Raw genomic sequence first — 127,440 nt, 5'->3', positions numbered from 1 at the left:
TGTGAAACAATGCTGACTTTTTTTCTTGGAATTCTGGATGAAAAAAGGATGTCCCCACTTTTTGTTTTGTTTTTTCCAATGTCTCCAGTTCTCTTTTGTACATAAGCTGGTTTTAAAAGTTAAAAAAAATTCTAAGAAGTTCTAAATCATTAGTTTCAGCCTATCTGAATAAAAGACTGAGTATAACATGTTCTAATATGCTAGTGGTTTCTCAATAGAGAACGCAGGACATAATGTTCAGAGTGAAAATATAGCGGATTGTTATTGTTACATATTTATTACAATATTATTAGAAGAAAATTAGCCTTTTCTCTTACAATTGTAAAAGAAAACAACAAACAAAACAAAAAATACGTATACGTAACAATTACACATCAATAATATAAAAAGGTTGTGTTCAAAACGAATCATAGGTGTTTTCATACTGGCTTTGGCCAAACTTTCCTTGAGCAGTGTCTTTGCATGTTTTATGTACTTGTATACATGTATCCCATAGTCCTTAATTATGAGTCTGTTTCCAGTAGTATGTTTAATATACTCATCTTAAGGATATAATAAAAGGATATGATAATATTCACTTGATAAGAAATATACATACTGTTGATGTTCTTTTAAATACATAATGAATATGTTTAAAGTATACTGTACTGGAAGTTTAGCCTTTTAATAAACAATTAAACATAAATACGTGGCAATATGAAGTAATGTACTTGCGTGTGCTGTATATCCTTCATTTACATGTGCATCCTACTAGAACATTGCAGTAAACGTTAGAAACATCTTGCTGCTCCTTTCATTGTATATTTTTGTGTGTGTGTGGCACAACCAACAGATTTAGAGTAATTAGAGTGTAAATTTCCATGAAATGAGGTGCTGCAGGTAAAGGCAAGTTTTTAAACACACAAATTGCATAATTCCTCCAAACTTAACTACCTTTCGTAGCAGTACATCCTGGTTTGAATCGAGGTGATGAAGAAAACGTTCATGTTCTCCCGGCTGCTCTCCTTGGAAAGTGACAGTATGATGGGGTGAGTGAGTATCTGCTGAGTCTATGGTAGCCTGATTGTTCTATCATATACTAATAGAATGATGGACTCACTCATAGGACACTGGGAAAAGGTTAACACAAGTTTATTTACAGAATGTGATGTGGAAAAAAACTAAACTAGAAATACACAGTCTCTAATTCTGTGGGTTGGAGGGCAGAGGAGATGCAGGAGATGCATCTCAGACAGAAAAAAATACAGGACAGTTTTCCAAATCTTTAATGAATGTATGGTTTTGTGATAAAAGGCAAACATTTTCAAATGTGACAGCTTTTACATACTGGAGAGATAAGACATTTTTAAAAAGGAATAATGGAATGCAGATAATTAATATAAAATAAGCTGCTATGGACAGATCCAGATGTGATGAGCTGAGAAATGATTGGCGCCAAAAATTAATGACCTATTTACCTTTAAAAGGTACTTGAAAGGATGTTTGTTTCCTAAAATTAGTTTTGTTTTTTGCAACAAAGAATACAATACAGTCAGTCTCTAATCCTGCATGCCACATCCTTCTTGTTTCATGATTTGGTTTGGTCCAGGTGCCAGCGCTCTTACATTATGCTGAGCATTAGAGCGGTAAGACAGTAGGACGGCCCTGTTAAAAGTAAGATCTGTTTTTCAAAAGAGAGAGAGACAGATGAACATTAGAAAATTTCTTAAAAAGAGCAAAATCTCATGAGGTTCATGGATGTACTGCAGTAGGACATGAAGAGGGTTGGTGTGACAAAAGAGGATGCTAAGGATAGAGGTCCACATTCAGAGGTGCAACCTGCCCACCAAGTCTATTGTGACGAAATAAAAACTGTGTGACGTATAGCAGAACTATAGATATGTATTTTGCCTGGCAAGGCTTTCAGAACTGGGGAACGTCTTCGCAGAGACGAAGACGTACCCCTGTCGCCAAAAGAATTCAAAAGAACGGAATTTAATACTATCCAGCAGTGGTGAGCCCATAATATGTTCTGTTTGCATGTGTTTTTCATGGTTTCTTAATCACACCATCATATATCATGACATATATTCCATCTGTAAGATAAACAGTTAGAATTAAAATTCATTCAGATTTACCTGCTTAGAGCCTCGTCACATGATGCTGACGTAGACGCAGTACAAGTGGTTATGCATCACCATGCCAAAGAAATTATACCTGAACCCCCAATTCTGCCATTAGCCACATTTGTTCACACCCTACCAAGTTGTGATCACACATATTTCCAATTTAACCTTCATAATGAAAACAAGTTGCTAACAAAAGTTGCTATAATTTAAGCTGATTTGTTTATCCATTTTCTTCTTATTCAATTCAGGATTGTAGGCAGGCTAGTATTTAAATCCTTAAATACATCAAGGTGATGAATTCATGGAATGTAGGTGTGACGGCCAGTTGAAGGATGGGAAAGAGCCAGTCCATCTCTCCACCTAAGAAAGAGGCAAGAGATCAAACAAAAGGAAATAAAACCAGCCTGTCTAGAAAAGTCTATTCACTTTACAGACAAGCTGCACTCATAAAATTTTCATACTAGCTCTCACAATGGAATTATCTTGTTATTATTAAACCACCAGCTTCTACCTGAATAAAAAAAACTTATAGGCAATTAATTTAGGTAAAAATCAGATAACTGCAAAGGTAAACAGCTAAAGGTAATATGTCTATCTGCCAGGTAGTTTTTATTATAACTGCTTCATATTTTAATGTTGTTGAAACAACAACTTTACTGACCTTGTGAAAGTGTTTAGTGTTTTCAACATCAACTAGTTGCACTGCTTGTCACAGGAGTCACTTTTGCTTCCAGCAGGATGCAAGGGGCTGAGTACTGTATGACAGCTGCTTATTCATTTCTACTCCAGGCTTTTTTGTTTTTGTTTTTACTTCAGCATAATGTGTCATTAATTCATTGTAAAATGACATTCTGTAAAAATACAGTACAGTGTACTGTATAAATGTGAAGGAATTTTCTGTTAGTTATCTACAGGTATTGTATTTCTTAAATATTGCATTGCGGTAGCAAACGCCGAAAGGAGGCAAAAGTAAGAGGGAGGCCAGCCATTGCACTGACAGGCTTCATTTTAGTGCTAAATATTAAAGCTTTTATTAAAATAACGTTTTTCAAAAGACTCAGTGTTTTTATTTAGAAATAATTGTTAATATCTTTGTTAACTGGATCTGCCAGATAAGTCTGGAATATTTTGCTGTCTCTTTTTGAAAATAATCATGATTTAAGTTTAATATGACTTAATCTTTCCATTCTAGCCAATACTACAATTTTTTTTAATTTTATTGTTTATGATACCACTAGTTTTAGCCGTGAGAGGCTGGTGTTCAGTCATTTTAGCATACAACTCAGAGTAGCATACATTGCATTAATTCGCATATGCATTGTACAATAATTTCACCATGTCAATAGGAGCTATCAGTTCGGCATACAGATGACAGACAGTAAGTAAATTATGTTTATTTTAATATAGGCACATTCTTCTTTGACTTGACAGAACACTGGATAAAGCGCAGTATTCATAAATACTATAATTAGCTGCCTGCTTCTCTCTGGGCTTTAAACAGCTTTGACTGCTAGTTGGCTAATGAGCTAAAGTCAGTGTTGTTGATCAGTGTTTCCCAACCACTTGTTGTGCCGTGAGAAATGATCAGGTGTGCCGTGGAACATTACCTGGTTCCACCTCATTAGTACTCTAAGCCAGTGGTTCTCAAACTTTTCACAGTGAGTACCACCTTATAAAATATATGGCTCTTCAAGTACCACCCTTATGACCGACAGTAGTACTGGCCTATTTAACACCACAAACAGTTTACACAGACAATTTTATTCCACATATAAATGTTATTTGTTTTAACTGTCATAAACAGGATGTGACACAGGATGTGACAAGTGATAATAATAACAACTGTACTGCATATAAATATTCACAGCAGGTGGGATTATCCTGGTGAACCCTGCTTCTGGGTCAAAATTACTCTGCATTTATTAAGGCTGTTGTTGTTTTTTTTTGTTGTTGTTTTAAACATGTTTTAATGTTTTGTATTTTGTTCTATTTAATCTGAACAAGCTCCTAAAAAAGTTAGTGATCACTGTCGGTGTTGGGTCTGCACTTCCACAGGCCCTGCTGGTTTAGAAACTTATTCCCATTAACGACAAGGAAGCAAGACAATCATCTTTAACCGGTTTTTACTTGCTAGCAAGGGAGGCTGGTTGGAACCAGGCTCTTGGAGCTGAACGCTCCTCACCTGTCTCCTAGCCAACTTCAAATAAACAGCCATCCTTGCCGCCTTTTATTGAAAACAGTTACAGTACACACAAGCACCACCCATTGTGTAAAAAAACAAACAAAACAAAAAAAACCCCTACGGTTCTAAAAGATAAGGTACTATGTGTGTATGTGTGTGCACGTGTAAGCAGGTGACCTTCTCCAGTAGGCAGAGGGATCTGGCTGCTTCAGTCACCACCACCATCCACGGGATGCCAGTGGAGGTAGTTGAGGAGTACAAATACCTGGGAACCATCTTCGACAACCTCCTGAAATTCTCTGCCAACACAGAGGAGATTCTCAGGAGGTGGCACCAACACCTTTGTCCCCAAAAGCCACTCTGCTTTTTAACTCCAGCCGATAAGATTTCCCACACCAGAAACATAAACTACACTCTTCTTACACTACTGACACTTTATTCACTTTTAGTCACTTGCAGTTATTTATTCACCTTCAGTCACTTTAATTTTAAAACTGTGTAATTTTAAAACTGTATATACTGTATATTCTGTGTATTTATTATCTCTCATTGTCTGTTCTTATTGTCCTTATCTTAAACGTATGCTGCTCGGTTGTTTGTTTATTGCCCCTTGGGGATAAATAAAGTCTTCTGATTCTGATTCTGTGTGTGTGTGTGTGTGTGTGTTCCTGTCTAGCTATCTATGTGAGGACCAAAATCTGCATTCTACTATACTAGTGAGAACCAACAGTACTTTTTGGCTTCACACCGCTCCATCGTGGTTTCTGCACGTCAAAGCTCAGTTTGCTCTTAGTGGCGTTTCAGCCAATGACATGAAAAAACCATCATGTGGTGGCCTCGCTGGAGCCTCTGTCCACCCGCCATGTGATGACCCTTCTCCGGGATCCCCCCCCATCCAAGGGAAATGCACCGCTCTCAAGGCGCTGCAGCTGCGGCACTACTCCCTCTCCAATGCAGAGCAGGGCAAGAAATTCCTCTCTCTTTTGGGCCTTGGTGATGGTACCACTCTCAAGCTCATGGAGAGCACACTGCCCTTACAAGGAACGGATGATGGCAGATTCCTCTTCACTCACGTCTTACTCGGACAGATGCCGATGCGAGCTGGCCTCGCCAACTCCCCGCTGCTGGCCGCGAAGGATTACCGCTGACTCACAGAAGAAGCGGATCGCAGTCTCCTGGCTACTAAGAGATTTGGCATCCAGGCGATAGTTCCCAACTCACCGATGGCATCTCCCGCACCCCCACCGATTCTCCCGGGGGCCTCCAATTCATCAATGGTGGCTGGGATCGTGGCACGGTGGTACCACAGAAAACGGCTGTGTTTTTACCATCAGTGTGACATCGCCGTGCCTGTGCAGTTTTAAGGCCCAGGGAAACAAGCCCACCGGCGCTCTGTAGCGGCCACGACGGCTGGCGATAAGGAAAGGCTACTTTTCATAGAGGACTCACACTGGGTGAGACATTTTCTAGTTGACTCAAGTTCCCAAAAGAGTCTTGGGAACTCTCGTGTTGTTTTTGCATACCTCCACAATGGCATATTATTTACATTTTTTGTAGATTTCCCGCATACCACCAGAGAGAGCCCAAGATCCACTAGTGGTACGTGTACCACAATTTGACAAAGACTGCTCTAAGCGATCGGCATGAGTAACTATTAATACTTATAGCAAAACCACTCACTGAGTTTGCAAAACTAAAAGCACAAACACTGCTTTGCACTCAGTTTGCCATTTTGTAACACACACTTTGCAAAACTGTAGGTACAATCCACTGCACAGCACTCTTTTTGCAGAACTGTAAACACAACTCACTGCTTTACACTCAATTTCCAAATGATCAACACAGTCCTAGCAAAACTATACATATTTATGGCTATTATTTACACTACTTTGCCAACTGTCTGGCGCACTGTCACATGTGAAAACTGTTTTAGATAATTAGTTCACTTTGCAATCAGCCTAAGCACTATAAATAAGCTACAGGTAAGCTGTCCGTGTGGAGTACAATGGAGGGAGCAGGAAGAGTGAGAAGTAGAGGAGGCCGAGGAAGAGGATGTGGAGGTGAAGAAGTAGGACGAAGAGGACGACAAGGACAAGGAGGAGCAAGAGGAGGACGAGTAGAAGAATAAGAAATAGAATTACTGATGACATCAGAGCTACAATAGTGGACCATGTAATCAACCATGGAATGACCCTGAGGGAAGCTGGCAAACGGGTTCAGCCTAACTTGAGCTGCTACACTGTAGCAAGATCATAAGGACATTTCGAAATGAGAATCGGTTAGTACAGTCACTTTGCACTAAGACTTGTAGCACTGCCATATGCTAATGAGAAACACAACAATACCATAGATGTAAAATTCCAGAAGATATTTTACCCAGTGCCTTGGACTAGAGGACATTGCATGTGATGTAGACGAAATTTTGTAGCCGGACCCAGAGAGACGACACGATGTAGACTGATTTCTTTTTTTTCCTCAGTGAAATTACTATTTTGTTTTGACTTGGAAATAAACACTTGTGTTTGTTTTGATGTGTGTGAATAAACACCAGCACTTGAAGTTCGGATCCCACTATGTTTACAGACCTGTGACAAAAGTATGACCTCAAACTGACATGGCCTACCTTGTGCACAGAAAAGCAAAAGCCAGATGTGGTTTTTATTCATACCATCAGTGTGTAGTTGGTGCATTGTGTGCTTATTAATGTGATGGCTTGTGTTAACTGTTTGATACAAAAATACCATTTTTACAAAGGTTTGGAGAGTTAAGCAAGGTTTATTAGCTTTTACAAGAAAACTACAATGTTTTGCTGATTTGGTGAAGGGTTTTCTTATTTGTGTGTAGAGTTTTGCAAAAATAGCCAATAGTTACAAAAAATGTGCTTAAGCCATCAGAAAAAACTGTAAATGGGTTGCCAACTGCTAGTAAAACAGAAGAAGACAAAGAAGAAATTACATAACAGTCATTCTGTGAGTAAGACAACGCAGCGCGTAATAACAATAGATACGTTTTTGAAAAGAAAAAGTAGCCAATCTGACCAGGGTCCTGGAGTAAATTCCGACCCTACCATGAGTAGTGGTAAGAAGAAAGCAAAAAAGGTATACCAGGGCAAAAACCAAGCCAATTCTGCTATACCTGGTCCGTGGGGGGAAATTATCAATATTTTTTTTGTGAAAAAAAATGTTTTTGTGGTGTGCCGTGTGATTTTTCTAATGTGAAATATGTGCCCTGGCACATATTCCCAAAACACTAATGTAGATAACTGGGAAAAGTTAAAAATTCACGGTTCTACTTAGGTATAGACAGGAAGGAATAGTTTTAGGACTCTAATAACTTCTACAGTAATACTTGTGTTTTACAGTTGTCTCTACTTTAGACTTTTAAAGGGTTTCAGGCAGAGTTTCACTAAACCCAGTTTTAGCCTCAGACCTGCCTGGCAGATGCAGTTTTACCTCAGCATATTTATCATTATGTCCATGTTGTAGCACATAGAAATATTTAATTAACATTTTCAAGCAGACACATTTTCTCTGCAACTATTTCTTTGTCATGGTCGTTGACCCAGCATTTTGTGTTTAATATGATTATTGTCTTCTGTTCTAGTTTATTCTGATTTTGGTATCCTGTGTCCTCCCCTTGTGGCCGGTTCGTGTCCCTGAGTTCGTGTTGTGGATTTCCTGTTTTATTTTGAAGGTCTGTGTCTGTTGTTACTGTGTTCAGTTTGTATCCTCCAGTCGTCTTTTGTATTAGGATCAGCTGTGCTTCCCTCCTATGTGTGATTACCTGATTACCTTGTGTGTGTATATATAGTGGGTGTCGGTCTGTGCTCGTTGTTGGCTCGTCTGCGTTTCGTGGTGTTTTGGTTCTCTGTTTTCTCTCTGCCCTTCACCCTGTTTTGTCATTATTTTCAGGTTATCTCTTAGTTTGCCCAGTTTAGGTTCCTTCAGTTATTTGTCATGCCTCATTGCCTGTTTTGTCACTCCGCCACTTTGTAAATAAACATCACTCATATCAACAGTCTACTGCCTGCATTTTGAGTCCTCATTCTCACAACACCTCACGGCTCGCCCCGACCCGTGACAGTCTTCATTCTAACTTTTGTTGAAAATGTGTTGTTTGGTATAGTAATCTGTCTTTATCTATTTTTATTTTAATGTTTTATTATGTGGTTTATTATTATATGGGGAACAAGTCAGGCTTGTGTTGAGAGGGCTGTGGTCATCCATCTGTTTTGTTCTAATAACCCAAATTTCAGGAGCGCCTTCTTTAGATCTGTTCAGTTGTATAATTTTCCATTGTATAGTTGAAGTAAATGTCCATAAATAGTACAGAGAGTGTACTGTAAATCTACAGAACTTTCCATTTTACCACTAATGGAAAGGTCCGTGAACTATTCTAAAAACATAATTTTTTATCTATTTTTTTACAGTGTAACATATGCACCGTTCTTCAAGGGGCATGCAAATACCATCTCATATCATATTGCAATTGATTCAACTGTTGTTGTATCCTTCCCTCTATAAGACATGTTTTGCTAATAATAAACCAACATTATATGCTGATGCCTAATGGAAAAGTATTATTTTAATGTCCGTTTAACCCTGTCAAGGCAGGCGTTGCTGATTTGCAACAGTTATAAACTAACAACCTGATTACCCCACATACATATTTTATGAGTTTTTTTTACTCAGAAGTACCACTGCAAGACTTGGTTGTGCATTAGCAACACACAATTTAATTTGAGCCTGAGAGGGTTAAGATATTTGCCCAGTAACCTAAGTAGAGCCGATAATGTCAGTAATTGACTAAAGTGGATGCATTTATCGTGGTGAAAGTAAATGGCAGCATGAAGGGAACTTGGAAATTGCCATGAAAGATTTTCTGCTTGAGGAGGGGGAAAAAAATGTAACTGTCTTGCCTTTCTTAAACATGACCCAGCTGGCTCTTTTGATGGAGCACTTAACTGTGGTCTCTCCCACTTCCCTGTTCTTTCATGTTGCTATTGTGACTGTATGAAAGCTTTTACCCACATCCTGAAATCTGTGGCTGAACAGATTTTGAAATTCTATATGTGGCTCAGGACCATCGACATGGACACTTTTTACAACCAGTTACAAAAGTGTCGAGATGTTGTGTAAAATGTTAATAGAATCCAAATTTGGAATTATCTCATAAATCCAACTAATGTTTTTCACAACTAAAGATAGATAATATCATGTGTTTAAACTGAGAAATTGTACGATTTTAAGAAAAGAAAAGAAAACTATTAGGTCATTTTGAAAATGATGGCAGAAATTATTGCACAAAAACTTGGTAGTTTTACAGTGTAATGGTACAAAGAAACAGCAGGAGAAAGACTTTGCAAATTGTTAGGTTTACTGGCAAAAGGTCAGTAACAGGTTGAGCAGAGATTCAATCAGCAAGAGCGGTGTCTATAAATTGTGGAACAGAATAAAGTTCTGCAATGTAAAATTGTTAAGACTTTGAATATATAATCTACGCATATTATATCACGGTACCTAATATCAAAAGTCCACTACATTAAAATAGGTATGGTTAACTGGGTATCAATACATTGGCAGAGAAACATTTCCAGACACCACTGGGCTTCATTCACTATTGTTCTTACAAACAAAATAGTTTTCATAGAAAAGTCATCAACAGAAACATGACATATGTACAATGGCCAGTTTGGTTCTTACAGCTGTGCCTATGTTAATGAATGAGACTTGTTTGACTCGGTCCACAGGCCTATGCTCTCTGCCTACCATTTGTATTTTATTCCAATTCAAACAGTAGTCAGTGATTTAATACTTGTTGATCTCTAATGATGATCTACCCCAGTACCCCATCTTTGTGATGTTGAAAGTTACCTGTTTAACATGAAATCCTGCTGCATAGCACAGACCTCTCAGTGCTGAAAACTATATAAACCACTTTGGCTTGCTTTAATACAGATCTTACTTGCTGTCAAATCTTGTTTATTTCGGGGTTAAGCTAGCTTGGAAGTTGTAGTGGGGTGAGCTAACTTATCTCAACTGTTTATATTTGGTTCTAGGAGCAGGCAAGTTATTTACTTGGAGGTCTTTCTTTTTACCTTTCATTATCAGGTATGTCAAATTTTGTGTTGGTGTTTTTTCATCTTGTGTCAAATATGTTTCATGTAAGTTTGTACTTTATGTTTAATGTAAAAATAAATACGAGCCCTTTTCTACAATTACAATTACCCTGCAGGAGAGGAGCTGGAACGGGCAAGTTATTGACTTGGAGGTCTTTATTTTTATCTTTCACCATCAGACACAACCCAAGAACACATTGGTTACATAAAGACATCAGAGAAATATATGCCTACATCCAGATATCTTTTTGGGGGAAATGCCTTGCTATTTTACCGAGACAATAGTAAACAACAGTGGTGTGCAATACTGCAGATCTTGGTAATAATTTAGCACCAGATACCAAAACCGATACTTATACTTTTAACTTATAAAGGCAGTTTATGCAGGGTACCTTTCAGGTTTTCATGCATTTTGAAACTGGAATTTTTGGAGACCTGAAATGTAAATGTACCTGTCTCTAAAGCACAACTTATGTTGTTTAAATGCAATACACCTCACAGTCAACACAAAAAGATTTAGACATTTTTCATAACTGATGTTTGAGCAATTTTTTTTCATAAAAAAAGCTATTTTGCACAATTCAGCAGGCTATATATATATATATATATGTGTGTGTGTGTGTGTGTGTGTGTGTTCAATACAAATACCAACGTTAGTTACGATACTATCAATATTTTTAATTGATCTGCCCGCCTCTAGTAAACAACATGCTTTATCTATTACAACAGCATGGCCTCATAATAGAAGAGTGAAGGTATTGCAGAATCCAGCAGCTAGAATTCTTTTACATCCATTGAAATTTCACTATGCTACCCCAGTACTGAAGTCACTTTATAAGTATAATATATGAAATGCACTATATAAATAAAATATCCACTGGACAGTCCTGCCCGCAGTCCAGACCTTTCACCAAGTCAAAACATTTTGTGCATCATGCAAAGAAAAGTCCTTGAAAGAGTCAAGAGTGTTAAGAAGATAGAATCTTATACTATGTCAGACAAAAATGGGACAACATTCTGCTCCCAAAAGTCCAATAACTGGTATTTTCAGTTCTTAGATTTATGGACTTTTAAGTGGGGACACTATACAGTGGTAAACATGGCCCTGTCTCAGCATTTGAGTTGCTGTCATCAAGTTCAGTTAATGGATCAAATGCACTGAAAAGGCTGTTTTGTTGGGATCAATAGAGGACAATTACTGTTGTTTTTTACATTTGCCCTGCCCTAGAGGGCAGGGCAAATGTAAAAAACAACAGTAATAGAACAGCAAGCATCTCGAGAAACCAGAGGACGAGGATGCTCATTAATCTCTGAAAGCCATGATGATAGCAGGTTTCTTCTTTCTGATATTCTTCACAGGTAAGCTGATAATTCCATCTAGCTTCATAGAGCTGACTTATGGTGCTTTTAAAATGTAAGTAATCAACACTTTATTTTAACTTCATAAAAGTAAGTAGTAAGTATGTAGTTCAGTATAAAGACTGTTTTCCTCTGAAACCAGCCATTTACCACCAAAGGACAGAAATATCCTGTTGATAAATTACAGATTTTTCTGGCTCCTACTAAAACCAGATTTTTAAAAAAGAATATTAATGGATCAGGGCTTTTAAACACATTAATAAAAACAAAATGCATTTGTGGGAGGAAGACAAAACAAAAAGCAAGATATTTGATTAAAAATTCAAACATGTGACAAGAAAGTAACAAGAAAAAGCACAGAATAATGGCATGGAAACACGTAGGGACTTACTAGATGCTACCAACTGAGAGGAAGAACAAGACTATTTACACACAGAGTAATCAGTAAGTGAGCAGGAGGTAAACAATACACAGCTGAAATCAACAGACAATGGCAGGGGAGGAAATATAACTCCATGTAAGACACCGGGGACAAATAATTAAGGAAATTTTTCAAAAGGATGTAAACAACCAAGACTAAATAAAGTTTATCTTAACCATGCTGTTTAAAACAAGAGATAGTGTACACTTGGGAACAAAGCAGACATGGAGACAATTAAAGCAGGGCAGACATTCACGGAAGAAAGTGTGAAAAGTCTTTGTTTTGTCTTTGTTAATCTGTCTTTGTCACTGTAATGCTGGGGTTTGTCGATCACTTTAAAATGGACGGTGTGGAGGAGGGGTTGTTTAATTGAGGTGCACAAGTGGTTCACTGAACTGACAGGCTGAAGTTAACTCTGTTCCCTCTTAATGTGCTTTTTGTTCAACGATTTAGCTGTACAGACCGAAAGTGGAATCAGCTGTCAAAGTATATCTCTACAAGATGCGATCAGTACTATTATAAGCAATTTTAAGATATGACTTAACCACCATTTATATCAGGATTAAGTCTTTTCCTAGTTATACCCAACCAGTTTATAACATAATAGGTTACTACATGTAACTACACAACCACCTTAAAACTCCAGCTTTGTCTTTTTCTCCTCATATACCAGCACTGATTTAGAGCTTTTGTCTAAATGACAACACAATCATTCAGGACAACACTGCAACAAGAATATAAGCCTTCATTGGAGAGTATAACCATTAAATCAAGGTTGCCTTTTCATTCAGCTGCCTCTCAAACGCACATAAAACCTGAAAGAATAAACTTATGTTGAAACCAAGCACACCATTGTTTTTCTTGTGACATTACCAATAAGTTTGATGTGTCACATGGCCCTTTTCCTATTGAAAAAACAAAAGTTGTATCCAAGATGGCCAACTTCTAAATGGCCACCATGGTCACCACCCATCTTGAGGAGTTTGCCCCCTCACATATACTAATGTGCCACAAACAGGACTTTAATATCACCAATCATTCCCATTTTACTATGGTGTATCCATATAAATGGCCCACCCTGTATAACGCAAATGGAAATTAAATGAATCATTAAGTGAAATACAAACTATAAAGGTCCAAAAAAAATAACTGTGTAAAGCTATATCTTCCTTGGCCTGTTCAACAGCTAGGTCTGGCTAGAGTTAAGAGAATTCATGGGGTATATTGCATATTGCAGCCAATATTTCCACTGCCTTTAGCACTGGTGAAGGTCAGTTAAAAATTGCGTACATTTGAATGAATTCAAGGTATAAATTCATCACCAGTAACACAATAGTAAACCCTATTAGAAGTATGAGTTTGGTAAGTGGGGGCATCTAGAATTGTATAGAAATATATATATAATGTTATGGAGGGCCTGGCATCATCTTGTGCTTTATCTGTGTAATATTATATCATGTGATTTCGCTACAAGAAGTAGCACTGTGTATAATGAATTAAGAAATGTGATGAAGTGAAATACTCCATGAATAAGGTTTACTTTCTTTTTTTTTTTACCTCATCCTATAAGTTATATATTTTATAAACTCTAAAATTACAAATGTAACAACATTTAATGCAGTAGAAGTGTATGTTTTTAATCACTATTTAACAAAACATCCAGATTTCATTAATAAAGGGGAAAAAACTGACATGTTCTTGTACTCTTTTCTGCCAGGTGGAAATGCTTCCACTGTAGAGCTACACGATGATCAACAGATGCCCAATGACACCATTACTATAGGTACAGAAAGAGCACTTCAAAAGTTGTCAGGAATTATAAATATATGCATTTTAAATTAATTATCTAGCCAGTTAGCTTTTCTGTTTTACAAATGTATTCATTACTTCTTTTGACTATTTAGATTATATTATTAGATTATATTTATTGTTTATATTGTTAATTTAGTACTTTCTATAGTAAGAAACAGTATATATGTCATAAAGACAGTACATGTATATGAGAAACCTGTTTGTCACACACATATATTTCAGATCATCAAGCAAATACAACATTAACATTACACAACAATAACCAGAGTAACTACAAAATGCAGTTTTTAAATGATGATTTCAGGAGGGGGGGGGGGGGGGGGGGGTGTAAGTTATGGACAACCTACCTTTGTCCCACCCTCAGCAGCAAGAATTGCAATCAAGCAAACACTGTGGGGGAATTTTGGTTCACTCTTCTTTGCTGAGTTGTTTTAATTCAACCACACTGGGGTCTGATTTAAGTCTGGATTTGCAGTATGCAACTCCAAGTCTTCATTTCATTGAGCCATTCAGAGAAGTACTCGTGTGTTTTGGATCAAATACTTCACAGTCCAAGTCTGGTGGCTAGAAATTCTCATTTTGGGTAGAAAAGAGAATTTATGGTTCTACTGATAATGACAAATAAAGCAGCAAAGCAGCCCCAGACTGTCACACTACCACCACCATGTTTCACTGTTTGTAAGATATTATTGGAAGAGGACCAGGTTTGTTTGGAGAACCTTTTTTCCCCTTGATGCAGTTCTTATTTATTCAGGTTACTGATCAGAAACAAGGAAGTGTGACAAATATGCAAAAAACTAAGAAATAAGACGGGAAATAAAGACTTTTTCATGGGATTCTACATACATACAGTTGTTATATACACTCATCATATGCAATAGTATCTATTTATTTATTCCAGGTGGAAATGCCTCTGGTTTATTGCCACAAGATGTTGATCAGCAGATATCCAACGGGACCTTTAACAGAGGTACAGGTCTAAATTTAAATACATGTGCAATAATTTGCTTTCTCTGCCAATTTATTTTTGATTCATTAAGCAGACTATCTGAAAATAAACTTCAGATTCAGTCAAAGATTCACTTAAATTTTGTGAAAATAAACTCTATTTATAATTTTCCATATTTTGTTGAACATGACTATCAACAATGAAGGGTAATGTGCAGAGTGGTGATGATTAAATTGATTACTAAAGCCAAGCTATTTCTTCCCCCCTAAGGACCTTGAGAAGCTGATTCATGCATTCATTACTTCGAGACTAGACTACTGTACCTCCCTTTATTTTATTTTGGCCTCCCACACTATTTTCTTAACTGTTTGCAATTAGAATAGATAGAATGCCTTTATTGTTACTATACACTTGTACAATGAGAGACAGAGCATCTCCTACTCAGTGCAAACATGCTCGGGGGGTCTGCAGCACTACATACATATGGACAGTATTAACAGAGAAAAAATATATGAAATGTACAAATATACAAGCCAGTTTTAAAAAGCAATATGTAATAAACAGTGTTATGTATATACAGTTGGGTTACATAGAGGATATGAACAACCTGGTGCCAGAATGAATGATCATATTACTCCAGTTTTAGCTAACTTACACTGGCTTCCTGTGAAATTTCGTATTGATTTTAAAATTCTTTTACTCACTTATAAAATTTTAAACAGTATGGCACCTAGCTATTTAACAGGACTTCTCCATTTGTGTAACCCAAAAAAGCACTAAGATCCTCTAATCAGATGCTCTCAATGAAACCCAGGTCTAGCCTGAAAGCCAGAGGCGATCGTGCCTTTGCTATCGCTGCACCTAGACTATGGAATAATCTCCCTGTTGCCATTCGTACTTCTGATACTATTCAGTCTTTTAAATCTTGCTTAAAGACTCATCTATTTACTTTGGCCTTGACTCAAGTTAGTTGATTATCATTTGGCAGGCTTCTATGTTTGTCTTGTGTTGCTGTTGTCTCACTGTTGGTTCTTGCTCCTAATTTGTGAAGCACTTTGATCGACATTGTTGTTGTTTTTAAATGTGCTTTATAAATACATTTTGATTTTAATTTAACTTAAATTGTATGGATATCATCATCAGAGTGTCTTGATGATGTTTCAGAAAAAGAAGAGAACAATAATGGAAACTGTGGTTATAACGATGTTGTAAAGTTTCTAAACCTGAACAAAGGCAATGATAACTACACTCTGACAAGGCCTGTGAAAAACTACAATACTGTTACAGAGATATCACATCTAATGAAAGTTTTTGGCATCCTAGATATGGTAAGTAGTTCAAGCTGTGTGTGTGTGTGTGTGTGTGTGTGTGTGTGTGTGTGTGTGTGTTCTTTTCTATTTTTGCTCATGAAGCATCATTCCCTTCTGCCAAACATTAATTATTTACTCTAGTTATTTGCTATTATTAATGCTCTATATTTATAGTTATTATTATTAGTTAATACTGTTGTGGGTTGTCTTCAAGTTTTGGTCATCTGCTTGCACTCTGAAGTTTAATGATGAGAGATATACATTGCTATGTTTTTAGAGCCCTACAAATTTTGAATTTGTATTTTATAATAAAGAAAGGTATTGTGTTTTACATAAGGATGGGTATTGTTTAGGTTTTATCCGATACCAGTGCCAAACCAGTACGGTGCCGGTGCTTAAACGGTGCTCGAACCGGTGCTTAAAGAATGGAGAACACAAACTTTGTCCAAAAACCTCTCATGTTTCAACATTAAGCTACTCGCCCAAAGAAGAACGGCTACTGCTGCCATCATCATCCGTCATCATTTCTGCTACACTGGCAGGGCTAGGGGCCAGGACTCTCCTCTTCGGGTTTTTGGGGGATGTTGATAACTCCGGGTCCGATAACAGGCAACCCACCCGCAGTATATGTGCTTGGTGTGAGGTCTCGCAGCAGCTATCAAATACGGTGCATTTCTCTGCTTTTAAAAAAACGCTATGCGTCGCCAGGTTCGTCGTCAGATTCGAGGTGTTACCTCCTTTGCACAGTATCACCTTAAAGCGCTTGTTGCAGGCTGCTGAGTTTGCATCTTTTGCTGTGAAGTACAGCCAGACTTTTGCCGCTTCGCCTTGGGCATTTTTAATCTGTAGCTCTGCTCTAAAAGAACGTACGTACCTGGGCCCGCCTACTATCCTCGGAAATGTAAAATGATTGGCTAGAATCCAAAGTGCATGACATCTCAGGAAAAAAAGGACCGAAATAAAGCACCAAAATGTGCGCTGCTTTTCGGTCTGGTTACTACCGTTTATGTCAGAACCGATACCGGTACCCATCCCTAGTTTTACAGCACTTTTGTTAGCTACAGTTTGCTAATTGCATCGCTGGCAAGATATAAGATCCACTGTAAATAAAGAATTGTTATTTCCATCTGGAATAAAAATTGTTTGGGTCTGTTTTTGGGACCTCTTCACCATTTCTGTGACCACATATGGAATACTCAGGCACCTAGTCTAATCTAGCGTCACCCTTGATTTCTTTGCTCACAGAAAGAAACCGAACAGATCTTCATTTCTTATATTTGGGTATTTTTGGTAAGTTTTTCATTAGAAATACACAATTTCAAACTATTGTTGAAATATGGATTTCATCAATTTTTCTTGCTTGCATCCCTCCCTTCTCTTTTACAAAACCTTGTGTAGAGATGGAAAAATGAGCACATTTCTTGGAACCCAAAGGAATTCTGTGGACTTGAATCCATAACAATTCCTACTGAACTGTTATGGATGCCAGATTTAATTATCGAAGAAATGTAAGTTTAATATTATGCTTAATATTTATATTCTATCCATACACTCTTAGGTGTAGAATAGGAGAATAGAATAAAAGAATCCTTTAATTGTCCCACAAGGGGAAATTTGGTTATATCAGCAGCAAAAAAAACCCCACACATATACAAAAAGAACAGGACATAGGACAGAAAATACAATTTTTACATATTTACATCATGGACAATAGTTACCAGAGCAGAGTACAGTACAGTTGTTAAAATTAGCGTAGAGATAGGAGCTCTGCAGTTCAGCAACATTTACATGCATGGGGTGGGAGACTCTATCCATCAGAGATGTTATTTTGGCCAGAGTCCTTCTGTTTCCCACCACCTGCACTGAGTCCAGGGTGCATCCCAGAACAGAGCTGGCCTTCCTAATGAGTTTATCAACACAATTGTCCATAAAATTCTGAGCTCCATTGTGGGGGGCAGTAGTCCACAATAGATAAACAAAAACAAGAAACACAAGAACAACAAAGAAACAACTATTAAAGAGAAAAAAGGACTCGGTCACTTGGTCGGAATGTATTCACATTCACAGACCCACCAACAGTTATGGTGATGATGTAACATTGTTATTTCATGGAAAAAATATGAAAACTGTGCCTACACTTTGTGTTAAAAAAGAGGGGGGAGATTGTTAGAAAAAAAAATTATTTATAAAATGTGCTGCTTGCTTTTGCTTTAATTTCATTTCTCATGGTCTATGATAGATGCTATGGAATTGCACTATGCCTCGTGTAAAAATTTGTTTTTCATTTTCATTCAGGACAGAGAAGGATAGAGCTACTACAAACCCTTTTCTGACGATTTATTCAAATGGCAAAGTCTCATTTAGGAATGATCATGTGGTAGTAAGCACCTGTAAGATGAATGTGTACAAATTCCCCTTTGACATTCAGAGCTGCAACCTCTCCTTCAAGTCAATGACACACACTCGTGAGTTCATAACAGATTTTGTTTTTCTTGGTCTCAGGAATAGACATCATCAGATACCATGGCATATTTTTCTTCCTTACTGATCTGATTACTGCATTTTCCCACTTCAGCTCGAGAAATAAATTTGAAAACACTGGAAAATGATAAAGTCATAACAAGGTGGTCCAAAGACTTGATAGAAACACAGGATGAATGGGAGTTCCTCGACATTACAGTCAACAACCAAACCAGTGATTTGGACTGTTTTCAATCTATGCTTGTTTACACTGTAAGTATTTTGAAAACATTTATCCACTTTAGCCACACAGCATCAAGCCAAACCATATTTCTAGTTTAATTCATTTGTCATGAAAACAAAGGTAATCCATTGTGTAGCTTTTTTTCCCCGGCAGCTTTCAATTCCTAGGTTTCTTCACCACATTTATGATTACTGACACCTACTTCGGTTGCCGCGTTCTTAAGCTCTAACAAAGTAATCTTTGCCCTGTTGATAAAAAAACTGCACTGGATACTGAATGTACCAAATGTTTATTTATTGCTGATTATTACTTTAATGATTATGGGAAGAAGTATATTGTCAGAAAAATCATTGTGTTCTAATAGTATACTGCAGCAATTCTACAAAACCAACTAGATCAGTATCTAATAAAATGATTATTATATGGGGTTTTTTAATCCAAAAATATTTTAATGTTATTGAACCTCTCCCAGATGGAGAGCAAACAGCTGGCAAATAATCTCATCCTCACAGAGGGTGTGATCAAACAAGGTATTGTGCCAAAACGTGATTGTCTGCCAAAAAATTAGTACAGGAATGTTGTTTGTAGCTCAAGAATCAATATAATTCATCAGAGATACATTTGATATTTGTTTCACATATTATAGGCCAACAAGTCATTAAATACAGGCAATCACGTTTTGACAGATGATCGCTTTTGGGCGCAACGATAGCCTGGTTTAGCCTGGTTAAGCTTTCAAAATAAACTCAAGATGTTGGGTTAGTTGTTAAATATGCCCAAGGCTAATCTAACAAGTGGTCCCACAAGAAGACCAACCATATGGGAAATCATTTGATAAAGCTCAAGCAGAGAGTTCAACCAACAAGGAGCATTGTAACAAAAAGTGGGAGTAAACTTAGAGTGAATGGCCTGCAGGGTACAATCCATTTGACTAATCTGCTGTGAAGTTGGCTTTAGTTGCTGGACCAAAGCACCAAGAACTTGGTCATACTCACCTAACATGGCCCCATGACGGGTATATGGACTGTTGCCAAGTCTGCTGGGCCTGGAGATTGGCTGGGTTGTTCTATCATGGTTACTGGTGAAATAGACTAAGAGTTGGGTTTATTTACAGAGGGGCACATTGGGGCATAGGCAAGAGATACCAAGGGCCACCAAATGGGTGCTGGCAGCCAAGGAAAGTCTGTAAGAGAAGGAAATAAAGTGTTCTGGTGCCAACGTGGCTGCAGGAGTTGGTTACATCCATTCAAGATATTTGCAATTCCTCTAGATGCTCCGCAATGCATTTCAGCAGTGTCGCATAAAGCAAGTCTGGCTTAAATTACAATCCGGTCTATTTTTTATGGAAGCTGAAGAAGGGCAGGAAGCCAGTCATAGGGCATTGAGAATTTGGTGATTTTCAAAATAAAGGTGCTATACCCATGTATACTATACTATACTTTCTCTGGCTTTCTGAAACATTCTCAGTGTAATTTGAAGTTGTGATGAGGACAGAACAAAAGTCAGTGTCATAAGCATGAAGGTGATTTTTCTCACTCAGCGTTCTCTGCATTTGCATCTTTTCTCTGTGCACACTTGTTTTTCCTTATTTACTTTTTGTGCCTGCCTTAATAGTTAATGCAAAGTAGAAGGATGATTAACCACTTGACACATGATTTCACAGATTACCATGAAGAGGAGATCTGTCCTCTACATTGCCAATTTCATTCTGCCGATCCTCTTCTTCTTGATTCTGGACTTGGTCTCCTTCCTGATCTCAGACAGTGGGGGTGAGAAGCTCAGTTTCAAGGTGACTGTCCTGCTTGCTGTCACCGTGATGCAGCTTATACTCAATGACATTCTGCCGAGCTCTTCAGACAAGGTTCCACTTATAGGTAAAGAAGAAGAGTTTATTTGATGGAACACATTAGTTAATCACATTAACACAACCTATTCTCCTCAGCTCTCTACTGCGTTGGGGTTTTTACTCTGATGCTGCTCAGCCTCTTGGAAAGCATTTTAGTGATGCATCTGCTTGATAAAGACTCTGCTACACAAAACAACAAGACAGATGGTGACCAAAGCCTAAGTGAGTAGCAGAGAAAAACCTTACTTAAAACTTAAAATGCTGTTTTTACAGGTGAGCTTAATCATAACAGTTATTCTACTTTTGGATCTAAAAGCTATCATGTATGCAAGTTTACATTTCTGGTTATGGTTTCAATTATGTTGCTTTTTGTGTTTAATATATCATTCCAGTGATGAAGAAATGTTGTCACTGTGCACCTGTATATGATGCATCGCCTGATGAAACAGAATCTGTGACCAAAGAGGTGAGAATTAACACGTTTTTAAGAAGAAAAAAAAAACTTATAAAAAGTTGTCATGTTGCATGAAAGTTAAAATGTGTGTTTGTATATCAGTTAAACTATTATTCCAGTCACAATGGCAACAAACCAGTTTTTAAAATGTACCAGCAGTCATTTCACCATACATGTACTGCAGGTAAAATATTAAACACATCACCAATTTTCTAAGTAAATCTTTTTTTAAAGGTATTATTGATATGAAATTCTCCGCAGATGTTGGTAACAACCCATCCAATCTAAACTGTAGCTGCCCACAAATAAAGTTATATATTTCCTTAGAGATATGGTTATGTGTAAATTAATACTTAATTTATTTCTGTATATAATTTGCAAGCTTGTTCATTTCCTTCTTAAAAAAAAAAACTATACTTTTACAGGATAGCAGCAGCAAATTGATGGAGGCATCCCTTAATCTCAAACAAGTCTTAAATGAACTGGAAGAGAACGGGAAAACAATGAATCTGCTTGGCAGTAAAAGGAAAGACGTGAAGTCTGGCTACTGGACTAGAATCGCTAAAAAAATCAATAAGATGTTCTTCATTTTTTATATCACAACACTCATTGTGTTTTTGGGAACTATGTTTTCATTGTGGAATAGTGAAAACTACTAGGGCTGAAGTAAAAAGCAAACAAAAAGTCATTAAGATCAGCATGAACTTATTTTTAGTGTGTGTTCACCCCTGCTGTTCTTTTCCATTGGTCCAAATAAAACCCGTTCTATTAAGGTGCAGGTTGATGATGGTTCACAGTAATTTGCTTTAAAACCAGTCAGAAGTGCTTAAAGAGGATATGAAACACGACACATATAAAGACTAATTTACGGATGGAGCCCTACTCTCAAAAACTGAAAGGGATGTAACAGTGTCTATGAAGCTGGATTTAAGAAATAAGTGCTTAAAGTTTTAAAAGGATGTTTAGCACCATTTTCTGTCAGCACGGGATGTTATGTCACCAGGTTGGTCGGTTGGTTGGTTGCAGCAAATACACTTACATTAGTTTATCTTAGCTAACTAGTGACAGAATTGATAACTTGGATGAAAATAAGGACACTAAACCTAAAAATCAGTTTAAGGGGATCAGTTTCAGGCTGCCCCTGGCTGCAAGAAACCAAGGATATACTGTCCACTTTGACTGTCTTTGTCTCTAGCAGTATTTGGCTCCTTGTTATTTGACTAGTTGCACTGAAAAGGGAAAATCCAGTGGTTAGCTGTAATGTAACTAACAGCTAGCAGATACTGCATGTTAGCTGCAATGTAATATCTGGTCCTTAAGCTTCTTTGTCATTAGTTTTAGTTTGTATTCTGTTTTTGGTTGGTGTTAGAGTTGTTCTTTATATTTGATTCTTTTCTTTAGTTTAGTCTAGCCTCTCTAGTATTCCCTCCCATCTTATTATATACTCTATCTCTGTCTTAGGTATTTATGTTGTGTTATTTACCTTTAATCCTGCTGGCTTGCCTTTAAAGTCTGTTTTGTTTGTTTTTTTAGCTCCCTTTGAATACAGTTTATAACATATTTACACAATGGGTGAAGTTAAGACAGTCTAACACGTTGTTTGTGTTGTCTGGTATGCAGTGGAATGGTGAATTAACTTCTCCACTTCTTTTAAAGATTTTCTTTAAGCTCAGTTTAAACTTTGTATTCGTTCGGACAGGAACTTGAGCAATGTCTGCCTATAATGGAATATTTCATTTCATTAATTTTGACACCAATTACTGATCTATGTACATGTTTGATAAGTAATAAACAAAATGCTAATGTTCTGCCAATTCTAACTAATGAATATATTTAAAGTACAGTGTATTGGAAGTGTAGATCTTTTATGACTTGTGTCAAATATGGTAAATGGACTGGATCATAAATAGTACTTTCCTACTATACCTGAGCAATCAAAGTGCTTTATACGACTTGCCTTATTTAGGCAAAAGAGAAGGCAACTTGGGGTTAGGATATTTAGCATGGAGCAGCCCTGGATCGAACCACCAATCTTCCAACTAGTAGATGCTCTACCTCCTGCGCTACAATAGCCACACCTTGCTTATTTCTGGCAACATCAAGCATTGTAGCTCATGTTTCCTGTAAATCTATTTGCTTCCTAGATACTTTGTGTATTAGCATGAAATAATCAGTCCTGTCATCTGGTTCTAAAAATGTAAAAAATAAATAAATAAACTTCTCCTTTCTCTGTATGTTTCTTGCACAACTAACACATCTTTCCAGCAAATTTAGAATTACCGATGAGACTGTCATGGTAAAGTGGCTAGCTTCATCTATAAAATTAATATATTTACAGACTAGTCCAAACTTTTGATGTCTATAACTAACCCCACTTCAAGGCAACTATTTAAATTGTTAAAAGTTGTCTAAGGTTTAAATCTGGGGGTGGTGACGCTCGGCTCGACAGGTGTGGCAGCTCATGAAGCTCTCTGTTGTTGCCTGTATTGGTGCTGTGAGCTGCAGACTGTCCAAGAAGCTTGTGCTCAAAATTTGGTGAGTGAAATTCTACTATTCTGTTAGTTTGTTAATTAACAGTAGCAAACAGGTGTCTGTATCTTCTGTATTGTTCATGGATGCAGCTAGTCTCCAATAACTTATGTGTAGATATGGTCACTAATGAATATTTAAAAAAAATAAAAAATAAACAGATAAACGTCTATCTATCACAGAATCTATCCTCACTTCCATCATCTGGTGTATTGCTGACACAGCTAAGGACAACAGATAAATAAATATTCCACTTTTTATTTTTGTACCACTGCTTGGACCATGATGACATGACAAATCCCTTGTATGTGTGAAAAACCTTGGCAATAAGTGACATTTTGAATTTGATTCACACACAATTAGTGTGAATGAGGTTTCAACATTTGAATGTGAGCATCTGATGTTATTGGCAGCCAGAGCAGCTGACATCTTGCTGCCTCATGAAGGCGCATGCATTATTAAATGTAGTATTTACTGGTGTAACAATCTACAGTAACACAATATTGTACTAAATTCAGTAATCCAATTACAGTTAAAATTGGGTTGTTACTTCCATTACAAAGGTTCTTAAGTTATCTGCACAATGCGAGGATAGAAAAAAACATGTCTTTTTCTTGATGTACACTTGCACTACAATCAGCTGAGTTTGATTCATGTGCAGGAAAATGGTAGAGCAGTATACAGCTTTTGAGGTGTGCAGATACAGTATGGACTCGAACTTGAGTTTGCAGAGTGCATCCAAGACAAAAAGCATCTCCATTATACTGCTCATACAACTTTGGCTCTTAGCCTCTGCACAGACAGCATGCTATCACAAAGCTAACAAAGAACCCAGCAATGTAATATAATGTTGCTCCCCATGACTGTAGTGAGACACAGAATTACCACACTGTAACAGTTCAGACACATTGGGATGGAGGCTGGCTATACCCTGGACAGGTATCCAATCTGACATCAATTTGTAGTATAACCTCATTAAATATCATGCATTCCCCTCCAATACTTTCCAATCACAGCTGTGTCACTATCATCTACAAGGGCATTTTACACCTCTCACATGGCTTATGTAATGCTTCAGTTCATGAAGAGCAGTCTCTGCAACACCACTGAGTCCGTAATCCTCAGATATAGTATAACCACATCCATCCTACACTCCTACTCCTACAAAGCACTTCAGCTGAGTCAAGTGCATGCTTTAAATCACATAGAGGTGGAAGAGGAAGAGGTTTCTTTATTACCAGTCTCCAGAGGGAGAACTGTGGTGTTGTCTGTAAAAGAAATCTATACACCCACATATCTCTCACATGGTCTCTATCTCTCTCTCTCTCTCTCTCTCACACACACACACACACACACACACACACACACACACACCACCTACCATTTGTCGCTGCAGTGCTCTCCAGTCTTCCCACTGAATAAAAATCAAGGATGACAGGGTAAGGGTTCAACCTCCAGTTTTATGGTGGTCCAGAAATAGTGACAATAATCAGCTCCTACCAATGTCCACCCTCCTAGTGAGAGTGCTTTAACTTTTAACTTAAAACACACCCACTGGGAGGAGTCTTGTGACCTAGGGGTGGAGCAATACAAAAAGGAAAGGGCAAAACAACCACACACTCATGTGGGTTTTTTTTTAATTATCAGGTGACTTTTTTTTTCATTATGTCCCAATACATAGCACTTTACTGTGCAAATAGACTACACATAACTGTATGAACACAAATCAGTGTAAATACATGTGACTATATCATTTGGATCCCTGATGACAAACAGCGTTCCAGTGTTTTTAATGAGAAAAAAATGAAAGCATGGAAATTGCTTCATTGTTTTAATGTCATGAATTTAATCTCCGACACAGCATGTGGAGCAAAGATAGTCAGAAGAGACCTATTATGAACCACACTCAAGTAATCACTGAAAGGAAACCATTGATTGATTTTTTGATGGTTTTCATATTGATATTTCCTTTGCCAAATATTTTGTGTGTTTCTTTTGCTTATAAAACCAATGAGTGTTCAAGGTGTCAAGAACACATACAACCATATACCACAATATATATATATATATTCCTCCCTGATCTGCTCAGTTATTTTTACATTCCTGTTTACATGTAGGAATATGATAGTGAGAGTATCTCCTCATTAACATGTCAGTCACTAATAACAGTGTCAACCATTTTGGCTTCAGTCAGTCTATAGTTGTTTACACTGTAAGTATTCCTGGAAATGTCATTGTCCATGTTCTACCTACTTCACTGTAGATGCAAAACCTGAAATATGTTTTTCTTCTCCTCACATTTGTATTTTGCTGCTTTGATTGATAAATATCTGAACATCTGAAAGCTTTTCAACTCCCATCCTGTTTCTACCAAAGATGATAAAAAAAAATGTGTGGCTGTCTAGATATAATTCAGTTTTGTATATTCCGGTGACATAGGAACTGTTGTTTGCAAGTCTGATACAGTTTTACAACATTTACACAACCTGGACATGAATTGTGGATTCACATGCCTTTATTACCTGGATGCTCTAAAATGCTCTAAAATCATCTGTAGATTCTTATAAAGCACGCCAATTCCACAAACAAGACCAGTACAAAGAACATTAGTGAAATTTTATCTGTAGAAACATCTATTTAAAGAGAGGAAGTAGACAATAAATTTAGAAAAAATGTTTTGTTTTCTTAATTCAATCATCCACAATACCAGCACATTTTTAATTGTTCAAATGTTTTTAATTAAAAGCCAGAGTTAAAGCTCTTCTATTGTTTAGATTGGTATGTAATCAGTCTGATTCAATTACTTTTAATGATTAAATATTGATACTGTTAAAAAAAAAAAAGTTAACTTTTATTCAAAATAGAAAGAAAATACAATAATCAACCAGATTAATGACAGGAAGGTAAAAGTTTGAGCTGGAAAATAGGATATCAAGAGTTTGGTTGAATGCAGGAAAAATATTAATTCCATGGCTTTTTTTTTTTAAACAAAAGCTTAAACAAATTAGTGTTTAAGCTTTTGTTACCACTCTGTAAGGATAGATACAATTTGCCCCACCCTCTGTTGGGCAGGGCTATGACATCAATAGAGGAAAATAGAAAACTCTCTAGACACCACAGAGAGGGTGAAAAAGCTCTCTGGTATCTCAAGGCTACAATGATTGCAAGTTTCTTCTTCCTGCTGTTACTTGTGGGTAAGCTGAGATTATTCTAATTAAATGGAGATGACAATTTATACCATTTAATTTACTTTATTTTTGCTGTTTTATATTTTATTTTATTTTAATCAGTAACACTGCTTTACTTGTAATAGATTGCATTTCAGTGCAAGAACAGGTTCCTCTATAATTTCCCAGTAAATATATCTTGTTTACTAAATTAAATTCCACTTTTGTGTAATTAATAGATCAGTTTACAGAGATATAAAATAAAAAGAAAGAGAGAAAGAAAGAAAGATAACACATCTGGTATCTAGTAACTCAGATGGATTTAAACTCAAAGTATATTTAATAAAGTATATTCAATATGAAGATGTACAACATTTTTTCAGATGGACTGCTGGCAGGCATTTTGGAACCTGGACTCTTTAGCTACAAATGTGTTGCTATAGATAAGTCTTAAATTCCCAGAGGTTTAAGATTCTTAGAATCTTTTGATGATATTATGTCCTGTAGATGATGAGACATTCAAAGTCTTCACAATTTTATATTGAGGAATATTATTCTGAAGTTGTTCTACTATTTAAAATACAGTTTTTTTTGTAGATTATTGATTTTCTGCCCAGCTTTACTTCTGAGAAAATCAGCTTTGCTCAGACGGTCTTTTTACATCTAATCATGCTCACTGACTTCCTGCTATTAACCTAATGGTTTGCAAAATGTTTCTCCAGCTAGTTCTTTTTTGTTCTTTTACTTTTTCAGCTGTTTGTTTCCCCATCCAGCTTTTTTCAGATGTGTTGCAATCAAACTGAACTGATAATTGTCAGCGTCAACTGTAAAATGACTTCATTTAAACATTTGTTCTCTAGCATATCGAGACTATCTCTCCACACCGTTACATATTCCATATGTACGGGGTACGAGCCCCCTTGGTCGTGGAGTGTGAATATTTCTTTAAGACACTCCGGCACGCCCGGCTACGCTCCACAGCTTACGTATAAAACAGCTGTGCGGACGTGACACCGGTGTGTGTGTGTGTGTGTGTGTGTGTGTGTGTGTGTGTGTGTGTGTGTGTGTGTGAGTGAGTGAGTGAGTGAGTGAGTGAGTGTGTGTGTGTGTGTGTGTGTGAGAGAGAGAGTGAGTGAGAGAGAGAGAGAGCCTTGAGAGTGGGGTATGAATGTGCGTCCGTCAGGAGCGTGCTTCGGCATCCTCCGTGGGCGCTGCCTCTCCCCTGGTAGCCCCGGTATTCCCCCTGAATGCCCTGGTGTTCCCCGGTATTCCCCTGGTATCCCTTAGCTTGGTTCCCCCTAGCTAGCCCTTGCTTCCCCTTGGTTGGTCCCCCTTCCCCGTCATATCGCCTCGAAAAAAAACAGGCTTATGCACCAGTCGGACCGCGCTGTGCGGCTGCCGGTGTCCGACAGGTGTCGTGCCAAAGTAGGTATCCCTGACAGAATTGTTTCCCCTGTGCTGGGAGCACACAGGAAGTACTGATGTTTTCATTTTGTGAAAAAGTGAAAAATTTGTATCGTTACATTACCATTCAGTTTGGGGGTTACAACAGAAAATTATATATTTATTGCTCACGGGGTATCAGATGGGATTATTTTAACAAACCATTAACATTTTGGCTGATAACTATTTTTATTCTCCTGTAACTTTACTATATAAAGAGCTAAATCCTCCAAAGTTTCAGGAGTAATGCTTCATAATAAGAAGTGTTTGTGAACTAAAAATCAGCAATGTGGGATACTGTTTGTCCGTGATTTACATAGGGGGAACAAATTGTGGCAGGATCAGCCTGATATTATTTCTATCCCACTATAACTTCGTTGTATAAAGAGCTAACATCTCAAAAATGTCAGAAGTATTTAGTCATTATAAGAAGTGTTTGTAAACTAAAAATCAACAATGTGGGATACTGTCTGTCCGTGATTTGGACAGTCCAGTGTGTGCTCGCGACGCAGGGGAAACAAATTCTGTCGGTGATACCTAGTTTGGCACGACACCGGCTACCTGTTAGCACTTCCTGGTTAGCGTGTGGCCCCGCCCCCTTGCTTGGTAGAAGAAGTATGGCAGCCCACCCATCCCAAACATGTCTGTGTATGGCATTTTGCCTTTTTACAGTAGGCACGAGCAGTGTGGCTGTGCCTGGCTGTGTCTGATTTTTCAGCCGGCGAGTGAGTGTTCTCCAGCCTGCCGCACTGTGCACGAGTGTCTCATTTCGAAGTTCACTCCTGCTGCTCCCCTGTCTGCAGACAGCGCTAGCGACCGCTTAGCCCTGGGGCAGACCTTTGGGTTAAGTCCCCGCTTGGCCTTCAGCGGGCTGGACTGCCAGCCCCCCCCGTCTGCGGATGGCTGGGCGGCTCCGTGGTTGGATGGACCCTACAGGTTGCATCCCTGCCTTGGCCCTGCGTCTTGCAGCTGTACTGCTGCTGCGGGCTGTGTTCCTCTGGCGTATAGCCCGCGGTTCGCGACTCACACAGCAGTTGGACCTCGCTGTGTCTGATACGTCAGTCGCTGAGTGGGTGTTCTCCAGCACGCAGCGCTGGCTCTCCATCTAGTGGGTTGCCCCTGTATCGCGGGTCACATGGCCAGCAGGTGCCCGCTCAGTGAGTTGACACCTCCTGTCTGTCCGTTAGTGTTTCATCAGGCCCCCTCTGCTGGCCCCCTGTCTATAGACACCGCAGAGTGGCTGCTATGCACTGGTGATGAACCTTGGGTTGCTCCTCACTTGGGCCCTTAGTGGCCTGAGCCACCAGCACCTCCCCTATCGTGGATGGTGCAGGTCAGCTGCTCTACTCCTGGGACAGGCCCTGGGCCTCGTCCTCCCTGGGCTAATCCACTGAGTGGCCGAGATGCTTTGACAGGCTCTTTCTCCCTGGCACTGTGTCACTGCCTAGTGCCAGGCAGGGCTCTGTTGTGGCTTGACTTCTCCAGCTGGCGGCTCCGCCTTCCCTTCTGGGGCGTCATCCGCATATCGCGGGCTTCTGTCACAGCGATAGCCAGCTGCTGTGCTCGAGTGGCTTGGTAGGCTGTGTTGCCCTGGTGTTTGCCCGCGTTCACCGGCTTCCACGCCAGTTGCACCTCGCTGCGGCGAGTGGCATTCTCCAGCCTAGTGTGTTGCCCGCAATGCGCGGTTCACACGGCCAGCAGGGCTCCTCTCATTGCTCGAGTGGGGCGGCTTCTCGGCTCTGACTGCAGCTTCAGCCGCTGCTGCTGCTGCTACTGCTGCAGCTGCTGCTACTGCTGCTGCAGGCTGTGTTCCCCTGGCGTATTGCCCGCGCTTCACCGGTTTACGCGCCAGCTGGACCTCGCTGTGTCTGATGCTCAGCGAGTGAGTGTTCTCCAGCCCGCAGCGCCTGGCTCCCTGCAGGCGGTTCACTCGTTGCGTGTTAGCCGGGCCTCGCTGCGTCTGATAAGTCAGCCAGCGAGTGTGTTATGCCGCTTGGCCCTGGGGCGACCTGTGGGTCGCGTCCCTGGCTTGGAGCGCCTCTCCAGCGGCTGCACTACAGCTGCTTGCTGTGTTCCCCTGGTGTGTAAGCCGGCGAATGCAGCAATAGTCGGGCCTCGCTGTGTCTGATACGTCAGCCAGCAAATGTGTGTTCTCCAGCCTCCTTGGCCAGTCTCTGTCTGCCATATAGGCTGCTGCAACTGCAGGCTGTGTTCTCCTGGCATGTTGCAGCATTTGCCGGCTTGCCCGCCGGTCGATCCTCGCTGTGTCTGATGCCTCAGCAAGCGAGTGAGTGTCCCCCAGCCTGCGATGCTGGCTCCCTGTCTGTGCTTTCCCTGTGTGTCACGGACTTACACGGCCAGCACGGGGACGCCCAGTAGCTGGGACTTTGTGTATGATCTCGAGTGTCTCATTGCGAGTTCACTCTTGAGGCTCCTCTGTCTACAGACAAGCACGTGGTGACGGTGCTGGGGGTGGACCTTCGGGTCATCGCCTTGCTCAGCCCTCCACTTATGCCGGCTAGGCTGCCAGCCCCCCCTCCCTGTCTGTGAACAGCTCGGGGTGGCTTCGGCTTTGAGGATGGACGGGTCACATCCAAAGCTTCACCTGCGGTTGCTGGCTGTGTTCCCCTGGCGTGTTGCCCGCTTCGCCGGCGTACACGCCAGTCGGACCTCGCTGTGGCGAGTGAGAGTTCTCCAGCCTGTAGCGCCGACTCTCTGTCTGGCATTGCCCGCATGTCGTAGGCCTATGCGACCAGCGGGATGCTACTTGGCAGCTCGGTGTGCTGCGTTCCCTGCCGGTCTGCCTCGCGGTTCCCGGGCTGACCTTGAGCGGCCAATCACTTGCGGTCCTGTGTCCTGCATGACCGGTTCAGGCCAGTCTAGCGTCTTCAGACTGCTGCCTCCACCCCCTGGCTCGGCCTTCGCATTGCGAAGCCCTGCGAAGTCCAAGAAGTCTCTCTTGGTGCGTTGTCACTGACTCCCGGCACCTTCACTCTCGGCGGTGCACTGTCTCTTCGCTGGGTGTCTTACAGAGTTACCCCGTACATATGGAATATGTAACGGTGTGGAGAGATAGTCTCGATATGCTAGAGAACGTACGGTTACGGTGTAACCTTGGTTCTCTTAGTGAGAGACTATCTCTCCACCGTGAGGCCGCTCGGAGACGCGTTCCGATCAAACTATCACCGGTGTCACGTCCGCACAGCTGTTTTATACGTAAGCTGTGGGGCGTAGCCGGGCATGCCGGAGTGTCTTAAAGAAATATCCACACGCCACGACCAAGGGGGCTCGTACCCCGTACATATGGAATATGTAACGGTGTGGAGAGATAGTCTCTCACTAAGAGAACCAAGGTTACACTGTAACCGTACGATATATTTTCCCGTGATATCTAACATCCATGAGTGTCATAATCCCTGAGTCTTAAACCCGAGGTTTTCAGTTTTGTGGTTCAAGGTTTGCTTTGGGCTTCGTGAAAGGATTTTATCAAAGTTGTTGTTTTCTGTTTATGATTTTATTCTTGTGCTTTTATGTCTCTTTGGTATTTTTGCCTTTACTTCTTTGCTCATAATGTTTCCTTATATTTGTTAGTTCTCTTTCATGACCCCATTCTGTTCCTCCAGTCTTAACTCTGTAGTTGTTTTTGGAAACCAAGACACCAAAATCAAACAGATTTTGGTGTCTTGGTTTCTTGTGCTTTTCATTTCATTTCATTTCCTTTGTCTCGTTTTCACCGATTTGTTTCCCACCTGTTTTACCTTGTGTAAATATTCTCTCCTCTTGCCCTTTTCCGTGTCATCTCACTTTGCTGTGTGCTCCCCTGCTCTGTGTTTCTTGATTCCATTATTCCTAGTTTTTAATTTTCATATCTCGCTCTGTGTGTGTTTTTGGACTTCCTTTGTTTGTCATTGTTCAGCAATTGAATTGAGTTCATACTGTTTCCAGAGTTTCCAGAGTAAAGCAAGTCATATTAACACATTTTTTTTAAAAATTAGTGCACTCATTGTCAGCTGAAAATGCATCCAGTTCAGAGCTACAGGAAGATCAACAGATGACCAGTGAGACCACTATAAGAGGTACATAGCGTCTCTCTCTCTCTCTCTCTCTCTCTCTTAAAGTCTTTTGCCACCTCTCATTTCCAGTCTCTCAAAGTTTTTCTCTCCTTGGGAGTCGTTTTCATTCCAGCACTTCCACCTAACCATTTTCAGAGGCACATTTTCCTGTTTTCTTAAGCCTATGAAAGAGGATAACACAGTTTGACTGACATAAAATAGTATTTTTGCACCAACAAAGCAATTCTCAAAGAGCTATTAGTCAAAAACCTGGCATATCTCAGCATGCCGCATAGTCTGCTCTTAAAAATTTTAAGAAAACTGTAGAAGTACCACAGCCAGCTGTGAAACATGATGGAGGTTTTGTTATGATGTGGGGCTTCAATTAAGCCAGTAGGGTTCGGGAGCCAGTCAAAACTGTTTGAAGTATGAATGCAGAAAAGTACTGTTGTGGAGGTATGTAATAACGACAGGAGAGGTCTCAGTGTCTCACTCCAACTTTATTAACTGACTCTCAGAACTTCACATATAGTAAGCGCCAAAATCTCCACCCCAGCACTTCCCTTCAACTTGGGTGTGAGTGGAGCCACCTGGTGGTCCGCCACACATACCCCCACCTGAACACACAGTTAGGTCTCTATTCAGTCCAGGACCCTGGGCCTAAGCAAACGACCCGAACGACTGAACCTGGGAGGGAGAGAACAGGCAGAGGAAGGTCCATCCTGTGAACGAGGCTGGTGAAGGCGAGCAGGAAAGGCAGGAGGAGGCTCAAACGCCGGTGGTCCGGGGGTAGTCCTGGGGTAGTCCTGGGGGGAAAACCAGAGTCTGTCAACCCCATCGAAGGAGGGCGGCCACGGCGAGGGGCCTGGGCCGGCACTACATCACTGTCCGGAAGAACATGTGCAGGTTTAAGTCTGTCAACACACACAGTCTCCCTTCGACCCCCAAAATCCAAACAAAATGTTTCTGGCCCGGTTCGATAATCCTGAATGGGCCGTCATACAGCGGCCGCAGCGGTGTCCTGTGGGCATCGTGCCTGACAAAAACAAACTTAGCAGTCTCTAAAGTCTTTGGAACAAAAGTGTCAGGCACGCAATGGTGCACCGGACCAGGGACCCGAAGCGAGTGCAAAAGCGGGTTGAGAGATAGCACCGATGGATCGAAGCAGGGAGGAGGATTTTCGGGCAAGAATTCTCCAGGCACACGGAGGGGCTGACCAAACACTAGCTCAGCTGGGGAAGCGCCGAGATCCTCCTTAACCGCAGAGCGCAGCCCAAGCAAAACCCACGGGAGGCGGTCAACCCAATTGCCATCCTTTAAGGAGGCGCGAAAAGCAGCCTTAAGTGACCGGTGGAACCGTTCACACATCCCATTAGCTTGCGGGTTGTATGCGGTTGTGCGGTGGACTTTAGCCCCCAGTCCATCAGCCATGGCTGACCAAAGCTCGGAAATGAACTGGGGGGCCTCTGTCTGACGTAATGTCCGCGGGTGGGCCGAAACGCGAGACCCAGGTTGACAAAAATGCCTTGGCCACCACTGCTGCGGTAGTGGACGCCAGGGGGACCGCCTCCGGCCACCTGGTGGTCCGGTCAACAACAGTCAAAAGGTGCGTAAAACCTTGTGACTGCGGCAGAGGACCCACCAGATCGACATGCACATGATCGAAAAGTTTGCCGGGTATGAAGAACGGCTCCAGGGGCGCCTTGGTGTGTTTATGAACCTTCGCACGCTGGCAGGGAATGCACGCTGACGCCCATTCCCTAACAGATTTGCGAAGGCCTGGCCAAACAAATTTAGAGCTGACCAGTTTAACAGAGGCCCGGACCCCCGGATGAGAGAGAGCATGTACCGAGTCAAAAACTTGACGAGGCCAGGAAACGGGAACCACTGGGCGAGGGCGGCCGGTGGAAACGTCACAGACGAGGAGGGGACCACCATCCTGCACGGGTCTGTCCTCCAGTATGAGGCCCGTCTGGGTGGATTTAAGCGCGAGGATGTCCGGGTCACCGCTCTGATCGGCAGCCATGGCGGAGTAGTCTATGCCGAGAAAGACGGGAGAAACCAGCGCACGGGACAAACAGTCAGCCACATGATTGGATTTACCAGCCACGTGCCGAATGTCCGTGGTAAACTCAGAAATGGCTGCCAACTGGCGCTGCTGCCGTGCACTCCATGGATCAGAAACCTTGGACATGGCAAACGTCAAGGGTTTGTGGTCCACGTGTGCGGTAAAGTGACGACCCTCGAGAAAAAAACGGAAATGACGAGTCGCCAGGTGGAGCGCCAGTAGCTCCCTGTCAAAAACACTGTAATTGCGTTCACTGTCACGCAGTGTACGGCTGAAAAAGGCGAGCGGTTGCCAGACACCCGAGATTCGCTGTTCCAGCACCGCACCCACCGCTATGTCTGACGCATCGGTGGTCAATGCAATCGGCGCTGAGGGGGATGGCTGGGCCAGAAGGGCAGCATTAGCTAACGCTGACTTAGCATCAGAAAACGCTTGGATGCTTTCCGGAAACCAGTCAACGGAGTCATTAGCTTTCTTACCTTTTAACGCCCCATAAAGGGGCTTCAGCAGATGTGCCGCTCTGGGGAGAAAACGGTTGTAAAAATTCACCATCCCCAAAAATTCCTGCAGTGCCTTAACATTCGTGGGACGCGGAAATTCCGAAACAGCTCGGACTTTGTCAGGCAACGGAACCGCGCCCTCGGCGGAAATACGGTGCCCAAGGAAATCGAGAACCGGCAACCCAAACTGGCATTTAGACGGATTAATAATCAGTCCATGCTCCGCCAAACGCTGAAAAACCTGACGCAGATGGAACATGTGCTGCTCCTTCGAGCTGCTGGCCACCAGTATATCATCAAGATATACAAAAACAAAGGGCAGCCCGCGCAAGACCGAGTCCATCAACCGCTGGAAGGTTTGGGCGGCACCTTTCAGGCCAAATGGCATGCGCAGAAACTCGAAAAGGCCGAAAGGTGTAATTATGGCGATTTTGGGGACATCCTCTGTGCGCACGGGAACCTGGTGATATCCCCGTACCAAATCGATCTTCGAAAAAACCGAGGTCCCCGCAAGATGGGCGGAAAAATCTTGGATGTGGAGAATGGGATAACGATCGTTCTCTGTGACATTATTAAGACGGCGGAAATCTCCACAAGGTCGCCACCGACCATCAGATTTAGGCACCATGTGTAACGGGGAAGCCCAGGCACTATTCGAACGCTGCACGATGCCCAGACGCTCCATGGTGGCAAATTCTTCCCGAGCGACAGCCAGTTTGGCAGAGTCGAACACCGGGGGCCCTACTGTAGTTATGTAATGCTCCACCCCATGCTTCGTCACCGTGCTCGAGAAAGTGGGGACAGTGAGTGAGGGAAACTCAGAAAGCAAACACTGAAAAACGTCACCCGAATCTACTGAGTTAGCATGCACCACGGGCTGAGCACCCCGAGTCAAACAGGGTAATGAGGAAAATGACACAGCATCAATTAAACGTCTGTTAGCAACATCAACCAGCAGTCCGTGAGCACAAAGAAAATCAGCGCCTATTATAGGCACAGAGCTAGCAGCAACAACAAAGTTCCACTGAAAGTCACGGTCATGAAAGCAAACAGTCACCAACCTTTCACCGAAGGTTTTGATGGGAGAGCCATTAGCCGCTGTTAGCAATGGCCCGCAGCCCTCAGCTAGCCTGTCCGAGCCAGCCGGGGGAAGAAGGCTCTTCTGTGAGCCGGAGTCCACCAGGAAACGCCTCCCCGAGCGTGAGTCCTCTAAGAAAAGCAGCCTTTCCTTGTTGCCAGCGGTCGCGGCTGCTACAGAGCGCTGACATGCCCGTTTCCCTGGGTCTGGAAACTGCAAGGCGGGAGACAGCGTCGTGCCTTTGCTCCAAAACGCTGGTGATAAAAACAAAGCCCTTTTCCGCGGTGCCGCCGTGCAGCGATTCCGGCCACCGTGGACGAGTCGGAGGGCCCCTGGAGCGTCGGTGAGGGGGCGGGGGAAAACGCTGGTGAGTCCTGAACAATCGCCTGGACGCCGAAACTCCTGGTAGCCAGGAGGATGCGATCCGCCTCTTCCGCAAGGGAGCGGTAATCCTTCGTGGCCAATAGCGGGGAGTTGGCAAGGCCAGCGCGCACTGGAGCCGGCAGCTGTCGGAGAAAGAGGTGGGTGAAGAGAAATCCTCCATCATCTGCGCCCAGCAAGGACAGCATGCTCTCCATGAGCTCGAGAGCGGTGCCGTCGCCCAGGCCCGCGAGGGAAAGGAGTTTCTCGGCCCGCTCAGCATCAGAGAGAGAGTAACGCCGCAGCAGCAGCACCTTGAGGGCGGCGTACTTGCCTTGGGCTGGGGGGTCCCGGAGGAGAGTCATCACGCGGCGGGTTGACAGCGGGTCAAGTGAGGCTACCACATGGTGGTATTTAGTGTCGTCGGCTGAAACTCCACGAAGAGCAAACTGAGCTTCTACGTGCACGAACCATGAAGGAGGATCGTGAAGCCAAAAATCAAACGCAGCCATCTGCGGAGGTGAAAGTCTGGCGGCAGCCGATGCTTCCAGGCCGGAGCTGGCTTCGTTGTCGAGCCTTAGCATGTTCGCTACAGGGGTCACCAATGTGGAGGTATGTAATAACGACAGGAGAGGTCTCAGTGTCTCACTCCAACTTTATTAACTGACTCTCAGAACTTCACATATAGTAAGCGCCAAAATCTCCACCCAGCACTTCCCTTCAACTTGGGTGTGAGTGGAGCCACCTGGTGGTCCGCCACACAGTCAGATTTTGATCAGGTATACAGGAGCAGCTGATCAGCATCTTTATTTATTTATTTTTTTAGCTTGGCAACCACACTGCTAATGCAGTAAAAGAATAAATGGATACAAAAGCACAGAATGGAAAACTACCAGTCAAGGATAGACCTCGAAATTAATTAAATAATGTGAAATCATTATGACAGATAATAGAACAAAAGGCCACTAACATCCAAAGAAGAGCTTTGAATGTCCTTAATGAAGACTAGAAAACTACTACTGAAGACTACTTTAAGAAATTACAAGAAAGTTTGCCTAAGAGAGCTCAGACTATGTTGGATAATATTGTTTTTTATACGAAGTGTTGAATTTCAAGCTGGAATTGTATAAATGAAGTTTTTGCTTCATGTACAGTAATTACATGTATGCTTGCTAACCTTTCTATTAATCTCTTCACTTTTAATAGCAAAATATAAAGAAAATAAAGATGACTGAAGGCGTTTCCACAGTACTGTACATGCCAACAAGTGATATCGTCTGTTTTTGTTGTTTGTTTTTTTTGTTTTCTTGACACAGTTATCCAGACCTGCAATAAATTGAAAATCAGAAATGAAAGCACAGAAGCTGCTTTATTGTTTTCATATCATAACATCAATCTCAAGAATGTCTTTTTATGTGTCCTTTTAGATAATGAAGTGGAAGTGGAGAAACTCTGCAATTTTCAGGCTATTGTACAGCACCTGGATCTAAGCAAAGACAGTATTAAGTACACTGTGAGCCGGCCCATTTTAAACAACAGTCATCATACAGATGTTGTGCTTGACATGAAACTCTACGCTATCCTGGATATGGTAAGTTGTTCAAGCTACTTGTGTATGTTTGTGTGTTTTAGTTTGAATAAATGATAATGGATATTTTTGTTACCAAATAGTTTGTTTCTTTCGAGAATAAAATAATGTCAAAAGTCTGCTCAATTGATGCATATTTGTCTGCTTCATATACATAATTTCAGTTTTCCATTTCATGTATTCTCTCAGTTTGGCATTCTCTTAATTATGGAGATCCATAAGCTTCATCTATGAATACATCAATGTCTTTCTTTTTGTGGCCTTCTATGCTTCTGTTAGTTGTCTAAGACCATTTAAGACTTCCCAGATGTTGGGTTTTTCTTGTCTATTGGAGGCTGCATACTGTTGATCTTACCCAGGTCTTTCTAGGATTACTGTGGCACATGTCAGGCTCAACCACTTGAGCTTGAACACTGCTTGATTTCTTTGTTCACAGAGAGAAATTGACCAGACCTTAATTTCTTACATTTGGGTTTATTTGGTGAGTTTTCTCTTGCAAATACATCAATTTTCACAGTATTGTTGAAATTGAAATTGCTTGAAATTACGTGTTTTCATCTTTTGTCTTTTTCTCCTTGTTTGTATCTCTTTCCTCTTATTTGTAACCCTCTGACTAGTCATGGAAAAACGAGTACACTAAGTGGGAACCAGATCAATTCTGTGGAATTAAACAAATAACAATTCCTACTGAATATTTGTGGATGCCAGATATAACTATTTCAGAGATGTAAGTTTAACATATATGCACATAAACTCACACAGACCATACAGTCACTAGCAATAAGGCATTAAGCTACAGCTAAAAAAACAAAGCTGAACATTTATAATTCATTATTAGAAACTTATATGCTGCTCTTCAAAATCTTAACATCATTAATTTTTTTATCCTTGAAGATATTGTATAATTCATTAAATATGTTGCAAATTGAGCAGCAAGCCCTTCAAGTCCATGTGGTCATGTTGAGCCCTCCAAGACATTAATAAAGACTATATCTATGTTGACCATCCCATTAAAAAAGAATAGCAACTAAATGCTGTTTTTTTTCACAAAACTGTCCTGGATAATTTTGGAGATGTGCACTGGATAATTGTTTTGTCATGGCGCAATCAACTCAAACCAAGCAGGATTCATGAGGTACATCGTGGCTTTGAAACATGAAATGATAACCTTCCTTTTCCAAGATCCATTTTGTCCAGCACATATCTATATGGATGCACCTGAATATTCAGTTATTTGGATATCCCTCTGTCATTTAGATAATCTCGCAGCGATATTCCTGCACTTGTTCATCCTTGTGTTGCTAAAGTTTTAGTGTTTTAGTTTTAGTTTTAGTGCTAAATACTTTGCAACCCCCCCCAAAACCTATGGACAGTTCTGGATTGCTTGCCCACTGCTCTATTTCTCTTTAAACACCAAAAACAACACATCCAAAAGATATTGTGTTAGATCTGCCTTTTCCTACAGACCAGTGACTACTTTTTCAGTGATGAAGAGTTACACATCCTGCACAGGGAGGAATGCAAGTTTGAGTAGCTCCTTTACATGAAAAAAGAAAGACCATGTCTGAATCAAGGAAGAGGCCTATGGGTACATCTTTCACCATCTTACAGCCATTTCCCAACTTTCTCTGAATGGTACTCATGGCTTATCCAGTAACTACATATTAAATCCTTAGTTTTTCTTATACTACGAAAATGGGTCAGTTCTTAATGGGGTACATTCTCCATAGTAACAGATGCTGTATTCTCCAGAGCAGAGATGAAAAGGTATGATTTCCTCTTGAGGGCAACAAAGGGCAAAACTTCTGTGATCCATGTGTGGGTATTACCAGTTGGACTCTGTGTGGAACAGCCCTAGGGTTCTTTTTTGTCCCATGCAGGCATGTTTGTGTGGGTCATTTGTATTGATCCTGGTGGTCTGAGCTTGATGAGGTGTGGATAAAGGCGTGTCTGAGGACAGTTGGGAGGGGAGAGATCATTGGTTACCAAACTTTGTCATAATTTCTAGTCCATCATTTCTAGCTGAAATTATTAAGTAATTTAACACAAACTCTGGTGTAAGTCGCCACTTGATGTTGCAGTTTTTATCTGGATTGTAACATAAGTAATTAAGACATGGTGGCTTAATGCATTAATCCTCCTCAGCTGGAGAGTAAGATTTGAGTAGGATTCTGCCTACTTATTTGTCATAACTGATGCTGCTTTTCTGAGTTGCTATTAATTGTGCCATAACTGATTGTAATTTTCTGACTTACAGGACAGAGAGAGACAAAGCCTCTCCGAGTCCTTATCTCTCCATTGAAAGCGGTGGTTTGGTTGAATACAGAAATGACCAGGTGATCGTAAGCACCTGCAAGCTGCACGTGTACAAATTCCCTTTTGATGTCCAGAGGTGCAACCTCTCCTTCAAGTCTATCATGCACTCTGGTGAGCCCATAGCGTATATGCGTGCCGTTCATGAAGTCATAAACCCAAACCATCAGATACCACAATATATACTTCTTTCTTGCTGATCTTTTATTTTTATGTTTCACTTCAGATGAAGAAATAAAGTTACAATTCAATGAAACCAATAATACGGTCACAGAATGGTCTCAAAATGTGATGCAGACACAATACGAGTGGCTGTTTATCAACATGTCAGTTACCACCAAAACTGTCAATGAATTTGACTTCAACCAACTTATGATTGTTTACACTGTGAGTATTTCTGGAAGCAGCTGCACAGAAATGGGGAAAAAAGCATTAATCAATTTCGCTGCTTTTTCGTTACTTTCCTTTTTGTGACCATAATACATGTCCAATATAGAGTGGGAGTAGGATGATTAACCACCTCACATGCAAATTGACAGATTACCATGAAGAGGAGGTCTGTCCTCTACATTGCCAATTTCTTGCTGCCAGTCTTCTTCTTCTTGGTTCTGGACTTAGCCTCCTTCCTGATATTAGACAGTGGAGGTGAGAAGCTCGGCTTCAAGATCACTGTCCTGCTCGCTGTCACAGTGATGCAGCTTCTTCTCAATGAGATTCTGCCCAGCTCTTCAGACAGTATTCCACTTATAGGTAAAGAAGAGCATATTTGACTTCATGCAGTGAATTAATCAAGTTATCAAGTCATTAAGTGATTTGTCCACTTTCATGCTGGATGCCCTCCTCAGCTGTCTATTGCATTGGGGTTTTTGCTCTGATGCTGCTCAGCCTCCTGGAGACAATTTTGGTGATGCATCTGATTGAGAAAGACTCGCCAGCCCAGGATAATGAGACAGATGGAAACCAAAGCCTGGTGGAGTGCTGTGAGGAGAAACAGGACATATCCAACTTTCACAGCTGTTTTAGAGGTGTGCTTAATTGTAGCAGTCATTGTCTGTCACCTATCTATGTAATTCTAGCTGTGTTGCATTGATCTTCCTGTCTATTTTTTTTTATTCCAGACATGAAGAGATGTAGTCATTGTGCATCTGTTTATGATGTATCTGTGGATGAAAGACCAACTGTGTCTACATCAATCAACAGTCTGCCACCATTGACTATAAAGGTTGGAGTTAAATTGGACTTTTAAGTGTTTTTCAAGTGAAATATAAAAACTGATAAGAGATCATGTTGCATGAGAGAGAGAGATTATCCCAAACCCTAACATGGGTGTTGAAAGTAAACACTTTCACTAAATCAGTGTGAAAACAAATCAGTGTGTCAAATGTAGCAGCAACTAGACTATAAATGGCTGTATATGTAATCTTATTGATTACATTTCAACAAAACTATTTTTTCAGGGTTGTAGCTGCAACCTGATGAAGATGTTCTTTCCACTGGAAAAAGTCTCAGATGACCTGCGGGAGACTAGGAAAACCGTGACTCTGCACAGTACCAACAAGAATTCCGGCTACTGGACCAATATAGTAAAACATATCAACAGGGTGTTTGTCATTTTTTATTTGACAACAGTGACTGTGTTTTTGGCAATTATGATTTTATTGTGGAACAGTGCTGAAGATGAGTAGGCCGAAAGTTAAAAAAAAAACAACAAAAAAAAAAAACACCCCACCAAACAAAAAAAAAAACAACTTTAAATCATTAGCATGAGGATTAACTTTATTTGACTTAAGGTTTCGGTTCCTTTATTAAGTCCAAGTCTAAAGTATGCATTTAGACTAGGGGTCGGTTTTGATTATCGATTTATCGATTAAAATCCTGAATCGATTTTTTAATATAAATTTATTTTATTCTCATGTTAAACCTCACAAAATTTCAACAACCACCAAACAGCTAAAACAGTAAATGAGAGCAGGTACACGGATTCTGCACAAAGACGTAAACATGAAGCGCGGACCTGCCAACGGATCAGAATCAGTGAGATGTCGCCTTTCTCACCCGACAGCACGAACACAGTCGGGGCTGAAAGCCGACAGCTCGCTGATTCTGATGTTTTGGCCGGTCCGTGCCTTTTGTTTAGCGCTAGATTCTGAAGCTGCAAGTTTTATCTCTCTCCAAACAATATTGACTGAACCAGCAGCAAAAGAAGACCCAAACTACGCTTCACATAAACATTGTCATGAACTCCCTCTGACTTTTGCTGTTTTGCTTCCACCAGGATAAAATGACACTTCATGCACAGGTCTCTCTCTCTCTCTCTCTCTCTCTCGCTCTCTCTCTGTATACTTCAAGAACAGTTTCTGTTTTCTGCATTATTCGCTTGCTTGTTATGCACAAGTCTACCGTTGTTTACAGCACTGTCGGCCGCTGTTTTTTTTCCTTTTACTTTCTTCTGAAAAGAAAGCCTAATTTCTCCTGTTCAATAGGCTACTGAACAAATTTAATCTTTTTAAATGTATGCAAAATTGCAAAATGCTTAGCTGTGTCTCTGATGCTGCTTCACTTCAGCAGCATCAGGTAATGTTCATATGTTGATTAACATTTTTCTTTGGTTTTTGATCTACTGCAGAATATTTTTATAAAATCCGAGGCCTGGAAAATCGCCTTCATGTTTTTCTGTGTTTTTTCCTCAGCTACTTTGACACAAAGGCTTCTGCTGTGATGCTTACACCTTTCATAAAGTCTCGCAAGTGTCAGCTTTCTTATTATAGATATAAAGATATGGAAATGTACCGATGCATGATCTGAATTATAATATTTCTGACTGTCTGAGGCAAAATTTCCCGACTCAAATCGAAACGAATCAAATTGAATTGAACTGAATCAAATCGCGGATCGAATCGATTCGATTCGGGACCTTGTGAATCGGAATTGAATCGATTCTAGAAATCAGTGACGATACCCAGCCCTAATTTAGACCCCTTTTCCTACACTTTATAACTTTTGTACTGTGTGATGGACCTCATATTTCGGTCCACTTTGAACTCACATTTATTCATTGTAACTTTAGTTCACATCACATTATATGCATGGCATTATAAAGCAATGCAGTCCATGAGTGTTGTATATCTTTCATTTACATCTGTATCCTGTTGGAATAAACATTAAAAAGCTTTTTATTTTTTCTTTTGTATATCTTTGTGTGTTTGTTGCACAACCAACTGACTATTTGAATTATAAAGTTCTCTCCATGTAAAGGTAATGATCATGGAAGTTTGCTTCCCATTTCCGCTCAGCATTTCTATAACTTCTTCTATGATTATATTGGAATCACAAATATAAGTTGAAGAATTTGCAGATGGGACTAGTCTAGGGTCAAACCATAGACCAGTTCTTTTTTTTATTTATATTTTACATTTGAGCCACCTCCTTATACGTTTTATTAGTATGCTTCACCTAACAAACTAAAAAAGGTATCTTACCTCAGTGAATGTTTAATTATCATCAAAAATTGGATGTTTAACTTTATTAAACTTTGAATGTGGCAAAAATGTCAAGAGGCTAAGGAAGCCAGCAAAAAAATCACATAGTTAAGCTTTTCCCAGCTTCCCTTCAGCTGGTCCAAAATAGATTAATCTGGCTGCTAAAAAAAAAAAAAAAAAAAAAAGGAAAGCCTGGTTGTTGCATTTCGGTCCATTAACTTTCAAATCAGGACCAGGAGTTTAACCCCTATTCCTATTTCCCTTTAATGACTAAATGACTGACAATTAACAATTTTTTTTACCTCTAATTCAGGTCAACAAGTCTTCATTAAAGGGTTTCCAACAGCTTCCAACAAGTGTGCAATCAGTTTAGCAGAAAAAAAAATGTCAGTTTCAAATGTTGAAAAACATAATTTGCTCATTTGTTATGTAGATCAACTACTCAGCACAGCTAAGAGGGGAAAAATGGATGTACAAACTTCACAAAAATCTTGCTGTGGTTTTTTTATGTGTGATTGTGAGTATGTTGGGGTTGGCGTTGCTGTGGCTCAGGATGTAGAGCAGATCACCTACTAGTTGGAAAGTTGGTGGTTTGACCCCTGTCTGCTCCAGTCTGCATGCCAAACATCCTTGGACAAGATAGAAATCACTTACATATGAAAAGGATTTTTAAAAAAGTGCTTATATGAAAGGGTAAATGAGGCAAGTTGTATAAAAAAGTGCGTTAAGCTCTCAGAGAAACGTGCTAAAGAACCAGTTAGTTGTGTTTGTGTGTTTCAAGGTAACTGTATTTATACCCATAGGCAAGGTAAATTTGCTTTACAGAAAAATGATAGCATTTGGCATCCCTTCAAAAACACACATACCTAATAAAAAAAAATATAAACCTAACTGTAGAACATATACAGTGGGGCAAAAAAGTATTTAGTCAGCCACCGACTGTGCAAGTTCCCCCACCTAAAATGATGACAGAGGTCAGTAATTTGCACCAGAGGTACACTTCAACTGTGAGAGACAGAATGTGAAAGAAAAAAAAAAAAAAAAAAAAAAAAAAAAAAATCCATGAATCCACATGGTAGGATTTGTAAAGAATTTATCAGGGTGGAAAATAAGTATTTGGTCAATAACAAAAATACAACTCAATACTTTGTAACATAACCTTTGTTGGCAATAACAGAGGTCAAACGTTTACTATAGGTCTTTACCAGGTTTGCACACACAGTAGCTGGTATTTTGGCCCATTCCTCCATGCAGATCTTCTCGAGAGCAGTGATGTTTTGGGGCTGTCGCCGAGCAACACGGACTTTCAACTCCCGCCACAGATTTTCTATGGGGTTGAGGTCTGGAGACTGGCTAGGCCACTCCAGGACTTTCAAATGCTTCTTACGGAGCCACTCCTTTGTTGCCCGGGCGGTGTGTTTTGGATCATTGTCATGTTAGAAGACCCAGCCTCGTTTCATCTTCAAAGTTCTCACTGATGGAAGGAGGTTTTGGCTCAAAATATCACGATATATGGCCCCATTCATTCTGTCCTTAACACGGATCAGTCGTCCTGTCCCCTTGGCAGAAAAACAGCCCCATAGCATGATGTTTCCACCCCCATGCTTCACAGTAGGTATGGTGTTCTTGGGATGCAACTCAGTATTCTTCTTCCTCCAAACACGACGAGTTGAGTTTATACCAAAAAGTTCTACTTTGGTTTCATCTGACCACATGACAGTCTCCCAATCCTCTGCTGTATCATCCATGTGCTCTCTGGCAAACTTCAGACGGGCCTGGACATGCACTGGCTTCAGCAGCGGAACACGTCTGGCACTGCGGGATTTGATTCCCTGCCGTTGTAGTGTGTTACTGATGGTGGCCTTTGTTACTGTGGTCCCAGCTCTCTGCAGGTCATTCACCAGGTCCCCCCGTGTGGTTCTGGGATCTTTGCTCACCGTTCTCATGATCATTTTGACCCCACAGGATGAGATCTTGCGTGGAGCCCCAGATCGAGGGAGATTATCAGTGGTCTTGTATGTCTTCCATTTTCTGATGATTGCTCCCACAGTTGATTTTTTCACACCAAGCTGCTTGCCTATTGTAGATTCACTCTTCCCAGTCTGGTGCAGGTCTACAATACTTTTTCTGGTGTCCTTCGAAAGCTCTTTGGTCTTGGCCATGGCGGAGTTTGGAGTCTGACTGTTTGAGGCTGTGGACAGGTGTCTTTTATACAGATGATGAGTTCAAACAGGTGCCATTCATACAGGTAACGAGTGGGGGACAGAAAAGCTTCTTACAGAAGACGTTACAGGTCTGTGAGAGCCAGAGATTTTCCTTGTTTGAGGTGACCAAATACTTATTTTCCACCCTGATTTATGAATAAATTCTTTACAAATCCTACCATGTGGATTCATGGATTTTTTTTTCACATTCTGTCTCTCACAGTTAGAGTGTACCTCTGGTGCAAATTACTGACCTCTGTCATCATTTTAAGTGGGGGAACTTGCACAATCGGTGGCTGACTAAATACTTTTTTGCCCCACTGTATAGTAATTTAAATGTTTCGAATCAAAAACAAAAACAGTTCTTATTTAATTCAGTGACAGCAACAGGGACAAAGCTGTTTTTATAACGCTTTGTCTTGCAGCTTGGAAATAGAAACCTCCGTCCTGAGGAAAGAAGCTGAAATTCACCCCTTAGAGGATGGGAACCATTTTTAAGGATTGTTAAAGCCATCCTCTGTACCTGTTTGGAGTACAGGGAGGCTAAAAAAGACTGTGGCTCACAAGACATGGGTGGTTTGTCATGAAAGAAGCTACAACAACGGCTCTGCTGGGTCTCAGTTACACTTTTTTTTTGGTTTTTTATCTTTAAAATGTAAAAAAAAATGTTTCAGTGTTTGCTACAGGCAGTGCTGTTCACTGACTTTGTAACAGCAAAGGTTGGCAGTTGCTGCTGTTTTGATTGTTGATGGTGATTACTCTCTAAGGATGGATGTGGTAGGCACACAGTTGGTGATTACATTTGCCCTCCCCCCTTTCCAGTATGTGGCAGTGACATTAGCAGAACAGGAAGCCTCTCCAGACAGCACATTGAGCATGACAGGGCTCATTGATCTCTCACAGCTATGATGATTGTATCTCTCTTCTTTCTCCTCATCCTCAAAGGTAAGTTTCACTATTTCTGTAAAATGCATGCAGCTTATCATTTAATTCAATTAAGAAACACTGTTTTTGCTTTTGACCAATAAAATCTTTTTCAGTGTAAGACAATGGCTTATGTTACCATCTAGTAGCTACCAGCTGACAACCGTTAATTAAATGCTTCAATTTACTAAATCTGTTGTATTGTGAGCTTCATTCTTTAACACAATTTTAATTGGTTATTAGGAGGATCAGGACAACATAATAATGAGGTGGTAACATTCAGATACTCAGCTTCACCAAGAAAGTTTTATTCTTTTCTTTTTTTCTCCATAGAAACATTTATTTAGTTTGAATAGAAGCTCTCCTGCTTAATCTGCTTGATATGAAACTCTGATATAAAACCTACTGTCCAAATAATCTTCCTACTTTTCTCAAATAATTATAAAACACAAAAAACATTGTGAAAAAATTCTAACTAATTAAAAACATCCTGGCCATGGTTGAAGAACCCAGAAACTGAGAAGGAGATCACGAAACATGTTATTTCAGTCTTTATTATCGCTAAAAGAAAACAGGAGAATCTGTGACTGGAGATGAGCTGGGACGGTGCAGGCTGGACTGAACACTTGGGCTGGTACAGAGGAACATTAGGAGTTAATCTTTGCAGTAATTGGAAACCAGAAGTGAGACTCAGGGAAGCCAAGCAAGGATTTATCGATGTTGCCAGGTCTCATATTGATTGAAATCTAGCCAAAAGTATGTATTTTGTTACATTCTTGCATGTTTTCCCCATTTGTACCTTCTTGGTTTTTTTTGTGAGCCCTTTTGTGTATATCCTTTGCACATTTAGGCATTTCGGGCCTATCCAGCATTTTTTACTTACCACCAGTTAGCTGACAGCTGAACTGTTCTCTTTACTTGAGTCTCCAGTACATCCAGCTGCACATCTGATGGTGCAATGTAAAACTAAACTTCAGTCTTTGTCTGACGATTTTGGGTGCCAAGTGAGCTTTAGCAACAGCCTTATGGTCAAACAGTGATTAGTACAGAAGCTTTATACTAGAAATAGGAGATAATAGGAGAGAGGAAATGCTGAGTGTCTGAGAGTCTAGCTCTTCTACGGCTGAGTTGTTTCAGAACCATGCTATGAGCAGAGGTCAGATTAACTAACTTTTGATAAATAAAAGTCAGCTCACCACTGCTGAATACAAATAGATCCACATAACACCAAATTTCTACCATTCATCATGTAACTGGTATGCCCGCTGGAGGGCAGGCTCATGTTGCTATTCCAGTCTGGATCCAGCTCAGGCATGCAAAAACACTGCGGGAACATTAAGAGGGTAATTCTTGAGGTGATTTTTTAACATTTAATAGCCCATACCTCTTGTGAAGATTATCTGTGGAAATTTAAAATAAATAGTGTTAAAAGATGACATAATATATACTGCAACACAGTAGTTACATTAAAAAAAACAGGTTTACTATTTTCTTTCAGGTGGAAATACCTCCACTTTAGAGCTACAAGATGATGCTCAACTGATGCCCAATGAGACCATAACCAGAGGTAAGTAAAACTAACTTTGAGTTCACAGAAGTTATAGATGTGTGCATTTATATTTTTCTCTTGTAGGCTGATCACCCGCAGGAGGCACCATATAGGTCAGGTGCAATAAGTGTTCAGTGGCAGTGCAGGGCAGAGATCCTGGCAGTTTGGCTTGTTGTTAGTTCCTGGAACATGAAACATCAGCACTCATGTGAGAAAGGAGCCTGACCTAATGAAAAGGTTGAGAGACGGTGACTAGATATAGTCAGGCTCACCTCAGTACACAACTTCGGCTCTGGAAGCAATCTGGAGCTGTCTAGTTTATGTTTCCAATGTGGAGTCGCCCTTGGTGAGAGGTATGTTTGTTTGCTGCCAGTATGTTGGGGTTTTCCCCAGGGGTTATGGAATAACCAAAGTTAGTCAGAGGACTAACCAAGAAGACTAACTTACTCTATGGACTAACCATAGTTGGTCCATAGACTAGTCCAATGTTTCCCAACCACTGTGCCACGGTACAGAGGTGTGCCAAGAGAAATGATCAGGTTTGCTGTGGAAGGGCAGTATAACTTCTTGCTCCAATTAAATGGGTTGCCAACTTACAGTAAAACGGAAAAAGACAAGGTAGAAATTACATAATAGTCATCCTGTGAGTGAGATGACAGCGCGTAATATCAATAGATAAATATTTGAAAAGAAAAAAGTAGTCAGTCTGACCTGGGTCCTGGAGATAATTCAGACCCAGATGAAGGTCCTAGCATGGGTAGTGGTTTGAAGAAAGCAAAAAAGATATACTGGGGACAAGCCAAGCCAATTCCACTATACCTGGTGCACGTGGAAAAATTATCAATATGCTTTTTGTAACATTTTTGTTTGGTGGGGTGCCGTGTGATTTTTCTAATGTGAAATATGTGCTGTGGCTCCAAAAGTGTAGGAAACACTGGACTAGTCCATATTTACCTTATGGACTAACTATGGTTTGGCCATAGTTAGTCCACCTATGAATATGAGGTTACCCTATTAGGACTAACCTATCAGATCAACTTAGTCTATGGACTAAACATGTTTGAGCATAAGTGTGTTCCTAAGTTCACAGGTTGCTGATTGATTTAGTAATAATTTCATCAGTCCAGCAACCACATTTCTTGGACTTGGTTAGAGAGACAAGCTGAGCTGTCAAACAGTCACCACCTGGTGTTCAGTTGGATGAGGTGGGGAAGAATGCAGGAGACTCCTGGCACTCCAAAACTTATTATGAGGGTCGCAAGACCCCAAGACTCACAACACTTTGATACCAATCCAACAGAGACATCGTCTGTGAGTGGACAATGTTCACAATTCCATTGCTGAAGCAGCTGTAAGAAGCTGCAGCTGTAAGATGGTACTAATAGCAGGCGGACGGGGGGCAGCTCTGACAGTAGCTGGGGGGGGGGGGGGGGGGGAATATGGTGAGGCCATGAAACAAGACTTTTGTTCAGCCTCAACGCAATTTAATTATTATGCCAGGGTTTCGTTGTGTATAGTATTGAGTTCCTGATATTAATTTTAATATTAATAATAAATAGATTATTAACAAACCCTTTCTGAATGTATGTATAGATCTTTATATTTCAAATAATGTAATTAGAGAACTGATGAGACACATCCTGCAACCCAAGCCTTTTAGTGGCCACAAAAATCAGGATATCGGCTTTCATTTGTGAGTCAGTGCTTTTAATAGATTGATAAAAGGTTTCTGAAGCAGTCAATATCTACCCACAGAGATTACTGTGTTTGTCATGTTTAATACAACGTATGTTCAGCAGATCTGAAGAGAACATATATCAATTTTAAAGCCTGGATAATCACCAGGACACTGCAGTTCTTATTGAAAAGCATAATTGAGTGTGTTCAAGTTTCCATTTTTTTATGCATTCCTCTCATTGCCTCACTAATACAAAATCTAATCTGATTTCAGATAAAAAAGTAGAAATTGATGAACTTTGCATTTTCCTGGCTGTTGCAAACCACCTGAACTTGACTAAAGACAATAATAAGTACACCATGAGCCGGCCCGTTAGACACCACACTCACCCTTTGACAGTAGTGCTTGAAATGAAAATCTATGCCATCTTAGATATGGTAAGTTGTACTTCTTTAGAGTTTTTTTTAATGATTTTTTTTTTTCTTTAATTAACGTATTAATTTGACAAATGACATTTATTAAAAAATAAATGTGATGTGTGTATTTTCCATGCAGCCATTTAACAGTTAAATGGGCAGCCGGAAAGCTTTGCATACATGTTGTATTGTATTTGGGACCACTGCGGTACAATTAAAAGAAAAGTATTTTCATAAGCAATAACTTATATTTGTATGTATATTGTATTTTATTAAGCTTGACTTGTGACTTGTGACTTCTTTGCTGACAGAGGGAAATTGACCAGACTTTAATTTCTTACATTTGGGTTTCTTTGGTCAGTATTCTCTTCTTTTAAAATACACAACATTTCACTGAAATGTGGAAATTCAAATTATTTATTTGAAAACGTGTCTATTTGCCCTGTCTTTCTGTATTTCTTCTCTTATATATCTGGTACATCTTCATGGGTAGAAATGGAAAAATGAGTACATTTGGTGGGACCCATATCAGTTCTGTGGACTTAAATACATAACTGTCCCTACCGGATATTTGTGGATACCAGACATAACAATTGAAGAGATGTAAGTGTAATATATTTGCACATGCACTCACACTGACAGATCCACATGCAGTAATGAGAGAACATTCATTTATTTTTAAAAATGTCAACAAAGCTAAACCATTATTGATTCACTTGTATAAAACAACAAACAACATTCATTAAGCTGCATACTGAATCTAGAATATGGACAATACCAGATTGTATAAAAACTATTATTTGAAATATTAATTTGGTCCAAACTAATAGCTTGTGTCTTGTGTAGATATGCTTAAGCCTGTTCTTTGGCCTACTTGCATGCTGTACGTGCAAATTGACAAAAATAACAACTTTTCAAAATGGTATATGTTACCCTGACACCCCTTTCGGCAATTAGCCTATAGTTTAAAGTGATTAACTCACAACTCCTTATCCAGATCTTAGTACCAGTCAGTGACACCCTGGCAACCAGAAAAAAATTGTGTATTGTTCTATTGATCTAGTTTGTGTTTGTTGGGTTTTTTATTAGATCTTTAGATTTGCCTCCTGGAGCTTTACATTGTAAACTGCATCTCACACCACAATGTTACTTGTTTTTCATGGTCTGTAAAATGGTAAACTACAAGTGATCTCATTTGTCCCATATTTGCTTTCTTACAGGACAGAGAAGGACAAAGCTACTCCGAGTCCCTATCTCAGCATTAGCTCAGCTGGCTGGGTTGAATTCAGAAATGACCAGGTTGTGCTAAGCACCTGCAAAATGCATGTTTACAAATTTCCCTTCGATATTCAGAGCTGCAACCTTTCGTTCAAGTCTATCCTGCACACTGGTGAGTCCATAACATGTTTTGTTTAGGTGAACTCACACCATCAGATATCATATAGGTACAATATACATTAGATACAACATATTTCTTCATGTTTGAGTTGGTCACAGTTATTTTTATATTTACTTCAGATGAAGATATACAGTTACACTACCAGGAAAACAACACTTTGATCACACGGTTGTCTCGGGAAGTGATGCACACACAGTACGAGTGGCTGTTCATCAACATGATAGTCACCAACAAAACCAACCGCTTGAACTTCAACCAAACTTCTGTTGTTTATACTGTAAGTATTTTTTCAAGCAGAGACACATCAATGGAAACTGTCCCGTTTGCCTATGTTACAGGCCTGGGTCTGTTTTACACAGAAAAATTAGCTCAAATACATCTCCATAGTTCCAACTAAAAACCAGTGCATTTGGTATGTAGGCTCTTCTTCATCTGTTTAAGAATTTTACACCATCCTTTTCTGTTTATTTACACATTCTTCTATATTTTCTTGATAGATTTGTCTTGTAGCAAAAACCACAGGTTCACATCTTAACCCTACTTGCTGACCTTATTTTTTTATGCATCAATATACAATTATAATTACCTTATATCTGTCACGATTTGTGAGGGCAGATCATGTGGAGAGAATGAGGTGTGGACCAAAGCGCAGACAAACAGAGATGGAGGTGGATTTTTTTTTTAAAAGCAAGTCTTTATTGTCGGCTGCACAAAGCAAACAAAAGGCCACGGGGAGCTGAGATAAACTAAGAAAAACCTAAACTTGAAAAGCTAAACTTGAAACTTCAAACACAAAACCTGAAATATAGAACTAGAAAAACCTGAAATGTGGAAGAATAGCAGACAAAATGCAGAGGAAATGCAGAGGGAGGTACACAGACGATCCAACGAGGAACAAAAGAAAACATAGACCATGTATACACACAGAAGGTAATGAGGAAATAGGAAAGAGGAAATACACGAACATAGAAACAAGGATGACTAGAAGTAACGCAGGGGACACAAGGAAGGCACAGAAATAAAAGTTAAAGACTAGAAATCAGCGAAACACTAAAGGATGTTCCCAGGACAGCTGAGAGAGCTCTTCAGCATGTCATGAGGCTCCGCCTGGGCCCCCTCCAAGTAGGCTCTACCCAAGAAACCTCACCTAGGAGGCATCAATTAAGCACCCTGTTCGGATTCCCAAATCACCCCAACTTGCTACATGGAGGAGCAAGTTGTTAGTCAGTCTGTTAGTCTGTCTGTAAGGCTGAGCCTAGTAACCCTTCATATGAAGCTCATTTCCCCACATGTACCCAAAATCTTCTTATATCAGTCACCAGAGCTAGTTAACATAAACGAAGATAAGAACAAAGACCAAGAAGTAAACCAACAGCTTCCCCACAAGAAACTTTAAGATGTGGTTGAATGTAGTTTTTAAGTCCACAAAATATAGACTATCCAGTACAAATGGAGGTGTTTCTTTGTCATGAAAAACTGATTAATTTTCCCTAGATAAATATGGAAAAACTGCTTTTTTGATGTAATTGAATAATTGAGTTCAGATTGAAAAAAGCCTGCTTCTCAGTAGTTATTTTAAACATTTAGACACTATAGTATATCATTTAATATGCACAATTTTGTTAAATTCCCCCTTCTGATAATCTTAACATTCACTACTCTTAGTCTGGTGGAAAACCCTAATCCACAAAGAGCTAGTTTATACAGGGTAAACATGTTACAGTCAAAAATATATGAGGATAACCAATATATCTGATTAACCAATTGAACATAATTTCACAGATTACCATGAAGAGGAGGTCTATCCTGTACATTGTGAATTTCATTCTGCCAGTCCTCTTCTTCTTGTGTCTGGACTTGGCATCATTCCTCATCTCAGATACTGGGGGTGAGAAGCTCAGCTTCAAAGTCACCGTCCTGCTGGCTGTTACAGTGATGCAGCTTATCCTCAATGACATTCTGCCCTGTTCTTCAAACAAGGTTCCACTCATAGGTAAAGAAATGTATTTAACTGCACATAGTTACAGCAGTTGTATATTCATGCCACAGTTAATTATAAGGATTTACATATCAGAAGATAGAGAAGAAAAAATTAGTTAGTAAAATTAAGTTAATTAGAACCCCAGATGAACAGCAACACATGACATATTTCACTGTCATTAGTTATCTACTCAACTAGGAAACTAAGCCAGTAGCTTGTAGTCCCCCCTTTAGCAGCCAGACCTTAAAGTAATTGTTTTCTCTCTGACTTTATCAGTCTCTCACATCATTTTGGTGGAATTCTGGCTGATTTATTTACATCATTGCTTTATTTCATTAAGGTTTACAGGCATTCATTTATGCATAGTTCTCCTAAGGTCTTGCCACAGCATTTCAATCAGGTTGAGGTTTTTGACTGGAACATTGTAGCACTGATTCTTTTTCACCCATTCTGTTGTAGAAATGCTTGGGATCATTGTCCTGTCATCATTCGGTTTCAGACAAGATCAAACTGTCAAACAGATAATCTCATATTTGACTCTATAATACTTTGGTATACAGAGGAATTCATGGTGGACTCAAGGACTACAAGGTACCTAGGTCCTGTGGCTGCAAAACAAGCCTGAATCATCATTCCTCCACTGTGCTTGACAGTTGACATGAGATGTTTACACTAACATGCTCTGTTTGTTCATTTTCCAAATGTAGTGCTGTGCATTATGTTTAGTATCTCCACTTTGATTATACTGGCCCAAGGACGGTGTTCCAGAAGTCTTGCGGTTTCTTTAGATGAACAGGCTTTCTCTTGGCAACCATTCTAAGCTTGTTTGGTCTTTTTCTGACTGTACTCCCATGAACTCATGCTAACTGAGGGCTGTGACTGAGTCTGAGATGTAATTCTTGGGTGTTTTGGCAGTTTCTCTGAGCGCTACATTGTCTGACCTCGGGATGAATTGGGACATCCACTCCTGGCAACACTGGCAATTATCTTAAATGTTTCCACTTGTAATTAACATTTCTTACTTTAGAAAGTTGGACTTTAAAAAGTTTTTTTCCCAGACTGATGGGCAGCAGCAATTGCTTCTTGTCTGAATTTACCTTCAATCAGTCGTGGCAGATGACTGCCCCTCCCTGGTTTCCTCCTCTTACAAAATAAGTTTTTTCTTCCCACTGTCACCAAGTGCTTGCTCATACGGGGTTATCTGATTGTTCGGGTGTCCTCTGTAATATTGTAGGGTATTTATCTTACTTTGCAACGCAGTGTAAAATGTCATGCATTATTGTTCATCTGAACCATTTACCTAATTTTAGCACCTGGTAAGAACCACATTACTTTTTATTACCTCTGTATGTAAAACCTTAGAAGTTAAAAACCATGTACTTTCTTTTTACAATGACTGTTTATCCACATTAATGACACAGCCTGCTCTCCTCAGCTGTCTACTGCATTGGGATATTTGCTCTGATGCTGCTCAGCCTCCTGGAGACAATTTTGGTGATGCATCTGATTGAGAAAGACTCTGCAGCTCAAGATAATGAGACTAGTAGAGACCAAAGCACAGATGTGAACTGTGGTGACAAATCCAACCCACACAGAAACCTTGAAATTTCTGAAATTTCAGGTATATTTTGGATGTATAGTTATGGTTTATATACTCAAAGACACATTAATAATGGTTCATTGTACAACTAATTATTTATATAAATTTAAATTGTGTTGCCTTTATCTTTATGTCTAATATGTTTTTTCCAGATAGTCACTGTGCATCTGTCTGTGATGCACCTGCTGAAGAAATGCAATCGGTGATCAAAGAGGTGAGGATTATATTACACTTTTAAAGAATTTTTTAAATTTTTGATTTTTTAAGTGTAAAAAAATCTTAACAGACATTGTGTTTGCATGGAAGAGATTATTCTTAACATTTTTGTATATCTGGAATGATCTCCTTTGTTCCAAATGGAGTGGGGAAAAAACCATCTGCAAATATGCACTGCTAATGTTAATTATCTTTCTCCAAAACCGCTTTCAGGGGAGCAGCAGTAAACTGACGGACATGTCCTTTGCTGTGGAAAAAGTTTCAGATGAACCAGGGGCAACTGAGAAACCAATGAATCGACTCAGCAGTAACAGGAAGGAAGAAATGAAGTCAGGCTATTGGACCAGAGTGGTTAAAATCATTAACAGGGCTTTCTTGATTTTTTATGTCTCAGCAGTCACTCTGTTTTTAGGGGTTATGTTTATAATGTGGAACAGTTCTGAAGATGATGATGGGTAGAAGAAAAACCCTCAATAAATAAATTCTTAGTTTAAAAACAAAGTTAAACATTTTGAAATCATTATGTACCGTCTGTTTTCACACCTGTAGTTTCCATGTATTCAAACCAAAGAAGACAGAACAGTCATTGATGCAATGTAGGCTGGTGAGAGTTCATACTGGCATGTTACAAAGTAATCCAAAGATGTAAACGTGGAGTCTGATCCACACTGATAATGTAGTTATGTTTAGTTATCTATTATGCATCATCAAATTTAAAATGACCCACTGTAGAAAATACTGACTTTTAAAGCATTATTACAAAAACTTGGGGGACAAGTCTTATCCTCAGTCTGCTATCTAGTGTATGTTTAAGCTTCTAAAGTTCAAACTGGTCCCAACTTTGTTACATTTATTAATTGCTTTTTACAGTTAAAGTTAAAATGTACCAGCTAGATTAATATGATATATTATTTTAAAATATTTATTTTTAAACTGTAAGTTGTTTTGTTTTTTTAACATGTTGTACCGAAAGCTGATATGTACACATTGGGTCTAACCCAGTCTGACCTCAATGATTTTGGTCATTGGAATTTTGACTGGTACTCCTCTATATTGTACTTTTCATTCTTTTAAAATGTGTATTTATTTTGATGAGAATTTTAGTAAAGTGACATCTGTTGCTGTAAGTCTGGAAGTCATTTGATGGGATGTTAGTTTGTATATGTATATGTGTATGTATATGCATATTTTTATGTGATAATGGCTTTTCTTGCTGGGTTAAGGTTAATTATATGATTGGAAAAATGATTTAGCCAAATATTGAAAATGAGAATTTAGCCATATACAGTACTTCTTGTGGATGAGATTGCCTTGGCTTCAAAGTTACACTGTGAGGAAACCTGGAGTCATTTTTGCCCAGGACATCCTTTAAAGTTTTGCTTTCTAACTGTTTTCTTTCATCTCTGCCATATCAATAAAATTAGAAACATTCTATCTCAGAATGATACTAGTTCAACCTAGTTCATCCATGAATCACTTCTAGACCACACTGTCATAATTCTGTATTATTTGGATGTTCTAGAAACTCCCTGAAAAGCCTTGGATTTTCCATCCATCCATCCATCCATTCGCTTCCGCTTATCCTTTTCAGGGTCGTGGGGGGCGCTGGAGCCTATCCCAGCTGTCATAGGGCGAGAGGCGGGGTACACCCTGGACAGGTCGCCAGTCTGTCGCAGGGCTTGGATTTTCAATCAGTTTTTTTTTTCTTGCTGTAGCAAGTGTACTAACATGGACTAGAAAAGAGAGATCATATTTCCCTCGATTTCTGTTTACTGGGTTAGGTTAAAGTTAAATCTAGAAATGACACACTCTCAATTGTTATCAAAAGGATAAAACTTTCAGTTTTCAACCAGACTATTTCTGGTTACATAACATATACCTTCTGATGTAACTTGGACAGAGTCATCGAGACATCAGACACCCTCAGCCAGCCTGTGATGATGAGGCCCTGGCTTGTGTCCAATTCATCTTCCAGGCCTTGGAAAGCTTCCAAACCCTGCTCATCCTGATGCCACTTTTCCCATAAACTTGCTTGTGCTGCAACCACAATTCAACCTGGTTGACTGCCCCATGTCTTCCACTTTTAGCTGGTTCTGACCTCAATGCCTGCTGCAGAGACTTTGTTGTTGCTGGAGTCCCTGTATAGCATCACTTGCTTGGCAGGGTGACCATGAATTCTTCCAAAACACAAGGTGAAGGGACGTTTTCAGCTTGTTCTTGCTGCGATAAAGTTCAATGCTGCTGATACAATCTGTGCAGGTAGTGCCTAATCCTCCTCTTAAATCCTTAACATGGGTCAGTGGAAACTCATAGACCTGCAGTGGCCAGAGGAGCTGAGTTGTATTTAGGTCTGGATTAGGTGACCCTGAAACACCTTTAGTTATTCTGGTTTTTAGTTTTCACTGCTTTTCACTTTCCATGTCTTTATATGTCACTGCAATAAATTATCTCTACTCTCTCCATAGTATGTACTTTGTCTTTCTCTCTGTGCTAAAGCCACTGCTGAATTTGCACACATGGACTATGACAATAATTATTATTACAGTGGTGTTACATTCAGTGGTGAACTGAAGGGCTGCCCCAAGACCGAGTATAAGATAAGTAAAGATTATTTTAAAATGTAAATCATGTAACTGACACTTTTCAGTCCTAGAATAAAAATATTAAGACTATTTGAAAGGGTACACCGAAGAGTGTCAAGAAAGCAGGATTATTGAGCATGCATCAATTTATAGTAGTAAACAAACAAACAAAGTGACTGTAAAGAGTGACTGGCCAGTTGTATGGAGATGAGATTGTAGCCAAGCATTTTACTTCTCCTTCTTTCTTTTCCATCCACCTTTATTGCAGACAGAGGAGAAGCTTTAACTATTATGTTGGACTGTTAAAAGTGGAAGACCACCTAGTGTGTCACACTAACACTAACTACAACAAGGTAATTGGGAATAGATGCAAACAATGATAAACAAATATCAAGTGGAGGGAAATTAATTCGCTTTTTTATCTTTTTGAGTTTGCCCCCTTCAAATCTTCCTCTGCTGGAAGATGAAGCTAAAGTTTCTAAAAAGTCTAAAAAGTAAAATCAAGTTTCTATCAAAATATATTTTTGCAAAGTATTTTTCTGCTGATTCTTATCATTTCCTCATTAAATAGTTCTAAAATCTGTAATATATTCAGTTGTTTAAGGTAATCATCCCTTTGATACCACAACAACCTAGAGTAGTCCACACGTCTTAAGTGGAATTTATACAGCACTAGTACAAAACAATGATTATCACATTTTATTAATTTCTACTAATAAATATTGATTTTGCTTTGATTTTGCTCTGTTTATTTACTTTCACATTCAGGCAGTTTTTTTTCACTGACTTTGTAACAGCACCATTGGTGTTACTGGTTGCCAATATGCTGCAGCCATTACGCTCTTACAATTGATGTGGACATAGATGTGCAGTAAGTCTTCACATTTGCCCCGCCCTCTTCCAGTGAGGGCAGTGACATTAGTGCAGCATCTGCAGACAACATAGAGAGGTTAACGCACTCACAGCCATGAGAATTGTGGGTTTCTTTTTTCTACTCCTCCTCAAAGGTAAGCTGAGACGTTATTGTGTACTGCATGTGTGTTAAATTTATTGAAACACTGTTTGTTTTTACTTGTTATAAATATTTTAGTCTAGCATAGATGCTTGCTTCTCTAAGCATCTTGTAGGCATCTCTGTGATGTATCCAGTTGGAATAATTTACTGACAATATTTACACAAAGGCCTATGATTAACTTTCATGCCAAGTTTTGGTTGCTAAATTCCTGCTCAAACAAACTATTACTTTTCAAAGAATATTATATAAAAGATTTGCCAAGTGGATAAATGGTATAAACTGAGCAATTAGCTGATCTGGGCTGGCAGTAAAAGAGGCAGCCCAGATCAGTCATGATTGCAGCTTTTCTTTGTGGCTTGCATAAAATGGCAAAATGGTTGATATTTGTAACTATTGTCATCTTACTGTCCTTCCTGGATGATAAAATACTAAAGTAGGAAATTTTGCTTTTCATTTTTGTATTAAAAAACTCCTTTCTTTCAGGTGGAACTGCCTCCAGTTTAGAGAGACAAGATTATGGTACAGAACAAACACTTCAAAACTTTTTCGCTACGTGTTTGCCCTGTGATGAGCTCGCAACCTCTCCAAGCTGTGCCCTACCCTGCCAGCCCCATAGTGACAATGAATTGTACAAGTGGATAAGAAAATAGTTAGATGTTATTAACAGATGATAAAATATGAATAATCTAAGAGATGTGTATTGTTTGTTTATTTGTTTGTTTTTTTTGCCAGATGGAAATGCTTCCAGTCCTGAGCTACATGAAATTGGAATGCCATGTAAGAATCTAATTATATAAATATTGTGTAATGATTAAACTTTCCCATTTCTTTAGTCAGGCGGTGTTTTTGTTGTGGATAATTTTCCTGACTAAATAAAGAAGAAATAGTAAGTACACATGTACTTGTGAGCATTTTAAATGGATTTGATGCCATAAAATATAGCTGCTCCTCCCAAGGTAAATTTACTAACAGATAAATAAATTAAACCAACACTTACCAAATACCATATACTGAAAAATGTGGAAAATAACATCCCACATGTTCTTCTTTCAGTTAATTACTCTGCAGCGATAAAGAAGCCTGAAGATATTCCGATCTTTGAACAAATGCGAAGTATGAAACAAAACCTGCAAAACTTCTTCTTTTTCTTCTTCTTGTCTTTCTTCTCAATCTGTCTAATATTGTAGACTGTGAGTATACGTGGAGACTGAACCAGGTTATTGTTTTAATTCTGGGTTGAGTGTTTATGCCTGTATTGAGTCAATAACAACTTGCTGAAACTTATGTGTTTAGAAAACTGAAAGACTTGTTTTTAAATTTAATTGTCTGCTCAGATCTTCACATTTACAATAATTTCATTAGAGAATTGATTACATATACATGCTCAATTCAGGCCTTTTTCTGACCACAAGCCCCTACTGGGTTACATTTGTGATCCCATGCTTTTCATGGCTTGTTAAAAGGTTCCTGAAGCAGTCTATACGTACCCACAGAAGTGTTGTTCTGTTGTTCATTGACACCATTAGCTCAAAAGCATTAACATGGATAAACATGAAGTTTGAAGTCTCGATAACCACCAGATCACTGAAGTGCTTTTTGAAAGCAAATTAAATTAGCATGGAAGAGCGGAAGGTGGAATTTGTTTTTTCTTTTTCTTGCAGGAATTTACTCTCTAATGCATTATATGTGTATTCATTTCAGATAGACAAATGGACACTGATGAAAGTTGCAGTTCTCAGGCTGTTGTAAACTATCTGAACCTAACCGAAGACAGTCACAAATACACTCTGAGCCGGCCTGTTAAACGCCACAATCATCTTACATGGATATTTGTTGAAATGAAAATTTTTGCCATCCTAGATGTGGTAAGTTATTTTTACTGTTTTGTTTATTTTTAAGGACTGCTCTTGTTTTTAATGCTATTTCCTCTGTAGCTGATTAAAAGGATCATAGAAAACCTTTTTTTTTTCAGCTACATTCACGTAGCTGGAAATTTTTTAAATACTGCATTTCAGTCTGGACAATTTAAGTCAATTACTTACTGTCATTTCCTTCTGTATGTGACTGCCCCCCCCCCCCCCTGACTACATGGAAAGTTGTTGATTAAGTCAGAAAAGGCATGGAAGGGGGGGTTGTGGTGGACTCTGGTTGCAAAGTGGTTTGCAGATGAGTGTCTTTTGTCCTGTCTTCCTTCCCTCACCCCCAATCAGTCATGGCAGTTAGCTCCCCGTCCCCGAGCCTGGTTCTGCCGGAGGTTTCTTCCCATTAGAAGCGAGTTTTTCCTTCCCATTGTCGCTAAGTTCTTTCTCAAAGGGGGCCGTTTGATTGTTGTGGTTTCTCTCTATTAATGTAGGGTGTTTACCTTACAATACAAAGCCCCTTGAGGTAACCATTGTTGTGATTTAGTGCTATATAAATAAAATTGAACTGAATTAACCGTATGCCATTAGCCATCAGCTTCTCCCTGAAGTAACACTGCTCAATTTCTTTGCTCACAGAGAGAAACTGATCAGACCTTCATTTCTTACATTTGGGTTTATTTGGTGAGCCTACTCTTAAAAATACATAATTTCTCACTCTATTGGTGAAATTAAAAGTATTATTTTTAAAATGACATTTTCATCTTTTCCTCGCTTTTTTTTTTCTCTGCTTGTACCTCGTCTCTCTTTTTCTCATTCCTCTGTGCAGAGATGGGACAATGAGCACATTTGGTGGGATCCAAATAAGTTCTGTGGACTTGATCATATATTAGTTCCAACCAAGCTTTTGTGGATGCCGGATCTAACTATTGAAGAAATGTAAGTTTAATAAACACTCACTGATTCACAAACAGTCACTACCGAAGAAATTTATTGTTTAGAAATGACAAAAGCCTGAGACATTTAGATTAATTTGCAGGGAAAACATACATTTTCATCAAGCTGTAGCCTTTCAGTCATCAAATAGCTAATGGAATAGAAAATATAGCTAATGAAAAGGTTAGAAAAAAAAACAATCTTTACCTGAGACATTAATTTTATCTTTGAAACTTTGAATCACCATACAAAAAACAAAGAGGGAATATGATGCAATGATCACAGTGCATCCATTGTCTTGAATGTGGTGATTTTGTCAGACATCACTGCTTTGCAGACAAAACTGTTTAAGTCCTCTTTGTTCAAAGTTTTTACCGGTAGCATCCTTCTTATTATTAATAATAATATTATTAACTATCCACTATCTCACCTTATAAGCCTCTTGAAATCTCTCTCAAACATAGAAGTGATATTTTTCAGGTCATTTTCTTCTGTAATATTCTCTTCTGTGCTGTATCTGCTGTATGCAGCAGCCTTCAGACAGTGTAACTGCTGATTTTAAAAAATATCAAAATGTGTTCGAACTTCAGAAATTAGACTTTGGTCACCCAGTTTCTTTTTAGTTCATAGCAGTTTAAAGCAGCGCAGTGAGTAACTAAGATGTGGCGCACAGAAATCTAGATGAATCTTCCATTTAAGCCCCTCCCACCAGTAGCTAGTTAGCTGTTTTATGCTGTAGATACTAAAAAAATACCATTCTTATACATGAGAGTTTTTTGTTTACATAGTAGGTGTACTTAGGTTGTTACAGTCCGTAACAGATAATATACTATTTTTAGTTACCATAATCTAATTTGTTCTCATTGGTTACTCAGGACAGAGAAGGACAAAGCCTCCCCAAGTCCTTATCTCAACATTAGGAATTACGGTTGGGTTGAATTTAGGAATGATCAGGTAGTGCTAAGCACCTGCAAGATGCACGTGTACAAATTCCCCTTTGACATTCAGAGCTGCAACCTCTCCGTGAAGTCTATCATGCACTCTGGTGAGCCCATAACATTTTGTTTGCATGTGTTTTCAATGGTCTGATGAGCACACAGCATCAGAAACCACAACATGTATTCCTTCCTTGTTGGACTGCTCACAGTTATTTTTATATTTCACTACAGATAAAGAAATTCTGTTATTCTACCTGGAAAACAGTACTTTGATCTCAGAGTGGTCTCGTGAGGTGATGCACACACAGTACGAGTGGCTGTTCATCAACATGTCAGTCACCAACAAAACTGTTAACCATTTTGGCTTCAACCAAACTACGATTATTTACACTGTAAGTATTGCTAAAAGCAGAATAAAAAAATTGTTTTTTAATCGGGTACATTGCATACTTTAGCCACACTATGATGACTCATGTTTCTACAGCAAATAAAGGATATCACTATCCATGCTGCTGCGGTTTAGTAAGTTGTAGAGCAATGCAGTGTGCTTGTTGCCAAGTTAGTTGGTTCAAATTAGCAATGATATATTTCAGATAAATACACTTTATTAAGGGGGAGCACACTCTGGGAAGGAAAAACTCCCTTTTAACAGGAAGAAACCTCCGGCAGAACCAGGCTCAGGGAGGGGCGGCCATCTGCTGCGACCGGTTGGGGTGGGAGAAAGAAGACAGGATAAAAGACATGCTGTGGAAGAGAGACAGAGATTAAAAACAAGTAGTATTCAGTGCAGAGAGGTCTATTAACACATAGTGAGTGAGAAAGGTGACTGAAGAAGAAATACTCAATGCATCACAGGAATCCCTCAGCCACCTACACCTATTGCAGCATAACTAAGGGATGATTCAGGGTCACCTGATCCAGCCCTAACTATATGCTTTATCGAAAAGGAAAGTTTTAAGCCTAATCTTAAAAGTAGAGATAGTGTCTGTCTTCTGAATCCAAACTGGAAGCTGGTTCCATAGAAGAGGGGCCTGAAAACTGAAGTTCTGTGACAGACTGGCGACCTGTCCAGGGTGTACTCTGCCTCTCGCCCTGTGACAGCTGGGATAGGCTCCAGCCTCCCCGCAACCCTGAAAAAAATAAGTGGAGGAGAATGGATGAATGGATGGATAGTCACTTTATTAATAAACATAAATTACTCATATATATATTTCATTTGTAAAAGAGAGTGTAGGTGTACAGAAATGTTTTTTAAAAAGAAAATGTGAAAAAAAAAATTTAAGTTTAAGTTTTTTAAGTTTGCATGGTGAACTTGGCCCACCTTATAATAAGCACTCATACTAAACATACACTATATTGCCAAAGTATTCACTCAGCCATCTAAACCACCTGATCATTCAGGTGTTCAAATCATTTCCATCACCATAGGTGTATAAAATTAGCCATGCAAACTGTTTCTACCAACATTTGTGAAAGAATGAGTCACTCTTATGAGCTCAGTGAATTCAGTCTTTGTACGGTGAGAGGATGTCACAGCCTGTGCAACAAGTTCAGTCTTAACATTTCCTCATTACTAAATATTCCACCGTCAGCTGTTAGGGGTGTTATAACAAAGTGAAAATAATTTAAAACAACAGCAACGCACCCACAAAGTAGTAGGCCATGTAAAATGATAGAGTGGGGTCATAAGATGCTGGTGGGCACAGTGAGTAGAGGTCTTTAACTTTCTATAGAGTGAATCACTGCAGATGTCCAAACTTGTTATGGTCTTCAGATTAGCTCAACAGTGCTAGAGAGCTTCGTAGAATGGGTTTTCATCCAAGCCTTACATCACCAAGCACATTGCATAGCATCAGATGCAGTGGTGTAAAGACTCTAAAGCCGTGGAAATGCTCCCCTGGTTTTGACAAATCATCCTTCTCTGTGTGGCAATCTGATCAATTTGACTCTAGGTTTGGCAGTTGCCAGAAGAACAGTACTTGTCTGACTACATTGTGTTAAGTGTGAAGTTTGGTGGATGGGGGATTATGGTGCAGGGTTGTTTTTCAGGAGTTGGGCTCGACCCTTAAGTTCCAGCATGAACATTCCTATTAAGATCTGTTCATTTTCTGAAAGCTGAGAGCATAAACAGTTTCATGCACTCAACTTTGTGGGAATAGCTTGGGAATGGCCCAAAGTAAGGGCCATCAAGAAATGGATGAGCCAGTTAGTCCCTGAGTCCCCTGAGGCTACTGGCTAGAGACACACATGTCAATAAAGGTATTGTGGATCCATTAAAAGTCTGATAGTGTAAGTGTGGTGTAAATGCACTCATTCGCCAATCGCCAGCTTTCCCTATCTTCTCTCCAGGATGAAATGTGTCTACCAGCATAGAAATTAATCATATCAGGTGGGAATGTTTTGTAACATACATTTAAATTCAGTTTTATTTATATAGCACCAAATCACAATTTACTGAGGACTTACCTAGCTGTTTTAAGAGTATCCAAAAATGTAAAAAAAAAAAAAAAAAAAAAAAACTTTTTATGTCATATTTTTTATTATGACATGATTCTGTTAGTAGCAGTATAAATTTCTGTAAACGTAGCCCAGAGATTTAAACTTCCTTTAAATTTAGCATAACAATGGTGACAGGAATAATGCTAAGATCTTTGCAAGTCAAAGTTACATACCGATCAAACGGCATTGATTCTCAGAGAAAGCAGACATTGTTAACTACCAAGTAAAATAACTGAATGTACAGCACAAAATAGATGGATGGAAGGCCTCAGGGCAAATAATCTGCAGGTGATCTCTACAAACCACAAGTTGCATCAATCAACAAAAATATATAGCCAGTCCAAACTGAGGCAGCGGCGGCATGTATATGACTCCTACCTATAACGGCTAGGGAACAGCTGAGCAAGGGAGGGATGCTCAGATAGAAGATGCTATTTATAATTTATAAATAAATATAATACAGAAAAGGGCCATCGGATTAATAAATAATGCAGGGTACAGGGATCATACAAATAGACTATTTTTCAAAATGCAAGCTATTAAATTCCAAGACTTGGTGGAGTTTAAAACAGTGCAAATAATATATAAAGTAAGAAATAAAATGCTTCCAAAAGAAATCTGTAAATTGTTTATAGAAAGAGAAGGTGGGTGTAACTTAAGAGGGAAATGGAATTTAAAAATATAAAGTGTTAGAACAACTTTAAAAAGTATGTCTATCTCTATAGCAGGAGTTAAATTATGGAACAGTCTAACAGAAGAAATGAAAGAAAGTAACAACATAAACCAGTTTAAAATGAAATATAAAAAACACATTTTTAACAAATATAAGAATGAAGAAAACAGGGTTAACCCAGGGCGGTAATGTTGTTCGTAATAGTGTTTTAGTTTGTTTGTCTCATAATTTGTCAATCTGCAAACGTTCAGTCCTTATTTATATGAAAGTAACTATACTGTGGTGTGGCTTGTTTATTTGTTTTGTTTATTTGTTTATTTGTTTGTTTGTTTGTTTTGTTTTTGTCTTTGTCTTTGCTTTACTTTTGCTTCATATGTTGTTTGCTTAATTTAAGGCTAAAAGAAAATTAAATCAATGACAGGTAAAATTTGAGGGACTAATAAGTGTATACTTCTGCCTACTCCTTTTCAAACAAAAGAATGGAATGATATTTTGTAATGATTGTGAAGGCACATGTTTGAAATAAAAATGAACTGAACTGAATATAATACTCTTTTTGCTACTGCACATTGTCACATAATCTTTGTTTATTGCAACAACAAAAAAAAGTTTGATATTGTTACTTGTCTTTCTGTGGCTATCTTGGTAACATATGTATAGTTACCTCTATCCAACATAACCACCTGACATAAAATTTGGCAGATTACCATGAAGAGGAGATCTGTACTCTACATTGCCAATTTCTTGCTGCCAGTCCTCTTCTTCTTGTTTCTGGACTTGGCTTCTTTCCTGATCTCAGACAGTGGTGGCGAGAAACTCGGCTTTAAGATCACTGTCCTGCTCGCTGTCACAGTGATGCAACTTATTCTCAATGAGATTCTGCCCTGTTCTTCAAACAAGGTTCCACTTATAGGTAATGCAGCTGAATCTATCCTTTGTTTGACTGTGCATAGTGCACCAGTTTTACTGCAGAGTTGAGATCTTTTATCACTGAGCTATTTGTTTTAAAACACAATTAATTTTAATAATGACCAAAGCAACCAAAGATGTACTGATCCACCCGCAAAACACTTCAAGCTGCTCATCTCACTGTAACAACAAGTAACTTTGCTGACTCAACACATTATGTGTCCTTGTGATTACTGGGATTCTGGCCTTCACTCTAGTGCTCCAGTCTAATTTCACTTCAGTTAAGTTCTGTTGTATCACATCAAAATACCAGTACACAGCCAATACAGTTAGTGCTTTGAGCAGTCCAATCATGTCAATTATACATCCCCTGGCATTTCACATAAAGGAAACAAACTTACCAGTATATGAGTGTTTTTGTTATTTTTCAGGGCTAATTGTTGTGCAAACCTTAATAAGTCATATTTGTATGATTTTAATACTCTACTCTCAAAATGTTGCACTCTGAAAAGGAAAAGAATAAAATACAAATTAAAAAACTGCAAAATTCATACAATGTTTCTTTAGTAGATACCAATGGCAGTTTTTAACTTTAAAACATGGTTATGTGCTGCTGTAGACTCTTGGTTAATCTGGCTTACAGACTGAATAATTATTTACTTCTCCATCTTATTGATGCTGTCTGCTCTCCTCAGCAATCTACTGTATTGGAATTTTTGCTCTCATGCTGCTCAGCCTACTGGAGACAATTTTGGTGATGTATCTGATTGAGAAAGACTCAACAGCCCAACACAATGAGACAAATGGGGACCAAAGCCTGACTGAGAGATGTGGGGACAAACAGGGCAAATCCAACTTTCAGTGCTCTTTTAGAGGTATGCTGTCCCATAGTATCATATAAGCTTATCATACAAACCTCTATTACCCTTGCAGGTTTGTATGTGCAGGTACGGTTTACAAGCTCAGACTGTTTCAGAGCTTACACTGATTGTTTGTATAATTCTAATGGTGTGGCATTCTGTATGTCCTTTAGACATGACAAAATTTATTCACTGTGCATCTGTCTATGATGCAGCTACTGATGAAGCACCACCTGTGACCAAAGAGGTTAGATTAAAGTACAACAGCTATTATATGCATGGAAGAAATATATCCCTATACTGAATGAGAAAAAAATGTTTATTGCATGTAGCAGCAACTAATAGACCATATATGGCCTAAAACCTTGTTAATTACCTTTCTACAAAACCACATTAGGGTAGCACCAACAAACTGATGGAGGTGTCATTTGATATGGAAAAGATCTCAGATGAGCTGGAGAAGATTGAGAAAACGGTGAATCTGCTCAACAGCAACGAGAGCAACGAGGAGAAATCCGGCTACTGGACCAGAATGGTTAAAGTCATCAACAGGGTTTTCTTAATTTGCTATATCATAGCAGTCACTGTATTTTTAGGAACTATGTTTTCATTGTGGAGAACTGCTGAAGACTAGTATCTCTAAAGTCCAATAAAATAATAATAATAATAATAATAATAATAATAATAATAATAATAATAATAAATATTGCCGATTACATGTACTTATGTGTGGTCTTTGTTCACACCTGTAGTTCATTTCCTTTGGATTAAACCAAGGAATAGGCCAGTTAGGTCAATTTTGTCTCATCTGATGCATCTAATATTTACTGATCTGTTATACATTACTGTATGTATTACACTCTTTTGATGTGAAATGCTCAGTTTATTCTTCAAGTACACAATGAATTATTTAAAGTATATTGTTTTGTAAGTGTAGCTGACAAATCGAGTTAAAAGCTCATCTGTGGGAATGTAAAACAATGTAGCTACTGCTGCTTTATGTGCACATTTACAACTGTATGCTCTTTTAATGCGTAGTCATTATGTCTTTCTATAACAACCAAAAAACCAACCAGGAGCATGTATCAAAGATGATCAAATGAAAAAAATAAAATAAATGGAAATTGGAATGTACAATCAGCGGTCTTTATGAGGTACACTTGTTTAACTGCTTGTTGTTGTAAATGTCTAAATAGCCAATCAAACGTAACCAGCCAATCAACCTAGCACCTTTGGGATGTATTGAAACGTTATCACATCATGGATGTCCAGCTGACAAATCGACAGCAACTTTGTCATACTATCATGTTAATATGAACCAAAATATTTGAGCAATGTCTAAATGTGTGTCACAGAGAATTAAGGAAGTTCTAAAAGTGTTCCTGTTGAGTGTATGTGTGTGGGTGAGTGTGCAGTCCAGAGAGATCTACCTCCATGCTGTAACTATCCAAAATGGTAAATACTTTTTCTTCTTTCTTCTTCTTATTATTATATAATATATTTAAAATTTGGTGCAGTGTTAGACTATTGCCAATTTCTAGAAGGTTGGCATTGATAAAACACTGGTTCTGGCTATTTCTTGATGTTGTATTTTAAAAGTTGCAGGTGGTGGAATTATTCTTTTTTTTTCTTTTTTTTTTACCAGCAAATGTGTAAATGGCTTACAAGACACTTTACAAATCACAATGTAAATTTTCAAAAATTCTGAATTACATAATTTCTCAACATTCAATTTAATAGCCATGCCTGGTGAAAGATATAGTAGATAATTTGTCTTTGGGCTCAGCGCTAAAGGGACTCTTTCATTAATTTTTCGATTAGAAACGTTGCACAATTGCAAAACTTTTCATTAAAGCTTCCTCTTGTACAATCAGTTTAAGCCTCTTAATTTCACATCTATGTAAATTTAAGAGAAGATGCTGAAGTTTGGGTTCTTTTGCACTTGAGGTATGTCAAGAAGAGAAGCATGGATTGACATATCAAATATAACTGCCATTTCTATTGCCCACACACACTAACTATTTTAATTTGTTTATAATTATTATTCACAATTTATATTTTATTCAATAATTGCATATTATCATATTCATCATTTATAATTTAGTATATTATGACTTTTAAGAATAAGATCAAAGATAGCACTGGTTGCAGTGCGCTGTTTCCTCCGTTGCTACAGGGGGCGCTGTTCGCTTCAGTATCTCCGTATTGTCGCTCAGCTAGTGACGTGGATTTTCATTGAAGCAGTCAGTCCTGCCAGAAGCAGTTTCTCCAGCCTTATAGAGCTCTCCCTCTAACGCATTTTAACCACATTTACAAGGTGAATCCGTCGCTCTCTTTCGTCGTTTTTCACTTTTTAACACAGTTGTGCCGCAGCTGTCGAAACAGGTGAGCAGGTCGCGTAAAATGTTCACATTGCAGGGTTTTCCTGTTGCTAGTTCAGAAGTATCTGCAGTAAAAAACTACAGAAACTGGCCACTCATGTCAGTATTTCTTTGTCACAGTCCCTGTGATGTGTGTTTACTCACCACAGACTCCAGGATGAGTAAAAACAGCAAAGTGTTGAACCTGAAGGATAAAATCAGTGGGAATGAAGTGGACCTGAGCTTGTGTAATCTCACTGAGGTGCCAGTCAGGGAGCTGGTAAGTTACTCAGCTGCTTCAAAGCATACTGTAGTTTTACACTCACCGTTACTCTGCTGTGGTTTGTTCCCATTTCTGTTTCTTGGTTAAAATGTCTGTTAAATAATTGCCTGCCACTAATGTCAAACTTGACTTGTAATGTGATGTTTTCCAATAGGCCCTGTTCCCCAAAGTAACAGTTGTGGACTTATCTTGTAACAACATTACCTCCCTTCCTGTGAGTATTGAACACTCAGATTAAACATTTTGTTTGTTTTTGATCAAGTTGATGCTCTTAATAATACAATTTTTTGCAAAGACTGTTTGTTTGAGAAGTTTTAGAGGTCAAAATTATTTTATATTATTAGGTAATTGATCATCTTCAAATGTTTTAAGTATTTCTTTGTCTTAGTTACTTTTTCATTGTTTTAAAAAGTAATCACTCTTGCTTTAGTGAAGTATTTTCAGTAACTTACATTTTCTGAAACTCTGGGAGCGACAAGTTGAATTACCCTGCATGCATTCAAATGTCATAATGAATGAGCTGGGATGTTTATAACTGCTTTGTGTCTCTTTGACTGGGTTATCCTCCTGCAGCCAGAGTTCTGCAACCTGACCCACCTAGTGAAGGTGGATCTGAGTAAAAACCAGCTGACCAGTCTGCCAGATGACCTGGGGAACCTGGTGAACCTTCAGCATCTAGACCTGTACAACAATAAGCTGACAAATCTGCCAGTGAGCTTCTCTCAGCTCAGGGTGGGTGTTCTTTGATAGATGTGCATCCATTGTTTAAGTTAGCCTCATCCAGCAGCCTTAGCTTAGCATAAAGAGCTAAATTCATAGCCAGAGTTTGAGCTACTGGATGTAAATCTCCTAAATCTCAGGAAGACGCTAGTATATGTGTTTCTAAACAAAAATCCTTTGCTTTTTTGTTAACCTTTGCTGCTGATAACTTGCTGTTTTCTTACTTTGTAATTACAAGGTGTGAAGCGTGTGGTTGTTGAGGTTCCCAAGCTCAGTTTTGGCTCTTTCTGTGTGTGTCTTTGTGTTCAGAGTCTCAAATGGTTGGACCTAAAGGATAACCCACTGGAGCTTGGCCTGGCCAAGGCAGCAGGAGACTGTCTGGATGAGAAACAGTGCAAACAGTGCGCCACTAAGGTGACAGAGAGAATGACGAGTCAGCAAATTAATGATATTACCATAAATGCGTCCAAAACTAAAGATCGTGGGGTTTTTTAGGTTCTGCAGCACATGAGAGCCATTCAGGAGGAGGTCGATCATGCTCGAGAGAAACGACTTTTAAGAGAAAAAGGTAGGCAACATAATCATTTGAGAACTTCAAAAAAGTAATAACTAGGAGAAAAAAAAGCTATTTTAAACTAACAAGTATACTGTTGCATTTGGTTGAGAAAGCTGTTTGATACATTAAAAGAAACCGATTTGCAAAGTGGGGTCATATCCTCCCCAAGTGTTACAGGAACATATCTATCCTGTGTATCGTCCACACAAACAACACATTTTTGAAGTTGTGTGAAATGTAGCGGAAACTTCATCTGTAGCTTTAAAAAAACAAATGCAGTGGAATACAGTGAAGGTAAGTATTTCTTACTGAGATCCAGGGTTGTAGAAATTATGAAAAAGCACATTTAAAATGCTCTGCGTACAGTAGGGAAACTTAGATGTTATCAACCATTAGTATTCACACCGATTGATGTACATTAATGAAGCACGAGTCTCACTGTGCTCTTGGAACAGACTATAAAAGGATTTGAAAATGTTGACTGAATAAAAATGGAGGATTATAGAATTAATACTACAGAAGTGCTATTAAAACAAAACCCCCAAAAAACAGGAAAAATAATAATAATAAAAATAAATAATAAAAAATAATTCTGATGAAAATGTGGGACTTTGAGGGTGAATTCTATCACAATTAATATTGTTCTTACTATTAAAACATTATGGTTAAAAGCTGCAGTGACACAGAATGATTACATGTGTAAAATAAGACTGCTAGTACGCTAGTTTATTTTTACACAGGCACAAGTATGTTATGTTTTCAATACCTGTTCCTAGTTGGGGGTTTAAAACACAAAAAGTCTAAATAGTATGAATCTAAAAAGCAGACATCAAGACAAATTAAACAAGGAAAACTATACTTACGACTTTACTGTAAAGTGTGTTCATGAATTCATTCATTCATTCATGCATTGCTCCACCACTCAAATCTATCATTGTTAAAAATCAGAGTTTTCAGATAGATAAATGTATTTAAAGGTTAGTGCAGACTCGCACAATAATTTTGTGGGTTGTTTTTGTTCTGGATTATTTGAAAAAGTATCGCAAACAACAAACCGAGAGGATCGTTGTTAATGGGAGTCTTGTTGCCGCTGTGAAAAGAAGTAAATGCACTTCATCTCATTTATGGACAGCAGGAAAAAGCTCCCTGAAATACAAGCTTATAATGTCCCAGCAAGAATAAATCTGTGTAATTGCATCTCTTCTCGCCACATTTCCTTCATCCTTTAATCAGAGCTGGAGAGGAAGAGGGAGGCGAAGCAGAGGGAACGGGAGGCCAGAGAGAGGGAGGCTCGCAAACGGGAAAAGGCAGAGGAGAAGGAGAAGAGGAGGAAAGAGTACAATGCTCAGAAGGCAGCACTGGCTGCACAAGAGCAACAGAAGAAGAAAAGTGAGGAGAAGAAGAAGAAGAACGGACAGGCAGCAGGTGGTAAATCTATTGAAATAGAAAGTATCCGTATCTATGTTTGAAGACTTTATTCAGCTTGTAACAGGCCTTTTCTTTTTTCCTTTTTCTTTGAAATGCACAAATCACTCAAAGTGGTCAAAAAATCTTTTATTTCTGGTTTGATGAGTCACTCTGATATCAAACATGTGTTTCGTTACAGCAGATAAAAAGGTCGCTGTGGAGTCTAAGCCTAAACCTCGCCGTTCTGTCATTGGTCTGATCTTCAAGCTCCTCCTCCTGCTGCTCGTGGGATTGGCCGGAGTCGCCGCTGTCTGTCGCCTGACTGACCTGCAAAAGGAAGCTTTCTGTCTGCCGATAAACGCCGCAGTGGACGACGGCCTATCCTGGGCCAAAGAGCAGCAGGTTGTGCTCAGACAGCTGGTGCAGAATCTGTCGACTGCAGCGAAAGAGTTTCTCGAATCCACACAAACATCTAAGAACTAAATACTCATGCCTCCATCAAAGCTCAGAGCTCCAGGTTTTCCACTATCACCTGTGAACCAAGGGATTTTGTTTGTTTGTTTTTTAAATATGAGAAATCATGAGTCTCATTAAAGTGGGTAACCCTGCATCTCCTTACCATGTTTGTGATGCTGGGGAGGTGAAAGGTCTGTACAGATAAATGACAATGGAACAGGTGTGAAAACCATCTTAAATTCCTATGGAATTGTCTCTCTTGTACCCTCTTTGTATTACAGTGTGTTTTTTAAAAAAGAAGACGAAGTAATCACCTTAAATGTCTCCCTGTCGACCATGTTTTGCACTTTGACCAGCAGCCAGCTGGTTTGTTTTCTGTGCATTACACGGAGCTCAGTGAAGTGTCAGGGGGCCCTGTCTGTGCTGCACCAGTCACATGTTAGCTGCCAGTCACAGTTGTCCATTTGCCAGTGTTAGATTAGGCAGTCTGAGCATGTGCAGTAAAAGCTGTGTCAATACAAAGACTTTCCAGCCATATAGTCAACCCTCCTTAATTTTGCACTTTGGAGTCCAAATGATAGAAGTGGATTTTATGTTGTCACAGCTTATATCCTCAGCCGGTAAAACATTTTCAGTCACATGAATACCAAAGATATCAGAGGTAATTAAGAAAAAGTGTCGGTATTATCCAGCAGAGAGCAAAATATCTTGTTTCGTACATCCTGTTTCCTGCTTCCAGATCTTTAATAAGAGCAAAAATCCCCTTTCTGATGGTGTAAAGTTGCTTAACCACAAATCTAATCCCGTTTAATAAAAGGGCAATTTCAACAGCACATCTCGGTTTTTCTGCACAATAAATAAATGCTGCTGTAGTACGTGCAAGAAATCTGTCTGCACAAATAAATAAAGAAAATGTACTTCATTACTTTGATGGTGTATGAATGTCATAGGAAGAGATCTTTATCAATAGGAAAGGATGGCCTCCATCCAGTGGCCCAACAACCATCTTCCAAGATTGAATTCGATGTCTTCCATTTCACTATAAAGCTCTATTTCCTTTATGTGCGTTTATAATAAACAAAACCAGCAAATCAGAAAACAAACATTTACCTTGAAAGCTCAATGTGCAAATTTAGAAATACTAAATAATTTCAGTTCTGATATAAATTAAAGCTCAGCCAATGCTGATGATTCTAATACAACAGGTCATTTTAAACTTGATAACACTTTTTTTTTCATAAATCCTGCACAGATTGTATCATTTCATAGATTTTTCCTGCTTCCCAACTGTGAGTATTTTTCACAGACTCTTTAATTTTTCAGTAACAATGTACAAACTGTAAATTTGTCTTTAAACTGGACTACCAATAAACAAGCTTTGTTACTGTCGCAATAAATGAATGTTTAATTCAGATGCAGCGGTGAAGGATAAATAAAAATCATTCAGATATTCTGTTTCAAACCTCTTTAGTTGTGAATTTGGCGTCACTTTATTGAAAGAGTGGTGTGCTGTTTTTAAGAGCGTGGCATGTAAATCTAACCCCCAAGACTGCTAGTTCAATGTGGATATTGAATTAGTGTAAATAAAAAGCCTTTTTTTTTTAAAAAAATCAGTTTTTTGTGTAATTTTCCTGTCGGCATAATTAAATGCACTGCAAAACATATTTGGCTCGTATATTATTTGTGACAGAATAACACCTTGGTGACAAGAAAATGCCGTCAATAGGTTCAGGTCTAGTTTTGTCTTTGTTAATGTAAAATATAGTGTTCAGTCTCTGCACTGCCCTTTCATGATATTAGCTGCAGACATACTTTGGGCAATAAATAAAGGCAGGACTCGTACTATGCATTTTTTTTTAAGTTTCATCTCTCCTCTGCTAATTCGACGTATTTCAGCTTTAGCATAGCATTCAAAATAGTGTTGAAGGTGGTGCAATATGGAATAGAAGAAATGGTCAACATCCTGGTCATTTATGTAAACGCTGTAAATTTTTTTAGAGTTATAACCCCAACAAGTTGGATAGTTGGCTTCCTGGGTTTTGCAGTTTGGTGAAATGTTTAACGTTGTTGTAAAATGTTGTGAAACATAAAGTACTCAGGTGATGGAGAAAGTAATAGAGAATCAGTGTGTAATGAACCAGAATGTAGCTTCTCTGGAGCTTCTGACTTTATTACATCAATGTGACAAACAGGTGGAGCTCATGTGATTATTTGGTATGTTATATGTTAAAGCACCAGGATGGGCTTGGTGGTGAAATTCCCTGCAGCTTAGAAGGTCAAAAAAGAACTATAATGCTCATATTCAAGTTACCATTGATGATCATTGCTAGTGTTTAAAAAAACCCATCTTGATCCACTTTTACAGCTGCACTAAGACACCTCAGAGGACTCTGTGCTGTTAGAGCCATTCTCCAAAACTAGACTAAAACTAAACTAAACGAGCTAGAAATTGCAAACAATACCACAAACATTACTCAGAATGCACTCCTTGGACAATTGAAACCTGAGACTATAAACCACCTAATATGACCAACAAAGCGTTTCGTTTTAGCTGCCGCTGCCATCCATTAGCTTTTTGTCTAATACGTCCATTCTGCGTGAGTGAAGTCTGGGAAACCACAACAAATACGTTTTTTTTAAAAAAAGAAAGAAAATGGGTGGAAAGTGCCTTTAGTGGCGGTTCATGTTTCCTAAATCTGATTTTTCAAAATAGGGTTGGAAGGAAATTCAATTAAAGGTTTGGTGTCACAACTGAAGTTAATGTAGCAATTCTTCAAAAAAAAACAAGTACCTCTCAGTTCAAGTCTAACAAAACAAGACTGAAAGAAATGTAACAATCATTCAAGCAGCCACACTTCAATCTGATTTTCAGTTAGGTCCATGTTTTTGGGGAAAATTACTTTTTTGGAGGGTAATTTTGAAAAAAAAAAAAAAAAAAAAAGTACATTATATCACCTGTTTTGGAATTTCTATATATCTTTTCCCTATTTTAAGGGCTCAGAAATAATCCATTTTACAGCTCCATGAGGCCTGATCCATCATTATTTAATGACAAATTAGGCAGATAAATCTGGAGTTGATTTCAAGTCTTAAACTTGATGGGAAAAAAACTTTCACAATATCTGTCCAAGAGCACCCTCACAGAGGAAGGTCAGCAATCAACAGATGTCTTTATAAAAAAGGAAATCCTGACAGTTTAAGAAGGAGCAAACCACAACATCATCAATATCTGGATTGTATTCTTCAATAGCCCAGTCAGACACATGATCTTAACCCGGTGTAGCATGCTTTTCAGTTACTGAAGGCCGAACGACCCACAAAGAAGCAGAAACTGAAGGTGGATGCAGATGAAAGCGTGCATTTCAATCACATCTCTGCTCTTTGATATGAAATCCACTGTGGTTGTGTACAGAGACAAAAATCACAAATATGACATGTCCAAAAACTTATGGACCTAACTGCAGGACTACCTTAAGGTGTAGACTAGCATTAGCTTGTAGCACACTTGTGCTAATATCACATAGTAATGATACGACTTAACTGAAGTTGATGAGGAGAAGAAGAGGAAAATTTTAATTGGTTTGTTAGTTATGATCTTATGAAATAGTCTGCTCTTCTTCCCTTTTCTGGGAGGCAGTGGGGAGGTGGAGCGTACAGCCCGATCCGGCGGGGAGGTCTGGGAAGCCAGATTGGGCGCCCCCCTTCTGGCTCTCCTCTCTGCTCTCTCCTCCTCTTGTCCCTTTTGTGTTACTTCTCTCTATCACCTTTTCTACCCCTTTGAAGAATTTAGGCTCCATGAGTATTATTTCTCAGTTGCAGTGAATAGATCGAAAATAAACTGTAGGAAACTAAACAGAAGAAAGGAGAAGAGAAATAACAGTTTAACATAAACCAGTGACACACTCCAGGGCCTGATCAACCCTGGCAGGGCCTCCTTATATGAGGCTGTCTAGTGATAATGGCCGAAACACCCGATGAATCCAAGGTCCACTGCTGACGATGTGTCCTAAATTTTAAAATGATCATCTAGATCAGATCTCTAATCCCTAAACCTAACCAAGGAAGGAAAATGGCAGATTAGCCTGGGTAAGACAGAAAGTTGAGGCACAGAACGATGTGTGCTGCTGGTAAAGTTTCGGGCAGCCTTTCCTCATGACAGCCATCCCTCAAGAGTCTCTCCATCTAAAGCAATGCACTATCAGGGACTGTAACATCTAGTCCTTTTTCCTGAATCTCAAGACCTCATGAATGTCTGTTGTTGACTGAATAGGAGGACAGTGAGATTTAGGAGTATGAAGTATGAAAATAAACATGGCAATAAAGCTCCCGCAGCTGGCATTTAATGTTTGACACCAACCAGTTTTCAGCAACAAAATTGAGAAAAATATGTGACATTAAGAGGAATATGAGACTTTAATGTATAAGAGATGTGTAAATAACACATTAGGCTGTGGTTTTTAATGGCTGTGCGTCAGTAAGTGGAAAAAAGCTCTTAATTTCATTCTGGGGACAGAGTGAATAATTAAAAAGAAGTAGCGCCTAATGCTGCTGAAAGCTGGTGACTAAAACCATCAGTTTGGTCCAATTTGAAGTTTAGTTTCAAAAAGTCAGAACTGGTCAATAGAAATACTGAACCAAAATAAAAACATCACCTTTCAATTTTAAGTGTAAATCTTCTCCAAACAAAGGACACTAGAGATATTAACTTGGTTTATAGATAGAGAAGCACAAATCTTTGCGTTGGCAAGTGATTTCTAGTTTGCTAAGGTGGTACACAATCAATATAAAGTGAACCAGCTCCACTAGAAACATCAGCCACAGCATCTTTCATTTCATTTTACTCCTCGGGTCGGAGATGACAACGGTTAAATCAATGTCTCGACTACAGTACACGATTTGATGCGTGAGGATGAAAGTGTGATGTCATATTCAAACCTATGCATTTGTTTTTCAACAGTGTTCAGGTTACAATTTGCAGGTTTTTTCCTCCGCAAAGTCCAACAGCCAGCAAGATCACGCCAAAACCACCAAGACAAATTCCACAAACCTGGTGAAGCGTATCCAAAAAGGAAGAACCCATTCAACTCTATTGTGAATCTGGATTTCCCTATTTAAAATTGTATAATGCGGTATGGCTTTGTCCTTGTCTGCCTCTGTTTGTCTTATAATCAGAATTTTTTGCCACTATGTGACAGAAAATAACATTTCTTGTGACTCGAATACAGGATTCTGTTGCAAGTTTTCAGATTCACATGTCATCCTGTCAAATCATCCTGCTTCACAAGCTGAAGTCTTTAGAAGTGAGAAGCTCAGTACAGAACCTCACTGTGAGAGCAGTTCAGGTCCGCTGCTGCAGGTCTGTCTGTAATCTCGTTCCTTCATATGAGCTGCATCGTCTAGCAGCTTCGTCCGAACGGACTCATCTACCGTCAGCTCGAGTGTCACCTCTTTGAACACTGCACACTGCGACACCTGCAGCAAGCAAGACTTTGTATTAAATTCCCAAACAAAGGGTTTATTTTATAGAGCATATCCACAATTCCACACAGTGAGATCTGGTTACCTCTTGGAAGTGGAGCTTCTTGAACATGGTGATGCTGACCTGGTTCTCCAGCCCGATCTTTGCTTGGAACTTTCTGACCCCGAGTTTGGTGACTCCTGATGGAGGAAAATATGCTAATCACCGCCATAAAATAACAGTTTTTTACAAATGTAATGTAAAAACTGTACTGTACTGTCTACAGTACTTTAAAAAAGGCTGAAAAAAATCTCATTTCCATACAGAAATCTTTAAAAGTCTGACAGACTGTTCTGGCTGCCTCACCATAGCACATCATCATACGTGTCACCTCCTTTCCGATGCCCTTGCCTCTGTAACTGGGCTCTGTTAAAAAACAAACAATAAAAAACACTTCTTCTTTATCACAGAATCAAAACAATGTAACAACTGAACAAAAAGTCTGCACCGAGCATGTAAAAATGCACTGGTTGCTCTCTTATGGATGTTTTTAAGAACCTGCTATCATGATCTCCAGCTCAGCCAGCGAAGGGTCTGTTGGATCAGTCAGGAAGATGTTGACATCTCCCACCATGCACTGCTTCTCCTCCACACTGGGGTCTGCCCACTGCTGCTTGTCCAAAATTATGAACGTGCACTCTGGAAAGGAAACATAAAAACACACAAACACAATGAAAATGCTTTTCTTGGCATTGCTTTCCTATCATGTCTACTGACGGCTCCTCACTGTCGTCATCTTCCCTCCAGCTCTTCTGCATGTCGTACTCCTGATCCAGGGTCAGCGGCTCTGAAGCGGTCAGCTGCTGCAGCTCCGGAGACTTCATCCACTCATGATACCTGGATGAAGTTAAACTCACTAATAAAGACGCCCAGGAAATATGAAATAACAAAGACAGCTGGTTACTATGATCAAACTAAATTACTCAGAAATTGAAACATTTGCTGTAATAATAAAAAATAAATAAATAATGGGTTGAGAAAAATCTATTATTGCCAGAATTAATTATGAACTATATGTTTTAATACAGATATGATATGGGAGGTATTTGTGATTTTGCTGTGAAAAAGGCTATAATAGAAGACAACTGAGGCAGATAAGCATCTTGCTTCTGGCTCAACCTGTTCAGGAGTTCTCCAGCTGGCTATGTCAATAAAACTGCTGCATGACAAAGTATTTAACTAACTTTTACAGCCACACGCACATGTAAAGAAGCTTCCGATGGAAAAACATACGATGAGCTGAATGAGAACTCAGAGAAAAACATCTGCATGACTGTGTGGCTCAGTCATTTTATTTCACTGTTATATGACAGGTTATCTCTAACACTCATTTAGGGGGATGAACAGTTTAGAAACACTCTTATAGTGCAATACATCTTAACGAGTTGCAACACAATAGTTAATAGTGCAAAAGCAGAAAAAAGGCTAAGATTATGCCTCCTTTTTGCAGGTTTCACACTTCGCAAAGCCTTTGGAAGACCACATATTTGATACCTCTGCCTTAAAACATATTCTTTACTAAAGACAAATAATGTGTCTTTACACACACAGTGTAACAAGAAGTGGTGATAAGAAGAGGAATAAAAGGGGGAGAGGACAGTAAACAGCTGTGATGCGGGGATCGCTTCCGCTAACAGCTGTTCACGTTACCTGGGCACGTGGTTTACGTTGTAAGGAACCAGCACGACTCTGTGTCCCTCCAGTAAAGTGTTCTCGTTTATCTTCATGGCACCAAACCGCTGATGAAGCTGTAATAACTTTAAAAGCGATCCACGTTTCTGCTCAGACACCGCTTCCGCATACACGCTTCCTGCAGCTGCGCACATGAGTCACACAGACAGGAGGCGCCACCTGCCGGACAGAATTAGGAAGCACGAAAGGGAGAGAGGTTTTGTTTTTTCAGAACTTTATTTGAAATTGTAAAGTGAACAGTCAGTCATTCCAGTTCAGTTTGTACAGTAGACATTCAGGGCAAATAAGAGTAACAATAAGCAATACAGCCATCCATTCGCTTCCGCTTATTCTTTTTCAGGGTCGCGGGGGGCGCTGGAGCCTATCCCAGCTGTCATAGGGCGAGAGGCGGGGTACACCCTGGACAGGTCGCCAGTCTGTCACAGGGCCAACACACAGGGACAGACAACCATTCGCACTCACATTCATTCACACATTCACACCTAGTGACAATCTGCAATGAAATGAAAATAGGAAGGGTAAATAAATAAAGAAGAAAAAAAGGGATGTGACAGACTTCACAATAGCTTTGTGCTTGAAAATTGTATCTGTGACAGCTCATTTGTTTAAAATTTCTGGATGAATTTCAATTAATGATAAACCTTTTTAATTTGAAGTTCATTTAAGAGAGTTTAAGTAATATTGAATTTCAATTAAAAACAAACTAAATATTGGGATTGAGTTTTGAAATTTACATTTATGCATGTGGAATTTCCTGAGTAAGATATTAAGATTGACAATGGCACATAATTTATTTTCTTTGGTTTCAAAGTAAGTGATAATGTCCTTCCGGGGAGTTTAAACTTCTAACACTAACCTGTGACTCATGGATGAACCAGTCATGTGCTTACACATAACAGACAACTTGGCAAAGAAACTATTTTAAATGATTTTAAATTGTATAAAATAGCATTTTTCTATCAAGATATTAGCATAAAATCTCCATGATGTACAGTGTGCCCTTAAGTTTGAGGAAGCTGGACAGTGTGGACAACTAAAGAAGTGACAGGTCTGAACAACTATCAACAGCTTCTGAAAGTCATATTCTTGAGAAATATCCCAAACAAATCAATGAAAGACCTGAAACAGCCTGAGAGATGCATCAGGCCCTTCAGTTCATCTGTCTGTTCACCCTCAGTGGAAAGGTGGCTGTCAAGAGGCTAATCTCTAGCGAGGGGAGATGGGGAGAAAAGGCTGAGGTATCCAAAATTAGACAAGAACTGGACTGAAAATCAGTGGCAACAGGTCTGATGAAGTGATGAATCCAAATGTACATTTTTGTATATTAAATTATTATCAGAGGAGAGCGGTACGACAGTGAGTGTCTACAGCCATCTGTGGAACAAAGCTGAGGCTAAATCATGGTTTGGAGTTGCATGTCAAGCAGTGGCGTCGAGAATTTTTATTTGCCAACATGTAATACCATCTGGAAAGGACCGTGTCTTTATTTCTGAGCAATGACATTGATACCAAACATATTGCCAATGCAGTAAAAGCATAGCAGGGTGAAAAACACACCTGAACACTACCAGTCATTGATTGGCCTCCTGCAACGTTATTGAAGCAGTTTGTTATCATCTTGACAGAGAACAGAACAAAAGGAAGCCAACATCCAAGTAAGAATCTCCTGAATCCTGAAGATCTATTTCTGAAGACTACTGAGATAAATTACAAGGAAGATACCTAAGAGATTTCAGGCTGTGTAGAAGAATAAAAGCAGTCATACCAAATTTTGACTTTAGTTAGAATTTTCAAATTACAGCATTTTCATCTATGTTTGCACGTATTTTAATAACTTGCTGAACCTATTTCCCATTTTCTTAGTAAAACACAAAGAAAGGATGAGTGGCTCAAGACTTTTGCACAGTACCGTAAAGATTATAAAAGTTTTTTCTGTTTTTCTAAAGAAAAGAAAAAAAAAAGAAAAAGTGACTATCACATCCACTTATTTGTAAGATTTTTTGTATTAAAAATAATAATTAATAATAATTACAATTTGTAATAACTAGTCATTTTAAGATATAATATAGTATAATATAATGTAATTTTAAAAACACACAAAAGAAAATCACGGAACAACAAACTCAAGACCATTTATCCCAGCTTGATATGGCATGCATGCCTCTTTCTAACGTTGCTACACACACGATGCACTCTGGAGTTCACTCGGAAAGATCTGAGGATAAATCATGGAGGTTGAAAGACGAATAATAAGCAGGAACATGAGAATGTTTATATCAAATATCAACCCTAATTTCCTTCGGGATTAATAAAGTATTCTGATTCTGATTCTGATTCTGATCAAAGTCTATATTTTGTGTTTGGCTGCTCTTATGTCACATGTTGGAGGTTTAGACTGAAAATATCTCTACATTTGAAATGCTTACAAGCTAAATAAGACTTTCCTACACAGGCTTTAAGATGATCTATATTAAAATCTGAGTCTTATTACAGCATTTTTATTAAACCCTATCATCTAATTGTTATATTACATAACAGTTTCTCACATTAGAATTCATATTCCTTTGTTTTAAAGTAATACATGAATCTTGAGAGAATTGCACAAAAAATGTTACTGAAACTTGTAGGAGCCTAAATATTTATTTATGTATTTATTTATTTATTTTTTACCATTTGGGGGCAGCAAAAACTCAACTTCGTGCTGATCTGATGAATTTAAGTCCAGTTTTTTTCCTCTTTGAGTTCTGATTTGTTCAATATCAGCTACAGAAGATAACACCTGAAAATACATTTGCTAAATGTTGCACAGCAGCAGCTGAAAACAACACTTTGAGAGCAGTGAACGAAAAGAGTAAAGCTACAGGTCAAAAAACTAAACAGTGAGCTTTTCTCAGCTTTTTTCCTTTGATGTATTCCAGAGTTTCCTGTAGAATTTTTTCTTAACAAATGGTAGATGATTGATTCATACTTATTTTATTTCGTTTTTGATATTTACTCATATGAGGATGCTTTTAGCATTAGGTGGGTCTGCGCAGTCCGTGCCACAGTGTGACGGGCTCCTGTGCCGTGTTGACCATGTCTATCCAGTGCTGCAGCTGAGGACCCCTAGAGTACATGAAGGGACCCAACACCACCACTCCCAGAGGGGTCGGAGGTTCTGAGAGGAAAAGAAACAGAACCAGTGAGAAATGTTATCTTCTGAAGATGCTGTTTTTACTTTTTTTTTTTTTTAAATAATAAATTCCTAAAAGGAAACATTTTTAAAAAGGGAAAAAAGAAGGCTTTTTCTGTTACACATAAACTTTGACTAAGAACCTTTATTTCCAATGGACAGTTTGTAAAAAAATACATAAAGCATTAAAGACAAATTAACAGTAATGCCAAACCTTGGACTCTCCAGACTGATAACATTTTATTAAATATGATTATACCTCTACTAATAAACAACTCAAAAAACTCAATAAATATAAATAATATAACTATAAACAAGAAACATGCTTTTCAGTATACTTGGAGCTTTTCTAACATTTTACTTCTTTAAAAGAAGCCCTAAAACACTCGACATTCTTTAAATGTCAGGTAGGTGAGGTCTTATTGTTATTGTCAGAAGTTATATGTCAGAAGTTAAAATTTTAAAATGACAAAGATGAGTGTTTGATGAAAAGCTTTTAATGCCTATCTTATGAAACACTGACACATTGATTATTTCCATTAAACTCCAAACAAAGTTTAGATCTGAAGTTCAGCCCATCCAACAGTCACCTGAGCGGACGCTGCTCGGCTGCTGCAGCTCAAACCTCACGGAGGCCTCGTCCAGGTGCTGAGGTCGCAGTTTAAAGGTCGTCCTGAAGTTGAAGTAGGGGTCATTTTCACCTTTCACCACACAGCTGTGCTTCATCTTCACCACCTGAGTGTGCTTTTGTAAGCTCACCTGGACACACACACCTTAGAAACACACACACGGGTGCTGTATTACCGGACATTCCTTTGGTCATAACCATATTTATCTCATACTTTCTTTCTTTTGTAGATAAACAGTGGATTTGTGTACTCCACACAAGCTCCATCCACAACCAAAAACCCCTCGTACCTGCGTCTGTGAGCAGCTGTATGCCTCGAGCCCTCAAAACCACCACTGAAAGGCGCTGCAGGGACGTACTGTAGCTGAGAGATATCTGCACATCCCCCAGCTCTGAACACTGACAAGCACAGCAATCATGAACTTTTAGCTTTGCACAGTGTGTGTGTGTGGTAAGTGATTGTTTGGTGTGTACCTGTGGGTCTTCCTCAGTCTCAAGGTCTCTCCAGAGCACCCTGCCAGCCTGACCGAACTCCCCCTCCAGAGAAAACAGCACCCTACCCACCACATGGCGTTTACCATCCTGCTCCACACTCAGCACACACACACTCAGGGTGCTGTGAAGGACACGCAACGCTGACACCTGTGGAGCCAATGTACTCATTCCTCAACATCAAAAAGCAGATTTCATTTATCCACAATATTTATCTGAGCTATGACCTCAGAGTCAGTCTTTCTCTGTGTACTGAATGAACTCTGATAAATTGTTGTTCTTAGTATTTAATCACTGCAGAATGGGAACAATACTGTTGCCAATACAGAAATTAGACCTTCACCCATGATTCTGAAGTCAAGTGTGAAATTGCACAGACTGCGTTCAGTTTTGTTGCTCCTAACTCCCAACGCTCCCTTTAAACTTTCAGAGAATGATATCCTTTGAGCATTTTACGATCATTATAAAAATTAAATTAGAAAAATCTCTGTGCCCATCTGACCCTCCATCTCTTCTTCCTCTCTCTCAGTGAGTGTATTACTCAGGACCTGGGTATCAGTATTTGTCCCCTTTCACATCTCCAGTCAAAACATTATAAAAACATAAATGATATCAGCTTTAAATAAAAGTTAAGGAAATCATTTTTTGTCTTTTCTTTTGTCTCTAAAGTTCTAACTTCTAGATGTGAACTTCTGGAAACTTTTCTGCCCTCACCTGGAAAATGAAGCAGTCGGTGAACTCGGGGTCTGGACCCGTGCCCCGGGCCTTGGCTTGACGGGGCCGCCTGTCATCAGGGAGAAGTCTGAGCTCCACCATCGTGACGTTGCCATGGAAACGTGGAGGGAGGTTGCTGAGGCGGAGCAAGAAGACCATGAGCTGTTCGCTGCTGTGTCGATACTCCACGGAGAAGCAGAGGCGGGAGGCCATGCCGGGAGGGGGGGCCACCACCTCATTTAGAGGAGGTACAGAGTAGAGACCAGCCAAAACCGTCCCCACTGGGTACCAGCCTGAAGGAAACAGCAAAATATCACAGTTTTTCTTAAACTTAATGAAAGCTATGTGATACTTTGGTGTAATTGTCAGGCCCAGGAGTGGCCCTGTTGGTTTGAAGGAGTGTAGGTGAGCTGGTCCACCCCAAAGCGCCACATCTGTCCAGACTGAAATGTCTTAACAACAATAATATCTTCTTCAGGTGATCGTAGGTGAATGCTCTTATTATCCTCTTATGTTTCCACAAGCATACAACCAGCACCAACAAAGTGGCTCTAACTGTCTTGATACGCTGTCATATAAAAAGAAGCAATGACCTACTCCTCACTGAGAGCGACCCACGATGAGCCAGTACGTCCCGCTGGGGATCCTCCTCCTCTTTCTTGTCCTGCTCGTTATTTTTCCGATCTCCATGGTTTTGTGTGATGAAGCGAGGAGGTAGAGTGAAAGCGATCTCACGGGACCTTCCACACATAGAGACAAATAATATTAAATGAGTGTTGAGTGGTGCTGCAACTGCCTTTAGCAAATAGCTGTCAGTGGTCAGAGATGTCAGTTAAATTCTGACTAAATTCCTCACAAACTGAAAATAATAGACGCTGTGCCTTATGTCAAAACGTTCTCACATAAAAAATCTTGGAAAAAAAGGGAAATATGGGCTATTAAACAACATCTGTTAAAAACTAGAAACAAGATCTAACAGATAAAGACTTAAACATATACTAGCAAATAGAAGATATGCTGGCTTTATGTCGTGAAATACATTTTTAATCTTTAGTCTATAAAGATTGATATTTTCTCAGTACTCATGGGCCCAATCTCAACCCAAATTGTTATAGTTTTGTCACTGAGTTTTAGTGTTAGTGTGCTGGCAAACACCTGCTGAAGAACTCAAATCTGCCTTAGTGATTCCTGCTACAGGAGTGTCTCCAGGACCACACAGATTCACAAGGACAAACCAATATGAGCCATAGTGTAATACTGGGAACCACCTGCAATCACTGATGAGGACTGTGTGATAAAGCGGAAAGCCCCTGAGTCTTATTAATATGTAATATTTTTTGAATCAATCAATTAATGCTTCAAGAGCCCATATGTAGATATTTTATGTAAAATGCTCACTAACGTGGCCCAGGAGCCCTGAGACACCAGGATCACTGGAGCAGAGCATGCCGGGACTGAAGGCACTGCAGAGAGCAGCTCTTCATACTGCATCTGCTCTTTTTTCCTCCTCCTTAGGTAGCACACTATCAGAATCAGCAGCAGCAACAGCAACAGGACACCCACAGACAGACCAACAGCAAGTTGTAACATGTGATCTGAACAAAACACAAAGAGGAGGAACGATAGGGTGTAATACAGGTGTATCACAGGCAGTAGGTTTAATCTAGATTCCTGCTCACCAGCCATGAAGAGGTCAGCTCCAACACGTGAATAACTTTTCTTTCCTTGTCAGCTTTGACTCAGACAGACTCACCAGGAATGAAGCTACTGCTTAGCATTCATTGTTAATGTGAGAGGTTACCGTTTGTGACTCTGCAGAGCTGTGAGGGTGCGACACATCTGGCTGGTTCCCATGCTGTTATATGCATGGCCGGATTAATCTCCTGAGGACCCACCGGGCAAAAATTTACCGTTGGGCTCCAGTGGAGCCTCAAATTAATTCTAAGTTAAATTAATTCACCAAACACCCAGAAACTAACTTGAGCTTTAGAGCGGAATTTATTTGTTAATTGTTTGCTTTGCATAAATTAAAAGATGAAACATTTAATACATGGTTTTGTCTCATTTTTTTCCTTGCAGAGAGACATTTTTTGTTGGGTTTGATGGTGCGGTCTGGTTTTAAGGATTTATTTTTGTTCTTGTTCATTGTCAGAACTGACAATGAATGCATGGATACAATGCAGGTTTTCTGTGTTAACTAGTTGACATTAACACAATTTTATAAAACAGCTGTGAAATAATTCAGCTGAAATGAAGTGTTAAAGCTAGATTTTGATGTGGAGTCCTACTGTAAGAAACGTTTCCTAATCATTTATAATATACATCAGTACTGGAAACTTACAATAAATTTTAGATCCATACAATTACACTGAGAAATTAGAGCATGGAGCGAAAACTGGGTCTTTTGTGATCCAGCTTAACCCTCTCAGGCTCAAATTAAACTTTTTGTTGCTAATGCACAACCAAGTCCTGCAGTGGTACTTCTGAGTAAAAAAAACTCATAAAATATGTATGTGGCAACGCCTGCCTTGAGAGGGTTAAAGACTGGCAACTACTGGCATTCATTAACTTCCTTAGTGAGCCATTGCTTCAGTTTTACACATGAAGGTCAGTTTCCCAACCATGACGAGCACCCAGTCATGCAAAATTGCAGATCTGGAAGAGTGTCCTCAAAAAACGTCAAGAAAAAAAACCCTGTTAATGTCATCAAGCTGTTAGCTGTGTTGTGGTAAATTATTCTTAGAATAAGTCAGGATATTTTGGTCTCAGCTGCATTTTTCTCTTGTTTGTGTCTCTCTTACTTAAGTGCTGAAGTGACTCTGCTGCTCTTAAAACAAGAGTACGTCTTCTGTTCTTTTGATCCTTTATTAGACTTTGAATCTGAGGGAACTTGTTTTATTCAAAGAATTATCCAACCTAGTGTCACTGGGGGTTCTGTAGTACCTCATAGCTAATATAAGAGTAGGGACAGTAAGGTCCATGAGATTTTGGGTAAAGGCAGGATTTTTGTGATTTCTCTGTACACCTCTACAGTTGAGTTTAAATCAAACAATCAGTATGTGACTCCCAGGCACCCTTAAGTATTCTCAAGGGGATAAAAAGCTGGTCCAATGTTCCAGCACCAGGACAAAAACCACATTGTTCCTCCTGAATCTGAGGTTCAACTGGTGAACCAGGGATTCATTTCGGAGTGACTGTAGCTCAGGAGGTAGAGCAGACCATCTACTAATCAAAAGGCTGGTGGTTGGTGAGTCTGCATGCCAAATACCCTTGGGCTAGATACTAACCGATTATCATTCAAAGTATGAATGTGTGTGAATGTCAGATAGAAAGCACTTGTGCATTTACGCAGAAAAAGCACTTCATACCCAAAGTATAAAGTGCTTTGAGTGCTCAAGTAAACTAGAAAAGCACTATATAAGAACCAGTTCATTTACCAATAACTATTCAACTCTTCTCCAGCACCCTGCCTCAGACTTTGCCGGGGGGGCAGACCATCTTAAAGATGGGAACCACCACGCCAGTCTTGGATAACCTTATCTACCTTATCTACCCCAGGGGCTCTGCCACTGAGCAGTTGTTTAACTGCATCAGTAACCTCACCCCAACAAGAAGCGGATGGTCACTCTCTTCCCCAGATTCTGGTTCCATTGCAGAAGGCAAGGCAGTGGGATTGAGGAGTTCCTCAGTGTTCCTTTAACTGCCTGATTACATTCTCAGTTGAAATCAGCAGCATCCCACCCCACTATATACAGTTTGATTAGAACATTGCTTTACCCTGAAATGAAGATCTTGTGGAAAGGGCCTCTGCATTGCCCTAAAATGTGGTATCAACATTCATGGTATCAGGTAGGTGACTCTGACTGATTTTAATGAAAACACCCGACTTTACCTTTGTAACCATTAGGAGCTCAAAGTTTTTACGCATTCTGTAAAATATATCTCTCGACTGGTTGACTTTCCCACATAATTAATTTAAACATCTATATGATTTCCTTTGCTCATACAATAGTCTGCACACACATACAATGGTGGTCATGACAGCTGGCCTGACCTTAACTCAGAATCAAAATAAGCCACTTGCTTACCCACTGATCACTTACACACACGCATTCATCCACACGCTCAGACTGCTCAGAGATTGGACGGCAGCTAATAAGATGACCGTTAATCCTCTGGGCTAAAGGTAGAGTAATGGCCCCCTCTGTTTCCCCCGCACGTGAACATACCAAAGAACTCAAATTCACAAAAGGAAATCATCACATTTACACCGATGCCAGCTTCAAATGAAGTCCAGCTAAGACAGAGAGGAAGATTAAGCTTGAGCAAATTGACAGCAGACAGACACAGAGTGTGAAGCTGTGGGTTGTTTTAATGCTAGAGACAGCAAGGGTGATCTTATTAAGAAGTGAGGGAGGAAGAGAGGGGAAGGAATGAGGGGAGGAAGGAAAGACACCATTTAGGGCTACCCGCTCTGTGGCATGGCAGAGGCTAAAACAGGACATAACTTGTGAACTTAAAGGTAGGACTTTACTATTTGTTTTTTTCTGTCTTATGTAATACTGTTTTGTTTATGTGAATAACCATTATGGGTAACTAAGAGTTTATGTTGGACAGATTAGGTATTCTGGGTACCATCGGGTCAGTTGTGGTCTAAATACTACTAGGTCAGTTTGGGACAGAGCTGGACAAAGCCAGCTAGGTAGTGAAATAAGAATGCAGGCTTTTTTTTTTTTTTTTATCAGAAATAGTAGCATTATAGTTATGAATCATGAATGAATAGAAGAAAAAAAGAGGAAAAGCATGAACAAATCAAAGATTTAAAAAAGGTTGATTGTAATTTATTCTAAACTCCACCATCCACTGTAGTTATCATTCTTTGTCTCTTTCGGGTCTTTGTTAAATGAGTCCCAAACAGGCTTTGTAGTTCTGTCTCAAACAATTTACCCTTTGTCTCGTTGACCAAATAATCTGGATTGTGTAATCTTATTTGGCTAATCTGGAGTGCCTGCGGATGTGTGGGGGTGAGCATATACGTGCACTCACTGTGAGCATCGGCCTTCTCATCCAAGTCTTAGCATGCATTTCCTAAACTGTTGAATTTAGTTTTAGTAAGGTGGTCAGATGTGATGTTTTCAATAATGAACTGTATCATGTGACATTATGACAATCTGCAGCTTCCCTCGACTGTGGAGCTGTACAAGTATCAAACTTGGTACCTGTAAGGGGGCTAAGCACATAAAACTAGAGTTACACCCACTACCTACTTTTTTGAGTGGTTAGTTGGGGAACAATTTCTCTACCTCTCTACTAGAATCAACTTGCTACTTGTTTTAACCTACATATCCATGAATTTAAACTGTAATTTGAGTATGACACCATAAATAATACACATTGTTCCAAACAACCTTAGTCTGCTATGCCTGCAAATAGCTTTTTGACTGATGACCAATGACTTTTACTAACTGAATGTTTAAATCATCATAAAAGTGTCCTGACATCACTGCACAGAGTTGTTAATTATTGTTGAAAATTCTGACATTTAACACTGAAATGTTTGATTAAGAAACACACACAAGACTAGTTCAATTCAATTCAATTCAACTTTATTTATACAGCACCAAATCACAACAACAGTCGCCTCAAGGTGCTTTATATTGTAAGGTTGACCCTACAATAATACATACAGAGAAAAAACCCAACAATCATATGACACCCTGTGAGCAAGCACTCTGGCGACAGTGGGAAGGAAAAACTCCCTTTTAACAGGAAGAAACCTCCGGCAGAACCAGGCTCAGGGAAGGGCGGGGCCATCTGCTGCGACCGGTTGGGGTGAGAGAAGGAAGACAGTAGTTTCAACTATTTATAAGAAAAATAATCAAAATATAGTAAAGTGACTTTGGGCAATCAACAGGGTATTTAGTCATGTGTAAACTATTACGTTGCAAAAATAACCTTCCCAACAATGGTGATACTGTATGTCAGTATTGTGTCATAGAAGTGTTGCTGCTTCCCTCTTAGTGGCCAATACTTTTGCATCAATGAAAAACAGTGAATTAATGTTAAAAGGTGTGTCTTCCCAAACAGGTTAGTGCCGTTACCATGGCGAGGGCTGGGCGCCCTGCATCTGAGAGCTACCAGCCAGCTTGCTTTTCTGTCAGTCAGTCGCTCTCTTACTCCAGTGGAGCTCCAAAGGTGGTGGATGAAGATGATCAGGCACCGATTTTCTCCCTCTCTAAGAGCTCCATGGATGTTTTAATGGCTGCAAGTCTGCCACACAAGCGTGATCCAGCGTGGACCAGACTGGACCTGAGGCGCAGCTCAAGCACAAACACCCACTATGAGCAGAACTCCGTGACGCTGCAGCCGCTGCACGCTTACATGTGGCAACACGTCAACACCACCAACAGCCACCAGTTAGCACCCACAACCAATAATGTTGACATCGATAGCTCTCCTGCTCTCAGCGAGCATTGGGTTTCCAACATGCAGCGATGGAGCGGGTGTAGCGGTAGCACACATAGCCGCAGCAGCACTCCGGACACAGTTGTGTCATGCCCCTCCAGTCTCATCCATGAAGCCACTTGTTCTGCAGCACCAGATTCTCCGATGTCCAAACTGACCTCTCCAGAAACCACACCCTCACCGTTCATCTCCCCGCTCAACACGCCTACTTTACCACCTTTACCACTGAACTCACTGCAGCAGGAAGATTTACTAGAACCTTCACCTACATTCTCATCCCCAAAGATTGACAACTCTTCAAGCTTTCAGTCCCACTCTCCTGAAACACTCCAGCTCACCAGCACAGAAGATGAAGGCTTCTTGGAGAATAATTCCCTTTCATTTCAGTTCCCTTCCCCAATCCTGTCCTCTGTTAGTTTAGATGAAGCAGGAGTGTCTTCAAATCCCGAATGCCTTGTTGATGACGTGATAGAACCGCTGTCTAGCCCTACAGGAATACTGGAGGGTGAAGAAGCAAGAAGCCCTGTGCAAATGCTTAGCTACCTGACACCTGATTCTCCAAAGCAGCAGTCAAAAATAGGACCATCTGTCTGCTATCTTGAGCTGCCGTGGCAGCCAGAACAAATCTGTGCAGCAGGTCGAGGTTGGGGGTCACCACTTGTCTCTTCCCTGAGTGACTCACGGCTGGGTGACACTTGCAGGTGCTGCTTAAATGCCAGAGAGGGCACTGAAAGGGCCATGAAGGTAGAGCTGTTCAGGCAAGAAGCTCCAACGGTGTCACAGCCAGTAATGGCAGATGCAGCTGTGCAGACGGTCTCTCCTGTTGGCTCATGGTGGGACCTCAAGAGGAACATTTCCACATCCAACATGGGGTCCCATTCTATCTTGGGCTCGCCACCTGGATCCAGACTGAACCTGAAGTCTTCAGCAGGGTCTAACTCCAATCTAGTATCAGCATCTTCCAGCATGTTCCCAGTTAGCAGTGCAGAGGAGGAGGAAAAACAAGTCGAAGACCCTGCATTGGAAGTTACCTCTGTTTCTTCACATGATCTGGAGAGCAGGAGGCCGTGTCTGAAGATTCAGGCAGAGGATAGGGATGAGCTAGGTGGAAGGAGGAGCAGTATGAAGCAGGTGCAATGGGATGAGGATGGTATGACATGGGATGTTCATGGGGCATCTGTGGACCCTGAAGAGCTGAACACAGCCATACTAAAACATCTGGAAAGCAAGAACAGCCCAGAACCGCCAAGACGTTCCTCAAAGAAGAAGAAAGCACCTAAACCTCCTCAAAACCTTGATATCACTGTGTCCCCTAAGAATGAAGGAACAGCAGAAGCAGAACAGGGTAGAGAAGAAGAGCAGGAAGGAGGGGGAAATAAGATAGAAATAGAAGAAGCTTCACAGAAAAAGAGCACAGCAGAAGATGACAAAGAAAAAGAAGATGAGCAAGAGATTTGTGGAGAGGAAGGCAGCCACCATTCTAAGTCCCCCTCATCTGGGAATGGACACAGCCGGAAGAAGAATGTGTTAAGGTCACTGAGGAGGCCAAGATGGTGTGGAGCCTCCACAAAGGCAGATGACTAATATAGCGGGCTAAATTAAATCTATGATAACTAATTAAATCCTCAGGTTGCACAATATTCATAACCTTGGATTGAAGCTGAAAAAGTTTCAGAGTTCTGTTCAGCTCTATTCTAGACTTTCTGTCAGCATGTTTTCTGTTATTAGGTACATCTTTCAACAGGTGCAACATTAGTAATGTTTTCCTCTCTCACTGGTATTCACTGTTTAGTTGAAGATAGATGTAACTCTGCTAAACTTTTCATAAATGTTAACAGTCATCACTAAAACTTGTTCCTGTAGATGTAAAATAAAATATTGGTGTCCATTGCTGAAATTCTTTGGTTTGAGAGTGATTACTACAAATGAGCAACACAATGGACATAAGGATCAGAAGTGAAGGGTAAGAGTTTTCTCTGTGCAAAGACATGCTTTTTGGGTTCATTCGTCATTCTAAATTGAATCTAAGTATTTTTTATGTGTCTTATTGAATTCACAGCCTCAGACATCTGTGAGACCCAAGTCGGGATATTTTCCACACTCTCCTTCAGACATACTCGTACTACTGGAAAAACTCTGTTGTTTAGGTCAGGGAGTTTCCTTGATGTAGCCTTTAGCAAGGCAGTACACACGTTGTCCACTGGTTGGCAGTGAATGCATTATTATTCTCACACCACTACAATCTGACATTACTTTGACTTTGTACAAGAGAATTGGCGTGCTACCATAAGACCAGTTAATGTCTGATCCACTTGGCCATTTGTATTTTCAAATGCACCGCTGTGGGTAAAGTCAAAAGTACATGTGTGAAAACAGCCTGTTAGCCCTTTGAAGGTTTCGTAACTGTCCAGGGCTCTAGCCTCACTGAGCCCTAGTGTAATAACCAGATCAGAAAAGAGATTGATGGATGGATTGATGTTCCTACACACATTGGAGTTGGGGGCCAGTCGAACTATTGCCCAACTCTTTTTGCTTAGTTTGCTTAGTTCAAGCAAAATAAATACATACATTGACATTTCACTGCAAATAAATGTTATGTACTGGGCAGGTTGCTGGTTACCAACCACTCCGCACATTATGACTTTAATAAACACAACAAAGGAATATACACGGTAGCTAAGTTAGCTCTCTGCACAAATATGTGTTTTATGTTATTAAGCACGAATCCCTTAAAAATGTACTTTTGTACGTTTGTGTTAAAACTATGAATGCACAAATGTGTTTGTAAATGGGTTTTATTATTTAAAAAGTGCTACCTGGAGTAAAGGTCTGAGTCCTTCAAAACCTATTACAAAAATCTTCAACAACAGCAACAACAACAAAATAATAAAATGAAAATGTTTCAGAAATACACATTTTATAATTTTGGTCTCTTTGCTAAAATGTGTAATTGTTTGGCTACTTTGTTGTTTGAACTTTTGAAGCAACACGTCACCTCACTCAACTCGTTCACTGCGGGGGGAAAAACACACATACAAAGTTCAACTGTATGTAAACTTGGTGAACCACAGTTGTGAGTTTTGGCCATTCAGGCATTGCCATTCAGATGAGCAGGCACATTCTCTCTCATTCACCAAGGGTAAAAAGGCTCAGCTCACTAGTGGCTTCTACTGCAGTTATTGTTGTCATATTTTCACAGATCTGGATTTGTGTGTAGAAGGAGCAGGAGGGTCACTTGTATTTTTATGAAAATTGATAAGCCAATAAGTTTAGGTGACATAAACACATGAACACGTTGTTGTTAATATTTGGGTGAACCGACTGTAGTAGAATCAATAATGGTTCTTTAAAGCTGATATATTTTGTGCTATTTAAAATTTCGTAAAATTTAATAAAGATGTAAAGTATTCAAACACTTGTGGCTTTTAACGTCCTTCACCAAAATACCCACGAGGTGAGTGACAATTCAAAAATAAACCTAGCAGCTCTGTGAGGCTGGAAGTGTGATTTGGCACACAAGTGCAAATAACAGTCAAGGTCCATTCACAAATGAATAGGAAAGCAACCCTCTCAGCCACCAGAGAAGACCTCAATATAGGAGCTCAAACTGCTTTCCCACCAGAAAGGTGACGTCCCCCCCCCCGCCTCCAAACCATCATGGCAGATGGCTGCAACTCTCAGACCTGGTTCTGATGGAGGTTTCTTCCTGTAAAAAGAGAGGTTTGCAAAACTATTAAAATTATAGATAATGCTATCGTTAGTTCAACAGATATTTAAATGTAAAGCAGTGGAATTTTGACCTGATTGTGGACGTTATGATCGGGAAGTTGACGTAGGAATCATCCTCTGTGAAAAATTCATGTTCACACAAAATATTATGCCAGTCTAGCCAAAAGCTATGGGTTTATTTTTTATGTATTTCTGTAAATAGTAAGAAATGAATTTAATCTTATTGAAAATTTGTATGTGTAAGAAAACCTGAAAATCTAAAAACCTAAAAATGAGAACAACTGAAATATTTGACATCTCTTCACAATGATGTTGACAGCGTGAGATCTGTTACGTGTTCTAGCTGACCAGAGTAAAAGTTTGTTTGAGTTTATATGAGTCACTCATACACTGGGTGCTGTATTTTGTCCTCTAGAATCCACCCCAGTTTTTATTTTCCCACTACCAGTTTTGAGGGACACTACTAATCATAGGAGCTCAAGGTAAAAACATGTTTTCTTCTGGGTCATGTTTACACAGTGAGAACTACACTGGTTATTTGGAATACCAGTTTCTCTAAATAGTCCACATGCAGAGATAAAGGTCATTTTCAGGTCACTATGTCACTGCTTTAAGTCACGTGACATGATGTGATGTTTGTTTGCATACAGTACTATGTTGTCTTTGTCTTGCATGCAAATTAGTGTCATGTGAGCAAACTATATGTGTGTGAAAGTGCTGATGGGACCACCCAAAATCCCCTGTTTTTCATTTACAGTAGAAACTCCAAAGCTAGAGGAGAACTATCCAGCGCTCAGCCTTTGTTGTGACACGGCTCATTGTCCCTGGAGCTGTGTTGTTTTTGCGTGTGTGTGTACCAGTTTATGTACATCTGCATGTGCTTGGTATAAAAAGCGTGGAACGCAGGCCGGCCGGTGATTCTCTGGAAGACGATGGCTGTACCAGGACCTCCTCTGCTTCTGCTGCTGTCTCTGTTGCTGCCGCTGCTGTTGAGCAAGGCGTCCCTGCCTGCAGCTGCATACACACTCACCTCTGAACGACAGCCACAGCATAAAATCCTTCACCTGGGTGAGGACTTGAAAACACTTCTAAATATGAGGAAAACAAAATATTTGGTGCTCATATTTTCTGCCTTTCTCTTTTTAGACTGGCCTAAGGATTGTGGTATGGCCCACTTCAAGCCCAACATGGCTGAAAGGATTGTGTCTGGGAATGAGGCCAGGCCTCACTCTTGGCCCTGGCAGGTTTCTTTGCAGGTAAACCTCTTTGACGTGGCTCAGTATTCAAAGAATCTGGAGGTCTTACATTGACCTAAAAAGGTCATATCAGTTCTAGACTGTAACTAATCATTATTTTCATTATCATTTTAAGTGATATGTCTAACCTATCTGTATTCTTAAGGAGAATTCAATTGTGGTTTAGGGATGGGAATTTTAGGAGCTTCTGAGAATCACTGGTTTATTCAGAAGTGCCCATGAAAAGCCTTTAAAGCACACAGTCTTCACTTTTATTGTCATCTCAAGTAATATTAATCTGCCAAATTGGCTGAAAACAGTCAAAAGTCATAGATGACCTGAACATTTAGCCAATTATCCAGCACATGCCTTCCACCCGGAACTACATAATTTTTAGACTCTAATTTCCACTCAGGTTTTGGACCACCACACAAGGAGGAAAAATCACAAACAAATTTACTTGATCAGCAGATGCAGTTTTGTTTCTGATTCGCACTCCAACCAGGCGAGACAGATGGTCGCCCACTCGGAATTTGGAGACTCTCCTCTTTACTGTAGCCAATTGCTGCTCACAAGAGAAACTGATGAGTTTCTTTATGTAATATTCAATTTATTTGCTCTGGAACTTCTTTGCAGAACGTAGTATTTAAAATTTACATTTACATTTATTAGTGATGAGAGAAACATGTATGACTAGGCTCATTTTTTAAAAAATAAGGAAAGCCAGTTAATTTCAGTATCTGAGCGGTAAGAAGCCACATTTTTTGAGCTGGTTGTTTCTCACAGGTTCGGCCTAGAGGAAGTAAACAGTACATTCATGTCTGTGGAGGCACTCTCATCCACAAGACCTGGGTCCTTACTGCTGCTCACTGCTTCCAAAAGTAAGAAAACATTTAGTACACTTATAATTTCATGCTTATACCAATTAAACAACTACACAAAAACTACATGTGTTTTTCATCTATCAGGGGTAAAGCTGAGGATGCTGGGAGCTGGAGGATTGTCCTGGGGAAGCACCAGCTGAAGCGTTCAGAGACAGCAGAGAGGATTATCCCGGTGAAGAGGATCTACCGGCACGAGAACTTCCGCTATCCCGCTCACAGCGAGCTGGACTACGACATTGCCCTGGTTAAGTCTGCCACAGATATCGTCCCCTCAAACTTCATCCGCTACGCCTGCCTGCCGCGCAAGCAGACCAGCCTCAAACCAGGACACTACTGCTGGGTGACCGGCTGGGGAGACACCCGGGGTGAGTAGTGCAGAAAGGTACTGAGATGCTGTGCAATGATAGAACTTTGAGCTTAAATCTTAAAAGCAACTTAATGCCTTTTTTAGGAAAATTGCTAGGGTCTAGGGTTATTGGTAGAGGGTTAGTGGTAGAGGAACAGCAAGACCTTTTTAAAGAACGATCACGTTTGGTATAATAGGCTAAATATTTTTAGCCTTCTATCTCAGATTCCACAACAGAGCTGGTGCTTTAAGGGATGTCAGAAGTATTCATCCACCGAAGAAAATGTCCATTGATATAATGTAAACACAGCTAAAAAGTCAAGAAGAGCAGAAAGACGTTAAGAGATATAATTTCTTAAATCATGTCATTTTTCAGGTGGGAAGGAGAACGTGTCTCTGGCAGAAGCCCTGAATCAAGCCCGTCTACCAATCATTGATTTCAAAACCTGTCGGCAGAAGAAATTCTGGGGAGACCGCGTCCGAGACTCCATGATCTGCGCTGGGTTCAGAGACACTGAGGATCCACCAGCTGCATGCCAGGTAGGACTAAACTTTTAACTATCCTGAAGTCAAATTTCATCCACCAGACTCAATTCTCACCTCATCTTCCAACACCTGTCTCCATCCTCCTTTCTCAGGGTGACTCTGGCGGTCCTCTGCTGTGCCAGCTGGACCGGGACCGCTGGGAGGTGCACGGCGTGGTGAGTTTCGGCCCCATCGGTTGCACTGTGGAGAACAAACCCAGCGTCTTCACCCGCACCGTCGCCTACATCCCCTGGATCGAGGCAACGCGCATCAGGGACTTCTTCCTGCACTGAGCGCTCGCAGCAAGCATAAGCTCTGCCGTTAAATGTCCGACGTCTACAGACAGTCTCACAGCCAGTTCTTTCCACTCCATGATGTTAATTCATGTTCTGAATGCGTTGTCATCTTCTTACAGTATATACTTATACTCTGGTGAAGCACTGCATAGTACACACTGCTCACCACCTTTTACATCCAATCTCATTTATGCAATAAAATTGGTTAAAAGCAAAACCTCTGAACACCTCCTTTGTTTTGTTTTTTTAATCTATAATACAGTGGGTTTGATGGACACATTAACAGCATACACTTCAAGGTACAGTTTACAGTGATTTCTTCTTCCACAGTGGGCCAGAAGCCAATACGTTTCAATAAATAGAAGAGTAAACTGACCCCAAGGCTTCCCTCTGACTGCAGGTCTGAGCTGTTCTTCTATTACAGAAGAGTCTTTCAGTCCAACATGAATCAGAACATGAATCTGTTGTTATTCAAGGGCTAAACAACACGACAGATGTTGGAGGTCATCTTACAAATTGACTCACTGAACCCAAATATCATGGGTGTTTAAAATCTAGCGTAACATTAACAATCATCACAAAAAGTCATATTTTTATACCGCATCCTCACAGAGTGCTCTCATTACTGATCAGATCAGTGACAGGAACACCTCAGAGAATCAACATAAATGAAAGGAGAACTGTCACTAGACGGTCTACGTCTGGATTTCATTTTAATTCAGTTCAAAACTTTTCCAAGACACATCTCATAGTTCCCAGAATGCTCCTGGAAAACAGCTATGATGGGAAACCAGTGAACTGCGACCAATTCGCACCATGAAAAAACCCCCAAAAAATCAAACAAAAATGAAAAAAAAGAAAAAGCCTTTGACCAGAGTCTAATGCCTTTTAGCGCTGTGGTTAAAGGCTGTGTCCTCAAAATATTTGGCCCTAATGTTGAAGCAGCTGTGTGGGGGAGTTTAGTACAGCCTCGATGAAGGAGAGCCGGTGATATGGTCCCAGTTGTTGTAGAGAGCGTAAGCACCAGACAAGGCTAAACCGACCAGACCTCCACGGGCTACGCCCTTTAATCCACCTGAGAAAACAAACAGAGTGAGTCATACAGCTTAACATGCATCACAATAATCATTTTAATTACAGTAAACAATAATTGCCTCAGCTTAGCCAAAGTACCAGGTGGGCAAAGATAAACCTAATACTTCAAACAGCATGAAGTAAATTAATAACACAAAGTTTAGGTGCTTTCCAAAGGTAATCTCAGTGCCTGCGCATTCACTGTACTGCCCTTTGTAAGTCACAACATGCCCACACAACATTTATACAGCATAAGATGAAAAAGTCAGTGCAGTATTAATGATTACGACATGTGGTTCAAAATTTAGCCTCGATTTAATATAAAAGAATCCCTGCTAATAGCTTTTCAAATAAGAGAATATGAACACTGTATGTGCCACATTTAACAAATTCTTTTGAACAAACTATCATTTTAATAGGATTTTAAACGTCTGCTAACTGACAACTTAAACCAGCATCCTCACTGGCCCTTTTATTTAGTACACCTGTTCACCTGCTTGTTAACACAACTGTCTAATCCGCCAGCTGAATGGCAACAGTCACCAGATCTCAATCCAACAGACCACCTAAGTGGTGAGTCATCGTGGAAGTGCAGCTGACAAATGCACAGCAACTGTGTGATACTATCATGTCAGTGTGGACTAAAATCTCCAGGACATTGTTGAATCGATGCCATGAACAATTAAGGCAGCTCTGAAAGTAAAATGGGGTCCAAGTCTGTACTGGCAAGGCTTACCTAACAAACTGAGCATTTCCATACATGTTTGCGTTTACTTTGATTATGTTGTCACCCATTTCGTAAACAAGGACCTAAGAAATTTTCAGTCTTTATCAAACTGCAGAGCAAAATAAATGACAAATAACTGATGAACACCAACATTGGTAAATGCCACTTTGCTTGCTGACAGCCTGATATTTGCTAAAACTAATGTTTGTATCATTTATTGGTAAAAACTAATATTTAAAAGGTTAAAAACACACCGAGGTACATTAATATACATTAATGCCAGATATAAAGTAGAAGCAGAAAAAAGGAAAAGACACCAACCGCCGGATTTAAAGAGCATCCCCGTTAATGTCCCAGCAGCCACTGTGTTGATATCGTCTTCTGCTCCTCTGGCTTTCTCTATTGCAACACCAAAAGCACTATACAGCAAGGCTGCAGTGACATAAAGAAAAACAAAATAATTAAAGTATGATTATATACTGATTTAGAAAACTTAAAATACTGCAAATACATCCATCCATTTAAATCAGTAACACTAAGATCTTCCAACCATGGGATTCATAGATATTCTTGTTACAGTAACACCTCTACATCATTTTTTTTAAGTAACAATAAAGCTTTACCAATAGAGCCCAGAGTGTTGGCCCATGAAGCGCCCTGCCTTGTCACCATGTTGAGAATCCTGCGGAGGGAAGATAAACATTTGAACAATGTGCAACCCAAATCCAAGCGTAAAACCATTCGATAAACTGAATTCTGTAACCAAACTTACTGTACGTTACGTGGTTTGGACCATGCCATGTCTCTGGTCTCCTTCAAGCCCATTCTAAGGCCATTTAAAGCCCCGAATGTCGCCCCTGCATTTCAAACAAGGATGCAGAACAGGTCAACAAAGGGTCAGTGAAAGAATTATTTCACACCAAAGTCACCATCATGCTTTGGTTTTAATAAATAAAATTGACAGACTTATATGCCATTAACTGTGTGTGTTCTTGTTGCATTTGTGTTTCTATGCCCACACTTTATGTCTGTCTCTTGTGTTTTTGTTGTTTTGTTTTTTAAACATAGCTGAAGCTCAAGGTCTGGAAGATAACCAAAACTGTCACCCTCATATGACAGGAAATTGGTTAGCACGTTCAGGAACAACCTAGGAACCACCAAGGTTCAAGCCTACCATGAACTGGAAACCGAAACATTAGCCTCACTGTCAAAAAGTCAAATTCAATGTAAAAGCCAGTTTTACATTACCATGGGCTGAGAAAGTGCCAACCATGAAAGATCCCCTGCTCCAAAAACCTTCAAGCTCGTCTTAAATTTGCAGTTACCCATATGAACATATCTGTGAATGTTACATGAATATGTTCCAAAGTTACAGACTCTGCTTAAAAGCCAGGTCCATGCGGGAAACAACAAATAAACTCTGTCAATTCTGCCAAGAAGTGTCATCAAATATCCAGCCACAGTTATACCAGAAGCTTGTTGACGGAAACCAAAAGCATCTGATCCAGGTGGAACTTGCTAACCAAATAATAGTTGGTATACTATATTTGAGCCTCTACGTGTAATTTAGACTCTGTCAAAAATAAATTAAATCTTGATTTCATTAAAGATGTATGCAGTGCAATCATTCCTCCTTTATGTAATCTTCTGACCACAGCTGTCGCTCTCAACAGGAAAAAATGTAGATCAATTGGACAGACAAAACAAGGACATCAACATACTTCTACTTAGTCTGTACTATACAGTACTTTAATTTGTATTTCCAAGTCATATTCAGCATTAAACCCGTTTTGTCAGTGTACCAGTTTCTTACCAGTCATGCAGGAGCCTCCGATGGTAAAGAAAGCCAATTCAAATCTTCCTCTTGTCTTATTGGCCCCTGTAGGTAAGATGAATTCATCTGTGTCCTAAAACACAAGATTCAAACAGTGATGCCCGGAAAAAAAATCCAAAACATTCTCACTCACAGCAAAGAAAAGGAGACAGACTCAGCTTTACCTGAACCAGATAACGTGGGTCCACGTTCAGATAAGGGGACAAAGGGCTCATTCCAGTCACTGTAATGTAAACGATCAATTATCGACTGAGTTGATTTTTCAGATACTGAATGACAGTACAGCAACACTGAAGTAATGTAACAGCAGCTAGCATCACAGTTAGATTGCATGACACTTACGTGGGACACCTGCGAGCTCTGTGTTGGAGTATTGAGGTGCACCCCCTCCAAAAAGACTCCCCAGGCCTGCTTTAACTCCCCCTGATCCTTGTGAGTTGTTATCCATGCTTGGATAAATGTTCCGAGTGTCAAACAGGAGGCTGAAGGGGAGCTGCTACAGCAGCCGACTGGCTAACGTTAGCAAGATATGTCGAAACCCTTAAGCTATTAGACAAACGTATATCAGACGAGCTCCTGAATTCACTGCTGCCAGAAGGAAACGTCAACACAGGTCGTATTTGTTGGTCTTGCTGGATTTTTGGAGCGAAAACTACGTCTTTTTTGCTTCGATATTACCAATCTCGCGTTATCGTCATGCCTCTGACCTCCAGCAGCACGCTCCGCCGTAAAGCGATGACCGGTGCTGCACTGTCGTTACGTCATCAAAACCCACAGTAACTTGTGAAAAATGAGAGAAAAAATCGGCTCAGACTTATTTTTAACACCAAAAAGTTCGTACTACTGCGTATCTATTAGTGATAAGTCGACTAAAAAGTCTTTCTGATGTCGTTAATAAAACCACGGTTTTACGACAGTTCAACGGATCTGGGATCTGTTGACTTAACTGAAGGGCAAACTTGAGGAGCAGGCAGAGCATAAAAAACTGACTGCAGGGTAGTTGTGGACACGAGATCCTTTTAACCCTTTATAGGGTATGGAAATTCTGAATTTCAACCCTATAGAGATCATATAATATAATAATATATGTAATATTCTGATAAATCAGAATTCTGATGAATCAGAATATTACATATACCAGTGACAGACTTTATGATACTTTGTGAAACTACTGTAAGGTCGTAGTATCCAATAAGACAATGTGGTTATTATGGTATATATTTACATACAAACCTGCATATCACCAGTCACAGCCAACTGCTTCATGGTACTTGGTGAAGCTGTTGTAATCTCAAGTAAGATAATTTGGCAAATGATTTATACATTTCTTCAAATATTTAAGTTAATGTAAGTTCAGTCACACAGTTTTGTATAAACCCAAATATGTTATGTTATTCTCTTGCATAGTACTGAATAGGCAAGCTTCCATACAAGAGCCAAGTAGACCACTGCAAAAAGAAACAAGAAAAAAAAATAGATCTACCAAAAACGAAATGATAAAATATTGACACAGAAATTTTAAATATATAATACAAAGTGAAAAAACATTAGAACTACTGGTGGTACAGTTTTTTTTCTTACATGTAATGAAATCAAAATTAAGTAAATCACAAATATTGAATTACTAAATCGTTTTTAGCATTAATAAGACTAACAGGGAAAATAAACACCAATATATCCAATTTAAGTATAATAAAAACTGCTAAAAGGTTTTAAAAAAAAAAGTAAAATTACACATATTTAATTATTACAGCCTGAAAATGTCTGTAATACGAAATAAGTACGGTTCACAGATCCATCCGGTGTATGTCAAAAAATGTTCTTACCATTGCTTGCACTAGTTTCAGGTGAACAGGGCCTGTGATCAAATAAGGTGCCACCATTTTTATGCCACAAAAAATAGAACAACTTACCACTGTTAGTTTCAATGTTATGACCGCAGGTGTGGGAGTAGGTAGGGGGTAGAAAAATCCAATTTCCTGAAAGAACGCTGAGGTGTGAAATACCCCAGGTCACTGCTGATTGATTGCATGCAATAATGTCATTATCTGTCACATAGCCTGATCTTTGCTGATTGGCTGGGATAAATCCACATTGTTCTGCAGCCTCATGATTCCTTGCATAATAAAAGCAGATATAGAATGTTTTTAAGATAGAAATTGCATTGGTAGTACAAGAATATATTCCGTGTAAGTAAAAGTAATTATATGAAAATGTCAATAATGGTAAAACATAATAAAAAAAAGAGAAAGAGGAACAATCAAGTAATCTGTTTTAACATTCTGCTACTCCTGGTAATAATGATTATACAGTATAAACTGGTAAATATACAATATTGTTCTTGCACTTGAAAACAAGTTTGACTTCATGATTTTTCATAGTAACTATCCATTGTCAGCTTCAAAAATGCTTTAATGAGCAATTTGCAAATATACCAACAATTATTTTATGTACAAAATACTCACGGCACACTTCATTTTATTTAATGGGTATAAAAACTGAAACGTCTTAAAAATCCAATCATTACGCCTCATTGTCTGAGACTCACATCTATTGAATGAACTGATAACATCCAGATGAAGTAGATGATTTTCAGATATTTGACATATGGTGCAATAAAACAAATCAGATGTACAACAGATAACCCCATATATTAATCATTATTTAATTCTCATAGATTTACTGCAAGTTTTACTTATTTTATTTCTAATCTAATCCTTCTATCAGAAGTTTGTGAAATTGTGAAAAAAAAAATCCCCATCAAGACTCATTGTCTTACCTTTCTTGGAACTAGTCATTCAATCAGATAACGAATTCAGCTCTACTGCTGACGCATGCTGTGGGTTTTTTATTTTCCTGTCTTTTAACTCCTTACCTGTTCGGTTTATTGCAAACATTTCTCGAGTAAGAGGTGCAATTCCTCACATTCGGCACAGAGTGGCAGCAGAGAGCCCACCGTACAGATGAAACCGGTTGCAAAGGGTCAAGCCTGCTGGTTCTGGTCCTTCTCGGTCCTCGCTCTAATTAGGCTTGATTTAATTAACTGATTAAGTTAAATTTGTTACCAGTCGTGGCACATACAAGTTAAATTTGCATGACGCCGTTTGCATTTACTTGAAGCAGGGAAGCAGAGCTGAGGAGGTAAAACAACTTCCACGACACCTGTCACACCTTTCAGACCAGCTGGGTGCCCTACCTGTCGTGCAACACATGACGTGCACGTTCAGTGCAGCTCGGACCAGGCCATCTGCTGCTGGCCAAAGGGATGGAGGCACTGAAGGAATGTAGTGTGTTAAATTTCACGAATAACAGAGCATCTTATTTGGATTCTGCCATTGTATGTGTGTATTCAGAGGGGGCCAAGTGGAGCGATGAAGTTTGCCATTGTCGCCCAGTGTGGGTGTTTTCAGACTCTCTGGCATGATCTGTGAGTTAGTGTTCTCTGTGTTACTGCCCAGTGTGCCCACTGTCTTTCCCACAATGCCCCATTCAGCCCTGGGCCTCCCCCCCCTCTCTCTCTCTCTCAGATTGAGCTGCTACCCATTTTGTGCCTCTGGCTACTCATCATCATAATCATCATCACCGTTGGGCTACAAACCAAATTTTCAGTTGTGGGATAAAATAGCGGTGATGTCATCTTTGTTGTCTTTTTCAGTAAGTCTTGTTTTCGTCTCCTTCCTCTCCTCTCTTCTTCCTCTCCCTCTCTCTCTCTGTCTCTCTGTCTCTCTGAGCTCCCAAACACAAAAGACAGAGAGGCCACGACAGGACCCCAGTGTATGCTGGTTGCCAAGGATACAAGGAGACAGTGTTGGGTCTTTAAACTGCCTCAGAAGGGTGTGTGGAGTTAGGGGGAGTTGGCCTTATTTACATGGGAAGAGGACAAGAGAGGGAGAGAGAGGGGTTTGAAATACAACTTTTAAGCAGCTTGTAGGAGTCCTCTGAATTTCAGCTAAAATCATTCCACCGCTCAGTCATCAAATATTTACCAAGCAGAGGAAATCAGGGGTTGTTCATTATGTGGAGAATGCTGTGCATACATAGCAATATAAATCAACCTGTCTTTCCTTCTCACTTTTTGCTCATTTTCTCACACACACACACGCGCACGCTAACACACTTTGATTGTAAGCTCTGGGAGCCCTGGGCCCCAGTGTTGGCAATGGGGAGCGCTGACTGCAGAATACATTACCAGATGCTTAAAGAGTGTTTCATACCAGAGAACAAGAATAAAAAAAAGCACAAAAACTCAAGTGAAAACAGGAAAAACGAAGACAAGGGTACACACCCATCCAGACATGCACGCACCCCCACCCATCTCTATCCACACACACATTCTCTCTTCTCTTTTTTTCTCTCTTGCTATGTCCACTCAGTGCTTCCACTCTGCTTCTTCCTGTCCAGAGGATTGTCAGCAGTGGTCACATTATGTCCCCCCTCTCTCTCTCTCTGTGATCAGTGGGTTTGCCTCCACAGTGCAGGCTCAACTCCAAGCCTGAAGTTCAATATCAACCCCCCCCCCCCCCCCCCCCCCCCCCCGACTCCACAATGAAAGCAGGAAGGGCAGGGAGAGGGCGAATGAGCCACCCACGGGTTCATTCACCACAGAAAAAACCCTCATGTGATTTTTTTTTTTGCATGTGAGAAACTTTAAATCTGCAGTTTTAAAAAGAACTTTTACTTAACTACAGGTATCGACAGGCTCGAATTTCTCAGTTTAAATGAAAACAAGCAATAGCTACCATGACACACAGCATGTGGGTTATTAGCTGTGGTTTTCTGAGGCTTCAGGGACGGACCGTGATCATGTGGAATATTTACTCTGCAGATGTTTAAGGGCGAGCTTGCACAATCAATTTCCCTTCAATTCCCCAGCCATCTCGTCCCCCAAACCTGAACCCCCCCCCCCCCCCCCCCGGTTTTATTTTTTTTTCTGTTATACATGTGCATGCCTGTGAGAAACCATGGTGAGCTGGGTGTTTTCTTCTCTCTTATTACACACATCAATGTGTGTAATGTCCACTTAAATAACAGAGGAAGACAGAGAGCCAGAACACAGGAAGAAAAAAAAAAGGAGAAGTGGGAAAAACATGTTTTGGCCATTTTCCCTCCTTTTTGTCTTTAAGTATCAGCTTGGGTTTTTTCCCCACCCCTTGTGAATCTGAGGAGTGTTTGGTGATTAGTATGCGGAAAGGAAGCCGATTTGCATAATTAAGTGCTACAGAGAAAAAGCAACAAAGTTTGTTAGTTTTACAACTATGAGTTTAATCGTTTACAAAGAGTTATTCCTGCTCAGAATACTTTAAAAGTTAAAAGATCATCGTTCAACACGTATCTTCCTTTTTTCATTTTAATTCTTTTTAGACACACATGTATTTTTTTTAAAAGGCAGAGACAGATACCATTAAAGAGGTTAATAATCACAGAAGTGGTAACAGTTAGTAACCTACACTTGGCACTGAAGAGTAGATTAATGTTGTACTACACTGTTAATTGTCACACCCATAGTATACAAAAAGGCACAGAAGGCAAGCAAAGGAGGCTCAAGTTAATACAGAGAACATCAGAGACTCCAGTTTATCAGGACATTGTGACATGATTACTTATGACACATGAAGGATAGTGATAGTTATCAAATTATTCTCCATAATAAGGCATAATGTTCTCATCTGAAAAGGTCATTTAATGTTATTTTCACGTACAAAATAGGATATAAAAATACATTATAAACTTGTTACAGATGTTACGAATGCATGTTTTCTCTTATATCAAGGCATCACTTGGCTTGTGTGTGTGTGCGTGTGTGTTTGTAAAACCGTACCACACCCTCGAAAAAAAAAAACAACACATGCAGAGACATAAGGACGACTTCATCTCCAGCAGCACAATCACCCGAAAGAAACAATAAAACAAAGACATAAAATGTAACACTGTTCTACGGAGGCGTCCGAACCTCGCATAAACATTTCAGATGTAGCTTCGATACTGCGCTGCACTTCCAATTCAAATGAGCCACCTTTTATTATTTTTATTTATTCTCTTGGCACCGTAATTTGAATTGAGAAGAGCCGTGGATGTAAAGTCGTAAAAATGGAGATGATATAATACCAAGCTGGGCACAATGCCATGATGCCATAGTAAAAGATTTAGGTGTAACATTGTTCCATCGCTCTCAATAAATAAAGGCACTGTTGTTCAAGCTCGCTGAATACTGTAGTGTGGAGAAAAAAAAGGCATCGTTGTGTAAGTCCTCGAGAATTTGACAAAAGGGGTTCAACCTTCCCTCCCCTTTATGTGTGTATTCATACTGCACAGGCTTGGCATTCGTCCTGTATGTGTCGTCTCAGTATAAAGACACGTTACCTATTAGGAAACACTCAGAGATACTTTGGCATTTTGGATTCCAGTTTGTTCTTTTTCCCCATCGAGCACCTGTCGCTTTATAATGAAAGAAGTTTTTTTTAAAAAGCTCCACGTTGGCATTTTATGTGTTACCAAGAGGAAATAAGAGACATTTTTGACGGTACGTGCTGTGCAGTATCTGACCTGTCAAATGCATATCTGGAACCGTCTTTTTAAAAGGAAAGCATGACAATACGTGAGCATTTGTAAATGAATTATAAATGTTATAATGTGAATAAGGTAAGAGAGGTGCCCGCTGAGGAAAAAAATGTATCAAAACATCAACATATCTCCGTCAGTTTAGTATTTATGGAGGGTTTCTGTGCTGGATAAGTACCACCATTATCAGTTTAGTTACCATGTTATTATTATTGCATCAAATGGACTGAAGGCATGGCAGCTCAGAGAGACAGTGTGGCACAGCCGGGGGTTATTTAGGAGCCCTTCACCAGTTTGTGGCCCATCCTCAGTAAAGTCTACTGCTTAAGGTTGTAATTTCGACTGGCTTTGGGCTATCGGAAGAAGGCACGTTTGGTAAAGTTTGGGTTAGGACTCGGTGATGGGCGGGGTCCTGAGGTTTATTCCCATGATCGCTGTCGTCTGGTTGGTTGGTTAAACAGAAGCAGCTGGGTTGCTCCCAATGTTCTGGTCTCTGGTTGGCTGAGCTTGGGGGAGTGGCAGGGCCGCGGGCCAATGAGCGCGCCAGCGGGCAGAGATGGGTGGGTCATCAGTGGACGGAAAGGTCAGAAGGTCAAGGGGTCATGGGTTAGTTGCCGTGGCAGCTAGAGTTAGACGGACAGAGACGGACAGACGTGGAAAGGAAACAAAAAGGGCACATAAAAGGGGGGACATAAAAAGAAAAAAAGATAGAAGAGAGATTAGTGTCAGCTAGTGGCGTCGGGATGACAACAAGGCAGATCTACTGCAGTCACACAGCAGGAGGCGCATTACACAAGAGCTGCACAACACCTTCATGAGCTCCGCATAACCATTCGCACAAACTTACATCAACCTCTGGGTGTTGACATAAGGAATGGCTGGTTAGCAATGCTCACATGTGCTCATGAATGCGTTAGCAGGGCTGAGGTTTAGGAGACGCCCCTCCTGTCATGAGACTGCTGCTATAGTGATACTACTCATGCTAGCTGGGCTACGTCTAGCACAGACAGACAGTGAAACCATGGACAGAGAGGGAGACGGCATGGTTTCATGTGGGTGAGAGAGTGACCTTTATGTCCAAGGAAAAAAGTGCTCAGGCCTCAGAAAAACTTTCATTTACTCACAAGTGGAGCTCATGTTTAGCAGCAGGCATAAGATCTTGATGATTAACTGATTATTGATTATGGTTTGATCCATTTGCTATGAAGTATTAGAAGAGCGCCTAAAAACTACAGTAAGCAAAGAGGCACCGTAAGAGACAGCGATGAGAGGTTAAGAGATGGTGATTTTAGAGGGACTTAAGAAACAGTTTCACAATAGACAAGTCTATCTGCAAGAATTTAGAGGCTTTGGTTTTCCTTAGAGATGTTGTTTTTTTCAATAGTCATCTTTATTGCCTTTTAGTGTTTTTTTGTCCATTGTGTACAACAAGAGCGCCACCGCTCACACACACATATATTGTAGCTAGCTAAGTCCATTTCTATTGCATAAAACAGTCACGAGGCCCGTGAATCGAGAAGGTCACCTCATCTTAAATACACAGAGCAAAACACTGCCTTCATTGCCACCTTCGCGGTGACTAAAACAGTAGTAGCTACACACTTTGAATAAAGTTTTACATGGAGACACTTCATCTATAAAAAGCATACCATAAAAACAAAAATAAAAATTTACAAACTAAAAAAAAACAAAAACAAACTACAAGTATTTCCAAGCGATCTTGTTCCATAAGCTTTATATAAGCACTTAAATCCTTACTTAAAATCCCTATATACAAATTTATTTTGCAGCTAAATACATGGTAACAGCACCACTCTGGCTAGGAAATAAATGAAAGATGTAAACAGCCCCAATGATAAAGTCCAGTGGGCGACCGATAAGACCACAAACAACAGTATTTCGTACAAAAGAGCTTGTAACACAGACTTCAGTAGTTATCACACGCTGTGTTTTAGTAGTAAAAACTAAAGATCGCCATGAATTGAAAGATCTTTAGAAGAAAGACAATCCGTTTAAGTGTCATGTAGTAAGTGGGCGTAACACAGGATTTCATCAGTAATAAAAAAATATCTGTGGAATCTAGTGGAATGAAGTTGGGTATAAATATGTTTCCCACAGTATTTGCAGGGTCAAAAGTAGTACTGAAGAGATAAACAACAACAACAACAAAAAAAAAAAAGTTTCTGAGAGAGGACTCCGAATCCAGAGTCACAAGGACCGAGTCACATGAATGGAACGATCCATTCTAATTGAGAGGTTCCCGGCCTGAGAGCCATCCAGTTTAAGTTAACAGGCGAGCACAGATAACCGCTGCAGCTGTCACCCCTAACATGGTTCCTCCCAATCCGCTCACTTATTTCACTTTCACTGCAACAAATACTGTTTCACATTGTGACCTTTTCGCCTGATACAGTTACTTCTTATTTAGGCATGCCATATTACAGACACATGTAAACTGAAATTGGTCCATTGGTCTGCATGCACACACGCTAACACTCACACATACAGATACACATACACATAAAGTGGCTGGTGAGCTAACTAACCTCTGTCTGTGGTCACTACCCTTTGGTAAGGATGGATTCTCTTGTCGTGGCGTCGTACCTTAGTGGTCATGGCACCTGCTAACAGCCATTGGCATCGCCAAAACAGAACACAGAAGGTTACTCATCAGAAAGACATCAGACAGTCCACCCATGGCACCAACATCAGTGAAACCAGGAATTTACAAAGTGTTCAAGGCTGAGGGTGAAAATAAGTCAAACACATCTCGCTTCTAAGAGAGAGAATCTTTTGTTGTTTTGTGGTCTTCTGTTCTCTAAAGAAAATATTAAACCAAACCACTAATTTCTCATTAAGCTTCACTAGTAGATTCAACATCAGCTGTAAGCAAAGTCACTCTATATAGCTCTGTGATCAAAATAAGCTTTAACATAGGTTAAATCACAAACAGCAGCTCTAAAATATCTATGGGTTCACTAAAACAGGTTAAAAAATTACAAGCGGAAGCTGAACTATTAAAAAAAGTTAAATAGCTGTCACACCACAACACTAGTGTGCTAATACAAAGAGGAAATTAACAGGAATGGACACTTGACTACATAATGACTGTTGAGGAATCTGTCATCCTAAAGTATAAGCAAACTTTGCATGTTTGCTCTGTGGGATAAGTGTGTAGGAGGATGCGAGGGAGAGGAGAAGGAAAGGGGAGGAGGGGTCTCTGCAAGCCAGTCCGTGTGTGTGCTAGGAAGGGTTGCTATCGCTTAGCCTTTGGTTGGGAAAGCCATACCTGCAAAAACACAGGGAGAAGGGACTGTTAGCCCAGCAATGAGCTTCTGCATGCATCTATATATGCTGTGGATGTATTACAAGAGCTGGATATGGTAGCCAATTTGTCCCTGTGGCAAACTGGGCCCTTTAATTAAGTTAAACTGAAAACTTTGTCGCTAAAATGCAGTGAATAAATAATTTATTCCTGCTTTTTATCTTTTAAAAGTGTTTAGAAACACAGTTATCATGATTTATCGTAGTTAACTGCCTTGAAATGCATCAAGATTGGTACAATTGCTGTATTGTAACTGTATGGTGATAGTGTCCAGTGGCAATTATAGAATCTTTTTAGCCCTTGGACAAAATTTCACAACAGGGCCCCTCCAACTAAATAATCTGATACCACACCAACAGCAGTCCTGTAAAACAAACAGGTAACACATTAATCTAATTTTTATTTTTGCAACAGCACCAAGCTGACTGATTATGACGTTTTAATACTGTAACTATTAGCTTCTACGTTCATCTAGCCTGCAGGCTACATTAACAAGTAAATTGTAAACAGACTTCCCAACTCACATTCAACTGTCACGTCATGGCCAGCAGATCTGGACACACCAGGCTGCTCTGCTAGCTACGATAACAAATGGCAAACATCAAAGTAAACAAAACAAATTATTTGATGCTTGAGGAAGTTATGTTATTTAAGTGTCCGTTAACCAGCGTTAAAGCTAGACTAGCAATTAGCATTATATCCTGAGGGACACTTTCGTTGAGTTGTTAGTAGGGTTGTTTAAACAGATTCATGCGTGCCACAGTAGAAGGGGAGTGAGTGGAGTCAGGAGAGGCCCTGTTAGGGAGGTCAGGTCTCTCCTACTGTCATCATAAAGGATGCACATTTCCATTGCTGTAGTTTAAAGTTCGTTAGCCCTGGGGCCGGGAGCCCCAAGCAGCACCTCTGACAGCACTGCACGGTGAGCTACACTGTGATAATCTTATCTTTAAATTAAATGTAGTAAAATAATAATGTGCACTTTTATATGACTCTGCTAACCACAAACCTATAGATGTAGGTTTGGTGTTGCCGGATGCTAGTGCAGAACTTTGCTGTGGCCCTGTTCAGTATTTCAGTGTGAAATTTTGGGGGTAAATGGGAAGGGCGAGGAAAAGAAACCCTTACGGAAGGATTTTCTTTTCTAATGTTTGGTAAGAAACTTTTATTGGAGTCCAGTATCCAGTTCTCATAATACATCCATTGACTACGCATGACAGTGCAGGACTTTCCATTTTTATATACCTAATACTCCAGTTGAGTCAATCGGGTATTCCAATATGGAGGGCGTGAGTGTGTAGGGATACTCATAGGGCGTGTAGATGATTCCAGATTCGGGCCCTTGCTGCACCAGCGCCGGATGTGGATTGGCTCCCGGCACGAGAGTGGAGCTCTGGATCTGACGGATCAGAGGCATGAGTGTAGGTGTGGTGACAGGGGCGGGGTTGCGCAGGGTGGGGGGCAGGACGGGCGTCGGGCCTGTGATGATCCGAGGCGCCTGAGGGGTCGCTAGAGGAAAGGCAGCGGTGGCTGTAAAGCACACAAACATACAATAATGAAAAATCTGAGCACACACCCACATGTGAGCGCACACAAAGTGCACATACAATAGACAGAGAAGAAGAAGGGAGAACAAACAGTCTATTTAAAAGGAGAAACAGAGGCATTGTTCATATATACAGTGGACTCCTGTACCAAGACCCTTCCTTTGTCACCCACCAACCCTCCTCCACATGTATCTATGATGTCATCCTTACGCGTCTTGACATTGGCGTCTCTGTAGGTCCCATTGAGAATGGCCAGCTCCATCAGCTGCATTTTCTTCAGGTTGTCCTCCCCCTCAGCCTACACCAGCACATGCAAGCAGAGCAGCACAATCAGCTTCCTTAGCCATGACTGTCACTGACCAATTCACAAGCAAATGAATGAACTTTTGTCAGATTCCCTTCAAGAAGTCAGCAAATCTTACAGTATGCTAAAACTAATTAGCAAAATGAATTTAAATGTTTTCTAAAGGGAAAAACGTCAGGGATCTTAAACACTGCCTGTGACGAAGCCGAGCAGACCTTGAACATAGCCTCCCCACCACACAAGACATATTCAGTGTCAGCGACGCTAGCTTCTTAGCTCTAGTTACAGCGTGGTGAAAAGCTTGACTGATTTACATTTCGAGAGGAAGGTCAGCTGGGTTAAACTAACACATATCATTGACGTTATCCTGCACACAAACACACATACATGCACAACCATAGATTAACAGGTGTTTTAGCTCCTGACTGCCTTCACACACTCCTCACATACTTTAAAGCTGAGGGCTGGCGTGTACCGTGCTGTGACTGAACGGGAAGTGACGGCTGATTGCTGCAATAGACCCCCCCCCCCTCCCGCTGGGCTTTTCAATCTGTTTCTATTGTTGCAAATAATGCAGAGATGAAAAAGGAAGGGCTTTGTGATTTCGAAATATGTGCCTTTGTGGTTATGTGTCAAACACGGGATAATTTAGAGTATTGGTGTGTGTGTCCCTGTGTCTATATGCCCGTGTGTGCGCAATGTTCCAGTGTGATCACTGTGTATGTTTATGTGAGTCTGTAGGGGGGCAGTAGGTGGGCTGGGGAATGTGAGAAATGTTGAGGAGTGCAATCAAAATGTTCTCTTGTGTGGACAAAAAAAAAAAGAAAAAACATGGAGAAAAAGGAATACTGTAGCCAGTAGTTGGGAATGAAGTGAGTTGTGAACGAGTGAAAGCAGTGATGGAGTGGGGAGAACGAGTGAACAGACTCTCCATTCATTCCCTCAGCCTTTCAAACAACCCGGGGTTTCCATGGAAACCCCTTTATGCGTGTTCCCTAATTACCCTAACCCTTTACACATACTCTCTCATACACACAGAGACACACACAAAAAAAGGCACAAACACACACATATACACACACACTTTTGGTCTGACAATCCCCCTTCCCCCTTCCATGCATACCAACACAGCGAACTCTGATCCAGTCACACAGTTTTTCCCTCGGTTCTGTACGTAAAACGCTATACTGATACTCACAGCGGGCACGAGAAGTTTCTTGACCTCGTTGATGGCCCGCTGGAGTTTGATCTTGGCGCGGTTGTGTGTGTCCTCCACTGTGATCAGGACGTGGAGGTCCTCGCTGAGGTGCTCCCAGTTGGGCTTCCCTCGGTTCATCTCCTCCTGAAACACACAAACAGTTTAAGAAAAAGAAAGCTCTTTTTTGAATGCACCACACACAACCTCGGTCCTTTTGCTACGGAGAGGGAACAGGATTTTCACTTTTCTTTCTTCTTTGGCTCTGGTTCTGGTTCGCCCTCAAACTACACACAAGGCTCAAGGTTGTCTAATGCAACTCAGGAGGCGTATCAAACTCGTGGAACAACGTGCTGTTCTTCAGTGGTTACACAAGATTGGTGTTGCATTGAACTGAACTGAAGGTTTTGCACTCTCGAGTTTTTGTGTAACATCTCCCTAAATCTCTTTTGTCTTTAACACCTCCTTTCTTCCCTTCTCCCTGCTCTGTCACTTCGTTAAAACTGATAGTGAAATGACTAATAAATCAACGCTTATGAAGTCGTTGTCAAGTAAAACACCAACGACTGACACTGCTGCTGATTGCATTTGTCGGTTTCCTGGTAAACCTGGTTACACACATGTTTTGGACGCATCTGTGTTCCAAATAGCTCCATTATCTACTTTTGTGTGTTTCAGATAATTCATAGTTTTCATGTGACACATCATTATACAAGGGCCCACCTGGAGGGCAACACAAAGCTTTCTTACATTGCCTGAGTTATTTTTTTTACCAGCTTTGTTTTGCCTAAATGCCCGATAGCCGGTTTTTCGGATGCACTAATGAGCTACTCGTTTTTTTCGCAACTGATAGGGAAGAGCAGAGTGCAGCTATGCAAACCAATTGATTCGGCCATGTTCACAGCAACTCTGTCAATGGTGGGTCATTAAAACCGACATCAGACATAGGTTTTGATTAAAAAACGTCATGTAACCTTTTCAAAATATTACTGCCTTGTTTTTAGTGCCCCAGAACAATGATTCTCAATCTAACAACAACCAAGGAATCCATGTTAGATGGCATGCTTCCCTTAACTAGTCCTTACTATTGCTTTGACAAGGAACAAGTCCTTTTCCTGTCTCATCTCCCAAATGTCATAAATGTTGGCTCAGATTGAATAAACTGTACGTAAAACTGCTGTTCTTCCAAGAGAAGGTATAACCCACAACACATATGTAAAACACTGCAAATGCTGAGCTCTGGCACAGACTTCACAGCTTTTAGTGAAATGCTGTGACAGATGCAGTATATGGATTGCAGGTACCCAAAACTTGCAGTTTGTTTACACATCTTTTATTTTTTGGGAAGATCATCTAAATATTTATGGCTTACAACAGATGGAAAAACCAACAGGCTTGTGTTGGAGTTTAATGGAGTGTGTCCAGTATGCTGGAACAGGCGCCAGTCATGTAACTGAAAACGGTGAATTGCAATTTCCTATCATGTAATTCAAGCAATTTGAAGAAAGTCTGTTTGGGAATAAGCTTGTTATCGTCAGCCTCACGTGGACACCTGGGTTGGCAAAATCTGTTGGGTGATTCGGTCAGCCATACTAGTAAAAACATTACATTAAAACTTTATTTATTAAAAGAAAATACCAGAACTCTGATACTCCAAAGTTTTCTCTTTCTTTAGTGATGTAAATAAGTACATTCTGGAGATTTCCTCCTAAAAGCTGAACGCTGACCCCATTCTTTTAAAAATCTGTCAGACAAAGCAAGACATAGATCTTGGTAAATAATTTTCACATTTAATAAGTGATCCATTTAGAAAATGGATGATGAGCAGCATGAGATGTCATATTCAACTCCACAGGTAAGTCTATACTCACTCTGTGTGGATTAGAAATTAAGAGATTACAGTGGAGAGCCACAAACTCTTCACTTGCAACAATACTAGTGTACTTTTTAAGATTTACACAACTTATTTGCAGATACACATACGTTTTACTTTCACACAGCAGGTTCCTTCTCCTGTGTAGTAAGTCTCTTTGCTGAACTTCCAACTATTTTTCAGACTTCCACCTATTGGACCAAATTAGATCCTTTGATGGACTGCTTCTGGCCCCCGGGCTGCATGTTTGATACCCTTGGTCTAGACTAAAATATCTGAGCAAAGGTTTCAGATTTTTCTTAGGCATTCATGGTTCACCAGAGATCTTTTCCACTCATGTCTGACAGGAACATTCTTGGTTTTCAACTAAATAAACAACATGTGAATGGGACTGCTGTGGAAATTCACGTCCGCCCCCAGCATCAACCGCTACAGCTTTGCCTACAACTTTTCCTCCAGCAACTCTGTCAGTACAAATTTCCTTTTTTCAAATGCTTTGGTTTGCCATTGTTGTTGTTGATGTTAGCCTTAGCTTCAAGCACAGCGGTGCATAGAGGAGCTGCACATTGTTTGCGGCAACTTGAATAAACAAGCAGACACGACACTCGCAGTGTAGTGCAAGGGGAGGGAAACAAGCGATCTGGGTCGAGCCTAGAATAACAAAATCCGCCGAGTAACAAACCAAACAACAAAAGTTTGACAAAATGGCAAATTCGTGGCTTATGTGAGGAAACATTTCTTGACTATGCACAGTTTAGTTGCCAGGCTTGCTTCTTTCCTTTCAGTCTTCATGCCAAGATAAGTGAACCCTCTACAGTTTCAAATTTGTTATACAGAAATGAAAGTGATAGCAATCTCATCATCTAACTCCGAGGAAAGAATGAGCAAGCTTGTCCTTCAGAGCTAATCCTCTGAGTGAAGCTTCACACAACTTCTAACGCAACAGCAGAATCATAATTTTGTTTTTCAGAATTGACTGCCTGATATTACAAATTATAAATAGACTATTTTCCCAGTGAAAATAACTGCGAGGTGCAGCTACAGTTAAAACAGAAATTCCGAGATCTCATTGTGGCATTCTGGCAGATTGTGTCCTCTGTGGCTGTTTTGTCAAGTGAGATGTATCATTTTTGAAGAGCACTAAAAGTCAACATCTTTCTCCCTTCTCCCCCAGTTGCCTCCCACTGTGTCTCTGTTTTCCTTCCCTCTCTGTCTCTGTGTGTTTCTGTATGTGTGAGTCTCTGACTGAGGGGCGTGCAGGGTAGGGAATGTTCTGGAGAGAGAGAGAGAGAGTGAGAGGGGAGGGGGGTGGAATGCTGGACTTGCTCCACCTGCCGTTTGGAAAGCTTGAGCCGACTCCGTCCAACAGCAGACACCAGGGGAGAGGAAGGGAGGACAGATGGACCGAACACCAGGACAGGAAAGAAAAACGGAGCAGCAAAACTCAGTTTGAGAGAAGGAACAGACAGACAGACAGACAGACAGACAGACAGACAGACAGACAGACAGACAGACAGACAGATAGATAGATTTGCTCCCACTTAATCTGTCTCTCAGTTTCTGAGCCAACTCATCTCAACTCACTGCCTTTTCCAGTGGTCTGCTTCTGCGTACACGTCAGCTCGTTAGGATGACAATTATCATGGTCTCGGAGAAACATTAAACTGTGTTTGTGGCTAGAAAACTGTTACATCTAGTTGCTCTCTGTCAGGGTTTTTCCTGCATAGGGGAAATTTGGGTATTTTTAATTTGGAGTTTTACATGCAAATAAAATATGAAGTGAAGGAAAAAAGACTCATTGTTTCTCCTGTGCATGAACCACATGTGCGTATATTGTTGTCTCCCCCCCCGACCTCAGAAGTCCCATTCTGAGCCTGGAAAAACCCGGCTCTCTTCGTCCACTTCAGCCTCGCTCTCTATATCTATCACACGTCCCCGATGTCCTGAACATAGAAGCTAATCGTGCATGCTGCTGAACATGGATAAAATTAAGCTACTAGTTAAAGGTTAGACACCAAGATCGTCTACACCACAAAATAACATCTTTTTTTTTTAAAATTAGACTTACTAATATAAACATTTTATAGACCCATATGGAAAATATATATATAAATCTTATAAAGTTTGTATCTGTCTTGTGTGAAACTTGTATGAAAAGCATACAACAGTGAAAACAGATATAAGATCCCTAGAAAAATTATATAAATGAAACTTGTATGTTTTGGATACTTACCAAAACAATATATGAAAGTGGACACTTTCATGAGTGAATCATATAAGCCTTATATGATTCACTATATGAAGTAGGCCACATCTGATGCAAGGTTTTTCTATTTCTTTTCCATATGGGGATGCTTGATGATTCACTCAGCTTATATATCATATAGATTTCTACAATTTTAAGCCATGTTTCAGTGTGTGGTGGGTTAAAACATTGTTTCTCCAAATCACAGGTACTGTTAACAAGTTACAAAGCAAGTCTTAGCAGTTTTTAAATCTCTGGAGGAGCATAAAGGCTTTTCAGAGTCATCTCATTGTTGAGCTGTAAAGCATCTAAAACTAAGATCTATAGGAAACACACCAAAAATGAAGCTTTGACAGTAATGTCTTGCCTCAGCCAGAGTTTCTCCAAGTCGACTTTCAAGCTAAAAGGAATGTAAACCTGCCATGAAACACTATTACACTTTGATTTGATTTCTTCCAGAGTTACATGAAGAGAATACTATCACTGCCACAGCTAAAAGCTTAGATTGGCTGCAGACTGAAAAGAGAGGAAAACAGCCAGCTTTGCAATGCCCCGAGGCAACAAAATCCACCTACCTGGGCCCCACTTGTTAAAATGTTATATCATTTTCTTTAATATGTAAAAAAAACATAGTGAACAATGGATCTGAGGTGGAAAGATTGGAGGTGCAATCATTCTAAACCAGTTCCCTTCATCAATAGTCTTTCAAATTCATATTTCCCAAAATATATTTGCTCACTCCCACCTCCATGATGTCAGATTCTAGTAGAGTAGCTTTGCCTGATTCACCATGCAAAATAATCCTTCTTATACTAGCTATTTATGTAGACCCTTCAGGTCATCTTCTGCATTAAACAGCTCATTTAACTCTTCTCCCTTTAAGGCTATGCTCCTTTTAGCTAGCCTTCTTCTCATTGGCTGCCCCTCAGAAACAGAAGGTTTGATCAGCAGGTGGTTGGAGCTTCAAAGGTCGCAACCAGAGTTAGAATTTCACAGATCGAAGAAGAGAAACCAACCAAGCAGTTGCATTTTTGGTGCAATGGTATAACCTATTAGAATTAACCCCATCATTGAACCTGTGGCCTGCATAGAGATGACTGAAAATCGAGAAAAGTACAGCAGACTCACTTTTAAAAAAGATAACGTGAAGACGTATGAAAACAGTCCTAAATGTGATGATAAAACACACGTATCTTCAGCGTTACTTGGTGCGTTTACCTTCTTCTTGTCTCTCATGGAGCCCTTTCCTCGCACCATAATCTTGCAGCCGGTTTCCGCCTCCAGTTGCTTGGCCGTCAGTCCACGTGGGCCCAAGATCCTCCCAACAAAGTTGAACTGCGCAAAAGAGCGAAACACACAGATATAAACAGAGCTGAAGGAAGAAATGATTTGCTGCGCACTGCAAGCCAAAACTGTGTTTTTACTATGTGCCAGTATTTGTACGAGCGAGTGTGCCTTTGAGGTTTGTGCATCTGCGATGTGTTTGTGTTACTAAGAGAGACAAAAATAGCTCATTATATGGGTGCTGGCTGGTGCTCGTGGCATGACAGGATAGCGACGTTCTCTTAACCTTATCTGTCACTAAGACTGAGTGATTAACTGGACAGCTGCCCCCCTGTGTGTGTTTGTGTGTGTGCGTGTCTTTTTTTTTCTGCCACTATCCCCTATTGCTCTGTCTTTATCCGCTTGTCTGATAACAACTGTCCAGCTTCTTCCACCTTTTCTTCCCTCCAGTTTAACCAGAAGTTAACTTGAGTAATGGCTGCAACATATTTCAACCTCTAAGGTCACCCTCGACTTTCACCTACACTCACACAAATCCAGGTTTGTGTGCACACTCCTCTCTAAATTTAACCCTGATCTCAACCATTTTCCAATGTAGTCCTGCATGTGTCCTGTTAGTCCCTTGTCATGTGAGCGAGGACAGCCTGTCATTGTATTTGGTGATTGGCGAGCTGATGCATGGAGAAAATCATGTGAGTCGTTCAATGTGGATCAGCATAACTCATATTGAAGTGCTTAGCTGTACTTGGCGTGAGCAGGGATGTGCTGGATGGTAAAGTCTCTTCGCTGCAGTGCACTTGTCTTTATATTTGGTGGAAAATCTTAATCCACTGTTTTGAGCTCCTGTAAATATTTATGGTATAAACCTAAAGATGAAAACAGCGTCACAGTGGGGAGATTTACATCACAATATTGGCTTTTGGAGTAAACAAACCGAGATATTCCTGCAAATTATTCATTTATATGCCATTGGACCCACTGGCTATGGTTCGTTATTGATCTATTTTCAGTTCAGATTACATCACTGGGTGTAGACAAAGATGATCTCAGAATGAAATCAGCTTTTAGATGAAATCTAAATCAAAATGTCCCTGTGATCAAGAGCCATGCTGATTTTCTGGCAGCCTTTCTGCAACTAAGAAGAGATAAAGCGACAACAGTGAAAAGTAAACAGAAAGGTCAAAGGTCACTGATTTGCCCACTCACGTCTGGGTACTCTTTGACAGGCACGTAGAGCTTCTCCTGCAGCTGAGCCACAGGACCGACAGCTTCGGGAAGCTCCTCCATGTCCCGCCCGTTGAACATGCCGCCGTTCAGCGTGTCGTTGTACATGTCTTTGCGTACCCTGCCAATTTCTTTGGGGGGGGGGGGGGGGGGGGGGGGGGAGAGAGAGAGAGAGAGAAGAGGAGGAACTATGAAAGTCTGTCCATGGAGGAGGGGGACAGCAAGTTTCACATTTCTTTCTTCTCTTCTGTCCATTTCTTAGGACGATGACTCACCGTCGCCAGAATTAAAGGAAGCTCTGACAGACAAACAGGCAGGAGACAAGCATTCTGCACCACAACGTAAAATCTGAATGCTTTGCAATAAGGTGTCCTCCATTTCTGACAGCCTCCTGTCTATTTCTTTCTGTGTGACACACACACACACACAACTATAGATCAGATCGCTGTGTAAATAATGCGAGTGAAAAACAGAAGTTACTGGGGGTCTTAGTGACCTACCAGCCAATGAGGGTCCTGTGCAGGGCAGTCGTTCAGCAGCAAATATGGAAAAGGTATCTTATGAATCAATATGAGTAAGTATTAGTATTAATACTAGTATTAGCAAGAATTTTAATCTGTAATCGCTTTTTTCACTTATCAGCATTTTTTTGTGTACGAATATCTTGTTTTGTCCAAATATCAGCCCAGAGAGACACTTGGATAAGTTACAATCAATGAATTTGGCTTTAAAATTAACTTTAAAAATAGATCCCGAATGATTTTCTGAAACGTTTCAGCTCGACGAAACATCAGAAGAGACTATAAAACATATTAGCATACGCAGTCACTGAAAAACCAGAACAGCTGACTTAAGTGTAAAAATTTATTTCTTAAAAGGTCAAATCTGTGGCTCGGGTTTGCTACAGAAGCACCGTTATAAAACAGACTATGTTTGTCTGCCTGTGTGTTTGTTTAGTGCTGTCTCGATGACCAATGCTAGCCTCTGATGCCTTTGTAATGACACACTAGCACAATAATAACTGGTACTGGAGCAGACAAACACATATGTGACACATACACACAGACCCCTGGTTTGAACTCACACACTGACAAACACACTTACTTACACACACACACACGGCAGAATAACTGCCTTGAGGCGCAAATATCATCTGACCTAAGCACGCTGACAGGCACGTCTCCCTGCTCTGAGAGTGATAAGTCTGACCGTAATAACTACAGTAGGACGCTATAATTACAGCCACTGCTGCAGTGACACAGATGATCCCCTAATGACCAATTCTAACCTATTGGACACCAGAAGTGACTATTAAAGCAAGCACACAAACAAATCTGTGCAGACAAACACGGCTTTTGTCACACTTGAGTTAAAAGTAGCTCGAGGAAAATGAGAAGTGAAAGAAGAACAAGCAAGTCCAAGGAGAAAAAGACAAAGCAGGGAGCTGCAGCAGGCCTTATCTTAACACTTCAGCCTGTCATAGGACTTTATATATAGACTGGGCAAGAGTGCAGCCTTGGAGGAGTCATGTAGCCTGACAATGCCTTGCATAAACTTTTTTTTCTGATATAGAGGCCTTACGTCTGAGCAGCTTGCCCACATACCTCAAGCAGAAGACACAGGCAGCCTCAAAAATGGGAATGGCACAATGTCTTTCATGCTAACCATGGGTGTCACATTATCGCCACTGAGGGATGAATACGCTCAGCTGTCAGTCCTTAACACGAACACAACCAGAGATGTTAACTCGACCTCTTTACCGAGCTGTAGAGGTCGTCTGATATGAGAACAACCTTGCTGCGTCATGAGACTTGTCACAGAGCGCAAAGTCGGGACCTCTGTGATCCTGATGTGCAGCAACCGCAGCAAAAACAGGCCTTGATAGCTGGTAGCAACTAGAGACATTTGAGCTGTGTCTCTTTGCGATTCCTCTCTTTTATCTTGCATATCAACAAGTACAGCTAATCAGGTGCATTGATCATCTGTGCAGAAAGCATGACTTCAGGGTGTGTAAGCAGCCAGATACAGATATCAAATATTTTGCACAGTGACAGAGTCTCGTTCCTGCTCAGGGATGGGCTCAAGCATTCACACAAGCCTGCGCATTAGGTCACTGGGAAAGACTAACAACTGTCTGTTTGTTCCCATCACCAACTGCCCCTCTGTGAATGTGTGTGTGTGTGTGTGTGAGAGAGAGAGAGAGAGAGAGAGAGGGAAAGAGAAAGGGAGAGAGAGAGAGCTTTGCTTCTCTCAACAAATTAAAATGTGACTTCATGCAACAAACACATCCCCTACATCCACAATTTGAAGCCAAGAATGTGGGTTTACACTCACAGCTCGGCAAATGTTTTGATATCCAAACAGTCTTATTGGACTGTGAGCAGGATAATTTACCACTGTGTGATGTGGGTAACACTGCTGTTACGTTTCTGAGGAGCCACTGAGGAATTCCTTCAGTTAATGACTAATTCAATAAAGTCAGTCGATAACGGCCACTTTTTATGAACACTGACCACTAAACTGGACGAGAGACAGAGAGAGAAGATGGCCTCATCGCCCCCTGTAGTGTGACAAGTGGCTACAGAGTTCAAAGCTTCAAACACATGCGGGGGTTACCTTCATCCAGCAGCCGCTCCAGATGCGTGAAGATGCCGCTGAAGTTGGGCAGGGAACTCATCACCTTCCGGTCGTTCATCAGCTGCATTAGATAGTCCGGGTTGGACTTGGGTCTCTCCTTCACCTCTGTCTCCCCAACCATGGCTTTTGATTAAGCAATAAAGTGACCTAGCGAGCAGGGAAAACTTGATGAAGGGTTTATTTTCTTTTTTTCTTATTTATTATTTTTTTGGGGGGGAGAAACACACGCCCCGAAAAGCGATGCGAGGATCCCAGAGGACTCCGCCGAGCGCGACCCGCTGACCGCTTCTCCACCTACTGAGAAAATTCAACTCTCAACTCCGGTAAAATCGACTGTCTCCCTCGGTTAATGTCTCGTATGCGAGCCCTGTCTTCTTCCACACGGTTCCCCCCTCTGCCCGACTCTCCAGAGTTTGAAAAAGTTCCTGTACGGGGAGAGAGTTCAGCTCGGTTTGACACTTTGCCCGACTCCGCGCACTTCTCCGGCGGTTACAAGTTTACCATCAACTAGTCTGATCCGCCGCGGCTCCTCTGCTTATGTCCGCCGGTGTGTGGGTATTCTGCAGCGGGGATCGGCTCACTATCATATGATTACAGTACGGCAGCGAGACGAGTGGGCTATCGGGAGCGTGCTGCGCGAAGCCGATATCTGTGGATGGGCGGAGGAGGAGGAGGAGGAGGCTCGTGCCCGTCCCCTCGGCAGCAGCAGCAGCCTGAGAAGCAGCACCCCTCTTTCTCCCTGACCCCCGCACACACACTAACACACACACACACACACACTAACACACACACACACACACACACTGAATAACAATAAAACAGCTCAGCATAGGTATGCACACCTGTTCTACAACAGTTACTGTCCATCACTCGAATCATGAAGGGTGTACGCCCCCAGGATCTGAATTTTTTGAGGTTCATGCACTTTATTATTATTTTTTTTTTAACTTAAAGTCCTGCAGAGAGGACGTTTGTACTTTTTCTTACCTTACTGGATTCGTTTTCTTTTGATTTCAGTAGATCTGTTCATTACAGTTTAGGTTTTCTTATAAATATGTTCGATTTTGGTTTAGTTTTCACGAGTTTTCAGTACTAATTTTCCTTTTCCTTCGTTATGTAATGGGTAGCACGGCTTATATTTTGTCAGGGGTAGCAGATGTGACGTTCAGAACTGAACGGTACACCAGTACAAACACAGACCGGGGGGTATACTCTCCCAGTATACCTCCCAGTCTCACTAAACACAGGCACCAACATCTCCTCAAACTGGTTATGCTGACAAACATTTTCAGAAAAAGGCATTTATGGAAAATATTATATTTTTGATGGTACACAACAATAATCAATCACAATAACTAATGACAACATAGAAATAAATAAAAAGTAAAACTGCCAAATAATAGCCAGTAAAAATACTAGAAAAAAAGTTGTGCATGATTTAATGTAATACTTAAAATTAAAACTTTAAAGATAGGTATTCTGAAAAATGACCTTTGTGACTGACAGATGATCAGACATGACATTACTGTGACTGAAGCAACTGAAAACAGCAGTATTCATCCTATACAGCAGGGTATCTGAGTCCCAGCCTCTAAGATAAGCTTAAGGGGACATGAGATGATTAATGGGATACGAACTGCAAAAATCTAAGCTTTTATCAACACTTTTATTCCTACATCTGATCCTTTAATCGGAGACGTTTAAAGGGAAATAGCTCCTAAATGTCTGAAACATTGCTTTCATAAGAAGTCGCAAGCCATACATGTTGGAAATCACTGGTTTACTCTGAGCTGTGTATTCTATACATGTATATAAAAATAACCTTGAAGTGGGCTGTAGCTGTCAAATAAAAAAGTGTTTCATATGCAGGTGTTAAATCAGTATAAATCAGTAATATAAGCACCTCACAGCTGTGCATAAGTACAGTACTTGAATAAATGAACAAAGACCTTTCCATCACTGCTGATTGCATTTATTAATGATTGATATGTTGATGGCTTTTAATGTCAGGAAATGGTCACTTGATCCAGCCACCTATAGAGAGAAAAGCAGCAAAAATT

The 127,440-nt window shown here is 40.1% G+C and overlaps 11 protein-coding genes across 20 annotated transcripts; 7 read left to right on the top strand and 4 right to left on the bottom strand.

Moving 5' to 3' along the window:
• Window positions 1-11,730: 11,730 nt before the first annotated feature.
• On the top strand, window positions 11,731-21,922 carry LOC146381343 (5-hydroxytryptamine receptor 3A-like). The gene is made up of 11 exons (XM_084938615.1): window positions 11,731-11,767; window positions 13,906-13,971; window positions 16,114-16,277; window positions 17,505-17,549; window positions 17,658-17,767; window positions 18,555-18,724; window positions 18,835-18,992; window positions 20,627-20,837; window positions 20,906-21,031; window positions 21,202-21,275; window positions 21,689-21,922. Exons 1-11 carry the CDS (start codon window positions 11,731-11,733, stop codon window positions 21,920-21,922), a joined length of 1,395 nt encoding a protein of 464 aa, XP_084794741.1.
• Window positions 21,923-31,148: 9,226 nt separating this feature from the next.
• On the top strand, window positions 31,149-42,057 carry LOC146381342 (5-hydroxytryptamine receptor 3A-like). Its single transcript, XM_084938614.1, has 12 exons — window positions 31,149-31,364; window positions 31,435-31,549; window positions 32,413-32,478; window positions 37,888-38,051; window positions 38,485-38,529; window positions 38,666-38,775; window positions 40,306-40,475; window positions 40,588-40,748; window positions 40,901-41,111; window positions 41,207-41,386; window positions 41,480-41,583; window positions 41,819-42,057. The coding sequence occupies exons 1-12, from the start codon at window positions 31,149-31,151 to the stop codon at window positions 42,044-42,046; spliced, it is 1,770 nt and encodes a 589-aa protein (XP_084794740.1). The 3' UTR covers window positions 42,047-42,057.
• Window positions 42,058-46,949: 4,892 nt separating this feature from the next.
• Window positions 46,950-56,519, top strand: LOC146381341 (5-hydroxytryptamine receptor 3A-like). Its single transcript, XM_084938664.1, has 11 exons — window positions 46,950-46,989; window positions 48,467-48,535; window positions 50,469-50,632; window positions 50,923-50,967; window positions 51,105-51,214; window positions 51,832-52,001; window positions 52,130-52,287; window positions 53,793-54,003; window positions 55,427-55,612; window positions 55,744-55,805; window positions 56,021-56,519. Exons 1-11 carry the CDS (start codon window positions 46,950-46,952, stop codon window positions 56,264-56,266), a joined length of 1,461 nt encoding a protein of 486 aa, XP_084794790.1. The 3' UTR covers window positions 56,267-56,519.
• A 4,594-nt stretch (window positions 56,520-61,113) lies between these two features.
• LOC146381340 (5-hydroxytryptamine receptor 3A-like) lies at window positions 61,114-70,317 on the top strand. Its single transcript, XM_084938613.1, has 10 exons — window positions 61,114-61,273; window positions 61,907-61,947; window positions 62,093-62,202; window positions 63,075-63,244; window positions 63,369-63,529; window positions 67,012-67,222; window positions 67,914-68,093; window positions 68,252-68,325; window positions 68,476-68,613; window positions 70,255-70,317. Exons 1-10 carry the CDS (start codon window positions 61,114-61,116, stop codon window positions 70,315-70,317), a joined length of 1,308 nt encoding a protein of 435 aa, XP_084794739.1.
• Window positions 70,295-75,326, top strand: lrrc59 (leucine rich repeat containing 59). 3 transcript variants are annotated; one of them, XM_084937331.1, is made up of 8 exons: window positions 70,295-70,463; window positions 70,609-70,718; window positions 70,876-70,935; window positions 71,295-71,453; window positions 71,751-71,855; window positions 71,937-72,009; window positions 73,231-73,422; window positions 73,607-75,326. In XM_084937331.1, exons 2-8 carry the CDS (start codon window positions 70,617-70,619, stop codon window positions 73,885-73,887), a joined length of 972 nt encoding a protein of 323 aa, XP_084793457.1. In that variant the 5' UTR covers window positions 70,295-70,463; window positions 70,609-70,616; the 3' UTR covers window positions 73,888-75,326. The 3 variants fall into 3 exon arrangements, with proteins under 3 accessions (XP_084793457.1, XP_084793455.1, XP_084793456.1); XM_084937329.1 differs by having other exon boundaries at window positions 70,296-70,463; window positions 73,604-75,326; XM_084937330.1 differs by having other exon boundaries at window positions 70,296-70,463; window positions 70,580-70,718; window positions 73,604-75,326.
• Window positions 75,327-78,184: 2,858 nt separating this feature from the next.
• Window positions 78,185-81,189, bottom strand: nat9 (N-acetyltransferase 9). Of its 2 annotated transcripts, none has more exons than XM_084937332.1 (6): window positions 81,029-81,189; window positions 80,106-80,215; window positions 79,877-80,017; window positions 79,685-79,744; window positions 79,424-79,518; window positions 78,185-79,332 (listed from the first exon to the last, which is right to left on the bottom strand). In XM_084937332.1, the coding sequence occupies exons 1-6, from the start codon at window positions 81,103-81,105 to the stop codon at window positions 79,183-79,185; spliced, it is 633 nt and encodes a 210-aa protein (XP_084793458.1). In that variant the 5' UTR covers window positions 81,106-81,189; the 3' UTR covers window positions 78,185-79,182. The 2 variants fall into 2 exon arrangements, with proteins under 2 accessions (XP_084793458.1, XP_084793459.1); XM_084937333.1 differs by having other exon boundaries at window positions 80,106-80,234; window positions 81,029-81,136.
• Window positions 81,190-84,087: 2,898 nt separating this feature from the next.
• syt15 (synaptotagmin XV) lies at window positions 84,088-87,669 on the bottom strand. The gene is made up of 7 exons (XM_084936852.1): window positions 87,479-87,669; window positions 86,674-86,816; window positions 86,077-86,369; window positions 85,345-85,512; window positions 85,161-85,269; window positions 84,833-85,015; window positions 84,088-84,227 (listed from the first exon to the last, which is right to left on the bottom strand). The coding sequence occupies exons 1-7, from the start codon at window positions 87,664-87,666 to the stop codon at window positions 84,088-84,090; spliced, it is 1,224 nt and encodes a 407-aa protein (XP_084792978.1). The 5' UTR covers window positions 87,667-87,669.
• Window positions 87,670-90,369: 2,700 nt separating this feature from the next.
• LOC146381336 (uncharacterized) lies at window positions 90,370-95,036 on the top strand. Its single transcript, XM_084938663.1, has 2 exons — window positions 90,370-90,598; window positions 92,164-95,036. The coding sequence occupies exon 2, from the start codon at window positions 92,179-92,181 to the stop codon at window positions 94,123-94,125; it is 1,947 nt and encodes a 648-aa protein (XP_084794789.1). The 5' UTR covers window positions 90,370-90,598; window positions 92,164-92,178; the 3' UTR covers window positions 94,126-95,036.
• Window positions 95,037-97,020: 1,984 nt separating this feature from the next.
• LOC146381335 (elastase-1) lies at window positions 97,021-99,766 on the top strand. The gene is made up of 6 exons (XM_084937327.1): window positions 97,021-97,338; window positions 97,417-97,526; window positions 98,292-98,386; window positions 98,474-98,754; window positions 99,112-99,275; window positions 99,374-99,766. Exons 1-6 carry the CDS (start codon window positions 97,203-97,205, stop codon window positions 99,551-99,553), a joined length of 966 nt encoding a protein of 321 aa, XP_084793453.1. The 5' UTR covers window positions 97,021-97,202; the 3' UTR covers window positions 99,554-99,766.
• Window positions 99,767-99,788: 22 nt separating this feature from the next.
• timm23a (translocase of inner mitochondrial membrane 23 homolog a (yeast)) lies at window positions 99,789-103,945 on the bottom strand. The gene is made up of 7 exons (XM_084937328.1): window positions 103,534-103,945; window positions 103,356-103,414; window positions 103,171-103,264; window positions 102,130-102,214; window positions 101,981-102,039; window positions 101,679-101,789; window positions 99,789-100,631 (listed from the first exon to the last, which is right to left on the bottom strand). Exons 1-7 carry the CDS (start codon window positions 103,637-103,639, stop codon window positions 100,516-100,518), a joined length of 630 nt encoding a protein of 209 aa, XP_084793454.1. The 5' UTR covers window positions 103,640-103,945; the 3' UTR covers window positions 99,789-100,515.
• A 4,905-nt stretch (window positions 103,946-108,850) lies between these two features.
• On the bottom strand, window positions 108,851-126,039 carry qki2 (QKI, KH domain containing, RNA binding 2). 7 transcript variants are annotated; one of them, XM_084937320.1, is made up of 9 exons: window positions 125,360-126,039; window positions 122,726-122,874; window positions 121,454-121,570; window positions 116,121-116,264; window positions 114,829-114,916; window positions 114,317-114,601; window positions 113,039-113,062; window positions 112,296-112,373; window positions 108,851-110,372 (listed from the first exon to the last, which is right to left on the bottom strand). In XM_084937320.1, exons 1-9 carry the CDS (start codon window positions 125,499-125,501, stop codon window positions 110,350-110,352), a joined length of 1,050 nt encoding a protein of 349 aa, XP_084793446.1. In that variant the 5' UTR covers window positions 125,502-126,039; the 3' UTR covers window positions 108,851-110,349. The 7 variants fall into 7 exon arrangements, with proteins under 7 accessions (XP_084793446.1, XP_084793447.1, XP_084793448.1 ...); XM_084937321.1 differs by having other exon boundaries at window positions 112,296-112,370; window positions 125,360-126,038; XM_084937322.1 differs by lacking the exon at window positions 113,039-113,062 and having other exon boundaries at window positions 125,360-126,038.
• Between the last annotated feature and the right edge of the window lie 1,401 nt (window positions 126,040-127,440).

The sequence above is a fragment of the Perissodus microlepis genome, chromosome 8 (assembly GCF_051167445.1).
Source record: "Perissodus microlepis isolate ML-2025 ecotype Zambia chromosome 8, ASM5116744v1, whole genome shotgun sequence".
Classification (NCBI taxonomy): Eukaryota; Metazoa; Chordata; class Actinopteri; order Cichliformes; family Cichlidae; genus Perissodus; species Perissodus microlepis.
This window is presented reverse-complemented; position numbering and strand designations above follow the sequence as displayed.

Excerpts from the sequence above, each read along its gene's own strand:
- LOC146381343 (XM_084938615.1), top strand. The coding sequence starts at position 11,731 with ATGATAGCAGGTTTCTTCTTTCTGATATTCTTCACAG. Across the intron at positions 16,278-17,504 it reads TTTTTGGCATCCTAGATATG|AAAGAAACCGAACAGATCTT; the intron begins GTAAGTAGTTCA and ends CTTTGCTCACAG. Across the intron at positions 17,768-18,554 it reads GATTTAATTATCGAAGAAAT|GACAGAGAAGGATAGAGCTA; the intron begins GTAAGTTTAATA and ends ATTTTCATTCAG.
- LOC146381342 (XM_084938614.1), top strand. The coding sequence starts at position 31,149 with ATGCGACCAGCGGGATGCTACTTGGCAGCTCGGTGTGCTGCGTTCCCT. Across the intron at positions 38,776-40,305 it reads GATATAACTATTTCAGAGAT|GACAGAGAGAGACAAAGCCT; the intron begins GTAAGTTTAACA and ends TCTGACTTACAG. Across the intron at positions 41,387-41,479 it reads CTTTCACAGCTGTTTTAGAG|ACATGAAGAGATGTAGTCAT; the intron begins GTGTGCTTAATT and ends TTTTTATTCCAG.
- LOC146381341 (XM_084938664.1), top strand. The coding sequence starts at position 46,950 with ATGATGATTGTATCTCTCTTCTTTCTCCTCATCCTCAAAG. Across the intron at positions 51,215-51,831 it reads GACATAACAATTGAAGAGAT|GACAGAGAAGGACAAAGCTA; the intron begins GTAAGTGTAATA and ends GCTTTCTTACAG. Across the intron at positions 54,004-55,426 it reads AAACAAGGTTCCACTCATAG|CTGTCTACTGCATTGGGATA; the intron begins GTAAAGAAATGT and ends TGCTCTCCTCAG.
- LOC146381340 (XM_084938613.1), top strand. The coding sequence starts at position 61,114 with ATGGACACTGATGAAAGTTGCAGTTCTCAGGCTGTTGTAAACTATCTG. Across the intron at positions 62,203-63,074 it reads GATCTAACTATTGAAGAAAT|GACAGAGAAGGACAAAGCCT; the intron begins GTAAGTTTAATA and ends TTGGTTACTCAG. Across the intron at positions 68,094-68,251 it reads CTTTCAGTGCTCTTTTAGAG|ACATGACAAAATTTATTCAC; the intron begins GTATGCTGTCCC and ends TATGTCCTTTAG.
- lrrc59 (XM_084937329.1), top strand. The coding sequence starts at position 70,617 with ATGAGTAAAAACAGCAAAGTGTTGAACCTGAAGGATAAAATCAGTGGG. Across the intron at positions 70,936-71,294 it reads ACAACATTACCTCCCTTCCT|CCAGAGTTCTGCAACCTGAC; the intron begins GTGAGTATTGAA and ends ATCCTCCTGCAG. Across the intron at positions 73,423-73,603 it reads GAAGAACGGACAGGCAGCAG|CAGATAAAAAGGTCGCTGTG; the intron begins GTGGTAAATCTA and ends GTTTCGTTACAG.
- nat9 (XM_084937332.1), bottom strand. The coding sequence starts at position 81,105 with ATGAAGATAAACGAGAACACTTTACTGGAGGGACACAGAGTCGTGCTG. Across the intron at positions 79,745-79,876 it reads GCTGGAGATCATGATAGCAG|AGCCCAGTTACAGAGGCAAG; the intron begins GTTCTTAAAAAC and ends GTTTTTTAACAG. Across the intron at positions 79,333-79,423 it reads AGAAGCTCCACTTCCAAGAG|GTGTCGCAGTGTGCAGTGTT; the intron begins GTAACCAGATCT and ends TGCTTGCTGCAG.
- syt15 (XM_084936852.1), bottom strand. The coding sequence starts at position 87,666 with ATGTTACAACTTGCTGTTGGTCTGTCTGTGGGTGTCCTGTTGCTGTTG. Across the intron at positions 85,513-86,076 it reads CCGACTGCTTCATTTTCCAG|GTGTCAGCGTTGCGTGTCCT; the intron begins GTGAGGGCAGAA and ends TTGGCTCCACAG. Across the intron at positions 84,228-84,832 it reads GCCGAGCAGCGTCCGCTCAG|AACCTCCGACCCCTCTGGGA; the intron begins GTGACTGTTGGA and ends TTTTCCTCTCAG.
- LOC146381336 (XM_084938663.1), top strand. The coding sequence starts at position 92,179 with ATGGCGAGGGCTGGGCGCCCTGCATCTGAGAGCTACCAGCCAGCTTGC.
- LOC146381335 (XM_084937327.1), top strand. The coding sequence starts at position 97,203 with ATGGCTGTACCAGGACCTCCTCTGCTTCTGCTGCTGTCTCTGTTGCTG. Across the intron at positions 97,527-98,291 it reads CCTGGCAGGTTTCTTTGCAG|GTTCGGCCTAGAGGAAGTAA; the intron begins GTAAACCTCTTT and ends TGTTTCTCACAG. Across the intron at positions 99,276-99,373 it reads ATCCACCAGCTGCATGCCAG|GGTGACTCTGGCGGTCCTCT; the intron begins GTAGGACTAAAC and ends CTCCTTTCTCAG.
- timm23a (XM_084937328.1), bottom strand. The coding sequence starts at position 103,639 with ATGGATAACAACTCACAAGGATCAGGGGGAGTTAAAGCAGGCCTGGGG. Across the intron at positions 103,415-103,533 it reads AGAGCTCGCAGGTGTCCCAC|TGACTGGAATGAGCCCTTTG; the intron begins GTAAGTGTCATG and ends TTTACATTACAG. Across the intron at positions 100,632-101,678 it reads GATGCTCTTTAAATCCGGCG|GTGGATTAAAGGGCGTAGCC; the intron begins GTTGGTGTCTTT and ends TTGTTTTCTCAG.
- qki2 (XM_084937320.1), bottom strand. The coding sequence starts at position 125,501 with ATGGTTGGGGAGACAGAGGTGAAGGAGAGACCCAAGTCCAACCCGGAC. Across the intron at positions 114,917-116,120 it reads AGAAACTTCTCGTGCCCGCT|GCTGAGGGGGAGGACAACCT; the intron begins GTGAGTATCAGT and ends GTGCTGGTGTAG. Across the intron at positions 113,063-114,316 it reads TGACTCAACTGGAGTATTAG|TCCCTTCTCCCTGTGTTTTT; the intron begins GTATATAAAAAT and ends CTGGGCTAACAG.